The 105,296-nt window shown below is 40.4% G+C and overlaps 1 protein-coding gene across 1 annotated transcript; it reads right to left on the minus strand.

Moving 5' to 3' along the window:
- Positions 1-302: 302 nt before the first annotated feature.
- Lrrc6 (leucine rich repeat containing 6) lies at positions 303-91,304 on the minus strand. The gene is given in 13 exon segments (XM_032890858.1): positions 303-856; positions 10,070-10,152; positions 40,588-40,683; positions 41,331-41,400; positions 45,026-45,091; positions 49,879-49,956; positions 52,976-53,167; positions 57,380-57,435; positions 57,437-57,607; positions 63,500-63,672; positions 76,678-76,755; positions 82,434-82,601; positions 91,209-91,304. Coding segments are annotated over 13 exon segments (1,419 nt in total). The 5' UTR covers positions 91,219-91,304; the 3' UTR covers positions 303-678.
- Positions 91,305-105,296: the final 13,992 nt, after the last annotated feature.

Below are 105,296 nucleotides of genomic sequence, written 5' to 3' on the forward strand. Positions count from 1 at the left end.
AGGAATGTCGGAGTGGCATTGTATAGGGTCAGGTACATGGCTGGACTTGAGAACAACCTATGAGGCAATCGTTGCTATTAGCATAGTGCAGATGAAGTCACTCCACCCTGAGGAAATTAAGGACCAGCTGAAAGTCTTTATTTGGTGACTCAGCAGGAATACAAATATAGGGAAGCTAATGTCAAGGTTCTTATTTTTGCCATTACATCATGCCACTAGAGAAAGCAGGAACATGAGAAGAAAGATAAAAAAAACAAAACAAAACACTGTTTAAAATCATGTCAAGACATTTTCATTAGACCTGAGAGTACAGTTCTAACTTCTGAGTTTGAGCAATGTGATCAAGTCCTTTTCCATATAACACAATCTATTGCATAAGCAAAGACTAAATCTTAATCTTAACGACTTATTCTTAATGTTGAATGTCATAGTTCTATTAAATTACTGCACATTTTTAACAGTGAAGCTCAATTATACATGAATGATAAGTTATAGCATATTTAAGGAACGCAATTTAATTGTAAATTCACTTAAGAGTATTATTATGCAAAGTGAGCATTATAGCATCAGATAAAATGATAACGAACTGTGTTTATCCCATGAATGACACATTTCCACTGTCAACACCAAGCAACATGGCTCTGTGGCTCGCAGTCAGTAACCATCCATCCTCATGTTTCAGATGAGTGGAGGCACCTCTGGGTTATCGTCAAAGTCTGGCTCTGCCTCACTGGGTTCAACTTGTGGTTGAGATTCCATTCTCTTGGGTTTGTGTTTTCTCTCTTGTACTATAGTAGACACATCAGGGCAGGAATGCTTGCTGGGATCAACTTCTAATCTTTCTACCTGCTTTCTTCTACAACAGAAAAAGACAAGTAGGAATTAATTTTATGTTGTTTAAAATTAAGCTTCAAAGAAATTAAACTCGTATTCACTTACTCAGTGAATGCTTAGCACCTGCTGTCTATATGGCACAGAGTGTAAAGAAACACTGTTCTTAGCTGCAATAATTATAGTGAATTCTAGAAATAAGATTTTGACCCATGGAGGAAAAGCTAGCAAACAGGGCTGTGCTGCTATAGAGGCAATAGACGAGGAACTTGAGAAGCTCTCTTGCCTAGGAAATAAACAAGCAGAGTCACAAACCAGGATCAACACAACTCTAGCCAAGTTTAAGCCCTGGGCTTTGTTATGGTGGAGATATTTAGACAAGTTCAGACTCACAGCAAAGCTCTACCCACAGCTTCAGCTAGCACAAGTACTTGCTTCTACGGCCCATGGCCAATACTCTTAGAGGTGGTATGACTGGAGAAGACCAGCAAGAAATTCCATTGTCAAAGCCTCCAGTGTTCAGATGAACTGTGTGCATGGCACACATTCCTATGTTCTCTTAACAGCAATTTTTATTCTTCATATTTGGATTACAGACCAGTGATCTACACATTTCTAGCTTTCCCCGGTGATTCTTCTGGTACCCAGACATATTATTTTGTAGTCACTGCACCATTTACTCATTTATTCACTCAACAGGCACATGTCAAATGTCTCTATTATTCTGGAACCACAGTAGAATCTGAGGACACCCTGCTCTGCAAAATGACAGATTTCTGGTCATAGGGCAACACAATGAAAGGACAAGGAATTTATTAAAGCATTGTGGAATAGAATGCTGGTATCCTCAAGGCTGAGATTTTGCATTTTTAAGGTTTTGTTCCTTAGCATACAGTTATATTTGAATAAATGATTATTCTGCAAGTGAAAAAGTATTATCCTTCTTTGCAGAAATAATAGATTTATGTGAAAAATTGTCTCTGTTTTTTGTAGGAATTACAAAGTGACATTCTTAGGTGAAATGTGTCCAGTAGATACTGTCTGTTGGGATGTGGAAAATCTATTCTTTTGGGAAAATAGTGCTTGAAATATCCTCGTCATTCCTAGACTCTGCTCAGCCCTTCAGGACATTTGAATTAATTCCTCTCAGAGTTTTGAGTAATGTCCGTGGACTCGTTGAGGAAAAATACAAGGTATATAAACACTACAAAATATACATTCTATAGTTTAGCCTGTGGACTGTAAATAAACTCTGTGTGCTTGAGAGGGCAATGGGAGAAGGCAAGAAGGAACTGTGCCTTCGCTGAAGAAGTGTCCTAGGTAGCATCTGAAGGGGAAAATGGTTCTCAGAAAAACAGCAATTGAAGAAGGGCAAGACCTAGCCACACCTTCTCCTCAGAACTAACTATAGGTAAAAAGACCTGCAAGACTAGTGCTGGCTTCCCTCCATCTCTTTAGTGACATGAAATTTCCTTGAAGGCAGGATGTGTACTGTGCCAGCCACATGTACTGGCAGCATACTGTGTGCTTTCCTCCTGGGAGGAGAATTTTAGCATGTTCTAGCCCCCAGTGAAAATCCCAAGCACCTAGCCTCTAATGAGCTTCCATAATGTACCATGTCATGTGAATGTTTCACTTACTGCTGCAGAAACTAAGTATCACTCTATAGGAGAGGACTCTTTAAAAGCTTGGCCCTAGTCATTTTCAGACTTGCCTTTGGCTGATGCTGCTTTGTGGGTTTTATTTTCTGCAATAAATATTAGCCATGAGTACAACTGTTCTGAGTCCTGTATCCTTAAAAACCATGGAGATGCCAGACACTGTTTTCTGATGCAGCCTTTGTTACTCCCATTAAGTCCTCAGATGACCGCCACTGCCACCTCCCTCTGAAGCAGCAGGACAGGAGGATGTCAGTCAAAACCTCAGAGATAAACAATCAAGGCTGGGGAGCAAGTCTGGGGGTATAACATTAGCAATGCATATACTGTCACTCAGAGAAAAGAAGGCAAAGACAGCAATTTTTTATCTCAGACTTGGCTTCTAAAGACTCTATGAAAAAGGCCTCCAGATCAGTGTTAGTCATCTTCCCGGTTTTGTAGTCATCCCTGATTATACCCACTAAGACATGTTCTAGAGTGAGTGCCCTAGCCACTGTGCCTCAGTGGACTTCTCTTTAAAGCTGGATTGATGGCAACATACACCAAATACTGTCTAGACAAATTAGTTCATAGGTGTGAAGGAGACAAAGCACTATCAGAAACTCAGCAGACATTTACTAAGGCTTGGGAACCATACAGAAAAGAGGATAGAGGTAAAGGACATCACTCCAAGGATGAGAGTAAGTCATTTAGTTCAGTGTGATTTTCACAGCCTTATGCTGTAGTCAGTACTCTTAAACTTAAAGATAAAATATGGCTTGTGTCCACATACTAAGAAAGAATGAACACACAATGAACACTAAATGGCTGTGTCCCAGGCTACTTGGCAAGATCTCTGGTGCTGGCATCATTCATGTAAATAGCAAATGGGTGGACAGTTATGGAGGAAAAGGCATGGACGCATGTGGAATTAAGTTTTGTAGTTATCACACAAAGTAATATATTTTACTGTGACGTTTTCATATACAGCGCTCTTATTTTACCCCTCCTTCATCTCCTTATCTCCTTTCTGGCTGATTCTTGTCCAATCTCCAAATAGTCTTTCTGTCTACTTCATGTCACATAACTACTTTTTCTACTTTCATGTAACACAGACACACACACACACACACACACACACACACACTCTGCATGTAATATTTATCTTAACCTGGATTATTTCTTTTAACATTATGATCTCTGTTTTAATGCATTTTCCTACAACTGTCATAATTTCAAGGCTCCATACTTTGATTGTCAAGTTGACACAAGCCTAGAATCTTTGAGAGAAAAGCTTGACTCAAGCAGTGTCTAGATCAGACTGGCCCTCAAACATTTCTGTGAGGGATTTTCTTGATTACTAATCAAGAACATTTAGGAGGATTTGGCCAACCATGTGTGTCACTCAGTCACTGGTAGTAAGAGCACAGAACAGAGGCTCGCCAGCATCAAGAGGATCCAGAAAACAGAATGAAATAAAAACTTGGAGTTAGGCATAACCGCCAAAGGCGTCCCCTAGTGACCTACTTTTTCTAGCTCAACCCTCACTCTCTAAAGCTGTACAGCCTCATTTAACAGTGCCACCCACTGAGGACAAGAGCTGAAAATTTGAACCTGGGGACTTGAGAGGTGGCTCCCCAATTACAGCACTTGCTGCTTTTGCAGAGGACTTGTGTTCAGTTTCCAGATATCAGCTGACAATTGTCCTCAATTTCAGTTCTGGAGAACTCACCATCTGGCTTCTGTTGACAACTGGTATGCAAGCAGTGCATTTACATTTGTTCAGGAAAAGTACTCACATACATAAAATAAAAGTAAATCTCTAAACAATGTGAACCTGGGGGAGACATTACAAATTCTAAACATATTTCACACCTGGTCCCCCAAAAGTCTACTGTCATCTCAAAAAGCAAAATGTATTTAGTAGAACTTCAAGAGTCTCCACAGTTGCCAGGTGTAGCGATTCGTGCCTGTAACCTCAACAAGGTCTGTATAGACTAAAGCAGGTGTGCTCAAGGATTAGCAGGACAAATCAGTGAGACACACACTTAGAGTGAAATGGAGAGCTATGGATGTAGCTCAGTGATAGTTCAGAATGTGATAGTCCTCAGATTCAATCACAGAAGTCTTAACAGCTTCAGTAATACTCACAAACCTAAGTTCATGCTTGCACTGATATTCAAGGAGATATCTTAGTTGTAAGCCTCTGTAAAATCTAAAATATCACTAGATGTTTTTATTATGCAACAGCACAGAGCAAAAGTTCCATCCCAAAAAGAAGGAATTTGCTATGGGGAATGGGACCAAAGCAAGACTGAAATCCAACAGAAGAGCAAGAATTAAATCTTAGAATTCCATGATTGGCATACATCATGTGAATGCCAAGGTTCTGCACAGCTCTGCACACACAGCTTCTTGATGGTTCTCATGGTCATGGCAATTTAGGCTTTGCTCTCATAGCTTTATACATGGATCCTTTCATGACTTCTTGCATGAAATATACACATGGCCTAACCATTACAGACTTTTCTCTTTAAACTTGGTGGAAGCTTTTACAACTCTCCAAATCTTTCCTTCTACATTTGATCAGAACCAGCACAATGCAAACAATGCCACATTTAGCCACATTACAGTCTCATCTGTAACTACATACCTTTGGACCATGTGCAGCCAGAGAACCATGGGAAGGGGTAGAGATGGAGCAAGAGTAAGTTGAAACATGTTCAAACCCTGGAAATCATGTCCTGACATTGCCAGGCTTATGTGCCTGCTGCACATAGCCCTGTGCCCCACCTTTGCCCGACTGAAGAAAGTCACATAGCTTGGTGAGCAAGTTAAACTTCCTTTCCCCTTATGTTCAAGACCACCAGGAAATTCTCCTCATGCAAATAAGGCATCCTTAGAACCCTGACCCAAGCCAATAATATGTACCCATCCTGGTAACCTCTACTCACCCCCAAAATGTTTAATAGCCCCTCACCCCATTAAAATGATCTGTCTCACTGTAGCTGCCTCGTGGGAGTCTGTTCTCGAAGTGCACAGTGCTGCCTGAGGTCTCTTAGCTCCTAGTCATCCCGCCTTGCTTCCCCTGTCAGGATCCACTGGTAGTGATTGCAGACAGATCAGAATGCTGTGGATTTTGAAACAGAGCCTGAACAGCAGGATCATGGCTGTTTGTAAATTTAACATTCTATTATCTTTGAATTCAAACCTACTGAAAGTTTCAGAATAAGGTAAATTAAAAGAATCTTTGCCCAAATGTAACATGGATAATGGTTAATAGACACAGTATTTCATTTCATCAATATGATAGTATTTAGAATTATCATGGAGGAATGTCTCTGGGCATGTCTGTGAGGGATTCTAATCAGGTAGGTTAAATGAGTTAGGAAGTCCCATCCTTTTGTTGGTGCCACTGATCCATGATCTGAGAACAAGCATTCCTTTTCCTCTGCTTCCTGATTGTGGATACAATTTGACCAGCTGTTTCTTCGAGCCCCTGCTACTGTCACTTCTCTGCCATGATGGCCTGTACTCTAGAACTGGGAATAAAATTAAACACATTGCTTCTTAAATTGCTTTTGTTAGACATTTCACCACATCAATTAGAAAAGTTAATAAGTACAGGCCTCTAGTCCAATTTCCAGTACAATTCTTGTTCCACCTAAAGCCTCATAAATATATTCTTTACTGTGCTCATTTCTAGTGCATTCTGGCATTTATAATTCCAAACATAATCATCTATTAATCTCTTCTCATTCCCATAATCCAGGGCTTTTCAAGCCCAGGTTTTCAAACTCCTCCAAATATGTCCCATAGACTTGATTCAAAAGCCACAGATCCACATAGGATCTATCGGGTTTTATCATTACAAAGTACTTTCTGGTACACATTTCTGTATTAATGCTGTGAACAAGTACCTGACAGAAACTACTTAATGTAGCAAGGGTTTATACTTGCTCATAATTTCACTCTACCATGATTAAGAATACATGATATTGAAGATTAGATCACAGTCACAAGACTTGTAATAGAGGGTGCTCACATACAGCAGAACAGAAAGCAAAGGATGACAGAAGTTGGTGATAGGCATTATTCCTGGAGGCTAATTAGGTCCTACCTCCAGAAAGTTCCACAGCCCCCCCAAAAGTAACACCAACTAGAGATAACACTGAATCTGAAGAGAGAATATAAAGATCATCAACGCTCCTTATTTAATATTGTACTGTAATATAGAGCAAGACATGAAAGAGAAACCATAGATGAAATTTGTGAAGAAATAAGCACTCTTTGCCAATATGGAAAGTCTAAAAGGAACACACAGACAGTAAAAAACTGAGATACTGAGAAGTATTAGTAATATTGTTGGGTGATATTGACAGTACAATAGTTTGACCATAGTAAATGTCACTGAATTTTCATAGTTTCAAAAGGTTGGTTTAAGGTTGGAAATAATTTTCCACAAAAGAGTAAATTTCAATACTGCTTCCCAGAAATATATCATAGAATATATTTATAATAATATACAAATACTATACCCCTAAAGTTAATAAAACGTGAATATACTTATTGAAAAATTATAAAAATTTTTGAGATCTCAAATGAGAGTGTAAAATGCTAATTCTAGAAGAACTAATCTCCTTAATTAATTTGTATATACAATTCTAAATATAACATCTAAAGTTGGGGGTGGGGAGAGATGGAAGGGAAGAGCCAGGGTTGGAGACAGACAGAGACAGCAATACGGAGAGAATAAGCAATGTTATAGTTTCAGCCCTTAAGTTTCCCATGCTGGGACCTGCTGACAGTTTCTGAGGTCATCAGTGCAGCATGCTGCCTTTAAAAAGAAATGCAGGAATGCTGGACTCGTCTTTGGACTTAATTCTTCCAAAATCAAATAAGTAGAGACTGAACTTGTCTAGCCTCCTGATTGGTGATACTATTTTTCCTTACACGTGTGCCTCAGATGCAAAGTCACACACCTAGGATGCTTTTACAAGGCTGTTGAACTTCCAAAACTGGGAGCTGCATAAAGCTCATCTGTTTATAGTTAGTCTGCTTCTGGTGTTTCAGTGTAGCAATGAAAAACGGACTGATATGATAATTTGCAAGTGAAATCAGAAAAGTTGACTCTAAAATTAAAATTAATGTAAAAACACAAAGAGACAAGAACAGCCAAACTTCTCTTCAAGAAGGTGAGAAGACTTTGCCTATAAGTGATAAAAACTTGTTATAAAGTTATGGAAGTTAAAGAAGCAGAACAGATACAATCCAGAAACAGAATCAAGACCTGCACATTCAGATGCATGACTTGTGACACAGGGTCCTTGATGTTCACATTTTGGGACACTGAGACTGGAAAATGTACTTTAAACAAAATTCAATTATGGTTAGAGTACAGTATATACAAAAGGCAAGATTACAAAGCCCTAGAAAATGTGGGTAGGATAAGAGTCCTAGATTAAGGCAAACAAAACAAAATAAAACAAAACAAAACAAACAAAAAACACATCAACTATAAAACCGTGTAAATTTCAACTCAAGATCTTACATTCACTAGTAGACCACAGAGCAGGAAGGCTAATCACAAAGGGTAGAGGATATGGATTGTGTGACCTCATACTTGTTTTGTGATCTTGGATGAATTCAATTCTGCATCTCATTTTTGAGAGAAGTTTTGGGTTTTGATGATTGTTTCACTGGGGTCTCAGCCTCTGCACTCATGAATCCCTCCACCTTTGAGGAATCTGTGCAGTTTCTTCTGCATCACAGTGTTAAGAGCCACACGTGCTCACCCGGTGGTCCCTTCCAACCATGATGGATAAAACCAGCCCCTCTTCTCTGTCTGCACAGCTTGAGTAGCAGACTGCTCCAGTTAGGAGAAAGTGGAAGCCTCCTCTAGCCCTCCCAGATTTTTGCTGCAATGATGTCGCTCTTCTCTAAAGACCAACAACATGGCCAAACTCAATCCCCGTGTGCACCTGTAATTGACAGCTACTTAGTTAACAGAGGCATCAGGAGAACTCCACAGCTGGGACCCACACAAATCTATAAAGGAATATGCACTGGTGTCCATGGGCAGGGGTTGAATCCTGGGGTCAGGCAGGTTGGAGGCTTCTGAGGACTCAGTTTCTCCTCAGCCTACACCTGCAGTCTTCATTTCAATGTACACTTCAGCATCCCGGCTGGGATTGGTGAACACTTGTTCATAGAGATTCTGTTCACTGTGGATAGGGGAGTCCAGTCAGAGGCAATGTACACAAAGAAGGGATGCAGTGTACACTGAATTTTCTCAGCTATGAAGGGGCTCCACAACCAATCGCCACTTAAGCCCTGGATATGAGTTTGTGAGATGAGCTTACCCCAGAGTGAGAATGAAAAACACTTTGTAGAAGTGCTTTGCTACGACATATTCAACTGCCAACAAATCATGGTAATGATAGTCTTCTTGGGTCTAATAAACCTCTCCAAACTGCAGCGCTTTGCCTTCCTATCCCACCATAGCTTCCCAGTTAGTTCAGATTGTTTACATGACTTGAGGGTGTTGGGGTTGATTATAACTAATATTCACATAAGTCGCAGTACCCTAGGATCTGGTATCTGTAGGGAAAAACTATCAGGTTGGGAATTATGAATGGCTTTCCAAGGTTAAAAACAGAGAATCGGTTTTCAGTAGAAACTCAATTCCATGTCTGTTGTTCAAGCAAATTCAATATTTAAAAATAACTACAAAACCTCCACAGTTGTCTTTGGCTATACAAATAGCTGAGGCTTTATGATGCAAAGCACAAACACAGCTCTTGTGCAGGTATTTTTTATGATGTAATTCAGCATATACATTTGGAACACAGAGATAAGTTTGCCTACTCCAAAATAGACTTTACCATCTGGATGTTAAGAGTCCGAAACTCATGTGAAGCAGGATAGTTAAGGAACTGAGATCTGACTCCAATGACTGCGAACCAGGAAAGCTTTTGACAAAGTACCTTTAATGCTGGAGTGTTTAGAGGAGATTAGATTTGCCCTGACGCTTTCCAAGGGGTAGGGCCAGGATACTTGAGGAGAGGTTTCTAACACTGTGGAACTCTGGAAATGGGTGAGTTTTCCCTTGAGAGAGGGCAGGCTCTGCTGGAAAATGAATTTAGGTAGAAGCCTAAAGTTGACCTCAGTGTCTCAGGACACTGCCAAGGGGGCAGTAATAGAGGCTTCTATCTAGGGAACCCAGATGCTTGGTTAACATGGGAATCACACATGGGTGTAACAAGAACCATGTTACAAACTTAAACTGTTTCAACATGCTACACTCAAATCCCTCCTGGAAAGTAGGGCTTGAATAAATTAATGTGGGCACAAAGCAAGTGTTCGTAAAATGTCAGCAGTCACGGTGGATGTTATTGGTTGGAACCTGCACGGACAAAAGTTGAAGTTTTGAAGATCAACAGTCTTGAAAAGCAAGAGTCTAGGGAGTTGAAACAAATAGGAACACAAATGATCTGAAGCATTTTCAAATGCTTACGCCATCCTGAAAGCTGAATCCTCCCCAGCACATGATAATGAAGAGAACAATATCATGTAGATAAAGGCAGTTGGGAACATCATACCTGGGCTTTGTTTGTTCCTTGCTGCTGTCCGAGGCGGTTTTCACAGACATGGGTGTTTGTTGACCTGTGATCATTTCTCCTACCTAAAATAAAAATATGACATGTGTAGAGTGCTATATTCCTCCATGATGTGCTCTTACAAAACAAGCAGCATAGATAGGTCTATGTGTAATTTTTTAAGCTATAAAGCATCTAATTTTTTTCTCTCTACGTATTCCATGAAAGAGTCTTAATTTAAGTCTCTTAAACTCAACAGTCTCGCAAAACCTCAAGTTATCAAAAGAGTGCCAAAGCCAAGCAGGCAGATTTGGCGAATAATTCATTCCCAAATGTATTTTATCCGAGAGCCAACAACCTGCCAACCAATTAAGTAATGTGTGATGTTGGGATGCTGATTTGAGAAGACTCTGCCTGGGTGTGGCTCCCAAGGAACATGCTGGGCAGAAAGCATCCTAGGCTGGAGTTTCAGCACCCTGTTCCCAGTTAGACCTCTTGCTTCTGCTTTGAAATTAGGAAGGAAACAAACTGTGCTCTCAAGGTCCTTTCTGAGTCTGAAAATTCTGTAATTCTATGACTTCTTTTACACTAGTTAAGTTTAGTCTTAAGCATGTTAGGATCTCAATAAACAAATCCGACTAATCCCGTCCAACAAAGACTGTTTGAAGGCAAAGAGAGGTCATCTAATTTGTGTCCTCAGTGTTTAAGCTCTCTCAGTGGAGGAGGAAGAGGACCCACTGCTCTGTATCAGATTCCAGCTGTGCACCAAGCCGAGACTTATCCTTACTGGCTCTGTTGCATGCTTTACTTATGACCTCCTTCAGTCCTGAGCAGCATTCCTGACAGGGATTATATGCAGGTGGACTGAAGCCTTTTATAAAAACCGCCTCTTTGTATTACTTGGATCTGGTAAACAATATAGGGTCATTTTCCTTTTCATAGTTGTGGAGAGCTATCACACCTCACTCACCCTCATCATCTCCTTCTCTTTGACAGAAAGAGGACTCATTCTGGGACACACCCACCCAGCAGGGACAGGAGGAAGTCATTGTTTCAAATGGTGCTATCTGCCTGCCATCCTTTTCTCTGCTATCTGAGACTCGGTGTGTCACACAGCTGGGACCCAAGGTCCAAAAATCCTTAGGCTTGGACTCAGAAGTCCTATCACCACCTGGATCATCTGCTGGCTCCACAAAGCATGAAGCATGTTGGACTCACATTTGCGTTTGGGAAGGGAGTTGGTGGTCCAGTTTAGCCACAATCCTAAATTTGTCCACCTGGATGCAAAACCAAATTCATACATAGGAAAATATTTTTTTCCATTTGACTAAGGACTTGGTTTGCATTCTGCACTGAGCTCACGGAAGGGTGATGGGTCAAGTCTTGGTTAAGCCTGTGTCATTGTTCAGCTTCGACCAACTCCCATATCTCCTACTCCTGGTGCCTTCTCTCCCTTCTCGGGAGATGATCATTGGATGCGTCCTGATAGTTTGCATAGTCATCTACATCTTAGTACCTGCTTTTGGGAGAACAGTGGCACCTTAGGACCTTGTTTTTTAAAATACTTTAATCATTTTATGTGGCATCACCCTGAGTTTACATGCATTAAAGTATCAGACTTAAAAATAAAATATCAGCTTTGTTGTGGGGGATGCAAATTTTATATGCCTTCCCGTCGTAAACACACTAGCAAGAATGAGAACCTATGCATAATTAGAGTCTTAAAATGCTGGCTTCTAACACTGTTATTTGTCACATATTAGGCACACAGATTCTCTGTTTTTGTGGAAATGCAAATAGAGTCACAGATTTGGAACTTTTCTTCACAGAGAATTTGCTGTGCACCAAAATCTAAATGTGCTTGTTATTTTTAAAAGATATTTTCAGCACAGTTTGTTTCAGAGACAATTTTAAGTTTGAAAGTTTCAGGGAATCAAGACACCATCCCTGAGGAAAAAAAATATACGGATGCTGGCATTCCTCTGAACATGGGAGTCCATCAACACCAGCATTCACATCAAGCACAGGGAGATCCTGTCTTGTAGGGTATAATCTCAGAGGGCCAGGGTCCTATCATTCACTTTCCCAAGGTCCTATAATTTGGAACTGTGCTTCCTCTAATCATCAATGCTCACTGAGCAGTGTCTCATTCATTTGTCCCATGTATGTTTAGGAATGACTAATGGAAAAGTTGTAAGGTCTGAAATATCTTCAATAAATTAGATAATGTGAGACTAACAGTTTCCTGAGCCCACAGAGAGAGATGTAATCAACTCATTTGAAAATTCAATTCTAGGACAGGCGCAGAGGTCCAAATTAAGATTTTAATGTTGATGCATTGCTTAACTCTTGGAGGCCAGCTCTGGGGAACTGGGATAGAACACAGATGCAGAGATACGGCTCACTTTTCCACAGAATACTCAAACTCCACCTAAGACTTTGCTGAACACTAGTTTTCCAACCTCTGATTGGCTAGCAGCCTGAGTAGGGGGTATCCTTACCTCCTGGGGCAGTAGTCTGAACTTAGATTTTTTTCTATATGGTGCTAATAAAGTGCATGTGGCTGCTTTACTGATAGTAAATGGCGCTCACTCCGAGACTCTGTGGCTTTGAAGCAGCTGTAAAAGAGAAACTAAGGTCTTGATCCCCTTCCCCCATTTTTTTACACAGAAACACAGCACTGCCAGTCTATAACTATTTCCAATGCTTTGGAGAGTAATTTAATAAGGTTCAAATCAATAGCAACTTACATAAATCTAGATAAATAAGCGTGGACAATCATTGTTTTATTTGAAAACTTGCTTGTAAATTAAAAGAATAAACAGGTGGGAAGAAATGAAACAGAAGGATCTTTGCTGAGGAAAGTCCACAACAATCTGTGGTTAAACATGTTAATCATAAACTCTGAGTCACTAATAGTGCATCAGTGCCGCCTTAAGGAAAGAAATCCTAGCACTTGGATTCACTAACCATGCGCAAGCCCAGATTTGAATTCTCTGCTTCATTTTCTCTGTGTCTTCCGTCCTCCCTCACAAAAAGCTACTCCCTGTGTTTATTGAGCCTCACAAAATGCATCACACGGGGAGGAGATGAGGGATACTTTCCAGAAGTCTTTGACCTGTTTTACCGGCGAAAAAGCCACTGATATTGACCTCCAATTGACCCAGAAAACAAAAAGCATTGCAAATATCATTGTTTATCAAACACTATCCAAATGCTATCTGCAACATTGATGGTAGATGTCCATGTGGGAAGATTGCTTTCAATGTCCAATCTTGCTATTTTTAACAAATGCTTATCACAGCATGTTTGTATTACTCTGAGTCAGGAGCATAGGGGAGTACATAATTCAAGATTATAGTGATGCCTTGGCTTAGGCTATAAAAGTTGATTACTTGGGAAATCCAAGGTAAACGTGGTAGGCTCTTACACGGTTCTCTAAAGGGCAGGTTAAACAAACAGGCTGAGTATGCAGTAGAATGGCAGTCTTAGGTGACCTTAAGGTATAATATTAACTCAGCTATCAAGTCCTGCAAAATGTCAGTCTCTTAGAAAGTAAGAGATTGGTTTATCATAATGCATTGCCACAGTACTTCATTCTTTATTTTTTTCTTACAAATTTGACCCTGCTCCTGAAATATATTGTGCATAAAAATGACAATAGATTTCTCTTGGAGACTTCACTTTTCCCCACAGTTTTAAATGTGGCTTCTGTTAAGTTTGCTTAATGATACATTCGGTGAGTACCTACTATCAGTTAAGCACTAAGGGATAGAGACTGAAAGATTAGAAATATCCCCTAGTCATTCCACAGGGGGAAACAATACAACCAACTGAAATACCTGGGTGGATGTAACTGAAAGACAGGCATATGGCCAGGGCTCTAAGAAAGCCTATAAAGGACATGATATTTCATAATAGAGAGAAACACATATGTTTTCCAGAAGACAGGAATAGAGAATGTTCTTGGGAAAGAAAAAGGCAGAATAGAGACAATAATGTAAATGAGCACATAAGTCACTCGGGGCCAGTCTGGTCACTGCTGGGGACGAGGCTGGAGTCCTGGCAGCACACATGCTATATGCCTCGAGGCATTCAGACTTCTCAGACAAGGTGACAGAAGCTTTGCTGTAATTTACTCATTCATGTCAGTTCGTGAGGAATATTAAAACTCACTTCCTCATTCACTTAGTCAAAGTGTGTGATAGCAAGAACGCCTGTAAATTTTCATCAATTTAACCTGCTTTGTAAGATAACAGTGTATGTGAAAATTACATTTCCTTACAGAGTTCACTGTCTTTCAGTTTTAACTTTTACCTTTATTAAAACTTGGTAAATCGAAATGACTCTGAGATTCCCTCTTATACCTATCCGAATGGCTGAGATCAAAATCTCAAGGGTCAGTACATATTGACATTCTTCCATTGGAATGGGAACAAAGCCCATGGGAAACATTCTTCCATTGCTGATGAGAAAGCAAACTTGTACAACCACTTTAGAAAGCAATTTGATGGTTTCTTGGAGAATTGGGAATAGTTCTACCTGAAGACCCAGCTATACCCCACCATCCAAACAATGTTCCAGAAGGACACCTGCTCAACTATGTTGATAGAAATTTTATTTGTAATTGCCAAATTCTATTGTAATTACAACTAGAAACACCTTCGATGTCCCTCAACAGAAGAATGGATAAAGAAAATGTGGTACATTTACACAATGGGATATTACTTGGCCTTCAAAAACAATGACATCATGAAATTTGCAAGCAAATGGATAGAACTAGAAAATGTCATCTCGAATAAGGTAATCCCAAAAATACAAAGTTGCTGTGTACCCACTTATAAGTCGATATTAGCCATAAAATACAGAATAACCATGCTACAATCCACAGACCCAAAGAAGCTAAGTAACCAGCAGAACACAAGTGAGAACACCTGAATCTCACTGAATAGAGGAAATAGAATAGACATTGGGGTGGGTGGATGGAGGGAACTGGGTTGGGGGAGCAGGTGGGTTCTAGTTGGGCGAGGAAGGAGGGAGAGAGTTCTAGGAGAGACCACTGGAATCCATGGTGGGGGGAGGGGCTAGCTAGAAACCTAGGACAATGGAAACTCCCAGGAATCTATGAGGGTGACCCTAGCTAAGACTCCTAGAAGTGAGGCATATAGAACCTGAACCAGCCATCTCCAGTAACCAGAAAAGACTCCAATATATGTGGACACCACCCGAGCAAACAAACTTTTTAATGCACAATTGTCCTGTGTACAAGATGGGCAGCAGTAAAGATGGATCAGAAATTGAGGAAATGGCTAACCAATGGTTGACCCAGCTTGAGACCCATCCCGTGGGAAGGAGCCCGCCCTGATATAATTAATGATATTCTGCTATACTTGCAGACAAGTGCCTAGCATATCTGTTATCTGAGAGACTTCATCCAACAGCAGATGGAAACAGAAGTAAACACACACAGCCAAACATTAGCAAAGCTTGGGAAATCCTGTTAAAGAGTGGGAGGAAGGACTAAAGGAGCCAGAGAGGTCAAGGACACCACAAGAAAACCCTACAGAATCAAGTAACCTGGGCCCGTAGAGATATACAGTGACTGAACAATCAAACAGAAAGTATGTATGGGACTCATCTTGGCCCTGTGCACATATGTAATAGTTGTGCATCTTGGTCTTCATGTGGGACTACTAACAGCAGGGGCAGAGGCTGTTTTTGACTCTGCTGCCTGCTGCTGAATCTCTTCCCCTAACTGGGCTGCCTTGTCTAGCCTCAATAGGAGAAGACAGGGCTAGTCCTACTGCAAATTGATATGCCAAGGTGCATTGATCTCTATGAGAGGACTCCCCTTTTCTTAGGAGAAATGGAAGGTGTGGGGTGAGAAAGAGGGACTAGGAGGAGAGAAAGGGGGGAAACCTTCAGTTGGGCTATAAAGAAAACTAATTAATTAAATAACTTTTAATGAAAAGTTTACTTGAAGCCTTCCAATATGCTTCAAGGTGCTTGCTGGTTTCTATCTTTTCCTTTGTTTTCTCATGTGGACTAGACCAGTGTATATGCTCTATGCTGTTATAACTACATATATGTGACGCCCTTGTTAGTTCTGTATTAGATGCTAACTGACCTGCTCTGTGCTTCTCAGACCTTTAGGCACTATTGGAACAAGGTTCCATACTTTCTACATGAGTCTGCAGATAGTAGCTTGAGATCCAGTCTTTCAGATATTTTCTAGGTGATTCTTGAGTTCTAGCAAGTTTTGAGTTTGTACTGACTGAGCACTTAGTTTTTGCTGGTTGTTGTTCATGGTGATGGTATGTGTGTAATTGTGTGAGTGTGTGAGTGTATGTGTGTGTGTGTGTGTGTGTGTGTGTGTGTGTGTGTGTGTGTGTGTGTGTGTAGGTATGTATGGATGTATGGATGGTATATATGATACTGGGGTGAACCCCAGCTTTGTGAATGATGATCAGATGCTCTAATACTGAACTGTGACTTGTCACTGTATACTCTGTATACTTCTCTCTATGTAATTCATTTACAGAATCCAAATTTAAGGGAGGTTGACAGCATTCCAGGAATTGGTGTAGGATCTAGGATAACACGAAGTTATGAATGAACAATAACAACTGTTTAATGTTCCATTATATATTATATGTATATACTGTTCTGTAATGGACTATTTATAGAAACAAGATATTTTACAATTTCTCAATAATTATACCATATGAGCTACCCATTACATAAATTTGGATCATTGATTAATTTTTCTATAGAGTAAAAGTTATAATTGTGAAGTCATAGCATACATTTTAAAGTTTGATATATGATGACAGTTTTTATTTCCAAAAGGATTAGATCACTTCCTACTTCCCCTAGCAATTTATGAGAGGACTCTTTCATTGTAGTCTCACTGGCATTGAATTTTTAAAATGTTTCTGATAGAAAATTGGCAGTGTTGTTTGCTTCTGAAAGAGCAAATTTGCTGAGGAAGTGGGATGAAAAGATGGTTTGCTATGCCCTACAAACTTTTCAATACTCATGAAAATTTTCCTGTAGAACATATCTAAGCAAATAAGCATAAAGTTTAAAAGTTCATGATCAGATGAATAGGCATAGTATTTATATTATAAAATATAGTGCTTATTTATCTTATCTTTTGAATTCCTCTTGCAAGGACTATTCCCAACATGTCTGGATGGTTTTTAAGTAGTTTTCTGAAACATTTTTGTGATTTATGAATATTACATCCCATCCGATCTTCTGTATATATTTTTCTTGCCAGTGGGACAGCAGCATTAAAAAACCCTGAATACTGAGTTGTTTATTTACCTAAAGTATGTTTTACTCTAACTAAAATGCAAACTCATACGGGCAGAAATATCTGTGCTGGGCAGACACTAGGGCCTCAGTAGTTTTTATTAACTAATGAATAAAACTTAAACAAAGTAAAGTACTGTAGATAAAAATTAACTATTACACCTTATTAAAACTACAGGAAGTGGCTCTACCATTTCATATCTGGAGAATGTGTCTCTACAAGGAATGAAAGTGGATATTTAACTTTATTTCTGCATTAAAATATTAACTATTATCTATACAAAATTTATGTTGCTGTATGATGTTAAATAAGATAACAAATAAAGATAGTGAAGACAGAGAGACCGCTCAGTGGTTAATAGTACTTGCTGGCAAACCATTGAACTGATAACAGGACCCCGGTTGGAAGAATTAGAGAAAAGATTGAAGGAGCTGAAGGGGCTTGCAACCCCATAACAACAACAATGCCAACCAACCAGAGTTCCCAAGGACTAAACCACTACCCAAAGACTACACATGGCTCCAGCTGCATATGTAGCAGAAATGGCCTTGTTGGGTACCAATGGGAGGAGAAGCCCTTGGTCCTGCCAAGGCTGGACCCCCCCATTGTAGGGGAATGTCAGGGTAGGGATGTGGGAATGGGGGGGTGGTTGGGGAGGGGGAACACCCACATAGAAGAAGGGGAGGGGAATGGGATAGAGGGCTTATGGTCAGGAAACCAGGAAAAGGAATAACATGTGAAATGTAAATAAAAAATGTCTAATAAAAAACAATTTAATATTTAAAAAAGAGTACTTGCTGCTCTTCTAGAGAATGGGTGTTCGGTTCCTCACACCCTGGGGTGGTTCACAATTGTCTGTAACTCTATAGCACCAGGGGATCCAATTCTATCTCCTGGTCCCGACAGGCCCTTAACACACGTGGCATTCATGCATGTAGATATATTTTCCAGAAATCTTTTAAAAGATAGCAAATTACCTCAGTAGAAAATATTCTGAATACTTATTGAATAATCATTTATGCATTTTCTGTGTTTGCTAAGTATATTTATCCAACTAGTTTCAATAAAAGAGTCAATAGTGGTTTCTGGTTGTTTCAACTTGCCACTGGAGTAGACCCATTGCTTATTTTAGGGAGCTTATGGTCTGGTGAAAGGGGAAAACAGCCATGGGGAGAATTAGGAACGTGGCATACAGGTACAAGGCACACCAGGAGTACTATGTATTGGTGTCTATTGGTTCAGGTTCAATTCCCACGAGAGTGTCATTTGAGCTAGAAAAAGATGAAGGGCTGAAAAATAGGGAAATGTCTTCCAAAGAAAGGACAAGGCCTATATGAAATGCTTGAAAGTGGGAGAGAATTGAGAGTTTCAGAACTGTAGACAGCTCCAGGCTATATTAGGTCTGAAACATGGATAGAAGGAATGGAGGTGAAAGCCGAGCTTACAGAATGAAAGTGCAAGTTTATAATCCACTAGTATGGTGGGAATTTTATTCTACAGATGAAAAGGGCACACTCATAAGCTTGAGGATGGGGAAGTGGAATCCTGAAGTTGGCGGTTTGAGAGGGTCAATGAGCAGCACAGTATGTATTCAAGGAAAGAATGCCTGTAAAGAATAATGCCATGCATAGGAAGGCTTAAGATATGATGACAATGGTGACAGAGAAGTCAATGAGCTATAAAAGAGGCAGAAGCCAGCAGCCTGGAACATGGAGAGGAAGGGCATGGGGTGGGGGCATGACAAAGAGAATCATGAAGAAAAGTTATGGGGAGGGTCTAGGAAGAACAGAAGGGAAATGAGCTCATCCTTTAACTGAAAATTCTGACATACATATTCAAGTTTTCAGTTAGAAAGTATCATAAGCCAATTTATCAGGTAGGATCAAGAAAAGGGAAGATACAGGATAGAGGAAGGTAGGAGAAGAAAGACAAAAGGAAAGCAACAGCAAACAGAGAGGTGCATAAGAATGGTCAGGGAACCAATGGGGAATACAGTAGCACATGACTTCACAGAGCTATAGAAAGAGCATGGGTAAGGAGGGGTACTGCTAAAGAAACTCAAACTGTGGAGAGTTTAAACAGATTACAAAGAATCTACTGAGCTTATAAATACAATTTTGTATACTATGACATGCAGGCATGCATACATATATACACTAAAGGTATTAAAGACAAGCAATAAGAAACAGACACTAGAGGCTGTTTGATGCATGGTGGAAGAGTAACAATAAACAAGAGGCAAGTGTATATGAATTTTTCCTACAAGGCTCTTCCTGAGCTGTAAGAGATAAAGAAATATGTGCTCTTACTGGCCCGAGAAGTCTAAAGCAGGAATATGAGCTCACCAGAGTGTTACAAGTAAAGAGTCCACAGAAAGCAACTGCAAGTTAAGAATGCTACTTAAATCCTTGACTGGTCTACATGCAAGGTAGTAGTCACAAAGCACACAAATGCAAGGACCAGAACAAAATGATGAAGAGACTGACTAAAACCAAGCACAGAAACTGTATAGACTAATAAAATGCCATTTCAAAGGTCAAGCGTGACATGTGCATCACAGTCATTCAAGGATCAAGGAACATTGTAAAAGAGTGGATGCAAAGATCTGTGTGCCAGAAGTTGGGAGAGGACTGCTACAAGATAGTATATTCTGGATATGACAGGGCCACAGAAGCTATGAACTCCAAACAGTTGTGCTTCTCTGCACAAACCAACCCACTCAACATTTCATGTAGGAAATGAACTGGGGAGATCTCACAAGCTCCCACCCCATGAGGAGCAATTGAATTGACAATTGATGGCTTCTATGGAAGAGGACTCCATTTTCTTTATGGATATGGTCCCTGGTAGTTGACCATGTGGCAGTGGATGGCCCCAGACCTGTGAATTGGACTTGGTACGGGAACACGAGGTTGGTATGGGGGTGCGCCGTGGGATGTGGATCTAGGAGGAGAGAGAAGTGAGTGTGATCAAAATACTTTGTATGTGTGCAATGAGGGTTTATAGGTGGGTCTTCAGGGAGGAAGTGGGAGAGATGGTGCCATTATAATTTCAAAAATAAAAGCAAAACAGCTTTAAAAACCAAGAATGAATACAATTTTATTTAAAAGCAAAGACTGTTAACAACACATATCCAAAATAAACATCCTTCAAAGGTGAGCCCCCCATGTGGCAGTGCTGGAAGGACTAATTCTGGGTTTGATCTACTGCAAGAAACCCGTGGAAAACAGAGCCAAGATAAATGAAACAGCTGCTGTGGTATAGTGTCTAGCAGGCAAAGACTATAATCTACAAGGGTAAGGAGATAAATGAACTGAGCCCTATTGAACAGCTTTTCTGGATCCATGTTAAAAATAGGAAATAAATCTTCTAAGTACATATGAAATAACAGGTGAAGTGAAGGAGACATTGATTTTCTTAGATAAGAAACCCTAAACAAAAATTGGAAATAAGAAGGGGGCCTTTTTTAAATAAAAATGATGATTGTATCTAGTAACTATGGACCTTTGTTAAGGCCCACATGGTTTTTCTAAAATCACTTTTATTTCTCTATATGCTAATGTGTAATCTTGGTTACATTATAGTGAGGTGGCAGGCATCATTTCCTGACAGGGGATCCAGATCTGGGACTGTGTAAGAAGAGAGAAAGCGAACTCAGCAAATGCATGCAAGCATGCATCATTGCATTCTGATCCCGACTACAGATGCCAGGAGACCACTTCCTCAGGTCCTTGCCATTTAGTCTTCTCCACTGTGATAAACTAGAACCTGGAAATGTGACATAATTAATCCCCCTTAAGATGCTTTAACTTAATCAAAATAACCCCCAACAGACATGATCAAGAGGCCCATCTCCAAGGTGATTCTAAATTTGCCAAGCTGAAATTTATCACTGACCATGGCAGTGACCAACCACTTTTACAGATGACTCAAGGCAACTTAAAGAAGAAACCAAAGCCCATGGTGCTAGACCTACATAGCCATACAAGGGACTGCTTCATGTCATACAGCAGATCTATTTGAAATGCCCCATGTATCTAAGGATAAAAGCTAAAATGATAAAAGTCTAGAATAGCTAAAAGTGTCAAGAACAAGAAAGGAGGAGCAATCACTCAAACTAAAATAAAACATAGAAACTATATGCTAGTAGCAATTTATTCAAGTTACCTTTATTGGGGTAGTTCCTTTCCAGATAGGAACTGAAAAAGAGACTAAGTCTAGTAAGTAAAGGCCTTCAATTAGCCTTTTTATTTTGTACACTGATCCATTTATCCTTGTGTCACACTAAGACAGCCTGACTCTACACTAAGGCTGAATGACTCTGGTCATTCTTTGGGTTTTTATATAAACTTGAGAACTGATACATCTGTTTCCGTATCAGAACCTTGTTGGGATGATGCTTGCAATGTACTGAATCCACAACTTAGCCTGAGTTCTTAATAGTGAATTTGCCCACAGTCATGGGACCTCTCTCCAGTGAGTGTTTTAAAGTGCATAGTGTTTATCTCTGCATAGGAGCTTAGTCTCTTTCATATCATTATAATGACCTTGCAAAGGATAAACCAGGGATTATGAATATTTGTTAGCTTATCCTCACTGTGACAAAAATACCCACATCAAACAACTTTTAAGTAATAAACATTTACTTTTTGCTACAAAGGTTTCAATCCATTGTTACTTGTCCCTGTTGTCTTGGGACTGAGATGGCATAGGAGGTCATGACAGTAACATGTGGTAGAAGAGTTTATTCTGAAGGGAGCCAAGAAGAGGAGAGGGGAGGAAAGAGGAATGACGTGGGGAAAGAAGAGATGAGGAGGGAAGAAGACTGGATGGAAGAAGAAAGAGAACAGTTTTACGACTCCAGTATTCTCACAGAATTCTCAAGAGCATCCCTGTGACCTGAGTTCCTTCTACAAAGTCCCCTACCCCTACAATAGCACTTCTAGCTTAAAACCATGCCTTAAACAACTAAACTGTGGAGGGTCGTTAAAGATGCAAATTATACCAATGACTGAGAGAACATGCCGCAGTATTAGGAAAAGTGGTTGTGAAAAGGCAGAATTTGAATTAAGTCCTGATTATGTGTTTCCATGAGGGTGGGGCAGTGTCCAGAATATATAACTAAGGGGAAAAAGAGGAAAGTTGCAAAAAACTTATGCTGATGCTTGTCATAGCTGGACTGCAGCAGGAAATGTAAACATCATTCCCAAGTAGTATGGAAGTCATCTGGAGGCAGGGGGGCTTCAACAAGGGAATAAAAGGATCCATGATTTTAAAGGGCACTCTGGCTTTTCTGAAGAGAAGGAATTGAATATGAAGAAGAAAGGTGAGACAGCATGTGGGGTAGTCTAGTTGAGAGCTCACATTGCTTTAAACTGAGGAGCCATCTTCTGAGAGGGGTATGACTCTGCCAGAGGCAGGTTTAGAGAAGGAAATGGTTCCTTGTGGTAGACTGTGTGTGGATGCAGGTTGGGGCACGCAGTCTGCACTGACCTTGTACTTAAGGAGCTTGTCACTTGGAAGGTGCTTACACTGCCCTTGATTCTGATGCCTGCAATCTTTAATGATATTTATGCATTTTATAAACCAAGTAGCATGGGACTACATATGGGTTTTCCCTTGTGCTTCAATAGTATATTGGAACAGCATTTCTATTTCTTCAAGTTTATTTGTTGGTTTCCTCTATATTTTATATTTAGTTTTATTTGTGTTGACTATTAAGTGTAATGTCTATAATTTTTTTCCTTTGGGAATGAAAATCAAAAATTTCCCAAGGTTTTGTTTACTCTGAGGCTACACTCTATAAAGCCATTAATATTTTATAAGAAGACATTTAGCCTTCTGGCAAGGGATATGTTCGTTATATTATTGAAATACTTCTCATGTTTTGTTGATCCATGAAAGAAAGAACTGTGTGTGTTGTTTTCTAATGCAACTGGTTCAATTGATATTTCTTAATATTATGGATTACACATCCATAAGGAGAAGCCCAATGTAGAAGGGACATTTATATTACCTTTCTAATATGGACACTATAGTGCTACAGCTGCTTTCCTTATTGATGTGATAAAAACCCTACAAAAGTTACCTCAAGAAGAAAGGTTTTATGTTAGCTCATATTCTGATGGTATAATCCATCATAAAATGGGAGCCATAGCAGGGAGAACATCTGCCCCCAGAGTGGGGGAGAGCATGAGGCAGTCGGTCACGCTATGTCCATAGTCTGGAGGTAGACAAAGACGAATGCTTGTTCACAGTTGGTTTCCTTTTTCTTTTCTTTTTTATGCAGTCCAGGACCTGGTCCCGGGGCTAGAGCCACCTGCATTGCCAGTGGGCCTCTTCTCCTTGGTTGAAACTTTTTGGAAAAGTCCTCACAGATGCTCCCAAAGAAGTGTCTCCCAGGTGATTCTAAACCCAGTCAAGCAGATAATGAAGATCAAGTGCCATGAAGAGAAAGACTCTACTGTAATCAGTGTTACTGTGCTTTAAGTCCTGTCAACTGATATGTATTTAGCTGATGTGATCCTGGCTTTGCTTCAATTCACCCTATATAGCTTCCTGTGTCCTTTAGACTCAATGGTATAAGTTGGTTGCTCTGCCACCTACTTACCAATTTTTTTTCAGTTTAATGTTTTTCTATACCCATCTCAACTCTTTAATACCATTTAATTGTACTGGTCTTTGTTTGCAGTTACTTTCTGTCAGGCGTTGTAATTTACATGTTTTAATGAAAATCTGCTTGCTTTCTGTGACCTATTGACATTCAGTATCAGCATGGGTAAGTGCAATAAAAATATTTGGGGTAACAAAAAAGAAAGTATTTATATTTGTTCATCACCATAATTCTTCTATTTCATGTTTTAACCTAAGTGCCATAGATCAGATGCCTTTCTTATAATATCATCTTTACCATTTTTACAAGGGTAAGTAATCACTTTGGGGTGTTTCTGTGAAGCACTTTATTCCAAACAATTGCCACTATCTATGAAACCACTGAGTGTACTAGAGAGATCACAGTTCTTCAGCAGAAGAGAGCAAATGATTTGAAGGTAGACCAAGTGCGACTAGAAAACAAGAGCACTTCCTCCTCTAGGTATCGGAGTGAGAGAAAGGATGTATCGCAGCCTCCATGCAGGCTCTCTGCAAGGATAGCCTTGGGGAATCTAAGTCTGTTTCAGAGTACTGTTTTCTCTGCATTTCTTACAGTCTAATACAGGTGCCCAGCACATAGCAAATGATAATGAAAATATCTGGCATGAACAGCAGAATAAACAATGACTACAAGCTAGCACTGTCAGTAAAGACTTGTAGAGACACCCGTTCCTTCCTGTTATGTCTATGAATGAGGGGAAGAAAGTACTTCTTGAGTTGGATATAATGAGGAATAGGAAGGATTTGGGAAGGCATCAGAGTCCCCACAACTCAGGACTCTAGTCTATGAGGAAGCGCTGCAACTTTAAATCTAAGTGGAAGGGAAGAGCCTCCCAAAGAGTCTGAGCCTACTCGAAACAGACTTGCCCCTTGCCCCATCTGACTCTACAAGGATGATGGCTATGGACTGAAGAGGGAGGGGACAGACAAGAAGGAGCACCTGAGAGACACAGATCTTGATTCCACAGTGATTCACATAGTGCCTCATCTATGCCACAAGCTTAACAAATGTCAGCTGAGTTTAATAAATATTTTACTTGACTAATTAATAATTCAATTGTGTAAACTTTTTTTCAGAATTTTCCAGAAAGCTTTCTATTGCTGAGTTTTAGTACCTTGTCTTCTACATCTGGAAAGACAAGAGTGCTAAATTATTCCCTCATCTGATATTAATAACTTCTCTATTAGTTATTTATGGGTTCTGCTTATCTTCCCACCATCATCATTTTGCTTAAGTACACACATTTAACACCCTCACCCTTGCCTGGTAAATAATTTCACTTTTTTTCTGTATAAACCTTCCAAACTGTCTACATCCTTTAGATATGAACTTGCCTTGACATAAGCCAATTATATTACTTGGGAATTGGGGTGAGTTGAATCACATTTTATTAATAGTGCTTGGTAATGAGGCCCAGCCATGCAATTAAAATAGACAACTATTTTCTAACAATCCTTATGTCAACTGCAGAGGAATTTTTCCTCTTATAAACTGTTCATCTTATTACATAACTTCTGGTACTTATAATAATTAGCTAATTTTATATGTATATGTATAATTCTCTTATACAACATTTAAGCTCTGACTTCTGAAAGAAGTACTATTCATATTAAAACATGGAAACAAAATTTCCTGTTTACTACTTGGATTAAGTGTTTATGTGTATATATAAATTTCCCTTAGACATATGTGATATTTATATGTATGCATATATCTATATATTTGATCTTTTAAGTTCAGATTTTTTTTAAAAAAATCTCTGGACTTTATTTTTATCTTTCCTATCATGTTTTTTCTAGATAATTCATTTGTTATCTATTCAAGTGACCTGAAACAGTAAGAAGAGTTTCAAAATTATAATTAGTATATATTATTTGTACAAAGTAATGAACTTATTGTGACATTTCTGTACATGATATAATGAATTTTATTGTATTCACCAACACAGCATTCTCTTTTTTGAATTTATATTATGCATTAATTTATATAATAACATGATTATTAAAGAAAAAGAGGCCATGAGAGGGATTGAGGGGGAGAGAGTATGGAGGAGTTGGAGGAAAGAAATGTGAGTAATGTAATTATATTTTATTTTTAAAAAGTTCAAAAAAGTAAAAACAATTGAGATGAGAATAAGAAATTATAGGCATAAGCCATGATGTTTAACTTGAGTTTTAGATCAATGTCAATGTCTATATATTGTTCTATATTGTACTGTATTTATCACTTTTATTTATTAGCAAATATATTAATATCCTAGGAAATATGTGTGCTTACTTAATCAAACACATATATATATCAAGGGTTGATTTGTATTTCTCCTATCCTATATTTTGATCATACACCCCTCTCCTGATTACTCCCATATTCTTCCCACCTCCCTACCCACATGACTTTATATTCTCTCTCTCAACACAAACAAATCAAAAACTAAAAATCAAACCAACCAACCACACAAATAAACAAACAAACAAAAACCAGTAAGAGATAAAAAAGGAATAAACCAAATAAAATGAAACAAAAAGCCCACACAGAAAAAAAAAAACAAATAACTCCAACAGAAAAACAAAACAGAAGCAGAAAACATGAAATCTATTGGGTCTTGGCCATCTACTCCTGAGCACGGTGCCTGCTCTGCAGTATTGCGGATGCACACGGTGACATTCCTTGGAGAACACTGGTTTTCACTTTTCTGGCAGGTAAGGTATCAATTGTAAATAACTTCTTGGTTAGGGGAGGAACTTTGTGTCAGCTCAGGGTTGGGCTTCTGTCTGGTTTAAACCTATATGATCTTGTGCCTGCTGTCACGGTCTCAGTCAGGTCAAGTATATCCGTACTGTTATGTCTGGAACTGAAGGTTTCTCTGGACTCACCCACGACCTCTGGATCATCTCATCCTTCTGCCTCCTTTCCATCACACATCCCTGAGCACTGAAGGGAATAAGACATCCCATGTAGCATTGAGTGCTCCAGATTCTCACTCTCTGCACTGTCCAGTTTGAGTCTTTGCTTGATCAATGTAAGGAAAAATGGTCTCTAATGAGGGATGGACAAGTAGGACTGTCTCCTAAACAAAGCATTTAATATTCTGATTTCCTTAACTGTATCCTGACTCATAAGAAAGCCCCTTCACTGACTAGATATGGCTTTCAGTTGTATTCTGTGTAATTAGTAAAAGCAAAGTTTATCTTCAGCCTTCCCACTAAATCAGTAGATATAAATTGTTTATTATATCCTGAGGTACTGATTCTATTAAGGTTTTAACTCTCCTCACAATGATTGCTGCTCTTTCCTAGTCACTGGAAACTATCAGATGATGGAGCTCTGGTGATGTTTAAAGTCATGAGATTATACATACACTGAATATAGAGAACTGTTCCAGAACTAAATTGAACATTCCCACTTCCAGACCTTGGTATGAGAAAGAAGCATCTAATTTATACTGTCCAGATACATCCAGGGACCAGAATCATCTAGTGGCACAGGGAGACATCCCACGAGAGTAACATAATGAAAATGAAGGAGAGGAATGTTAGAAGACAAAAACAAGAGCAAACAAACTGCACATACATCATATTGGCAGAGGGTGAGAGATGAACGCAGAATATGACAGTAGAGATGACTGCAAACCTCAGGGTTTTAGGAAAGGGGAGTTGGGGAGATGATGTCTTACTAGAGTTTGTCTGAAAGAATGTGAGAAAAGACACAAAGAAACCAAGTGACAGCAATGATGGTGTGAATGTGGGCAAAGAGAAACCTCTGGTCACTGCTCTAGTGATTATGGAATTCAGTATGGTGGTTTTACAAAAGCTAATTTAGAACCATCATGTGGCCCATCTATATCACTTCTGGGCATATACCCAAAGGACTCTATACCCTACTTCAAAAATACTTGCTTATTCACATTCATTGCTGTTCTATGAATAACAGCTAAGAAATGTAATCAGCCTCGATGTCCATCAATGGATGAATGAATAATGGAAATGTGCTGTGTGTACACAATGGAATTTTATTCAGCTATAAGTAAAGGTGAAATGTGAAGGCCAAAGGAGGGAACTATTTAAAAAATCCAGCAAGAGAGGTTACCTAGATCCAGAAAGACAAATGCCACATATTCTTTGTCAAATGTGGATCCTTGCTTCAACTTTTTAGACCTGTACGTTGAACCTAGAGCTCCTGTAGAAGCCAGGGAAACAGAAAGGGATATTGGGTGGTGAATGCCTTGAGAGAGTGGAGTGTTAGGTAGATGGAGCAAGGGATCCAAGGGTAGAAGGGATTAAGCAGGAATGGGTGGTTTAAGGAGATAAAGGGAGAAGGAGGTGATTAATTAAAATAAAGGTTATATGAAAAAAAGATACAAGGAAACATATTATTTGTAAGCCAATTAAAAGAAAAAACTAGAAGAATTATCTTGCTTGATTGGACTATACTACCCCTAGAAGCCATGGGTAATAGGTCTCCCATCATCAGATATGTTGGGTTTTTTTGGTTTCAGGGTTTTTTTGAGTTTCTTAAATTGGTTATGGTGTCCCTAGAGATCCTTGAAAATATAGCCTCTTGTCGTTCCTCTTGGTTGTCCACTGGAATAAGGTAAGATGGTACTGCTGAAGACACCACACATCTTGATCAAAATATAGAAAAGCCAAGTCAGAACTAAGCTAAAATTTTTCTTTCTCATTAGCTTTCATAATTCTGGTAGGTGCTATGAAAAGGTATCAGTGGTCTTAACAAGTGGTTCTATGAACTACAGTTCTAACCCAGGCAGGATATGACCACTGCTACAATAGTGGTTCAACCATCAAGGCAGCAAACAACAGCTCTCTTACTGGAATTAAGAAATTCCACTTTGATGAAGAAAATTCATGTCTGGTTTGTAATCCTGGTAAAAATCCATGCTTATGGAGGCCATAGGCCCTAGAGGGGAACCAAATACTATCATTTAGCTAAGTGGACATTGCATCAAATTATAATGGCTAGTCTTGGCTTAATCAGAAAATTGTCCCTTTACAGTGAATGATCGTAATACAGAGGCTCTTGGCTGCTCAGTGTGCTGAGAATAAGGTATAATTGAATGTTCAGCCCTCAACATTTATGCCATTCAGCCTAGGTTCAGTATTATCACAGAAGATGGGGCAAAAAAACTCAAGAGACAGAAGAAAGGAAGAAGGGCAGTAGGGTGCTATTTTCTAAGAATGATACAGACATTCAATTAAGAACTTACAGCAGCTGAAATTTCATATAGTGGTAAATCACAATACTGTACCTACCAATAGCTAATGATGAATAAGGGAAAGGCTTATGAAGCAATACCTCTCCCTGTTGTACTATTTGACTACTAATGGATTCTGGTCTATTAACTTCAGATTAATCCATACTGTTAAGCCCATCAGGATCCACAGAATAATTCCATACCTGTGGTCACAAGACAAGAAGGCCTATTGGGTCACAAAAACAAAAGGGAAATAAAAATTGTAAATGGGGGAATTGTTGACAAGGTTAGGGTAGTTAAGAGGGGATATAATATGAGAGTAATCATAGGGCATTGTACACATGTATGGAACTGTAAAATAAATTTTGCTTCTATAGCTATGATAAAATGCTGTGACAAAAAACCAACATAAATGAGAGAGAGATTTATTTGGCTTGCAATTTCAATTTATTTTATATAATTTCAAGTAACCCAAGGCAGGAATATAAGCAGCTAGTCACCTCACATTCATAGTCATGAGCTATGACAGAATATATCGTTGCTTGCTTCATTATTCTTACCAGCTTTTTCCTTTCTTATACTGTTCAGTTCCCCAGCCTAGGGAATGATGCTGTTCACAGTAGGCTGGATTCTCCTTTTTTAATTAACAATCAAGATAGCCCCTGACAGACATGCCCATAGAACAACCTGATTTACATAATAAATTTCCAGATGATTTTAGGTTGTGTCAAGTTGAAAATTAGAATTAACGAGCACAGAGAAAATATTTAATTAATGAAAATATAGTATAAAAAGAAAACATGTTCATTTAAGAGTCTTATAGTAAATTAGATCAGGACAGTAAACACAGGGGAGGGTGTTTTTTCATTTTTTTTCTTCTTTGTTTTTAGAAAGAGGTATTTCTAAGATGTTTTTTGTATAAGATCCAGATAAGCAAATTTCAATGAAATAGTACAGAGAAATAGAATTGCCAAAGAGAGGGAAAAATCACTCTTTGAAATGTGAGTGGAAATAAGATCCAGTGCCCCTTGGAGAAAAGGAGTTGAAAAGACTACAGGTCCGTACAACCAGAGAGGGGCTCGAAGGGCTGAAGTAAGTGGAGATGTCCTTTCCATGCTTCCATTTCCTCAGGGATAGAAACTTCTTGAATAAGTTCAAAATGAGAAATAAAAAGCAGTGCTGTGTATGTAATAGTCAAGCCTGGGGAAATGACTAAGGGCACTCCAGGCCCACATAGCAGCCAGAGGGTCTGGGCTACATAACTTGCATTGCATGTTTGAGTGAAGAAACATATGCCTGACTAATATGGAGGAAGGCTGTCTGGGTTTTATACAATCACAGTCTGTTCTGTTGACGTTAATATATGACCTTCATCTCCTGTGTCTGGTGTAAGCAGAGTCAAACATCATGTTCTCCAACCAAAGTGGTAAGGCGTTCTGCTGTTCAGTTCCAACAGCAACTTCCTTAATCTCAGTTAATTACTCCGAATGAAACCCCAAAGGAAATCATGAAGCATAGAGTGTTCCTGTAACTTGTCAACTGAGAATCTAGATGGGAGTTTAGCTAATGAATCAGTTCAACCTGATTCACATGAGCAAGCCCTCTCAGGGCATGCAAAAATTTAGTTAAATCTTGTTGAGCTGGACCAGGGTGACATGACATGCCCAATGTCCCCAGGAAAATATTAAGAAGATTATCATATACATATTACCTGGTTTGGTGATGCATATGACGAACAGGCTGAAGGACAGGCATAAACTCTTAGGTAATGTGAAGAATAGCCTCATTCAAAATAGCAACTAAAATTATATATCTGTAAACAAACGTACAAATGTGCAATGACTGTATAGAGAAAATAAGTACAAGATTAAACTGTCTGAGGGACATACATGTTACAACAGAGGAGCATGTTATTGTATTTCAGGTTTTAATAATGGACACACATTTGTCCCCCATACAATCTACAAACTCAGCTCACTCTAAAAAAATGCCATGGCTTAGATGTGGTTGTCCCTATCAAAGCTTACTGTCCAGTGTAATGACATGGAAAGTGGTAAGACCCTTAAGAGGTGGGGCTTTCTGGAAGGTGACTGGTAAGGCCCTCTGTGAAGGGATCATGCAAGTCTTATGAAGTGGATTTGTTCCCAAGGGCAGTCTGTTCTAAATGGGCAAGCCAGAAACCTCTTCACTTTACTGCTGATTCTCTTAACACTTGTACTCTGTGCATCACTCCCTGTCTCTAATCCCATGGACCCTCCACACCACTTCATGTATGATACTGGGATCTAGACAGGGGATCCTTATCAGACTTGTGTATTATAGTGTTTGTTCTTCTAGAATTAAAGTCATGAGTCAAACTCACCCATCACTAGGCATTCTGTTATAACCACAGGGAAGGGGCTAAGATAATGTGGGACTTTGAGTGGGTATGATTTCCATAGATTCATGTATCTGAATGCTTGAGCATAGAGAATACTGTTAGGAGATGTGGTCATCTCATAGTAGATGTGTCACTTGTTAGAGAAAGGGTGTCGCTATGAGACTGTGCTTTGAGGTCTCCTATGCTCAAGCTATATCCTGTGTATCAGTCTCCTTCTGTTGCCTTCAGATCAAGATGTAGAGCTTTTGGTTCCATCAGCACCAAGTGTGCCTGCAAGCTGCCATGCTTTCCACCCTGAGGAGTAATGGATTAACCTCTGAAAATGCAAGCCAGCTCCAAGTAAATGTTTGCTATAATCATGGTGTGTCTCTTCACAGCATTAAAGTCCTAACTAAAAGAGACAATAATTACAAAACAATATGAACTAATATTTCAGTACCACATTAATAGCAACAAACAATATTAATTAAAAGCATGTATGTCTCAATACAAATATATATTATATCCTAAACATTGTTCAATTACTTTGTTTTTTATCAATGTACATCGTATGTCGTGCTTACAACTGTTTGAGGCCTGGACTATTGCTATCATTTTATAAATGATGCATTAGAGGCATAGATGCATTAATTTTCCAGAGGCAGCACAGATGTTAAGTAAAAGGAACAAGATTTGACTCCAGTTCTCTAGCTCCAGAGCTGGTGCTTTTAACCTTTGTGTTCCACGGTATCTACATGGACGGCAACAGAAATTACAGTGGGCTTGCTTTGGGCTTTGTAGAATCTGATAGGCTTATTCTAAACATAATCTGAACAATACAAATGGGGAAAATGTGAAAGAGCTGGAGATAATTGGTAATTAGGAGAGATAAATGTTTTAAATATTCAAATTCAGTTAGTTCACACACACACACACACACACACACACACACACACACACACACACATCTATTCCCCACCAGGCTTTAGTCTAGATCACAGTGACAGGGCAGTCTGGAAAAGATGAAATCCTTCGTTCTCTAGAGGCTTATAATCTTGCTAATAAAAAGCAATAGAGAAATCAACTTCTGGGCCATAAAATCTATCAGAAAAGAAGACAGTAGAGTGAGATTCAAAGAATGCAGATGAACAGGATCAGATGCCACTTCCTTAATCAAAGGATGTTTGAAAAGAAACCTGAGGGACAGGGCAACTTTTGAGACTGGCTGACCCACTCCCAAAAGGAAATTTGTCACACTTGTGAAAAAGCAATGGAGCCGATGATGTCAGGAGATGTGAGGGAGAATGGTAGAAAACAAGATGCACAAAGGGGGATGGGAAGGGGAGATATCGGGGAATTTGGCCTTCAATTCTAAGTAAAATAGGGAGTCTGACACAGTCTGGTTAACATTTAGTATAAAGTGGTCAGTTAGTCTGTTGTACTGAAAGCAAACCTCCAAGTCTTCCATGGAAGAAGAGTTAACTCTTGGACAGATGGCAACATCGGTCTTGACTGGATATATTCAATGTAATAAAGGCATGGGCCCCAGCGACTGAGATTCTGTCTCCATCACTCCCAAAGCAAAGGCTGAGGAACAAAGAGTTCTGGATGTCAGGAGGAAATCTCACTGAGCAGTGGACACGCCAGAGAAGCCTGAGAGATTTCCCACTCTATTGTGCACTTCTCGACGCTGCTTTTGTGAACAGCCAGAGGGTCTCATCACCTACAAATCCATGAGCCACTTCTAACCAAATAACAGCTCATGATCACACAGAAGGTGTGGTAGAACACAGCATGCTGGAGATATGGTGCTCATAATGTAAGATACAAAGATGGAGGACAGAGACAGGAGGCGGACAGCATGCACAGGCTTGTAACCTGAACATGTGCAACCCAGAGTAGCTTACATAAGTGGCATAGCTGGTGTGGGACATTTCCAGATGGCTCTGCTAGCCGAGCCAGGATGAAGAAGCTGAGTTGGGAGCTGGGATCTGGGAGCTCCCACAGATGTTAGCAACAGAAAATTTAGCCCTGACTTATGTGATGGGACCAGATTCAAACAGATACAATTTACCTACTGGTCAGCACTCTGCACAGATCTGAGATTCTTTGAGTAAGAAAATAGAAAAATATCATTTTGACACCATGAAAAAATGCTGAAATGAAGAATCTGATCTATAACTAGCCAAGCCTTGCAGAACAGTTCTGTATTGCAGCAACTCAGGAAGCTGAGGCACTTGTCAAATCTATACTATACACTTGTCTGTCCTTGAATAAAAGTAGAAAAAAGGAGTCAGAGTGTGTGGTACAATGGAGGAGTAATGGCACAGCATGGACATACCAAGCCCTGCATTCAATTTCTACATACTGAAAAGGAAATGCCAGGGTATTGTGGACTCAATGAAAATTCGTGTCCTGGATTTTTCATTTTTATGGACACAAACTTCATCACTGAATCCCCACAAGTCCATGTGTTATGCTCATTGCCAATCTAGGCCCAATCAAGCAGGTCAGCCTTTCACAGTGTTTTTTACAAATACACTTACTGAATATCAACTCATGATTTTACCCAGATTATCTAAGGAGTATAAGATATTAATACTTTGTTAGGTATTCCTGGGAATCCTAGTTTTGCTTAACATGCTGACAAGACTGTTCTACAAATAAATTGAGATGCTTCCTCTGACTGAATTGATTTTTTTTTAGTTTTAGGTGAGACGATGTATTTTTGTTTGCTATGCAAACCTCTTTGAGTCAGAATTTCCCGTTACTTGAGCCAAGAGCATCTTAATTGTACAGTTTCCTTTTATCAATGAATTGTATGTGCTGTGCATATTGAAGGCTTATATGACCTTATAGTACACGGTAGACAGTGAGAAGGTCAGTGCAGTAAAATGAGCATATCCATCATCTCAGAGTTACCCTTTGTGGCAAGAGCAACTACAGCCTGCCCGCATAGTGCCGCTCCCACATGCAAATTTCCTAATGCTAGTTTATCATCCTACATTTACTCTGTTCTCAGACCTTCCTGGTTTGTTTTCTATCTCTGTATGTTTGATTTTCAGAAATGTTCTACTTAGAATTAAGTTCTTGTGTTTTCTTTCTGTGCCTGACTTGTCTCACTTAGCATAATGTCCTCCAGGCTCGTCTACCCGTTGCCAAATGTGCATATACCTGTGTGTGAATATACAATAGATGTGATATAGATCTACATGAATTTAATCAATTTACTCATGGATATATACTAAGGTTTATTCTTACAATGTGTTTTAATATTCCAAGGGTTTTCCTTAGTAATTACAATGCAGGCCAGACTCATGCAACTATGGAGTAAGCCAGCAAATTTAGACATGGGATATCTCTCTCTGAATTCAAGATCACTGCTTTAAATGTTTCAGTGAGAAGGAACATATGAAGGTGTTAGCTTTCAGTAGCATTCACTTTAATTATGATATAAATGAAGTTAGTTTTATTAATTAGCATTTGATGATTTTTAGAAAAAAATAATTGTTGCCAACTTTTGTGCTTAAGAATGAAAAGGTATTAATTTAAGGCAAGGTTTGTTTATTCTCAGAAGTCTGATGCCATTGCTTTCTTGTAGCAGTAATAGAAGATGGCTTATCTATATGTAGATGCTTTTCACATGATTTTTAAGAGACAATCCTCGAAAGAAAACATTATCTAAGTTTATTACTGAAGACAAACCTCTTCATGGTATACTTGCACCATCTCACCTCTATTCTTCACTTAATAATAAGCCATTTGTTGTGATTTTTATGTTTTAACATGAAACATTTAGGCAACTTTAAAAAGAAGAAATCCTAGTCCTCAGGAGGCAAGGGCAAAAAGATCCCAGTCTAAGTCTCATTGGGTTACAGAAGTAAGACTTACCCCCAAAACAACAATGATAACAGCCACAACCACCACCACAACACACAATGTAAACATGAGGAAGCATTTGTTTAAAACACCCATAAACAGTGACAACAGAGACATTTTGGTTCCATCGCCTGCCACCTGAACAAGGTACCTAATTGTGTCTCTAGCTTTCCCTTTAAGAATAGCAGTTATAATTTCACCTTTGCCTTGTCAGTTACACTGGAATCTTTCAAATAAACGGGTGGAGATTTGGGGGTGGGGTGATGCTCATGGTGTCACACAAATGTCTATTATGAGTGTGGAGGTCATTTTCTGTTCTTTCGGATTTCCCTGTAGATATGTTCTAGTTAATATAGGCGCACTCCTTTAATTTGCTATGGTCACTGAGGACAACTTAGTCCTCATAATGCTGCTTGTTATTCTCTTGGCTGACAACAAATTTTACTTTTTATTCTTTCCCTCAGAATAAAAATACATAATTGATTACCTTTGGTCAATCTGCTGAGAAATTGGCTATGAAAAATGAAGGGCTATTCAATCACCATAGAAGCCATATTGGTTAATCAAATGTATATTCTTCCTTACAGACACCCACTCCACATTATTCTTCCCTTTCCTGGCAAAGAAAACCCATTGCTAGTTTATCTGTTATTCTTCTGGATACCTAAGGGGCATTGAAGAAGGTAACTCCACCCTCTCTCAAAGAATGAGGTCTAATGAGAGAGGTCAGTCAAAATGACAGCATCCCTTTGGCCACATTGGTTTCATCTTTCAGGCTGAGGCTAATCAAAACTAGATGGACTCTTCATTTAATGGTACCACTTATTCAGGAGGGGATTTGCTCCAAGGTGATAATAGATTCTCCCTGTGTGTCTTTGATTTCTGCTCATTTCTATTTCATGAGAGGTGAGAGTAAGGTAGGCAAGAAGTGTGATACCTGTTACTTCCTGTGCTCGTCTGTGAAGAGAAGTTTGTCTGAAAGTAATCTGACATTTCAGAAATACCCTGGCTCAGCCTCTCTACTCTCTCCTACCTTCCTCTAAAAGACAAAATTGTTTTTTCAAGGTTAAAGTCAGTTTTGAAATGAAATTCTACAAATGATAGCAGAAAGTATTTTAGCTCACTCAGAAAACAATAAAGAATCTGGATACTTCACAGGGATAACTAAAAATTTTAAAGTCAGACTCCTTTAAAAATTTTTTCAGATTTCTCATTTCAGATTTCTCATGTTAATCCTATCACAGTATCAAGCACTGTCTCAGCCACCCAACTTCGAGATCAAAGGAAAATTGCATAAAAATCTAAAAGTAAACAGAGACAATCCTTCCAGTCTTTAGAAGTTGTAAATGCCAGGACTTTAATCTACCGGGGAAGCGCAGACTATAGTTTTATATTCAATTTCCAGTCAACGTTGAAAGAGTCATTTAGAAGTCATCTATAACCACAAAGCCTGCCCTTAACTCTTCATCCCTGGGGAGTCCCTAGCTTGTTGCTTGATTCCCATTTTGAGCAACATTTCCAAAACCAGTTGTCTGAAGTTTCTGCCATGTTTCTGATTCTGACAGTTTTCTCTGACCTGCTGAGATGACTGTTATCAAGGTGGCATCCATGCTGACAAACATGTATGTGTCCTCCTCAGACTCAGCTTCCTTCTTGAAAAGGTTTATTTTGTAGACTTCCCTGGTACTTTGGTTTGTTGATCTTCCCAATTCTTTGATTACTTATCATGATGATGTACACTGGCTTTTTCCTCAAGCTCAAAATGCAGCTACGTCTCTACTACTTCACCCTCAACTCTTTCTTGCTTTGTCTGTACTCTGACAGAAACTTTTTTTCATCTTTATTAACTTGAGTATTTCTTATTTCTATTTCAATTGTTATTCCCCTTCCCAGTTTCTGGGCCAACATCCCTCTAACCCCTCATCCTCCCCTTCTATATGGGTGTTTCCCTCCCCATCCTCCCCCATTACCGCCCTCCCCCCAACAATCACTTTCACTGGGGGTTCAGTCTTGGCAGGACTAAGGGCTTCCCCTTCCACTGGTGCTCTTACTAGGCTATTAATTGCTACCTATGAGGTTGGAGTCCAGGGTCAGTCCATGTATAGTCTTTGGGTAGTGGCTTAGTCCTTGGAAGCTCTGGTTGGTTGGCATTGTTGTTCATATGGGGTGTCGAGCCCCTTCAAGCTCTTTCAGTCCTTTCTCTGATTCCTTCAACGGGGCTCCCGTTCTCAGTTCAGTGGTTTAATGATGGCATTCGCCTATGTATTTGCTGTGTTCTGGCTGTGTCTCTCAGGAGAGATCTACATCCGGTTCCTGTCGGCCTGCACTTCTTTGCTTCATCCATCTTATCTAGTGTGGTGGCTGTATATGTATGGGCCACATGTGGGGCAGGCTCTGAATGGGTGTTCTTTCTGCCTTGACAGAAACTTTTTTAATACCCCCCCCGCCATTTCCTTCCCACCATCTCTATCTTCATAATTTCTAACTTCTATCGAGTTCTTTCCACTGAGCTTAAGACTGATGCATGTGAATGTCTATCTGAGATATCAGCTAGATGCCCCATGACATTTATTATCTAAAATCACTATGTGAGCCTACGGCCCACTTTCCTCGATTTCTTCAGGAAGCCTTGCCAACTGAGATGACACCAGAATATGCTTGGTGCATTCTTAGTTAAAACATCCGTGACTTTCCTGAATCATTTTGGCATTCCCCTCAAAATATAATCTGAATTTGGTGACTCATCACCTGTCTGGCAGCTCCCAACAGTGTTCCCTCACTGCAGAGATTTCTCACTTTATTATTTTTGAGTCATTTTTTCCACCTTTTGGTTCTTAATCCACACAGAAGGTTTAAAATTTCCTCTTTAAATCAGGTCAGGGGACTGAAAAGATGCCTTAGCAGTAAAGGGTATACTGCTCTTGCAAAGGACTTGATTTCAGTTCCCAGAATCCATGTATGGAGCCTCACAGTTACCTATAACTGCAGTTCAAGGACATCTGACTCCCTCTTCTGGCCACTCTGGGCTCTGTGCATGCACACACACACACACACACACACACACACACACACACACACACACCATTTAAAAATAAAATAAATATTTTTAAAAAATAGTTTTTAGTGCTGAATTAAAGGGCATGGTTCTTAGGCTACCATCCATATTTCTTGTTATAGCTCAGAAAGTTCATAGAAACCCCTTCAGCCAGCATTTCTGACATCTTCTTTCTATTGTGTTTATTATGTTTCAATTATTCTACATTTTCTATGCAGTAACCTCACTCCCATTACAGTTTCATTTTACTTGTTGTTCTTTTTACTTATTGTCATCCCCTATATACACATGGATCATGTACACCAAGTCTCAGTTTAAATGGTTTCTTGGTTGCTGTTCTATCATTGTGAAGAGACAATTCTCTCAATTAGTGAAAGAAGGCATTTGATTGGGTGCTTGCCTACAGTGTGAGAGACTTACACCATTATCATCAAGACAGGGACCATGGAGTCCCACTGACAGGCATGGCACTGAAGAAGTAAGAAGTAACTAATACATACTTCCTGACTGAGAGAGAGAGAGAGAGAGAGAGAGAGAGAGAGAGAGAGAGAGAGAGAGAGAGCTTGATGCAGGTTTTTGAAACTTCAAAGCCCACTCTACAGTTACACAAAGCCACCTCTACTCCAACAAGACCACACCCCTAATCCTTTTAATCTGTTTGAACAATTTACATTCCTTGACAATCAAGCATTCAAATAAATGAGCCTATGGCAGTCATTCTTATCCAACATAACACCACAAATGTCACGTTTGTATAGGTGCCTAACTTGATCCTTCCATCTAAAAGGACTAGTCACAGGACTTCAGTCAACCACTTTATCTTAATTCTCTCACATATCTTCAGAACAGGGCTGAGTTCAATCTAAAATAATCTTGTTGTTTAACTGTGGTCTCTTCGTTCATTCAGATACTGGAGCAGTATCTAGCTGGATGCTAGTATGTGCCCATCATGTTGAAGAATAAAATCAAGGTAGAATTGTTACTCAACTGAATTTATCAAGGAGCTGCCTCTGTTTTCTCTAATGTATCCACAATAAAGAATTTCATTAAGAGTTATTCTTCAGTCACTGATGGATTCTCTCCTGTATGCCTTCTGACTCTTTTCCTGACTTATCTGAACTCTGTCCTCTGCTGCAGCCACACAGACTTGCTTTAAAGTCCCATTCTGTCTTTACCTTTCTTGTCTTCTTGATATTTAGTGTTCTGTTTTCCATGAATCACAGTCAATTGACCTTTCAAAATTGATCACACACCTCTTCTCTATCAAACTATTCAGTAACCCCACTATTTCTACCACATGTTTTCATGAATTCTTCTCCAACTGTGTAAAGTAATGTACTTATAACCATGTCTCCCCATTAAAATCAGTAAAGATCTAAAGTTTCACATTCATCTTTAATCCAGCAGCTGAAACTAGATGGGTATTCAGTAAACATACTGAACTGAATCAACATGACCTAATACCATGTGAAAATACAACGAATGGATCAACTGTTTTCCCCAAAATGAATAAAGTTTAAGGAAAATTAACATGTACATTGTATTATAAAAATTATATTATTAATATCATGGAATGCTATCTATATTGTGAGTTCTGTTCACATTTATGATTCTTAAAAATCATAAATACTAGAAGCCTGGAAGTATTGGTAATTTTCCAAAACTTACAAAATTATTAAGCTGAATGCTTAGAAATCCAATACTTTTAGAGCACCAAGACCAACTAGACTTCCAGGAAGCAGACAGGATGATCGAGACCAGTCTAACTTAGAAGAACCATGTGATCTCTCTCTCTCCATGTGCTACGCAGACTCTGGTCTGAAGACCTAGCCAAATTCAGAGTCATCTTGGGCCCTAGTCACACCCCAGTGTTTCTTCTTCACTGTTTCTTCTCAGGGCCCTTTGTACTTGTATGTGAGAAGATGTGAAAGTATTTTTGCTTCTCTGAAGTAATGTTACCCTGATCAGAAGTCATTGTTAAGCACAAGTCACACTCTTTCAGAAATCAACACACTCAGACATGAAGTTTGTTTAAATGTCATTTCCTACCTTGGGCATGCAGATCAGCAAATGTCCTGTTGTCTGAGACCTTTTAGCAGAGCTGCTGTCAGGCTGGACCTCTGCAGAAAGGGCAAGCTGAAATGGCTGGGAATGAGAAGGAAGCATAGAGAACAGGGGCATATTACAAAAGCCCGCCTCAAGGGGTATCTTTGTTACAAATTCATCACACACATGTTAAAGTAGGAAAACTGTTTAGATGCATTAAAATATATTCTAAAAGCTACTCTTGGTATGCATGATCCATGTTAGCTGGTTTTATGTACAATCTAAAGAATATTCACCAGCCACAATCTGTGAAGTATTCATGAGTCCACCTAGGGTGGAAAGTTCATTTATAAATAAAGCATCAATATATTCCCATTTTAATGTCTCTCTGGGCTAACCCAAAGGTATGCTCAGAATCAGAAAATATCCTCTTTCAAAATGATAAAATTATAGCTTTCATGAATGAACTCAGTGACCATTTAGAATAGTCATTCAATTGAACTTTGCAGCCATGTTACTAACTTTTAAGAAAAATACAACACAGCAGGTGCAGGTTTAAGGCACTTACATTCCTGAGATATTGGAGATCACATCCATGTCCACTGCATATCATTCCTGTGGTGTGAAAGGGCATGCCCAACAAACAGGCCACTGTCAGGGTTTCAATTAGGACTTTTTTTTTTAAACTGGGACCACATGGCTTAGATGTACCTTTCAAAATGGCAATATCCCACAGTTATGCCTACCTTTCCTTTGACCATTACTCGAACATAAGTTGGCTGCACATCAACCTCAATTAAAGAAGTGTCCATGTACCTTCAAAATCAAACATACCACATCTTGTAATTGTCCAAAAACAAAACCATTCAACTCAAAAAGCAAACACATGAACGCATGCTTACATGACCACTTAAGATAAAGTTTGAAACATCCACACAAAACTGCCCCTAAAATACTAAGCTTAACTTATTCCTAGTCCAGAGGAAATTCAATATATCAGCAATTTCATTTTTAGACATATAAGTACACTTGGCATTGATTGCCCCAGCCCAAAAATATATTAGGTCTAAAATGCCAGAGGTTTGCAAAAGAAAAAATGGCTTGTCGTGTTCTTCCATGAATATTTTATTTTAAGCCCCCAGGATTTCAGTGGCAGCGAATGCTGAGTCCACCACACTCTGGGCCCACAGCCACTGGCTCTGCTTTTTGGACGCCTCCGATGCCCTGCAGCTGTTGCACAGCTGCACTGGACCAATGCTGTTGGAGGGCAGTTCCTTTCCCCAGAGGGACAAGCTATTCAACAGGGATGGCAGCCGCCCATAGCCCTCCAGATTTCACACCACACACTAAAATAAGGTTTGCCAAGTGGTTATATTTTAAAAACTGATTTTGAATATAAGAAATGGGACAATGACTCAAAAATCACAAATTTTAAGACAGGGAAGGTTATCCAGGGGGCTAGTGGGCTTTGGGATCAGATGGGCTTCTGAGAAATTCACTCCATGGACTCCTGCTTCAAGGCATTAGACCATATTTCTGAACTGCTCTCAGCCCATTTCTTCCTCTGAACAGTGAAGAATACCCTCCCCTCTGAAGTGCTCTGAAGGTATGTGAGCTGTGTCCCTTAGACTGTTCATGTTAATGAAGAATTACATCATCTGCTTTTAAATCATAATATTAACAAAAAAAGTCTTCCCCCAAACTCAGGCTTCTCATTTATTTACCTGCTTCTACTTCAAGGTCTTCCTCTGTCTGTTTTTTTCTACCACGTATTTTATTTTATTTTATTTTATTTTATTTTATTTTATTTATATGAGTACACTGTAGCTGTCTTCAGACACACCAGAAGAGGGCATTGGATCCTATTATAGATGGCTGTGAGCCACCATGTGGTTGCTGGGAATTTAAATCAGGACCTCTGGAAGAACAGTCAGTGATCTTAACCACTGAGAGCAAACTTCTTCTCATCTCCCTGTTTCTATTGCTCAGGTTGACAAGTTTCACTGGCCACCCCACACTATCAACCACTCGCACCACACACTGGCATTCTGTATCCCTGAGCTCTCTTTTTAGCTTATTTTCCTGCATATAGCCTTTCTCCCTCCGAGGCTACTCATGAGGAGTCTGACTGCTTAGCGCCTGTGTCCTCTGCCAGGGGTATAGATAAAGAAGAGCCATGGGTATCTGGATATGTAGGTGACAATCTCCTCATGCCTTTTGCAGAGGAAGTATTCTCTAAGTGCATTTGATTAAAGACAGGATAATCCTTGATGCATGGATTGAACTTCATCTGTAGTCTCCTTTGCTGACACAGATAGCAAGGGATTTTAGCACAATTAAAACTTCAGAAATAGCCTAATTAATATGAGACAGACTGAAAAGGGTGGAACCAGGAATACTTAACCTCAACCCCAGAAAAACAAAAACAAAAACGGGAGCTGGAGAGACGTAAAAACAGAGGAGATGAAACCAGTGAGGGAAAGATGGAGTGTCCTTCAAAGGCAGGGTGGATCAAGGAGCAAGTAGGCAGAGAATGGAGTAGGTTTGGTAGGCAAGAGCATTGTGTGAAGGAGAGGATCTAAGATTAACTATTCACTCAGCACAGCCAATGTGAAAGAAACACAAACACACATAACTTAAAAAATAAACAGTATGTGGAATACCCACATCATGGAATATTATGTAGCCATAAAAAGGGAGGGAATTCTAACATGGGGAAGTGGATAAGCCATGAAGTCATTATGGTAAGTGAAAACAGTCAGACAGAGGCCACGTATTGTATGACTCTATCTACATAAAATTTCTACTGTGTGCTCATTTAAGGATACAGATCTTACATTAGTGATGACCAGGAGAAGGAAAAATGAAGACTGCTAGGTGGAGATGGGGTTGAGATGATGCTGTCAAATGACTAAACAAAATTGTGAATTTACCAAGTGCTACTGAACTGTAAACTCTCAAATGTTTTGGCACAGTACATTTTATGTTATGTGTACTTTTGCCACAATTATAAAGAAGGAGACCTAAGCAATTATGTTCTGGCTTCTCCGGTTTTTGTTTATGTTGACAAAAGCCACTCTCTGAAAATATGCCTACTTTTAGATCATTACAGAATAACTGTCTCATTCACCTTCCATGGCTACTGCAAAATTAAATGTAACAGAACATGTAGGAAGTCATTAACAACACACTGGCCTTTATCAGAGCATTCTTGGACATGTTCATGGACTCCATTGCTGCTATTCATTTGTTCATTCATGCACTGAGTCTGTGGTCCTCCTAATAGGCATGGGTTACTATTTGAGGTACTAGAGAGGTACAGCCCAATGAACGTTGACATCAGAGTTTTAAAACACAAGGAAATCTAAACTTTGTCAGAAACCAGGTGAAGGACAAGGAGTGATGGAAGTTCTGAGGAAAGGCAGGCTCTGTCCTTCTCAGATAGTGGGCAGGGTCTTCTCTTATAAGATGACATCTCATCAGAGGCTGAAGGACAGAGACATTGATAATGACAATGACACAGGCACAGGGAATGGGATTGGGAATGATCAGAAGTCACTGAGGCAGTGGTCCAAATCTAACCCCGTCAAACAATGAGGTGCAGTGACCTGGACTCTTTCAGATTCACGCCACAGGAAGGGTAGGTGATAATACAGGCAGAGTGTTGAGGGTCAAATCCCAGTACCTTTAGAGGAGAAAAATAATGCTCTGCCATGACCATGAGAGGCAAACATGTCACCTTGCCACTGTGGTCATGGCTGTCCACTGGAATAAAGTCAGGGGAATCTCAGAGCAGAGGACATCTTGTGGTCCAGGGCTCTAATATGGAATGAAGCAGAGAAGGCTGACCACCGAAGACTCATTCTTATGTCACAGTGTTTTGAAAAAAAGAGAGTCATAATAATAGTCAGAGTAATAGTCATGGAGCAAAGGGAACTTGGGGTATGCACATCAGAAAGCAGCACAGCTCTGAGAATCACTTCAACCCCAGTCTACGTGGTTTGAGAGTTCAAAGACTTGGGGCTCTCGGGTTATTGATTCACCCTCTCCTTTCATGTTTGTCTGTTTAACATTACAGTGAAGGATGTAGAGATGGCTCAGTGACTAAGAGTGCTTCTTGCTCTTGCAAGAGGGCCTGAGATTGGGTACCAAACACAGTGGCTTGTGACTGCCTGTGATTCCAGCTCCAGAGACTCCACTGCCCTCTTTTGGTCTCTGTGGGCACCAGGCATGTACACAGTATACATATATTCATATAGGCAAGCATTCATACATATAAAATAAAAAAGAAATCTATTTTTAAAATGACACTGAACACGCTATCTCTTTGAAACAGCAAATCAAGTTCCATTTCTGTGTTACAGAACTCGGGGTGGGGTGGGATTTCTTAGAAAGAGATCTGACAGAAGGGCCATGAGATGAATGTATAAAAATTATTTACCTATAGACAGCCAGGTCCAGGATGATCTGGTTGTGTTTCTCATCATCTTTCAAGGAGAAATCAAGTCTAAAAAAGATGCATTTGGCCGGGGTGGGGGGCGTGTGGAGAAGGATGGCTTTAGTACATAGTGAAGGTAAACTCATCATTTAATCAAAGTAAAAGACAACCGGTTTATAAAAATTCTCAATGACAAACATTTTTGCTAATCAGACAATAATACATTTATGCTAATTTATTTTTTTTAAAGAAGCCCAGGAAACCGATTGATAAATTACTCTTACTGACTTTGTTGCTGCGTAAGGGTTCAAAGTAAATTCCATCTAAAGCATTTGCTTTGGTGCAGAGATGGAGACACCTGGTGGCTGAAGTGCTTGCTTTCATGCTTTCATTTCCTTTGCGTTTGCTAGAACCCAGCATAGGTTTCTTCCTGGGGACACAAATGCTGCCTCTGTGTGCTGTGTTTTCAAAGCCCCTCAGTCCCAGCATCTTTCCTTCTTTTTCTTCTTGCCATATTTTTCCCATCTCCTTTCCTATTGCTATTCCTCCTGACCTTGGAAAAGCTGAGGTGCAGCCAGTAATTTGTGATGCCTATTTTATAGTTAAAGAAACAGAGGTTCACAGAAGAGGACATGCTTGGAGAAAAGGCCCAGGAACACAGGCAAGAGCCAAGGCCCCTGATCCTTCAGCTATATGCCCTGGCTGAGCCCTAAGTGTAACTACCTCACTGCCAGCATATCCCACAGAATTACTTGGTCAGTTTTATTTTGAGCAACTAATGTATTAAACTGTAATATGTATAATCCAACATTAAGCAATAGATACTAAATTGGGAAATACAAATTAACCTCTGGATTTGGCTATTATCTACAGGTCTACTGTAGCAGGGACTCTCGCTGTTCCCAACAATCTAACCATAGGGGTCTTCTACAGGGTCTCAAGCAAGCCATGCACTCCTTATCTCTTGGGAGCCTTCTGTGTGATATCCTCTCCACCTTGATTGTTTATCCCACAATTCTATAGTCCATGAATTTAAAATTTCTTTCTACATAACTTAAAACTAGTTTTAGAAGTTTGTTCTGTGTCAAAGATCACCAGTTAGGTCTCTGCTATTTTCCCTTTATCTCTAGTAATAGACTTCCATGAAGTACTTGGTTATACTGAACAAAAATGACATTTCCCATCCTCCCTTGCACCAAGATTAGGAGATATGAAAGGATGTGTTGTAGGCACTTTCCAGGATTTTCTCTTAAGAAAACATGTGTGTCCTTTCTTAACTGACTTCTTTCTTTAGCTGAGAATAACAGAGCATCCAAAGCATGAATCCCAGAGGCGACTTATCAGGGCATTGTAGCTGTCTAGGTAAAGGGCAGCATTGACTCACCCTAAGATAGAAATGGAGGACTTGATGAATAGTTGGGACTCTGGGAATATTGAAATTAAAGTATTTGGAGATCACTGATAAAAGTCAAGAAAAGGAGAATCTGGGATCAAGGGATTTGGATTTTAGAGCCAATGAGTAGATGATTGCTAATGAGATGGAGACAGTGGGAGGTAAGTTTGTGGTGGTGAGGGGATGGGGAGGAGGAAGTGGGGAGATGGAAATTGGTTGTTCTTTTTCATTCATGTATGTCAACAAACTATTGCCATCTAGCTAACTGAATATAGAAGCCTTGAACTCAGGGAAGAGGCAGGATCTTGATATGAGTAATGTGAACACCGTAGTCAAATGTAGTCAAAGCTACAGGGTTTGTTTGGGGTATGTATTTTCACCACATGTAAAGTTTTCGTCTTTTTTTTTCTCCCCCTAAGTTGTCCTGAAACATCCTCCCCTCCTTTTCTACCCAAGTTTATTCTCCTCTCCCTCCCCCTCCCTCATCCCCCTCTCACTCCTCTTTTTTCCTCCCCCTTCCCCTAAAAAAAAAAAAAGGAAAAAGGAAAAAGGAAAAATCAAAAACATAGCGTCTATTTGGTATTAGTTAATTATTTCTGAGCACAGGGCCTGACCTGGGGTGTGGTTGACACACCCAGGGCCACTCCATTGGAGAAAACTGATTTTCCCTCTCCTCGCAGGTATCAACAGCTTGGTTAGGGGAGGAAGACTTTGTACCCACTTTCCTTCTCTGTGCTTAGAAAAGCCAGAGGACTTGATGAAGTCCTGGCCCAGAAAACGTGGTAAAGCAAGGACAGCTGAGAAAACTGAAGCTCATAGGAGGCAAGGCAGCGGATCTGCCCAAGCATAAGGGAAGAGCAAGGAGTCTGCTTTAACCAGGAGGGAGCTCTCTTCCATCCAAGTTTCCAAGGTAGAATAAGGTGGGACCTGTCTATAAATGATCGCTGTGCAAATGATGGGACTAAAGAAGTTTTTGGATAATGCAATATTCAGAAATGGATTCAAGATGAAATATGAAGCAAAATGTCAAAGACTGAGTACTGACAAGTCTGCCAGGAAATTTGGCTGCAGCTGAAGGCAGAGAAGCAGAAGTTGACAGAAACTGGAGGGGGATGGTGGTCTTAGCTTTGTTCTTTAAGATTAAAGTTACTAAAATATGTCTATATGCTGGTGCTGTTGGTCCAGTGAAGTGTCAAGGAGTGATGCAGAGAGCAGAGGACCCTGAGAAGCTAAGCCTTGGATAGTAAGATAAACTGAACAGTGAGTTAGCAAGGGGGCTGGGTTTTGACAGCATAGACATCATAGCAGGAGAATGCTGTCTACCAGAGGAAACGGAGGATTCCTGGTTGGTTTTGTTGTTCTAGTGAAGTAAGAAAGAAGGTCTTTGGTTAGGTCTATGGGAACATAAGGCAGATGAGGAGGAGGAAAAGGTGTGACCTCTGCCTGCAAGTGACTGAGCGAATGTTTACCAGGACGGTAAAGAGAAACCACAGATGGCTTGAGACTTGTGGTATCTGCACCTGCATCAAGAGCAGTTATTAAAGGTGGCTGCCTCACTCCATGCACACTGAGCAGAGGAGAATGCTCAAGATTAAACAGTGCTGGGATCTGAGGCTTGGTGATGGTGGACAGAGGGACAGATGGGAGCTGGGGATTCTGCTGAGGATGGGTTTCTATGAGAGATATAAAATCCACAGCAGCAAGAAAACACAGTGTGAGGACAATAAACAAAGCTATAGTGTGGGTGGGTTCTTGTGTGGCTAGAGCCTGACTGCTGCAATGGAGGGGGTCTGAGACACTGGGGTGACAGTCAGTGAGTTGACGAGGTTAAGGCTTAGGACATGGCAGCAATAGAGGGATAAAATGAGAATCTTATGACTGAGCTGAAGGGAGAAAAATATATCAAAGTTCATCAGAACAAAGGATGGGGAAGAGAAATTGTGGCCCAGGTGCTAGAACCTCCTTACATGAGGTGAGAGGGCAGGTAATTGGGAACTGAATGGACTTAAGTAGAAGGCTAAGAAGGGGGTGAACATTCCACAGATACTAGAGGATTTCAGGGAAAGGGAGTCAGACAGGCAGCATGTTGCTGTGGGCTATAACTTTACTAGAGGTTGATGGAGAGGAAGAATGTGGTCAATGGCGGAAGCAGAATCTCTGGTCCTTGTCACTAAATATAGATACAAAGGATCTGAGGAAGTGTGGTGATGCTGGAGGTAGATCTTTAAGCTCCAGAAGATACAGGTGGATGGTAGAAAGGGACGGGGTAGATATAAGGAAACATAATTCTGATGAGGACACATGATCTGGCACATGAAGGAGGAAAGATATCTAAGACCTAGAGGGACTAGAGGCAATGAAGAATAATTTCCTCATAGAGACTTCTTAAGAGAACTGGCTTTGGGGAAGGGAGGGTGGGTAGTGTGGCAGGAAGAACAGTGCTCTCTCTGAGCATATATAAGGCTCGGAGAGTCTCCCTTTTCTTTGAAGCTGAAGATAGATTGTCTTCCCATTAGACATTCAGGTTTGGTGAAGGTGGCTCCTGCCGTGTGCCCTGCCCCATCTGCTGTACCTGTCCTACTGTCTGGAGCTGCATTCCTGTCTGCTGGATGAAGAGGGGGCATGTCAGATGGAAAGCTGGAGCCTTGATTGTGATTTCATTGGAACTGGGCAGGTGCAGACAAGTCGGATGCATCAGCTTAACTATGGGACCATATTGCTGACCTAAAGGGCTGATATTCTGTCTGCCAAGCATGCTTTTGTGGAGATGAGATATGCCTGGGATGCCTCTGGATTGTCTTTGTTGTGGTAATGACCTGGCAAATGAAATGATGGCAGTAAATGGGCTTTGAGTAATGAAATGAAGCTAATGAGATTTAGCCTATAGGCTTGTTATTTGTATTGAGATTATAAAAGGCACTGTGGGTATGCTTGCTAATTTTCAGCTTTCAGACAGACAGACAGACAAGACAGGGTAGCTCAGGTACTATGAGACTTGAGGATTTTCAAGTTTTCCCCTCTCTCTCTTACTGAGATATTTATAGCAATGCCTTTCCCTAGCTTTTGAATGCTCTCTAGATGTGTTCCAGGGAAACTGTAGATGTGAAGGAGATGTCTCAGTGTTTTCAGCCAGACTGCTTATGGCAGAGTTTCAAAAGAATCATAAACAGGGCAATGACGCAGTGACAGTTTTCAGGCATGAAACTGTACATGGTCCAAGATTTCATGGGATGCATAGATAACCAAGATCTCCATATGCCATGATTGTTTCCTAGAAATCAGGGGAATTGTACACTAGACATGGTCAGAGATGTCTGGCTTTCGATCATGCACAAAATGACACTCCTCAAACTCCTTCACAAGGCTCAACACATTCTAGTCAAAGCAAGCCTATGGCTGGGGTCACAGCAGCGTGTGCTCACTAGTGCCACCACAGGCAGTGTCTCCGCTTGGCCTCACTTACTTGGCTTCATTCACATTCAGGACCTTCCCATCTTCTGTAATCAAAGTCCGGGGTGGTTTCACTCTTTTTTTCTTTTCACTTAAGGTTGAGTAGGATGATGGGAGAGACCAAGGGGCAGACAAGGGAAATCGAGGGAGTGTAAATGTTACTAATACATCCTTGTATTACTTTTAGAAACTTAATATAAATCATAAAAGTATTTAGAAATTTAATTAGGTATTTGTTACCATACTCACAGCTTACCGAGAGTCTGCCCCCTTAATTCTTCACTCCTCGCTAAAAACCAAACCAAGTTTTACATGGTTATATTTGTATCTCCAAAAACCAAAACAATTTGCCAGGGAATTTGAATTGGGGCAGTAAATTCCTTTTCATGAAATACTCATGAATATTTAAATGGGTCTATTTTATGCATGGTTTACTCAGATAACTGTCAGTTCTCCATGTGTGTGTATGGCGCTTCTGCTTTGGTTGAAATTACGATTTTTGAAATGCAAGTGAAATCTATCCTGTGGAAATAAAAATACTGGTGCAGAAGGAATGTGTAAACTGACACTTCTCACAACATCGTTTCCAGTGGCAAGTCCAGAACTGCTCAGACTCTATCAGTGGAGGATTGATTTGCTCTGCTGTGGTATGTAACATTGGAAAGCACCTCGCAGCTGTTAAAGATGTGTTTTCTCTTTACACACTGATTGAGGAAAATGTTGATGGTGTATCTAGCAAGTGAATATATACCACTGAAGTTTAGGGGGTTTTGTGTGTAGTGCTGGTGATTAATCAAGGGTGCATACATGCCAGGAAAGTGTTGGACCACTGAGGTTGGTCCCCGACCATGTCTTATCAAACTCAAACCATGCGAGAGGTTGATTTACTCAGAGGTTAGAAGTGATTTGCACAGTTACAGGGAGAGGAGAGAGCATGGTGCTAGCAAACCAAGTTTGTTCATTCTTATTATGCTCAATACAGTAAGCATTGGTGTAACTGAGGAAAACGGACTACCTAAATAAAGCAAAAAGTCAGCAGATAGTTTTCTTTACCGCAGATAACATTTGAACATGTGAATAGGCAGATGTGGATACAAGGAAGGATGATGTAACCATACGTAACCGTGTGCCTTGAATGTCTACTGTCTTTTAAATAGGGATTGTGTGTTGGTTAACTTTATTGTTTTAGTCTTAGTTTCTAGTCTTAGTTTTTAGTCTTTAGTTTCTGCACATTAACAGAGGCCCTTGATCTGATCAAGCTATTTTAATTACTTAGAACAGTGAAGGGATCTGGAAACACAGAGCTTCACTATTCTCAGTGTGGACAAGAGTTCACACAGGGCAAAAGGCTGGCCTTTGCTATTGCTTTCTCTCAGCTAATAAAATAACTATGTATACAAAGAGGCAGGCTAAACAGCATGACTGAGCCTCTGTGCAACTCCGCTGTACTTTTAAAGTGGTAGGGGAAAAGCTTCCTCCTGGCTCTAAACTTAGTATGATGTAAATTACTTATACTATATAAGCACCATATTACACACATACATAAACACAAACAATACATATTCAGGAAGAAGTGTACATGTTAGGAATTCTGTAAGTCTACAAATACATAGAATTTATATTTAAATCTGTATAGAACCTTCATGTTTATAGGCTTATCTGCTTTTATAAAAAAAAAACAGAAAAAAAACCAAAAACAAACAACAAACAAACAATCCCCACAGTGGAGTGTTAAAACAGGTGATGTGTTTTGCTTAACAGAGTAGAACCAGCCACATTTTTCATTTCTCTATCTTTGTAACTAGTGAAGAACATTTTATGGAAGTGATAGAACTTATAGAAGTTTTTCTACTCAGTTTCTTGCTTTCCATTGATAATCATAGAAAACATATTGTTTTTTATTCCTCTCATTGTCATGTAGACCACCATTTCAGAGCTAATTGATGACATTCTCAAGTTCACAAGTTCCAATTGTTCCTACAATGATATATTTTGCATGCTAGATTTCAGTCTTGACATGGAATGAAAAGAAGTAGAATCTATTTCTGGAAAGGTGCTGTTGACAAAAGCATGGCTTAGGGATCCTAGAAATAAACAAGTAGTAAAATTACATCTAAGATCTTCAAAAGTGGTATCATACAGGAAATGTTCACAAAAGTTGTACCATGAGAATAAAAAAGCTTAGTGAAACTAATTTTAATTCTTCACTTTTCGGATTAACAAAACAGACTCACAACATTCCAACATTCATTCATCCCACAAAATAAGTTTTTCCTTTGAGCCTTAAGTTTTATTTCTAACCTAGGTGTAGTGGATTGGCCTAATGCTGACTGTATTTTAATGCTAATGTGAGGCCCCCCCAAGACTGGTTACCCCAAAGACAAGAGAGTCCACACCTAAGACATTGAGTGACCCTGCCCCCAGTTAATTATGACTGGTGAATAAAGATGCCAACAGCCATTAGCTGGGAAAGAGAGACGAGGTAGGTTTGAGGTTTTGTGGGCTTGAGTCAGGAAGGACCAGGAGAATAAAAAGGAAGTCACCATGGAGGAAGGGTCAAGGAAGTCTGGCCCTAAGGGCTGTGAAATCGGAGTTAAGAGCGGCCAAGATGAAACATAATAAATAGTAAGCAATAACTTTGGGTTATTTATTTGGTAATCTATTTATAGGGAAATAGATTCTAACAACTTGGAGGCAGCTGCCCAGCTTTTGTGCTGCTTAGGGCATATTGAAACTATAAAGGGTCTATGTTCTTCTGGTAACTCAACAATCAAGGCGGGTTAGAGGCCCCAGCCCGGGAGGTTTTTTTTGTTTTGTTTTGTTTTGTTTTTTTAATTTCCACTACACCTAGGCCATACTATTTCTATTATGTAAAGTGACTAAAAGGAAACAAATCAAAACTCTATCTCAAATGTTATAATTCATGATATTTTAAATTTGTAATGAAATTAGCCAATAAGATTCAACAAAAAGATATATTTGGAAAAGGCAGGATCTATAAGTGATGGTTAATAATGGGTTGGCACAGACATTAGGTAAAGCATGTACAATGGAGAGAATATATAGTCCACAGGAGAGTGATTCATTCAATCATAGGGAAAAATGAATACCTTAACTTATCTTGGGCTTTGCGTTGCTTTTCCATGTGTCTGAGAGTTTCCAATCTAGATTCAGGAGTGAACAAAGATGGTTTGTTCCAGAATGCCAGATCATCTTCAATTTCATCTGATTTCTTCATGCTATGTTGTTGTTCTTGTGTTTCTGGTACCTGAAGATGGTCTTTGTTCTCTATGGCAGATGGGCTGGGCAAGGCAAACAGACCCAAAACATGTAAGGCCAAGAATAAACATAGGAGTTTCATCATTAATGCTTCCTCTTAAGTGACTTATGCTTTCCTATGTTAACTTCATACATGTGAGTGACGAATATTATTGGGAGTTCACATGAACTAAAATCAAGGAAATTATGGCCCCAGAACCAAGGCAGACCCTCGTTCTCTATCTTTAAAATATCACAGTACCCAGTTTGAGTGTTTATATGCCTAATTGACATGAGTTACCTGGGAAGCTTTGATTTGTGACTTCTCATTAGAGTCTATTTGCAGATAGAGAGAGGGGGTCCACAGGTCCATGTGGTATCCTGCAGGAGGTACTGGTGATCAGCTGAGCATGGAGATCACTGGACCTTTGCAATTTCCCCCATATCCATCTCCCTCCTATCAGACCCTCTCATTACACTGCTCCGATCGAATTCTGGCTCTAACAGACAAGTCAATCATTTTACTTTGAGGTTCTTCAATAATTTCTCTCTCGAAATGTTCTTCAGAGATGTGAGCCTTTCCACGGTATGGCTTCCACTTCATTTTTCATGGTTAACTTCTGATTATGCTACTTTGTACAGTAGCAGCTCTCTGTTCTCCCTTTTACCCAGTTTTGTGTATTGTCTGGGAATTAAATGATCTCTCTGTGTAATCGAATGAGTGTTTTATGAACTGTTCAGCATTTGTCCAGCATGAGTTTAAGAAACTCACTGAGCCGGATTCCCAGGCAAGGCAGACCATGAGGTCACTTTCAGGCCATGGTTCTGTTCTAGTAGAGAGGAAATGGTAGCAGTAAACAATGAACACTGGGGAAGCCCCTCTCCCCTCATCACTCCCTAGAATACACACTCAGTGTAAACATATCCGAAGCTAGGTATATCAAACAATAACTCAGTATATATATATATATATATATATATATATATATATATATATATATATATGTCAGGTCATTATATATCTGGAGATCATTACCACAAAAACTTATTTAGTTCATCTTCAGGAAGAATGCTATTTTTAAAGTGACATTGATTGGACAAAAAATAACTGAAATTCAGATAGTATGAGCAAAACATAGGAAAAAGTTCTGCTTGCTTTTTTTTTTTTTTATCGTGTCAAGCCAGGAGAGGATGCTTGCTTTTTTAAACATGTTAACAACAACTTTATATTTCAATGAATAAAATCATACAACTAACTGAAAAAAAGGACTTTCCCCTACAGCTAAATTTGTTTATGATATAGAATCAGGTGAATCAGTACTATTCTACAATATTCTTCTGGATTGCTACTGGAATAATAGGTCCAGCCTTACATAAATTTTCCCTATAAAGTTGGCTTACTTTCACCTTTTACAATCTATAATTTAAAAAATGGTTCAAAATCCCTATGAAAAATTAATACAACCAACTATTTTGCTTAATGAACAGTGCAGTAAATGATCTTAGTGGAAGACAACTATATCCATGGATGGGTGCATTGCTCACCCAACTGCTTCTTGCAACAGATGGTAATTACTACTGGGACCCAGAACTGGACAGGGTACAGAGAGCAAGAGGCTTTGGAGCACTCAGGTGTAAATGGGATGTCTTATTGAGTCCCTCCCCTAGAGGATATGGGAGCTATGTGGAGGAGGAGGAGACAGAAAGTTTTAAAGGGCCAGAGGGAAGAAAGTCTTCCATTTATGAGAACACTGATAAACACATGAATTCACAGCAACTGTGACAGCAAGCACAATGCCTGCACGTGTTCAAGCCAGACATAATTCCAGCATTAAAAGAGGGGAAGTGGGCCCAAAGTTCCACCCCTAACTAAGAAGCTATTTGCAACTGGTAGCTGCCAGAGAGAAAATACATTTCCTCCAATGGAGTATCAATGAATAAAACAACGCAAATCACTGAAAGGAGTTATTTGCTGTAGAGCTAAAGTATATCAACCACACTCCAGGGCGGGCTCCATATGTAGTATAGTATGGCATAGTGTGTGTGTGTGTGTGTGTGTGTGTGTGTGTGTGTGTGTGTGTGTGTGTGTGTGTTTGTGTGTGTGTGAGAGAGAGAGAGAGAGAGAGAGAGAGAGGACCATTTTGGTCTTATATTTTGTTTTTTAAGAAAGAGAGAGAGATACTATGAAGTGGATGGGTAGGGAAAGGGGAAGATATGGGAGGGGTTGGAGAAGAGGAAGGACTCTCATCAAAATACATTAAATGAAATTTTCAATAAATTCAAATATAAAAAAGATTTTAGAAAATAATAGCTAGCAGAAACATTAGCTAAGTAACTTAAGTCTTCAAAATCAGATTGAATCTAAATGTGCATAGCTGGTGATGAAATGTCTGAGCTCTCTAGGGAATGAATAGAATCTCTCTTAATCTCTTCTTTAAAATTATTCACTTTCTCCCCTCTCCCACTCATCAACGAAATCCACAATGACATAGGCACTGCTCAAGTATAATTTCATTTCAGCTAAGACTCAAGTCCAGGCCTTAAAATGTCTAAAGTTTAAACAAAACTCAAGGTTTACATCTAAGCTGAAGCCCCTTATTCCTTGTCCAAGTTCCAATGTGTCCTGGCCCATCTCACAGTTGGGTTTTGCTTGGGAGACATGCAGAGTCTACTCTCACTCTCCTGCCTCATCTTCATTTTACTTCTGTGTCCATCATTATGCCTGGTTGGATTTTCCAGCCTTGTGTTTGGCCTGAGAGGATGGGTAGGAGTAGGTGAGTATAGGCCACATGGCCACTGCTCCTGTAACCTCGCTGGTGCAGCCTTTCTGTCCAGACAATGCGTTCTCCAACTACGTTGCTTCCTACTGGGGTTGTCAACGTGCTTGGTTTATCCTTCTGAGACAACTTCTGAGCTTTTGAGGCCACTCTCTTGGGTAGTATCCCTTTACAACACCTCAAGCCTGGTTCCTCCTTAACACTGGCATTTAGCCTACGAGATAGTCATGGATCGTCACCATGTGAAGGCTGGCAGTACCCCTCTCGTGATCCCTGTCCTGTAGCTGCCGCAACTCAATAAACCATTTTTCCCATTCTTCATGAGGTTGAGAGGGAGGACGTTCATCTCCCCTTCCTATAGCTTATGAATCTCAGTGATGTTCTCTTTTTCCTGAAACCTTGGGCAATGGGGCTGCTTCCTTTTCCTCCCAAACTAAGCCAATGACTCAGAAATAGATTAGGGATACCCTAGCCTACATCATGGACAGAGCTGAGTCTAGATCCACAGATAAAAGTCATGAAGGATTTCACAAGCAAGACAAAATGTACAGCAATAAAATGTATTGTATCTTAAGATATTTATAGGCAGATGCCTCTAGGTAGCCCTGACTGGCCTGGACTCACAGAGACTTGCTGCCTCTGCTTCCCAACTGCTGGTATAGAGAGTAAGCCACCATTCCTAGCCACAGTAAAACATAAGTTGACTGTATGCAGGCTTTATTTAGGTCAGCAGACACCACTGAGGGCAATGAGGAGAACACAACACAAAGATTCAGCAGGCTTCTAGCATTTCGCTGACAGTTGATTCTTTCTAAAAGATTTAGTGCAAGCATACAAATGACTGTCACTTATTCTGTCTAGGTGATGGAACAATAGCTTCTTGCTTAATTGTTTACAAAGCACTTGTATACATCTGAAATATTTCATAATTATTATTTTCTCAATAAGAAATATATTATGTAAATATTTAAAACTTTATATAGAATCAAATCAAGTGACTGTAGTTGTGATTCACTTAAAATAAATACCATGAAAATTCAGATTCATAAAAGATCAATTAGAGGGTTATTAATCACATTTAAAAATGTATTCACTATGTAACTCATAAAATAGAATGTTTCATGATGCAATCAGAATTATTCATTTTATTATTGTGTGATTTGCATTTAACTTTTCTAAACTATTCCTGCCTTTGAAATCAAGGTACACCTGTTAATTCGTCTTTTCTGTACATGTTTAGAGAGATTTCTCTAGGAATAATTTCAGATGCAAATGCCAGTTGCTGGTTAGGAAAAGCAATTTTTCTAAGGGAAGAAATCCTTCTACAATCATCATCATGGGATATTCATATCCATCCCAGCCAAGCTTACTGTGATGTTATATTCTGGAACATAACTGATGCTGTGGAAACCTTGAGGAGGAAATACTGCTGGTGTTTTAATGGAAGTTAACAAGTATGCAAACCACTGATGGACACACCAATCAGCGTGGATGTCTGTGTAACAATGCCCATCAAAGCCTGGGCTGCTCTTCTTTTTTGTCTTCACTTTCGTTTTCTTCCTCCAGTTTCCTCTGAGCTTCCTCTTTCTCTTTGGCACGTCTAAGGCAGTAAGCTTTCTCCTGCTCTCTGATTTGCTGTTCAACTGCTGCGTAGTTCTGCAGTGCTTGGATCCTTTCAGAACGCTCTATTTCTTTGCCATCCAACCACTTAAACAAAAAGCAACAGACAGTGCAATTATTCAGTTCAGCCAAGGAAGATGAGTCATGGTGTAACACTAGTTCTCTAGTGGCTGAGACAGGAGGATTTCTGGGACTACAAGGCCATAATATATCAACTTGCAAAGGATGAAAACAGAAGGGGAAGAAGTAAAGAAGGAACAAAGGATTAGCCCCAAGTTAATTTTGATTGGTATTTCTTAAATTAGAAATATTAATGCCATAGCAACAAAGAATTAAAACAAAGTAATTAACAGGAAATCAGAAATTAATGGCCTAAATCAATGCTTATTTCATACAAGTTATATAGTTTACAAAGCACCCTTACTGGAAATAAGTAGGTCTTCTGTCAAAATAATTAATGACAAGCTCTCAAAATATTTCTATTCATTTGATAACTGCTCACTATATTAAGTTTTTGATGCTTAAATCAAGTCACAGTTCCTGAAATAATAGTATTCTCTAAGCCTCTCAATGGAAAGGACTTTACACAAGGAGCTCCAACTCAAACCAGATCCTGTGCCACCCTTGGATATGTTAACAAAGTGTTCATTGTTCTAGATGGTGTTTACATGACAGTTATATAATTATTCCAAATTGTAAATAAAGGGTGAGATGATGGCTCAGTCAATATAGTTCTTGCTGTACAAGCATGAGGACTGTGTTCTACCCTTTGTATCCATCTAGGTGTGGTACACATGTATCATCCCAGCACAGGGGAACTGAAGACAGGTAGACTTGAGCTCTTTGGCCAGCCAGCCTACCCTAACTGGTAAACCCCAGGTCCTAGTGACAGACCCTTTATGAAAGCAAACAACAAAATCACATAAGGTGGTCCTGAGGAGGAATAACACTTGAATTAGTCCTCTGACTGGTATTTACATATGCACACACCCCCATTTGCCCCCTGACATGAAAACACATACATACATACATACATGCCCCCCCCAAATACACATAAGCAAAAGGGAAAAACAAAAATGCTGACTAAAATACAAAATGTCAAAGCTTCCAGTACAAAGAGAGGTTGGTTAGACCAACATCTTCTGTAGGAAGAGGTTCAGGGTTTAGATTGATGCTCTTGACTAACAGTGTCCTTGGTGCCTGGGCTCCAGGCATTATGAATGTCACCTCATCTAGTCTAAGGGACTTAGATGTGATATAGTTACGAATCTCTGATGAGCAAACGGTTTCCTATCCAGTTGCAAAGAGCCTATAAGTAAGAAAGTTAGGAGCTCAGGCACAAGCTTCAGAGTTAGAGAAGAAGGTGAAGACTGAGGATGTTGAAAACCCAGGAAGTGACCATATACACAAAGGTAATGGTGCCCTCTAGAGGCAGCAAACAGCAAGGCACATGTCTATCCCTGCCTCCTCCCTCACACCCCCCAGGACTAATAGCCCTGGCAATACCTAGATTTCTACCCAGGGAACCATCCCAGACCTCTAACTTTCAGAACACTGAAGTGATTTGCCATGTTTTACAGCACGAAATTTGTGCTAATCTGCAGAAACAGAATATTACTAAGTGCATGTAATGAGATACAAATTTAGTGATGTGTAAAATTTCCAACTACTGGGATAAGTCATAATGCATATCAAAATGCTAATAAAGAGATTAGAAAACATGTTTTCATGAGACTCGTGCAGCTGCATGCATAAGCCCTCGATTTAATTTTGAGCTTCCTGGCAGCCAAAGTGAAAGAGAAAAATATTATTAGTTAGATATTTGATTTTTATTATCTTTAATTTTAATATGTATTAATGTCTGCCTTTCATCTAATATTTAGCTTGGAAACATATCTTTAAAGTAGAGCATCATAATGGATATCTTGAGGAATATTTCATGCTATTTCTAATATATTTGAAATATATTAGAAGAGTACCAGGCTTTTCAGAGATTCTTTTTTTCTGACATTTTTCCATGAGGACTGAGGCTGTGTTAATAAGTTCACCTCCAGCTGCAGCTACCACTTAAGGTAAGAAGCAGTTGTGGTACAATTTCTGAAAGTGACTCAGGTAGAGTTAAGGTGTAATCAAGTTGGGAAACTGAATAAAATCATGGCATAAATAAAATAAATCCCCATAATAAGCACATTATATAAATTTTCAAATAAATATTAGTATATTTATATGAAGGAGATCATAAAATATTAGTGTAAATATGGATTAGGCATTATTGGATTGGACTGGGAGATTCTGGCTAAATAGAATTCTTTAACTTAGGATTCTGATGAACTTTGGGAAGCAAGGTGCAGTTTTTTGGTTATATCTGGAGCACATTTGCCTATTTGATTTATAAAGTCTTTATAAATGTTTTACATGTTTATTTACTCAGATGTACTGTTTCTAAGAGCATGAAAAAAAAAGACCCCTCTGTTACCTTCCAGACCAGACATACAAAAACTGGTTTTACATTTGGCCCTGTGTCCAGCCACCACTACCTTAAGGACTTCATTTATTGAAGATTCCTGGTAGACATTGTTCAAAACTGGCTTATGTTTTCTCCAAGTTCAAACAAACCCCTCTAAACTTGCCTAGAGCAGCAAGGGTAATGGAAGCTTTTGCATTTCCTGACTTTGCTCCAGGCGGAGTTGCTGTATCTGGAACGGCAGTGTGTTCATGGTTAGTGATGATTCCTGTGAACAGGTCTATGATTATTGTTAACTGTACATGGATCCATACTTGCTGTTGGTAACTGTGCATGTGTCCGTACTTCTGGTGATAACTGTATGTGCCTATGCTTACTGATGATAACTGTACATGGGTCACTGCAAAGAAAAGCAACTGAGTTGCCTTGGAGCTTCATTGAGATCCCCTATCTATAGATAGATCAACCAACATCTATCTAGAAATGAGAAAAATATCCCAAAAGTCATGTAGATCCCAGGTGGGATCATGAGTAACACTGCTGTGTGCTACTAAAGTCAGTGCCCACTCATTCAGTACCCTGAGTGCTGCAGACCTAGGGGAGGAGGAGAACTCTTCCAAAAGATTGGCTCTCTGTACTGCCTCTATTTTTAGAGTCTGAATTTTAATCCCAGGATCTCAAAATTTGACTATTTGGAGGAAATGGGGACATTGTAGGTATAATTTATTTGGGGAAAACATATTGGAGTGGCATGGGTGTAATATCATATAACTAGTGTCATTACAAAAGAATGCCTTGGGAAGGAACAGAGGCCTAAGGACACTGTGAGAGGACTGGGGCAGAGGTCAAAGCAATGAGAGCATGAGTCAGAGGATGCCAAGTAGTGCTGGCTAAACCAACTAGGTCGGAGATAGGCCTAGACTCTCCCTCGTGGACTTAAGAGGGACCCAACTCAGCCTATTTTCCTACAACTTCCCCTGAACAATTTGCTCTCCAGAGCTATGGAATAAATCTGTCATATAAGTCAGAGGTAGACTGTGAATTTTACACAGCAATCCTAGAAAATCACAACATCCACATCTACCGCCACTGTTCCTTTCAGACAAACCTTATAAACTCTCAGTGAAATGGTACCTAAGATTTCAAAATGGTTTGCTTCGTTTTTAGGTATCAGTAAATACATTTACCAGCACTACTTTTCACAGGTACTGATGGCCTCTTGTAAAACCTGAGTGGGGCTGTCTCCTGAAAGACTCGATCCAACAGTTTACACATTAACTCAGAGCAGCAGCACACGTGCGTGCATGTGTGTGTGTGTGTGTGTGTGTGTGCGTGCGTGTGTGTGTGTGTTGGTCAGTGGAGGTTCAGAGTCAGACACAAGGAGTGCAGGGCCCATGTGTTCCACTTGTCGGGTGTGTCAGGCCAAATAATCAAGAAGGGGCAATCTGTAAGCTCCAATGTCCTGTCTCTAATGTGCTTCACTGTCTCCTGTATGGGTCTAGGACACCAAAGACACCATTCACAGAGTACCTTGCACTACTATTTGTGACCATTTTCAGTACATGGTGACACCTCACAACTCTGCTCTGGGCACAGCAGCATCAACAAGCCCAGCTGTGGTGACCATGCGGTTCCAGTCTAACCCTGATTCCTTCAGGATAAGGACTCTCAGCCTCAGTCTCTAGGATCTACGTCTAGCAAGTTCTTCACACCACTCATTTTCTAGGAAGAACTCGTGCAATGATGACCATCTAACTTACGTGATAAAATGATTTGCCTCTTATTCTAGGTTCAACTATCCAACGCATTTCCATAATCTAAGAAATTTTACATGACAAGAAATCTGATCAAGAATCTAGCAGCCAGCAATTTCTCAACCACAGAAACACCAAAGATGAAGGAAGAAATACCCTCTGAGAACTAAGCCAATGGATGCCTCAAAACCACTGTTTTCCTGTATTCTTGTTACAGATGCCTAGAGTCACACATGGGCCAAGAACTTTGGACTTGTGTGAAAACTAATATTCTGCTCTTTTCTATTCTCAGTTTTATACTTTCTTTGGAATCATATTTTACTAAATATTAGGTTTACAATTATTCCAAATAATATTAGCTCTGAAATTATTGGATTTGGGGGATATGGTGGCAAAATATGAGCATATTATGATATACAATTTGGTTTTAACCATTGTCTCTGACTTATAATTCCTTCCTCAAAGTGAGTCATAGAAAAATCTATAATGTCTCCTGAGTTTAGAGGATGATAGAATAAATCTCTAGGGCTAGGTAGCTGGTCAGTTGGTATAGTGCTTGCCTCACAAGCATAGAGTCATGGATCTGATACCTACACATAAAAATGCTAAGAATGCTTACTCCCAGCATTTAGGGAAGCAGACTGAGGAAGGTCCCTGGGTTTCATTGACCAGCTTGTCTATACTAATTGGTGAGCTCCAGGCCAGTGAGACACCTTGCCTCAAAAGTAGTACAGGGTGTCCCTGAGAATGACACTGGAATTGTTCTCTGGCTTTTACACACACACGCACACACACACACACACACACACACACACACACACACAAATCTGACATTTTAGTCTGCCATAAGACTCTCATTCCAGAAGCTTCCAGCTCCATACCTTTTAAAGAAGGAAGGGGGACAAACCTCAACATACTGTATGCCATAATGATACCATAAAACCAAAAAGGTAGCATTCAAAGGACTTGCTTGTAACTGGCTGCATGGATGTCTCTGGAAAGCAGCACGTTCAGATAGGGCATGCGAGTTCCCAGTTCCCTCTCCCAAATCATACCTGTACATCTCTTTTTAACTGGGTTCTTTGAAATATCCTTCATAATAAGTAAATATAAGAAAGTGATTTTCAGAGCTTTATGAGTTGTTCAATTGAATTAATTAAAACCAAAGAAAGGATCACAGAAACACAGAATATAAGTTGAAAGTACAGATTAAAAACATGGGTTTGTTAGATATGTAAATTTATGCTCTGTGTCATTCAAACCCAGCACAGAAGTCTTGAAGATGGGTAATGGCAACCTGTTTACTTTGGTTTGACTGGCTATTTTTGAGATTTTTAGGCAGGTCTCATTGTTTGGGCCTGGATGGCTTGGGACTAACTGTGTAGACCAGACTAACCTTGCTGAAGTCCTTCTGTTTCTTCTCCACCTCTTAGGTTCTGGGATCGCAGTGGTAAGTATCAGTAATAGTGAAGGGTGTATTTCAAAAGATGACTCAACTGGTTCAGTGTTTTGATGAGATAATATAGAAATCAACTACTTACCCTTTAAAGATTTGTTAAAAGTTTCAAAAACAACATCAAGAGGTTAGAAATCAAATAATGCAGCTTTACTCTCTAGAATATTCCAATCTCCAAAGCAGCAATTTTTGCCTAACAATTCCATGAAGAACCCAGGAATTCCTGTGATTGCTTCTTCTCGTCTTTCTGTGTATTTCCTTCTCTCTTCTCCCCACTCCCTTTTGCACCTTTGCTCTGAGCATACCTTTAACTGTTGTAAGGTCACCACCACAAACTCCCTGTAGCCGTCGAAGTCAGCACATGGGTTACCCACGAGGAACAGCTCCCTCAGATGAATATTGTGTGTCAGGGTTTTAACGCTACTCAGTTCTCCAATGAAATTTACAGTCAAGTCAAGTTTGGTCAGCCACTCACATCCTGGTAATGAGAAAAAAGAAGGAAAAAAAGAGGAAAAGGTGATGGTAATAATAAACTTGTACAGTACCTGAGAGTTAAATAGAAACTCTGACACCAGATCACAACAGGTCTGCCTTAGATGTGCCTACACGTGTGTCCTTCTGAACTGTGTGGTTGCTGCTGCACTAGGAGAAGACTACCCTGGTTTACATTGCTACAGGCTTGGTTCAGTAAAGGCTGTCTTTCCTTGTGATTTAATGATGTTTGTGGGGGTAACATGGCAAACTCGACAGCCTTTGAGATCTGAATAGTAAATCTAGGCAGACGGAGCATCCAGCCCTATGTAAACTTAGTTCTCCAAACTTCTATAACTCCACCATACCCCATGCTTTAGATTACACTGTTTTGCTGTTGTTTTCTGGTAGCCATGTAAGCAAAATGAACTTGACTCAGATTGGCTCATAGATCTGCAACCTTATCCATTTGGTGAGTTTTATCCCATTTCTCAAAATTGCATATAGAGCTTAATTATTATATGATTATTTTGTCCCCCTTCACTTTTCCTTGGTCTCAAGCTCTTGACTCCACCTTGTCCTGGGCAGAAGGTCATTTACAAGGGCAGCTTATCAGTAGCTACATCACTGATAAAAATGACACTTCACCTCTCAAAATTTCTCATAGATTTCATCTACAAAACCTAATATGAACTCTGTAATTTTAGTTCTTACTAACTTTTACATGAAATATGGAAGGAATTTTCTAAACTCACTCAAAACAGAATGTGTGAAGAGGAGAAAGGAAGGAAAGCTGATCAACGACAGAAAGAACTCAGCACCTTGACATGGCACAAATTAGGGAGGTGTTCAGAAACTGTGAAGGGAACGTGAAGACATGGGGCTCTGTTTGGAAGAGCTGCTCTGGCCGTGCCTGGAACAATGTGAACATCTAACCGAAAAACTGATATAAGAAATAATGAACAGATAAGTGCAGAAGGTGAAGTTCTTGATTAAAGTCAAATATCATCTAACAAATGTAAAAATGGAACTGCAGGATCATTACTGACTATACTAAAACCAACACATAAAAGTGTGATAAGGGACAGGATGTTCACATAATTTCCTAATATAGTCCCATTAATTGCTTATTAACTAAGATATAAAATGCAGGAGCAGTAAAGTGACAAATTAGATACTGACTCTCCTTTGGTTCTTTTTGTGACATTTAGACATTCTCTAATGTTTGAATTCTCTGTATGACTTTTGTCCTTTCGGATATTTTCTTGTAATGTGATTGAATACTTATAACTTATCTCCTTCTGTTATTGTCTGAGTCAGTGGACAGTGGGAAATTGTTTAAAACTGATTTGCCTATTACATACATGAAAGTCTTTAGCATAATGCAAAAGGTTAAGACATGTTTGTGGAAGAAAGAAGACAATGGCAGAATAAAGAGAGGGAAGGGGTGAAGAGAATGATGGAGATAGAGGAGGGGTAGTGGGTGATGGAGCAGATTGGACACAAGGGAAGTTAGTTAGTTAGTTAGTTAGTTAGTTAGTTAGTTAGTTAGTTAGCTAGTTAGCTAGCTAGCCAGCCAGATGAAAACTAGAGAAAACAGAACTTTAGAGACAGTGGGTCAGCAGAGGAAAGGGAAGAGCCCTGACAAGGCTGAGTGTAGATTAATCTTTGGAGCCACCAGACGACTGTTGCTAACTATTGGATTGATACCATGGCCAATACATTCACTGCATAAAATATGTCAGCACATATATGAAATCAGCCTCATGATCAGTGTCTGGAAGTGGGTAATCATGGATGCAGAGACATGCAGATCTGAATCCACATCTCCAGAACATACATGAAATCTGGGCACTACAGTACTCAACTATGATCCTACTATTGGAGATAGGGTCCAAATTGGTAGTTCCTGGGGTCTCACTAGATAGCCAGTTTGGCTTAAATGGCAAGTTCTGGATTCAGTGCAAGACCTCATCTCAAATAGAGAGATACACAGATAGAGATAGAGATAGAGATAGAGATAGAGATAGAGATAGAGATAGAGATAGAGATAGAGACAGAGATAGAAGAGGAGAGGAGAGAAGAGGAGAGGAGAGGAGAAGGGAAGGGAAGGGAAGGGGGAAGGGGAAGGGGAAGGGGAGGGAAGGGAAGGGGGAAGGGAAGGGGAGGAAGACACTGTTTACCTTTGACCTCCACACATGCACACATAGACAAATATTTGCATACATATATATGTACACACACACACACACACACACACACACACACACCTTTTTAAAACTGGTTAACGAAACACCGTTGGATCTTTTCATTCCACTATTACCAAAGCATTAAGAATGAGGATTACGAAAGCTGTATCATGACACAGGGGAACTGGTACTCAAAGAGACAACACTAAGATTTAACCCTGTTCATGTGCAGTGTCCAGGGACAGATGGGAAAATAAGCAAGGTAAAGAAAGTGATAACAGTAGTGGTCCTAGTGAGAGTGGGTCATTCTTTATTTCAAAAATTGCCAATATGGCTGTATCTGATATTTAATATATACAAATAGAAGAAAAATTTTTGAAAACGATAGAAAGCTAATACAGTTTCTATGCTTTTCTCTGATATCCTTAGGAGAGAAGAAGATCATCAAACTGTGCTAAATGCATATATTGAAATGCCACAGTGAAATTATTTTTATAACCAATGCACTTTAATGAAAACATTAAAAGGCTAAGAAGATAGTTCACATGTGTGCTGGGCCTGTGCTTTGAATCTCCAGAATCCATATACAAAGCAAGGTATCGCTGTGCATACATACATGTCTGTAACCATAGTGCTGGGGAGTGGAGACAGGAGGATCATTTGGTCTTACTGGCCAGTTAGCCTGCCTAAAAATGAGTAAGTGCCAAGTTTAATAAAAATGCCTGTCTCAATAAAAAGCAATAGAGGAGGGTATTTGATAATGCCTTTTGACCTCCATTGCCATATGGGCCCACACACATATATGAATACATACATGAATATAATGTAACAGTAGAAACATATCAAAATGCCTTAACAGGCATACAATTTTCTTCTTACCTACATGGCAGTGCCTTATCTAATCCCACTTCCAAGCCTATAAGAAAGAGATTGTGGTAACTGCTACTTAAGGTTACATTGCTAATGGTGACACTTGGCTCTATGATGTTGATTTCATCGTGGGAGGTATCATCTAGTTCTGCTCCCTCTCCCTGTACCCGATCTGAGAGACTTCCTAACTGATAGACTGGAGCTATAATGAAGTAATGCCAAGTCTTCCTGAATACTGGGATGCTCACCAATGCATATACTGTACACATGAATAAAACATTACATGGTACTTCTTAGCTACGTACACTTTTTATGTTCCAGTTGGAATGCAGAAAACATACATTAAGGCCTGCTCTTGGAAGAATAGAACACTCAGAAGCCAGACGAAAACCCTGACTACAAGAATTAACTGACCTATCACTTTACAAATATCATCATTCCATCCTCAGTATCACCATCATCATCATCACCATCATCACCACCACCACCACCATCATCACTATTGCCATCATCATCTTGTTAAAGTTCCCATGATAAAGCCTTTATGCAACTCATATTTGAGTATCCATCTTAATAAAAGCATTTGTCACCACTAAGCCTGGAGTGGCCTAGGCTGGACTGAACTTGAATCTGCAGTGGTGGAAAGGGATACTCTTTTTAAGACAATAAATTTGGTTTGTTTTATCTTTAAGTTTAAACATGAAAGTTGTTTAATCTTGGTTCAACAGTATATTTGTTTCTACATATTACATATGTGTGTATTAAATCATATATTTTCATGATAAAGTCACCCAGGAAAGAATATGATTAAAATTGGCTTAAAGAATAAGTAAGCTGCCATGGAAAATTAACCTAGGCTCTACTTCATAAACTAGTATGAGTTTAAGGCCAAAGGTCCCAGCTCCAACAGCACCAACAGTGTCTGGTTGGCCCCTAATCCCCAAACAATAGAGGTGGGTAATGGTGAGGGACAGAGAGAGGGGGTTTCATCCATGTGGCTGTGTTGGAAGGAGCACATGAGAAGAACCTGCAACTCCAAGTCTAACGTTGGGGTACTGACAGAGCTTTAAATTTTAACAGAAGAAAATAGGACAAGGGGCAAGTGGAGAGCATAAGTAAATAGTCACCGTCAACATGAGCACTCAATGGTGGTGTTATGAGTTCTGGTCTGCAAGGTGGTCTTAAGAAGTCCTCTAACCCAGGGGGTGGGGTGAGGATGCTCTTTCCTAAAGACTGCTGTCCTGCCCACTCAGACTCAACGCTGTCACATCGCAAGGACAAATGTTCCCAGCGCATGGTCATAACATATCTGGCTTCCGAATGCACAGGGTGCGATGCTTGCCCAACAGGACCACTGTAAACTGAGCTCCCCAGGGAAAGGACACATTTGTATTGATTGCAACTGCTTGACTGATTAGAACTTGTGACTGTGGAGGGCTGCACACAAAGCTGATTGTCTCTGCTATCTTTAGTCCCCTCAAAGCTATTTAGCCCTCATCTTCTGTATCTGACCTAGTGTCCTTCCCTCTCCCAGGCAAAACCTTCAGAATGTGTCAAATTGGCAGATCATGAGCTTCCGGCAACTCAAAGGCCACCAGATAGCATCGGAACCTGCAGCATTGTTCTCCCTGCTTTGCTGTAACCCCACTGGCCTAATGTCCCCAATAACACATCTAATACATGACTTTATTCAGTGACAGAGGGACTCATGTACACTTCCACTATGAACACATGATGTAGGGGAAACATTTTAGGTTATTTTTAGGCCATGTTCCTCCTACTTGGCTCAGAATAAACCAATCTTTTGCTACCTGTGAGGTGAGAACCATGTATCGTGCTGACACTGTATTACATTTACCTTGGAAGGCTCTGCAAAACATTTAATGCTATTTTTCCTTCATGCAAGAAAAGCCTGATTTCCAAGATTCCAGCAAGATGAAAATTTCATGGTTTAGAGTTTTGCTATAGTTTTATGGATGAAGGTCTTCAAGTCTCCATGCATTCAAAATAGTTTAAAAAAAACAAACAAGTTTTCGCTTTACTTAGACTTGGCCTAAATGTAAAGAATTAAAGCATGTTTTCCATGTTATTCATGAACATGTCCGTACGTGGCCAAACTTGACCAACCATCTCTGCCGAGGCAAGCATTCTCTCCTCCACTCTTTGCCGTCTATCCTGAGAAAGACCATCTACTGACCTAGGCCTCACAAACACTTCCCTTCTCTCCAGCTTTGGGCGGGATGATTCCAGGAAAGGAGCAGCAGACACTACATTCTACCGTGGTGAATCCTAAACGGAGAATAGAGAGGAGGGGGAAGAAAGAAACAGCTTTCTTTGTTTTGTTTTCCCCTTCCTCCTCCTCTTCCCCCCTCTTTCTCCTCCTCTTCTTTTCCCTTTAGGTAAAAAAGAGACGGGGGAGGCCATTATGACACTGAGATTTACTATAGCAGATGGACTGAATCATCCACCCATCTTCCTCTTCTCTTACATCTTGCCCTTCAAATCAAACCAAAAGTACATACATGCCAGGAAAAAAAAGTCCCTTTTCTCTTTTCTGTCCCCTTACACACTTCTAATCTTGATATGCATGTCCCCAAACTAGCCTGTACCCAGTTCCTCCCCATTAGGGCTGGGAGGCACAGTACAGAAGGGAGCCGAGTCCATACAGTGAAAGGTTGAAGGTGCACTGCTTATGACTGTACTTTGCAAAGTTCAAAACAGCAACAGCAACGATGTTGCCCTCTAGTGGTGAATGATCAGAAAGCCTGTTAAAAGGGAAGTCCCCAGTCCTGCAACAGCTTCTCAACAAAAACAAGCCCTGGTTATAAGCCAAAACACTGAGGGTTGTATTAACTTTCCGACAGTTGCATTAAAATTTATTACCGTGAACATATGTGCTGAGTAAATGTTTCATTCTATTTGACCACAAGCTAACTGTGACAGAGCTGTCATGTACAACAGTGGTGACTGACTACTCTTCTAAAACAGGAAGACAATGACAGAACTCTGAATCTCAGAACTGATCCCGAATTTGCGGCGTTGATACTAGCGGTTTCCAGGTTTTGAGGATAGAAATTCAAAAGGAATGATGTGTATTTATGGCTGTTGGTACGTCACCGAGATGACTCTTTCTGCATGGGGAGGCAAAGAGACTAAAACCCCTGTGTCCCAAGTGAGCTCCTCCCAGTTTTAGCCATTGACAGATGGGAGTTGGGTGGCAGAACAGCTTGCCCGCCTCTGCTCCACGCCCCTCACTTGCAGCAGGGCTGCCAGTCAACGTGCTCCACCCACTCACAACGCACACAGCCCAGCCACACACAAGAGAGGTTGGCTAGGGAAACTGAACCTCATAACTGCAAACCCACGCCAGCCACTGGACACACCAGGTTCTCTGCGTTTACTGTGGGACATCAAACTACTACCTAAATAAAATAGCACCGACTAGAGAGTGGCGAACAAGAGAAGGCATTCAGAGAATGGAAGAGATTAAAACAGAGTTCTAACTGCATCAAAAACTATGTTAGATGATATTTCATCCATCCACCAACAATCGCACCACAGAAAAGAAGCAATCAATACAAGTGAAAAGGTTGAAATTGTGGTCCAATCAAAGAGTTAATTGAAAATGAAATGAATTCTAGAATGAGAAAGAATTAACATAATTATTCTGGATTTAAATCTGGTGAGATATCTCAGACTGCAGAATAAAAAGACAGACTAATTTAAATAGACAAGCAGCTTAGGAAGTATGGAAGGTCAGATGAGTATAACTAGATCCAATTAATAGAGGTGGGGGTTATGAGAAAGAGATAGGAATGATTAGAGAAAGAAAGGTGTTAAAGAAAGGATATCCAAAAATAAGAGGGGAGAAAAAAAAGAAGACGGGAGAAAGGAAAGATGTCAAGAATTATTTATCTGAGAATCTACCCTTCGAAATATTTTTTTGCAAGTAAACAAAAAAATTGTCAACAGAGGATCTACCATACAAAAATATATTAAATGGCATCTTTTGGGTTGAAATGAAGACACTGTAGAGTAGCTCAAATTCATATGAAAATATCGGAACCAGCCTGTCAGTTGTGGGTAGGGCTTTGCAGTCACAGTGGTAAACTCCAGGGCTATAAGCCACTGAGTGGCTACTCAAATGTCATTCAGTATACACAGTCCTAACGCACAGCCTGTTACCAAACAGGGTTGGTATTGGGGAAATATGGACAGGGCAAGCCAGACAGTGTGGACCAGCAGTAGTAGTGTTATGGAAAGTATAAAGAGCCACACCAAAGAATCCCCACCACCATCACACCACACACACACACACACACACACACACACACACACACACACACACACACACACACACACACACACACACACACACACACACCACACACACACACACCACACACACACACACACACACTCACACACACACACACACACAACACACACACACACACACACACACACACACACACACACACACACACACACACACCCCTACCAAAGAAGCAAGGACCCCAATGTCCATGTTTAGGACTTGTGAGGTCAAAGTCAGTGACATCCTGAAGAGATGGATGTTTAGAGGTAGAAAATGTATCTGCAGTGGTGTTGCCAGCCCAGCAGATGACGATGCAGCAAAGAGTTGAATTCATTAAAACACATGTGTTCATGATAGTGATCTGATCCTTAAAACCTGTTCTACCATCAAATTCAAATAAAAAAAAAAGGATCCTCAATAGAAGTGACTATGTAAGTAAATGCAAAAGGCATATAAACTCATTTTGTTTGTACTTTTTCCTTCCTAGCTTAATTTTAAATGACTAGAAAATCAGTCATTATAAATCTGTGCTAGCTTCCGGTTTGCACCTGTGCTGAGAGCAGAGCCTCTGCTCTGGATCCCAACCCATTCAGCCCACACCCCAGCTGCAGCTTGACTTGCCAGGTGTTCTGACACATCCAAGATCACAGGTGAGATCCCAAGCCCTGCCCCAATAACTGGCTTAACTAAGATCTCTGGGACCCCAGGGCACAGATACCATGCCCAACCAGAGACTCCAGAAGATGGAAAGATCTCCCAAGCTCATGGATTGGCAGGATTAATATAGTAAAAATGGCCATTTTACCAAAAGCAATCTACAGATTCAATGCAATTTCAGATTCCACCTCAATTCTTCACAGAGTTAGAAAGAGCAATTCTCAAATTCCTTTGGAATAAAAAAGAAACAGGATAAAGAAAACTATCCTCAACAATAAAAGAACTTCTGGGTGGATCACTATCCTTGGCCTCCAGCTGTATTACAGAGCAATAGTGATAAAAAAAATAATGACTGCATGGTATTGGTACAGAGACTGGCAGGTAGATCAATCCACACACCTATGGTCACTTGATCTTTGACAAAGGAGCTAAAACCATCCAGTGGAAAAAAGACAGCATTTTCAACAAATGGTGCTGGTTCAACTGGAGGTCAGCATGCAGAAGAATGCAGATCGATCCATGCTTATCACCCTGTACAAAGCTCAAGACAAAGTGGATCAAGGACCTCCACATAAAACCAGATACACTCAAACTAATAGAAGAGAAAGTGGGGAAGAACCTTGAACACATGGGCACAGGGGAAAATTTCTTGAATAGAACACCAATGGCCTATGATCTAAGAACAAGAATCGATAAATGGGACCTCATAAAACTGCAAAGCTTCTGTAAGGCAAAGGACACTGTCATTAGGACAAAATAGGAACCAACGGATTGGGAAAAGATCTTTACCAAGCCTATATCTGATAGAGGGCTATTATCCAAAATATACAAAGAACTCAAGAAGTTAGACTCCAGAGGGCCAAATAACCCTATTTGTTGGGGCACAGTGGAAGGGGAAGCCCTTGGTCCTGCCAAGGTTGGACCCCCAGTGCAGGGAAATATGGGAAGGGCACAATAAGGGGGATGTATGAGGGGAATACCCGTATGGGGAGGGTGAGGTGAGGGAATAGGGGCTTATGGACAGGAAACCGAGAAGGGGACTAACGTTTGAAATATAAGTAAAGAAATACATCTATTAAAATATTTTTTAAAAATGTACAGAGCTAAACAGGGAATTTCTCAACTGAGGAATATCAAATGGCCAAGAAGCACCTAACGAAATGTACAACATCCTTAGTCATCAGGAAAATGCAAATCAAAACAATCCTGAGATTCTATCTCACACCCAGTCAGAATAGCTAAGATCAAAAACTCAGGTGACAGCAGATGCTGGCAAGGATATGGAGAAAGAGGAACATTCCTCCATGATTGGTGGGATTGTAAGCTGGTACAACCACTCTAGAAATCAGTCTGGTGGTTCCTCAGAAAATTGGAAATTGTTCTACCTGAAGACCCAGCTATACCACTACTGGGCATATACCCAAATGATGCTCCAAAATATAACAAGGACACATGCTCCACTATGTTCATAGCAGCCTTATTTATAATAGTCAAAAGCTGGAAACAACCCAGGTGTCCCTCAACAGAGTAATAAATACAGAAAATGTGGTACATTTACACAATGGAGTACTGATCAGCTATTAAAAACAATGACTTCGGATTGTCATTCGAATTTTATGTAATTCACAAGTGGACAGAGCTGGAAAATATCATCCTGAGTGAGGTAACCCAGACACAAAAGAATACACTTGGTATGTACTCACCGATAAGTGGATATTAGCCCTAAAACTCACAATGCCTATGATAGAACCCATAGTCCATATGGAGTTTAGGAAGAAGAAAGGTATAGATGCTTTAGTCCTGCATTGAGTGGGGAACAGGATGATCATGGGAGGGAGGGGTACTTGGGAGAGAGGAAGGAGGGGGAGGAAATAACTGGGGCAGTATCAGGTACTGAGGGGACAGGAGAGAAGTACAGAAGGTCAGAAAAGCAAATAAAAATGTGTAGAGGGTATGAGGAAACGGGGATAGCTACTGGAGGGTCCCAGACACCAGAGAAACGAGAGGCTCCCAGGACCTAATAGGGATGATTTTAGCAGAGAAAGGGAGATAGAATCTGTTGAGATCAACTCCAGTAGATAGGCACGGCCCCTAGTTATAGGATGGGTCCACATACCCATCTCTAAGTTTTTAACCCAGAAATGTTCCTGTCCAAAGGAAGGACAGGGACAAAAATGGAGCAGAAACTGAAGGAAGGGCCATCCAAGGACTGCCTACCTGGAGATCCATTCCATCTGCAGACACCAAACCTAACACTGTGGCCATTGCCAAGAGGCACTTGCTGACAGGAACCTGCTATGACTGCTCCTTGAGAGGTTCAGCCAGCAACTGATCAATGCAGATGTGGATACTTAGAGCCAACCCTCAGACTGGGCTCAGGGACCCTGGTGCAGCAGCTGGCAGAAGGACTGGGGCAGCTGAGGCAGATTGCAACCCCTTAGGAAGAACAACATCAGCTGGCTGGACCACCCAGTGCTCCCAGGGACTAGACCACCAACCAAGGAGGGTACAGGGAAAGATCCATGGCTCCAGATACATATGTAGCAGAGGATGGCCTTGTCTGACATCAGTGGGATGGGAAACTCTTGGTCCTATGAAGGTTTGATGCCCTAGCATAGGGGCATGCGGAGGGGTGGGGTGGGAGAGGCTGGGAGAGGGTGGGTCGTTGGGGGAACATTCTCATAGAGGAGAATGGCATAGCTGTCCTCTGAGAGTCTCTATCAGCAGCTGACTGAGACAGAAGCAGATACTTATACCCAACCACTGTACTGAGGCCGGGAACCCCTGTGGTTGAGTTAAGGGAAGAATTAAAGAAGCTGAAGAGGAGAGCCAGCCCATAGGAAGACCAACAGTCGCAATTAACCTCGACCCCAGGGAGTTCCCAGAGACTAAGCCACCAACTAGGAGCATACAAAGACCAACCTGAGGCCCCTGGTACATATGGAGCAGAGGTCTGCCTGGTCTGGCCTCAGTAAAGAAGATGTCCTTAATCCTCGAGAGATTTGAGGCCCCAGAAAAGGGGGAGGTCTGGTGTTGAGGAGCACCTTCTTGGAGGCAAGGGGGAGAAGGAATAGGATGAGGAACTGTAGGAGAGGAGAGCAAGAAGAGGGGGCATGGCTGGAATGTAAATAAATAACGTAATTAAAACTTTTTTAAAAAATATATAGTGGGTGTTAGAAATCCAAACATGGGTCCTTCTGTTTGAGGGCAAGTTCTTTACCCACTGACATCAGCAAAAAATTCTTAATAGCTAGAAAGGTGAAGTATACATTCCACGTGTGGAGTATTATTGACCTATGAAAGGAAATGATGTGCTGAAACATGCTGCAGTGTGGAGGAAACTGGGAAACAGTGTGCCTTAAAGGGAGAGACCACACTCACTGCCGCTTCGCTTGTATTATGTTGAGAAATATGGAGAAAGAAGGAGATGTCGAGCTGTCGTTAGTGGGTAAGGAGGGGGCACATGTACAGTAACTAAACGATATGAGGCTTCATATTTTCTTGATGAAAATGGTCTAGAACATACAAGTGTAGCAAAACTGCTGGATTGTGCATTCGCAGTGGTGACTTTTGTGGTATGTCATTTATATTTCAATTTTAAAGAGTGGTCCAGGTGTTTCAACCACAATACATTTTGAGAAAAATCTTTTGATTTGGCTTACACAGTAAGTTTGAGATGGATTGGAGAAATTATGTGTGAAAAATCAAGATGTTGAAAGTGGAACTTAACTCAAAATAAATCATAGTTAGAAACTACAAGAGAAAATATTGATGATAGTTTGGAAAATTACAGTATAAAACACCTGCATACTAGAATCGTAACTGAAATACACAGAAAAGTGGTGTATCAAAGGGAAATATCTGTACCACATGACAACGGCTTAGAATCCAGAATGTTTAAGAGCAAATCAATCAAAAACCTGGCTAAAAGATAGGAACCAGCTCGGAATTCACCTAAGCAGAAATATCAACATTCTATGAGCATAGCCGAGAGTGATATGAATAGAGGAGCTGAAAGCAAACAGTGGCTCAGTGTTCCCGAGTGCATTTCAGTGTGGGGGAAGCATTTTCGAAGCCATACAGAAATGACACTCACATGGACCAGCAGGTGCAAAGAGAAGCTGATACAATCTTTCAGAAGAAAAAGGAATTGGCAGGATATTCCAAAATCTGCATATTGAAGCCCAGGAATTTCAAGTCTAAATAAAACCCAGGCGGGGAGGCAGACGGAAAATGCACAGAGCTGCTGAAGAAGAGCGCGCTGTCACAGGTTCATTTTAGCAAAGCCGGGGAGTCCTCAAATGCCCATCTGCAGACAAACACTTGGCTCGTCCTTCTGTATTTATGCCATGATGCAGCCTTCAGTCCCTGCTCTTGCATATCAAGATATTGGGGGTGATTTCCAGGAAGAAATTAACTTTCAAAATAATATTCATAAGGACCAGAGTGAGCTCAGCAGCCGCTGACAAACATGAGTTAGAGTCCCCAGAACCTATAGCCATAGTGTGGAAGGAGAGAGAAGTAACTTCTACAACTTGTTTTCTGATATCCAGACACTGTCTGTCTGTCTGTCAGCCTCTCTCTCTCTCTCTCTCTCTCTCTCTCTCTCTCTCTCTCTCTCTCTCTCTCACACACACACACACACACACACACACACACACACGTCAAAAAATGTTAAGGATGATATGTACAATATAATCTGATTGATAGGAAGCAAAACAAAAGAAAAACATGGAACATATTCAAGATCTCAACTGTGGCTACCTCTGGTAAGGAGACCAACCAGAAAGTTGGAAGGGGTGAAACATATTTCAGGCTTTGAATTTACATATCACTCTACTGTTTGAAGTTTTATAAGAACTAAGATGACCAAGATTTATATAAAATATAATTTAAAAGTATACTATCGTATCCACACTACTTCTTAAAGCTACTTTCAAGTTTTTATTGCCTCCATGAAAAACAGGAAAATTCTTACCTTCCAAGTTTTCAATTCTTTCAATGTTGTTCAATGCTAAGTTCAAGTATTCAAGTTTCTTCAGTTTGCTAACATTTTCTGAAATACAAATAATACAATTAATTGACCTTTAAGAGAGAGTATTATTTTATAACTTGTCATGAAAGCGATACAGAGAAGCAAAGGATTGTGTGTGGCTAGTGGCTTTTCAGATCTTCACTTTCTTAGTTGGGTTTTCTACTGCTGTGATGAATCACCTTGATGGAAAGCAACTTGGGGAGGAAAGGGTTTGCTTCTTCTTAACTACCTGATAACATCCAGCACTGAAGAAAATCAGGGCAGAAGAAACTCGCAAGGCATGAAATTGCAAGTGGGAGCTGAGGAAGCGTAGGGACGCTGCTTAAGGCGCTGTTCCACACGGCTTACTTAGCTTGATATCTTATGTCATCCAGGACTCCCAGCCCAGGGGAGGCACCACACACAGTGATCTAAGTCCTCCCACATCAATCATCAATCAAGAAAATGCACCACATTGTTGCCCACAGGCCAGTTTGGTGGGGAAAATTTCTCAACTTAGGTCCCCTCTTCTCAAATGTCTCAAGCTTGTGTCAAGTTAACATAAAACTAGACAGCACACCTCTACAGCACACACTAGGTTGCTGGCAGAGCTATCCTCTCTTCCTCCCTTCTTCTTAGGAGTACCAATGTTTGCACACGTTCCTATCCATCTCCAACACCACCGGGCTATGTTTGGGCAAGCCGGCTAGTGTACAGTACTCAGTAACTTCTGCTCAGCTTTGAAGGCAACAGAACTGTCTGTCTGTCTGTCAGCCTCTCAGTTGGCTTAAGCCAACTTGCCTGTAGCATTTTCTGGCAGCCATGTGCAAAAGAAAGGGACACACACTACAAGTATTCAAAGTCAGCTAGGAAAAACTCCATGCTCTCTGCCTTGGGACAGTGTATCTCTTTTTACTACAAGATGGTAACAAGGATAGAACAGTTACCCCTTTAGTCATCCTGCTTGGTCCTAAAGGAACCAGCTGTAAATAACTTTTACTCTGTGGTGGTGGAACAGAGAAAAGGGCTCCACTGCCTCTGGAGTTCACTTTCTCGGAAACTATAGTTGGACAGATAATAGGTTTCCTTACTGGCAAGCCATGAGAAATTGGCTTTCCTTTACTTAAAGCTAAAATTAACCTGCCATTAGATTATGTTTTTTTAAAAAAATAAATCTTAAAGGTCATTCAGACAAAACAAGTATGAGCTAGTCAAAGAATCTCTGTTGAATGAAGTGTTTCTGAAATAGTTGATTGTAAGACACAGCTATTTTGTATTTGCCATATCATATTCTAAGTATTTTACCTACATTACATTTTTAGAGCCATTTAATTACATTTATGTATTGTGTGCAAATGTGTGGGTATGGTAGAATGTATCACAGGCTATATGTGGGCATCAGAAGACAACTTGTGGGAGTCATAGCTCTCCTTCCACCACATATATCCTGGAAGTTGAACCTAGATCATCAGGCTTGGAGGCAAACATCTTACCCACTGAGCCATCTCACAGGCTGTGTGTGTGTGTGTGTGTGTGTGTGTGTGTGTGTGTGTGTGTGTGTACATTCACATGCCAATATATAGTAAATTAATGCATAGGTCTGATAGTAAATGATAGAGCCAAAAGGATTTGATTCCAGAGCTGTGAACTAAATCATTACACCTTCTCCTAAAAGGAGAATTATTTGAGACAAAAAGAAGGATGGCATCCCTGTCTCAACTAAGCAATGCTGCTCTCCTACGTCCTCTGAGGTATTATGAATAGTAGGCATGACTTACTATCATTGCACTAAGCAATACTCATCTAAACATATATATATATATGTATATATATAATTTTAAAATGAGAATTTTTAAAATGAGAATCTAAGAATGAATTAAGCTTTCTTAGTGATTAAATTACTCAAGTGGTACTAATGATTACAAAAGGGTCTCTAAGGACAGCTGAGCACTCAGCCATCAACATACTTGGAGGTTTCTGCGTGCCAGTGATCAGGAAAGGCAGAGTGTCTCATCTACATCCGGAACGAAAATAGTCATTCCTGTTAGAATTTCCATCCCACAGTGGGATGCGTGACTTGCAAAGAACTCTTCACCCCTCCTTTGTTATTTCCATAGCCCTCAAATGCTGGAGTCACCCAGTGGAAATCAATACAAGAGTTGTACAAGAGGAATTTCCTCGGTTCAACCCCCAAGAGGCAGGGAGCAAACTGGCCAGAAGATGGGCAAAGATTCCATAAGTGCCCTCCTTAGCAGCCCGTAAGAAGTGTGAGAGCTCAGGCCCAAACCACTGTGATAGCCAGTGTCCCCAAATGCCAGGAGCAGACCCACAGACTTCTGGTTGATCAAATCTCTATTCAGGTGAAAGAGGCTTGGGAACCAGCGGCTGCCTTCCATCTTTACAATGCTCACCGGGGATGTGTGGAGAGAGCAGATCACTGATGGCTACCCCACCCCCAGGCTCTGCACTCTGGTGGGACCCCAGATGGTCCTTAGCTCACACTTGCTTCATAGCTGAGCAGAGCCTTCCTCCCACAGCCCATCTGTCCCACTGGGTGAGCCAGGGAGCTCTAGGAAAGGCAGTTGCTTTGCAAACTTCCACCTCAATGGTGGGACAGCATGTGTGGATCCTAGAGAAGTACTTTCACTTGCTAAACACTTGTCTAAATGCCCAGGGGTGGAGCAGCATTGAAAAAATCCCATTATTAGAATTTAAAAGTGTTTAATTTAAGAATATTTCGGAAGCAAAAATTTAAGCTTTCTCACAGCCCTGAAAAGGCCTGAAATACTATGCTGCTAATTAGTAATTGTGATGGACCCAGCTGTGGAGATTAAAATTTCGGGAACTCTTTTGAGATCTGTACAATTAGCACCGTTCTGCAAAGTGCCCATGAATAAAAGCTGGTGGTTTTATCTAACCGCCTTTTTAATTGAACAGTTTGCCAGAGTTTCCAGTTCTTGGTAAGGCAAAAGACACCAAGTATATTTATCTGAAGAAATATATAGTTTTACTAAATCTTCCCAAAGTGATGCAAATCTGGGCTTTTTATAATCTAGCAAAATTTCAATTTTCCACAAAATTAGAGGCACCCATGCTATCAGGCTTTCTCGGCCTCAGTAATGTTAGCATTTTGGGCTGGATAATTCTTGTCCTGCAGTAGTATCCCTGGCTTCTGCTGGGTAGGATTGGTAGCATACACCTCCAACACACACACATGTACGCATGCACACACATGCACACACGCATGCACACATGTGTGTGTGAGAACACACACATATCTATCTTAACCAAAATGTCTCCAGCCATGACTAAGTGCCTCCTGTTGAGAACCTCTGAACATCCCTGAAAAGTTAGCTATTATCTCAACACGAATTTAATTCCTGGACTCTTTCTATCTCAACTCGTTCCATCTATTCCCAATGCTATTCATTTCTCCTGTGCCTCTGGCTTCAGTTGACTGTAAACACGATAATCCTCCCACCATCCTATGCCATCCTGCACCTGTTAGCACTGTTATATGAAGAAGCCAATTCGGTCTTGGTCAGCTTAACTGACCTGCTTATTTTTACACAGATCACAAATATGTGACAGAGGAGGGGTTCACAGACAAGTCTACGTGGTGCCAGAACCTCTGCGTGCTTTAACCATTAAGGTAGAGTTGCTTTAAGAAGCGACTCTCCATTTGTCCCCTTATGGTAGGATCCCACTCAATGACTGCAGTTCACCCATTATCTGCCTCTTAACTCATTGTTAGGACAAAGAGGAATGTAGGGTACAGGAAAAGATCCATTTATCCAATGGGTAAATTGGGAGAAGAAACCTGGCATGTACAGTCTCTCTTCCCTTCCTTCCTTCCTTTTCCTTCCTTCCTTCTTTCCTTCCTTTCTTCTAGATGTCCTTGCCAGCTCTTTCCTGCCATAAAACATGAACCTGCTTGGACAGCGGAAGCCTGTGGCTGCTCAGCTTGCCCTGTAACTGAGATTTACGCTGAGGGTAGTATTAGCAAATCTATCTACTTAATAGTGTGTGTTACATTCTGCTAAAAGCTTTATCAGTGTAATGGATTAAATAAGAATGGGTCCCCAATGGCTCATATGTTTGAATGGTTGGTTCCCAGTTGGTGGAATTATTTGAGTAGAGTGGAAAGATAAAGAGGTGTGGCCTTGTTGGAGGAGGTGTGGCCTTGTTGGAGGAGGTGTAGCCTTGTTGGAGGAGCAGTATCATTAGAAATAGACTTTGAGACCTCAAAAGTCCATGCCTTTACTAGTGTGTCTCTCTCAGCCTTGTAGTTATTGTCTCATCATGAAAACTCTCAGCTACTGTGCCATGCCTGCCTGTCTTTTGCGATAACCTCATTGTGATGGCCATGAGCGCTCTGAAACTGTGAGCCAGCTCCAACCTTCCTTCTCCAGGTTGCCCTGGTCATGGTATCTCTTCACAATAATAGAAAAGGAACTAAGATCATCAGTTACAATACTAACAGTTTGATCTTTTCCCACATGACTTCTGTACTTACATTCCATCTGTCAATTCTATTCCAAACTAAAACCATCTTAAAGCAACAAACTGATCACAATACTGTATACTCGACACTATGGCATAACTGGCTAACATAGTCTGTGGTGATCTGACAGACATATATATGTATGTATATATACTTTTCAGAGCAGATTTTTCTTCATGGAAAAACTGAGCAGAATGTACAACTCCTAAATACCCCATTCTTTCCCTGTACATCCCCAATTGCTGGTCCCCAATGCTATTAACATATTATCCCAAAGTGGGAGACTCATCAAAACTGTTAAGCCAACTTTGACATATCTCTACCCACACAATAATTCAGTGGTTTTCAACCTTTCTAATGCTGTACCCTTTAATACAGTTTCTCATGTTGTAACCCCCAACCATAAAATTATTTTCTTGCTACTTCATAACAGTAATTTTGCTACTGTTATGAAACCTAACAGTAAATATTTTACTAAAGTGGGTCACAACTCACAGGTTGAGATCTGCTGCTCTTAGTACCATATACATTCTGTGTATCTTGTCAAACAAACATGTATCCACATTATCTTACATGCTCTGACTATTCACTGTTCATTACTAATAGCTCATGGAAAGCACTGATCTTATTCTGGTTCTTATACTTCTCCCTTCTCCAGAATGTCAGTTAGATTCTTGTAGGCTTTGCTTTTACATATCAGTTGCTCTCACTAATGTCCACTAAGGATTCCTCTCTGTGTTTCTATACCTCAGTAGCCATTTCTTTTAAGTTGTGAAACAACACTCCATTTCATGGAATTAGCATAGTTGACTGACTGATATCTTGGTTGCTTACAACTTTGGGCATCTGTGACTTTTTAAACCAAAAAAAAAATTGTAATACATATATGACAAGGACTTTTAAATCCTGACATGATCTTTCCAGTTTTGCTGAGAGATATATAGCTATGAAAAATTCATGACTCATATCCTCCCACTTTGAAAACTGGTAGGAAATTATGTGCACCTCACACTTAACTCTGCTTCCAATTTCATAAAAGCATCCCTCTGGACACGATGGCCAACTACACACAGGGAGGCCTGGGGAATATTCTGCAAAGAGCTACTGAGAAGTGGTTGTGTCTCTTTCCCCATGGCCTTCTTATTCAGTTGTTCTTCAAAGTTCTCCTGCTCAAATGTTAAAAAAAAGTCATGAGAGAAAAAAGAATGAGACTTACCAATTTTTGCAATGAGGTTATTTTGAAGATAGAGAATTTTTAAATCGCGGCACCATTTGTCAATATGTTCTAGTCTTTCTATTTCTTGCTGATGCAAGGAGAGTTCCTCCAGGGAAAAAATTACACATTCGTTGTGCTCAGCATTCCGTCTAATAAGATCTTCTGTGACTGAAAGAAATTTTGTGGCATATTATATTCCCATTCCTATTGTTCTGCATCGGGTTATTATGTTATTAACATGCTGGAGTTCTTTGCAGCCAAGCGTTAATTCTTCAGGCCCAAGCAGCTCACAGACAGAAAGAGATCAGACAAATCTTTCTTGCTACCCACCTCATGGGATCTGTGCAGAGCCATGATGTGAGGCAAAGAAGAGAGACACAGTAAAGCCTCCAGTCTCATTTGTCTTCACATGTTTAATATCTGTGTAAGTTTTGCTACATAGATAGAGGAGGACTTGACCATTGATAACTATTAGAACATGAATATAGGCTCTCCTGGTGGCACAAGGTCAAACTGGATAAGATCCACTAATGAACCTAAGACAGAGAGAGAGCAACTGGATCACAATCTCACTAATAAAAGACATGACACAAAAACTCCTTCCACCATTCAGTAAGGAAGGCCATTCATCACTTAACCAATAATTGCTCATTTAGAACTTCAGTAAAAGTAAAAACAACCAAGATCTTGGATAACTACTTATAAGAAGGGCAAATAGAGGGAGTTGCCATTCTCTAATAAAAATGATGTGTAGCACAAACTGTCAAGGCCCAGGTCACTGGACTATAATTGTGATGGCACTAAGCGACTGAAAATGATACTGTGCTCCACTGTTGGAGCCAGGAACGAAATCACTAATCATATTTATAAAGTGGGCTGGAAGCAAAAGGGCAACAATGATGGGGACATCCTGCATTTGCCAGTGTGACTAAAAATGTCTCTTATTTGAACCTACCTCTACTTTTCAGTAAAATGTATTAAGTGATTCCTGTCAATCCCAGTATATAATGATGACTTACATGCTGTCATCTATCAGGTGCAGGCACTAGCCTAAATGCTTTAAATGGTTTAAAGTAGTCATAGGTAGAAGTATTGTTTACCCTCATCTGGAAAGGAACTGAAGCCCAGAGTTTCCCTAACTTTTCAGGTCTTCACCGTGAAAGTTAAGGTCAGTTTTGAAGTCAACTGTCCACTGATAGACCATGTTAAAACATACATCTCAAAATCTTACAAGATCATTGCTTAAAATGCTGCACATAGTTGACCTAATTAAGATGATTTTCTTTGAAGTGACAAATGAATATGCTAAACAAAGCCTAGCCTTTGCTTGGAAACTTGGTCTGTTGGGTACACATGAAAAATTGCAAATATTTCAATTGTAATATGGTTGCAGCCATCCACCAACTTTTAAATCTCATAATAGATAAATACCAGCAGTTTCTCAGGTTCACGCTAAACCATGAAGGGTTGATGCATCTGAGTAGAGTAAAGTTCACACAGGCTGTTCTGTGGTCAAGATTTAAGCGAAGCTATGAACTACAGAGGTTCAAATGAACAAAATCAGCTGAGATTAAATTTCTCTAATGGTGGGAATGCTGAGAAGCGTCGGCCGTGTCAAACATGCCAAAACATAGCAGAAGACAAGTTCTTCACTCCAGCCCTCCAATGCGAGCATCTGAGAGATGTGGAAGGGATAACACTTTCACTGTATCACAGGGACATAACACTCACCCTTGGGAGCATTCAGCTGCTTTGGGGATTAAAGCTTCTGCCACAGGCTAAGAGCTACAACCTCAACGATCAAAAGTTTTACTGCCCGTGAAAAACAAATGGAAGTTCGTAAAGCGAGTGGAGCCTTTTTGATTGTAAGAGGTGCCCAGTTCAGATAAAAAAGACACACAACTTTAATTATTTGCAATAAGCCTTAAACGGCACGAGCATGGCAGATATCTATCCTCTATGTTACTAAAATCCACTTTTCTATCGAGTATTACCAAGTTATTACTTACTATGCTTCATCTGGGCTGGTAGGAGAAAGAATCTGAGAGGAGGAAGGTGCAGGAGCCAAAAAGGAGGTGAGTAGATGGATGCATGGAAACATGATACCTGAGCATAGGTGACTAGCTATGTGGCGAAATGTAGGTTAAAATAAATTAGTATCCAGTTATGATCTAGTGAGAGTAGAGCCTAGCTATATGGTCAAGGTATTTGTATATATAATTTGAGTCTGATTCTTATTTCTGGGAGCATGGGGTTGGGAGGCAGAATCCAGACTTAACTTCAACAGTCATAGGCAAACAGGATCACTGAAACACCTGTTGGCTTGCCCTTGTTTCTGAAATGGGACAATGGAGACCATTCCTGCCAAGTTCCTAGAGAGCTTTACATTAGTGTGAAAAGAATGTTTGGTTTGAGAGTAACTTGGTTATAAGACATGACATTGAAATGTCATTCTTTGTATGATATCCCGTGGTATACTTATGGTATACTCAGGTTTTGTATGTACTATTTGAATCTGGAAGAAATTTTACCAAGTTATAGGAAGAGGAAGTTGAATTTAGCAGACCACTTATTCTTAATGACTGTGCAACACTACCTCCTACATTAACAAGTAGGAGCCCCTGGACATTGGGTAGGCCTCTGAACATGTGGTCTTGTCTAGCTAAGGAAAGTTCCCCATGGCACTATCAGCTGCCATTCCTCCATGCCATATCTGAAAGATAGAATTTTGCCTTTTTAAAAGATAAAAACATCTATGAACTTGACTGCTTGTTTGAAGTGTGTTGAACTCCCTGCGCCTTCCAGTGGGAGGAGGCAGGGTGGCCCAAGATGACACTTTCTTAGCTGAACATGGCGAATACAGGTAAGAGAGGTTACAACCCTATGCATGACGAATGTTCCTGCTCCTGCTAGGGCCACAGAGGCAGCTGCAAACCCAGTCCTCAGAAAGACAGGCCAAAGGGCTTGCAAAGGAACCTAAAGGGGGCAGCCTGAGAAGCTCTGGGTTGCTGGGATCCCTCTGCCTGCAATGTCCTACTCATTAATTAGCAAGCTTCCACAAACTATTTAAGAAAAAGCACCAGAAAACAAACAACAGCAACAAAAACATCTTTAGGGATATTAAAAAGGAATATTAAAATCACCCTCCTGCCAACCACACCACACATACACACACACACACACACACACACACACACACACACACACACACACACACACACACACACACGTTCAGTTATTTTGTTTGTTTCTGTGTATTTTATTTTTGGTTTCTGTCTTTCCTGGTAGGGATCAAACCTGGGGTATGTGCCACTAAGCATGTGACCTATGGAACTACACACTTAGTTCCCCATATTTATTCAGTTAGCTGAAATCAACTGGCAATGCACAGTAGTGACGGCCACCCTGAGAATGTAACAAATCAGTTGTATAAACTAAAATCATCACCTCTATCTGTAATCTACAAAAATTATCTTAGAAACCACACAACTTATGTTTCAGTTTGAGATGCATAACCATTATTACCAGAGTTATTTTAAGGAGATATGGGAATTATTCACCATTACTGACTAGACTCTCAAGTACCCAATGGTGTATCTGTGACATAGAAACACACAAGAGACGACGGTCTGTTAGAGGCTGTGCTGCTATTAGTCTTGGAGTCAATGAACCAAGAAAATGTCCACATCTAGAAATTATGCCATTTCTTTAGACCATACCCAGAGAGGAATAACATTGTTACCCAAGAAGTCCCGTATCTGCTCCTCACTAGTCACTTCCTGGGGTCATATACAAAACAGACTATGCCGTTGGGTTGGCAACCCTGATGCCCATAGTTTTCAAGCAACACCTGTTTACTAGACACATGGATGACTTGGATGTAGGCTAAAGTGAACACAGCATGGAAGAAGAACCAGGAATGTGGACAGGGGAGAGAGAGAAGTGAGAAGTGAACCAGAGGACCAGCTCTCCTTGAGCCTCTACACTCCACTAGATGCTCCCGAGGCATCTGTAAATGTACCCTTTGGGTTTTATGAAAGTATACATCTTGGGGGAGGAAATTGTACTTTACTTAGCAGTTTGGTTTATAGCTTGGTGAGCCATTACTTACCATGTCCTCAGATTCTGGTTGAGGCTTAGCTTGATATATACATGAGTACATAACCCAATTAGTGTGAACACTGACAGTTGCTACCCATGGTCAAGGCATTTGTGCATATGAGAATCCTGGCAGCATCTTAAATACCGCTTGATCCTTGAGCACCTACACTGCCCACTCAGGTAACCTGGCTGCTAACACTGCCTCCGCCAGCTCTGCTGCCTCAAAGGCTTCTCCACTTTTTCCAGCTCTGGAGGCTTAGAGGATGGACTACTGGCACAGAAACATTCTTCTCGGTCTTCATCTCTCATAATATAAGAAAGTCATACCATTGTGCTGTTTATATAAGGAAAAGAGGTTGTCAGGATATGATTGTCAAACTTTCCCTTTTAGCATTGTGGATAGACATTAGAACGAATTGTGTTTGTCCTTATTTCCTATGCATAAGACTTAACATGGTAAGAATTGCTTTCGGTTTAAATGGGCAGGATGAAGGAACCTCTTTTAGCTTGGAAACTAATCACACAGAGAGGAGGATCCCCACCGTTATGATCAGAACAATAATGTTTCTGAGAAGCAAGTACTGTATACAATTAGGGGAATATTTTAACATGTAGAATTGCAAAGGGGGGGTAGTGGCCAAATTCTGAACTATTTTAAAAACCTAACATTTTTAATGTACTCATTGAGAATTTCATACTTTTTATAATATATTTTAATTTTATCCGCCCACCACTATCTCCAAGTCTTCCCAGTACCCTCCACTCTGTTCTCCCTTGAAATTTAATGCCCTCTTATTTTGTTGTTAATAAACACCCTGCATCCAATTATCTCTGAACACATGTGTGTGGGGGGTGCATCTAGTGGGGCATCCATGGCTCAGGACACATCACAGAATGTGGGGGATGGGGACAGAATGTAGGAGCTGCAGCGGAAGGATGGGAGAGAAAGCTGTAAAATGTTGACTTCCGGACATAAGTCGTTGTGCTCTTCAATCTAGAGCAGCTATGACCATCTGCACAAGATCAAGCATTGAACGGGTTTACAATAGGCCAACTGCCTCATGGCATACTGTTTTATGGCTCTCAAGAAATTGTTACATAATACTGCCTTACCTGTAATGGCAAACCTCAGTGTGAAACCTGGACTCAGCCCCTGAGAAGAGACGTCAAGAGTTTCCACATGGTGCACGGAGACGATAGCCTTTTGTACTTTTAAGTGGGAAGGAAGTTTTACAATTTTATATACCATCCAATTTTTTTCCGTGTGCAAATGGTTTGATATTGATGAGAAAGGGTACAAAATTTTAAAAGTGTAAGCAGTCTAAGTGGAGAGCCATGATAATTTACAAAACCAAGAACAACACGTACTTAACTTGCCAGTGCTCAGAGCATACTAACCAGGATTTTTGTTGTTGGTGGTGGTTGTTTGTTTGTTTGTTTGTTTGTTTGTTTTTGCTTTGAGAAGAGTTTCTCTGTCCTGGCTGTCCTGGAATTTGCTTTGTAGAACAGGCTGGCTTATAGAACTTATAGAGATCTACCTGCCTCTCTCTCTCTGCCTCCTTCCCTCCCTCCCTGCCTCTGCTTCCCAAGTCCTGAAATTAAAGGCGTGTGCCACCACACCTGGCCATGGCACCTAGTTTTAACTGCTTTCTTCATCTCCAAGCGACACTGCCCACCTTCACAAAGTCCTACAGCAGAAATACAGTACTGTGTTTACATGAGATCGATCATTCTAGGATCTAAAACTTCCTCGGTACTATTAACAACCTCATCATTCAACACTTTCCAGAGCAATGGTGTTGCAACATGTACTGGATAGCACAGAGATCATGCCACATGAAAAGCTGCTTCTGCTGTCTTATTCAGAAAACCCCAAGTAACAAAAGAAAAGTCTCAGATGGAGATTTAAAAATGTCCTCTTGGAAGGAGGTCATCATTGATGTTTGCATACCTGCAGGAAAGAGGGAGCAGTGAAGGATATTGACAGCTCTAATACACTTACCTCGTCAAAGCAGGGCACTGAGGAACCCCAAGGTTGAACTAATACTGATTAGCTAGCCTGGGCCTCTTAAATCTTTAACATTTATCCACAAAATGACCTTGTTCAGGCTGAGTGGATGGTTTAGTATGTAAAGCACATATGGAAACATGTGGATGTGAACTAGAATCCCCAGAACTCAAATGAACTAGCACATGTCTGCAATCAGTGTTCCTATAACAAGGTGGGACATGTAGACAAGAGGAGAATTGGAAAGTCACAGGCCAGTTGTCTTGACAAACAACAAAGACACCCTGTCTTCAATAAAGTGGAAGATGGAGCTGAGGCTGATCTCTGACCTCCTGCACATGCTAAGGCATACACATATACAAACATGTACAAACAAACATGCACAACACACACAGAGAGGACCAGTGCAGCAGAATAAAGTTTCTGAGCTATGAGAGCATGCAAATTCCAAAACCAAAACAATTAATTTAGAATTGGTTCTTTTAGGATCTGTTTGCTGGCCTGATATAGGGTCTCATGTTGCAGCTGAGGCTGCCTGACATTATTATGTAGTACAGGCTAGCCTTGATCTCATGCCAGTACTCCTACATGCCTCAGCTTCCCAAGTGAAGCCTGGGATTCTAGGCATGAACCATCACATCCTGTTCCTTTCTTGATGTTTTCTATCATGTTTTGAAAACAGCTCTATCTTTCTTGCTGAACTAGATGAAGTCGATCAATATGTTCACAGCAGACTTCACTGACTTTTCAAACATCTTGAAAAACGTTGCAAATACATACATGTGCATATATGTACATACACATATATACACGAAATTAAAAGATATGTCATAGAAACATAATTACAAATAAGTAGTTTACCTTTCATAGTATCTAAATATTTTCCTTTTTGAATTTTCAAGATACACATGTGCTTTTTCTTACCATCAGGACCCATACTGATCCCTAATCCCGTGATACCTTTAAGGGCTATGATGTGACTGTCTTATTTAAAAAACACAAAGAACCATGGCAGAAGAGCTTAGAAAATGTGGTGTGGACTACTGAGTCAAATAAGGAAGGTCAGAAGAGACTACATAGAGGAGAGACCTGAACCTTAAAGCACGTGTATATGTTTGCCAGACAAGCAAATTAGTAAAGGGCACCCCAGGCCATCTTGGATAATACAATGTGTTTCCTGAACCATTGTGAAAGTCATTTATCCCACTGTCTGGACTCTATTTCAGGCTACTCTCTTCCACCAGCCCTACATGGCCAATTAGGCACCTGATGAAAACTCAAGCTTCTCAACAGAATGTTTAGGAAGGTGACCTCTTGAAGATTTCCAGGGCAGAGAGAAACCCCACCATCTTACTCCCATTCATTATTTGTATTCATCATCTTACATACATTCAGTCAGTCATCTCTCTCCCCATCCACCCTTCCTTCCTCCCTCCCTCCCTCTTTTCCTCCCTCCCATCCTCTTTCCTCCTCCTCTTTTTCTATGAGACTTCCACATGCTCTACTACTGAACTATCCCCTGGCGAGAGAGAGAGAATGAGGAGATGACTCAGCTGGTAACGGATGAGGGCATGAGTCCAGATCACCAGCAGCCATGGATGTGGTGTATCTGTAATCCTAGCACCGGAGAGGCAGAGACAGTCAGGCCCCTCTAGCTCACTGATCAGTTTTACTGAATAGGTGGGCTCTGTTTCAAATGAGAGATCCAGATTTAAAGAAAATAAGGTGGAAAACAATAGAGGTCTTCCTCAGATGCCAAACTCCCAACTCCATATGTACACAAATGTGAATCTGCACACACGTATGTGTACACACATGCATACACATATGCCATATACACAGATGTTGGCATTTTAACAATGATAACAGGCATGTTAGATGGAACTGTATGCAAATGCTATTTGTTGGCATCAACAATTTCCTGACAACAGAAATGATTCAATCTAATCTAAAAATACTTGCTCCTCCCATTGCTTAGAGGACACTTATGATAGTTTTTTTAGATAAACACTTTTTTATTTACTAAGTCTATAGGATAAAACCTTGCTGTGGAAGGAAGGAAGCTGAGGTTCAAAGGTGAGGTGTCAGAGCAAAGCCATAGAGCTCTTAGGATGGCCACAGGGAAGGGTGTGTATCAAACACTGGCTCTGAAATTGTTCTCCTCCATTAGGCAGCAATATCTTACTCAGTGAGGTGGTGGCACGCAGTAGGTGTGATCCAGGACTTCACAGCCTAATCCAGTCACGTAATAAGGCTGAGCCACCAGGTCTTCCTGAACCCCCTTTCTCCCTGGAGCCCACATCATAGACTGGCTAGCTGCTGGCCAGTGACAAGTAGAGAACATGGCAGGCACTTGAGAGGACATAGGAACCTGAGGAGTCCTGAAGAAACTTGATGCTACTTAAGGGACTTGAAGGGACCCAAGGATTCCTGAAAGGATTTAAGGGGACCTATCAGATAATGAGAAGTTATGGTGGGACTTCAGGGGTCTTGAGCATACCCAAAAGGATCTAAGGGCTCTCGAGGGGATCTGAGGAGTACAGGGAAGATGTCAGAGAGACTGGTGCAGCTGAGGCACCTAAGGGCTGGCCCCGCGGTGGGAGGAGGGGAAATTGTTGGGCAGTGGGGAGCGGGTGCTGAGCCCACCAAGGGTGAGGGTCGCTTACTTCGGCCCATGGCGCTGCTTTTCTGGATCTCTAGTCAGGGAAACAAGGAGACGACCGGCGGGATTCCCCTCAGTCCTCACAGCTTTGCCTCTCAGAGTGTGGGACGCAACCAGGGAGTCATGGCAACGGATTCTATGGCAGCCGCAGGAGATCAGGTGGCTCTGGGTTTTCTGACTTCCGGAAGAGAAGCAGTAAGAATAGCAGTGGCCGGCTCCATTATCCAGTGACCCAATCCAGTTTCTTGTCCCCACCTGGGGCTTTCCCTAGAAAGCTTTTCTCTCACTAAGACAGCTGCCCGCCCAGATCAAGCACTCACAGGGAGCTCTTATTTCAGTCTTTTCCTGGGCGTGTTTTCTGCCCGGTTTTTACCTATTCTCAATTTTATTTCACTTGTGAAAAGCCACAGAGATTTGATTTGGCTCCCACTCTATTTGCTACAGTTGAGACCTTAAACATCTTTAGCATCGGTCCCCGTGTCTATAAGACAAATAATAAACTGAACACAAACAAACAAACAAAACTTTATGGAGTTTAAATAATATATCTGAACTGAAATGCTGTTTTAATTTTGTTTTTCTTTTTTAACTATTGTTTAAGAACTTCAGACACTTTTTTTAAAAAGCAGGCTCGTTATTGTTGTTACCATTAAATTACAACCTTTTAAATCGTAGCTCTACACTCACTTCCTACAATTATATTTTTAAACACACTACCCATTATTCTGTCCCATTCCCCTACACACCACCCTTTTAATTGTAAGACATAGGAGTGTTCTTTCTAAGCTTAGAATGCATGTCTGGTATTTCCCCTGGCCCCATTTCTCAAGTGTCAGAAGGCTCCAAGAAAAGTTGGGTAAAATTAATCATTCCTCTTCAAATGTTCAGATAATATTTAATGTGTCACAACTTAGTAAATGAATGTAGGTATGCCATATTTGCAAACATAAATAAAACTCCCCACTTGCTTTAAAAATGCAGTTTGTAAAAAAAAAAAATTCTAATCACAGTAAACCAATACAGTGTAAGGTTCCTGATTTGTGTATTCTGTATGCATCTTGAAAGATTTATTGAGCATTGCTAAGTGCAAAGAAATTTGTGATTTCCAGAGGTGCCTGTTCAACGTTGGCTATTGACCATCACCAGGATTGGCCAGGTATAGATGAGGGCATGGATGTAGCAGAGACAAGAAACTCAACAGGTTTAGCATGAAGGAGGATGGGTGATGAACACCGGGTTAGCCTGAATCGAATTGCACAGAAACTCTTCTTGAACGGTAATCCTGAGAGAGTAAATAAGAAATGGTGCACCTCATTGGCCGAGCCTTAAGGCACCATGTCTCCTTAGCGGGAGGAGTACTTTGGAATTCCAGGCAATGCCCAATGTCACTCAGAGTAAATTTAGGTGATATCTATTATCTCTACAAATATGCCCAATTCTCCACTCCCTGGGGTTTCTTATTGGTGCTTGTTTTTGTTTTGTTTTTGCTTCTTAAGCAGAACAATGCAGAGGCAGCTGTCAGATGTATGATTCAAACATGCATGCTTATCTCTGCTTGGCACCAGTCGGATGATTCCATTTCTGAGAGTTACACCTTCCCCATTTCCATCCAACAGCACTGCTGTGCCTGTGCGCACTGAAGTCAGATTACTCATGGAAATCAAGTGCCAAGAGCAGCAAGTGCCTGAAAATTTACCTCTGCGTGAACTTAGGAGTTTTGATAGCAGGGGTTTATAGAAGCTAAAAGGATCCAGTTTCTCAGAAGAAGCTGGTACCTTGTATTTCAGGTAGAAAGGTGAGTTTCTAAGGCAACAAAAGCATATTATCAGGCTCAGTATAAAGATTTCAGGACTCTAGAACAACAGTTCTCAACCTTCCTAATGCTGTAACACTTTAGTGCAGTCTCTTATGTTGTGGTAACCACCCAACTGTAAACTTATTTTGTTGCTACTTAGTAACTGTTAGTTCGTTACTGTTAGGAATTGAAACCTAAATATCTGATATTCAGAGTATCTGATGGAGACCCACAAGTTGTGAACTGCTACTCTAGAAGTTTCTCAAGAGCTTGTGTAATTTGGGTGTCTGATATGTTAGCTCTGCACTTCTATTCTCATCTTTACTTATACCCACTCACTATGATCTTTCCACCTTACTCTGAGAGCCTCTACTTGTCACGGAGGCTCATGTGTTTTGCTTCTCTTGGGAGCTTATGTTGGAACTTAACCTCCAATGTAGACAGTATAAGAGGTGTGGCCTTTAGAAGGTGACTGCATCATGAAGGTAGACAAGGTACAGTGACAATTTTATAAAAGCAGTTATCCCCCTCCCATTCCTTCCATCCCTTCTACTGCCCAAGAACACATGATGTCCCCTGCAAGAGGACACAGTGACAGTATGGCCTTGGGATTGTCCCATGAACTCTGATGTTTGTGGGACTGAATTATTTCATTTCTTCATTCATAAGCAATCGAAAGTTTAAGTATCCATCCTGCTTTAAAATCCTTTAGATATTTTAAGCACACTTAAAATGTTTAAGTGTGCTCAACCTTGCCTACATGCTTTGAGATTGCTAACTTATTCATTCTCACAGAGGGCTCCGGATGCAGGTCATGCTATTAATAGCACATAATAGGTAAGGAAGCAGAGCCCCAGTGAGATTATACTACTGGAACAAAGTGAACCAGAATTTTGCATACAAACCTGAATCCACAGTCCATCATATTCTAGACCGAAACCTACTCGAGAGAGTTCTTTTTCTGATGCTTTGTTTCTATCTTTGAGCCCTGGCTCTTTGCATAGGCATGGATACTTGGGTGCCTTATAAATATTTTCCAAGTGAGTGAATAAGTGATTTCATGGGACAGTTTATCCAAAAGTTTTGTTGCATCCTGTGCAATGACCATGCATGTGTGGGGTTGGTAGAATCAACACTCCAGTGTCCTTGTCAAGAGGGGTCTAGCAGATTGGACAGTAAAAGCATCAGTTTCTCATCTTGGGATATGTGCAATAAAGTCTAGCATGAGAGCTACTCCATGGGCAGGAGCTTGACAGATTGCTTTTGCCCTCCTGGCTCAGCTATGAAACCAGGGATATTTTGCTCTTTGTCATAGGTTAGACTAGGCTACGTTTGCCTTTCCTCTCTTTAGCTGACATCCCAGCACTGCAGTTTTTCAGAAACAGAGGACCCTGGAGGTATGAGGACATTGTACAATGTGCTGTGGTCGATACAACGTTCACTGACAATGGAGGAATTGGGAAACCCTGTGGCAACTCTGCGTGAAGTCATTTTCTTCAAAGTGAATGAAGTAGTTTAAACAGTTGGGACAGGCATCTGCTTATGCAAATCCTGATTTATATAGACTCATTCCGTTGACTCCTGCAAACAGAGCAGGATGAGTAGTGCTTTCCATGCAAACCACCGCAACATTTTGTGTCTATGAAGTAAATAAAATAAATCTTGAGGATCAGTTTTGTTTTATGATTCCAGTAACAGCAAAATAGACCTCCTACTTCTGTGCTTTCCCTTTTAGGGCTGCATCAATTTCAAGGACCCTGGCTTAGAAAGATATGTGGCTCCTATTTTTCATTGTTGCGTATAATTTAGTGTTTTCATGTTCTGTGTACAGTCAATGCGGTGGCCATTGTATTTGGTATAAATTGTCCTTCAAGAGGATTTCTGTATTGCAACATCAGTTTCTTCACTGTAAGTTCCTGAGGTTACACACATCCCCCTCCCTTTCTTCATCTCTTCTTTTTCTTCCCTTGTTCTCTAATTCCCTTCTTTATTCCTTTTATTCTTTCACACATTAGTCTTTATGAGAGGTGACTGACGTGATTCATGTAAAACTCTTAAAGAAGCTAACCTGAAATCTATGCTGCATCATACTCTAGACCGAAGGCCACTGGAGGACATGAGGGAGGGTTTGTTGCTTGTTTAAAATTATTATTTACCAATGAGTTTTCAGCTCTGGTTCCTACTTCTCTGTACAAGGATAGAGAGTAGCATGTCCAATAAATATTTGAGTGACTGAATTATTGAAATGCATTATGTAGCGATTCTATCCCATGTTAGCCAAATAATTGCCACCATAGCTGGTAGCCCTATAACACGGATACTAATATTATCCCTATTTTTCAGATAAGGAAATTTGGACTACTTTGCCCTAATCTGACAGAAAAAAACTGATATACTCAAATTACTTCTTCTCCCTTTCCTTCTTTTTCTCTCCTCTTCCTTCTTTTCTTCTCCTCTCCTTCTTTTTCCTTTTAAAAGAGTATCATGTAACCCAGGATGGCCTTAAATTCTCTATATAGCTGATGATGAACTTGAACTTCTGATTTCCCTGAATCTACCAGCTGACTGCTAGGAGTACATGCTATGCCACCATGGCCTAATAAATGGTACAGCACTAGAGAATTGAACCCCGAACTCAAGCATACTAGGCATGCACTCTACAAGATGAGTTACACCCCTAGACCTACATCATCATCATCATCATCTCTTGCACAGGCACCTAGCATGCCATGTGACTCAAGATCTCCTGTCTCTGATTATACTTCTATGCTGGCTTCATTCCTCTCAGCTCCATCCTTCCACTGACTCTTCGAAAAAATAGGTACTTGGTGTGTCTGGCTCCTCCCACCCTCAGTGGGTAGATTCCTCATATTCTTCTGAGCAAATAATCATTTAAACCATGTAGAATCTTGTTCATGTTGCTCATGCCTTGTGGTGTAGTGCACATTTGTCATGTTTTGGTATTTGATACCTTTCCCCTGAGTCCTGTGACAAGGTAATCTCATGCTGTCTTAGTCATGGTCTCTATTCTTGCACAAACATCATGACCATGAAGCAAGTTGGGGAGGAAAGGATTTATTCAGCTTACACTTCCACATTGCTGTTCCTCACTAAAGGAAGTCAGGACTGGAATTCAAGTAGGTCAGGAATCAGGAGCTGATGCAGAGGCTGTGAAGAGATGTTACTTACTGGCTTCCTTCCTCTGGCTTGCTCAGCTTGCTTTCTTATAGAACCCAAGACTAGCAGCCCAGGGATGGTACCACCCACAATATGTTGGGTTCTCCCACCTTGATTCACTTGTTGAGAAAATTTCTTATGTGTCTCATGGAGGCATTTTCTCAAGGGAGGGTCCTTTTTGAAAACTCCAGCTTGTATCAGGTTAACACACAAAACAGCCAGTACACATGCTGTAGGTTTTGGTGTAAAAGCTAAAATAATCCTTGTTTTTCTTTCAATCCTGGAAAACCAGCCAATGCAGGAGACTCATGTGAGCCTTTACTGGGAGGAGTACTCACAGATGGAGACACTAAGGGAAACCTGTACACTTGGTGACTTGGACAGACTCTTTCATCATAGAAAATGGCTGCTGTCTGTCAGGCCGTAACACCTATTTCCAGCTATGCAACATCCACTGAGTATCTAGTTCCTGACATTGTAAATTCCCTTGCCTCTGTTGTACATTGTGAAGCAAGTACAAAATTCCCCCATAAGTATGAGACTTTAAGCAAGTTTGGACTGGGGGTTCCAAAACCACCCTCAAATTCAGAACTTTTCTAGAAGGACTCAGATTTTGACCACAAGCTGTTAGGCTCTCAGAAACAGTTTTACACAGGAAGAGTGTAGAGAGAGATCTACTGAAGAAGGAGTCCTTGGGACAGGGTGCAGGACTTCCTGCTGTTCTCCCTTGTGGTAAGGAACATGCCATTCTCTCAGTAGCTGTGTTTAGAGTAATACATTCCAGGGTGAACGGTTGATCTGAGCTTTGGTGTCAGGACATTTTTACCTGTGTTCTACCACATGGGGGTGATTCATTGACTATGTGGTTAATCTCAGCCTTCAGATCGACTGATATCATGTGACTCAGAGGTATGACCTCTAACCCCAAGTATAAGGTTGGTATATCAGATGTGGAAATTCTTCACCCCAAACAGCATGGGTACAATCAGCTCCCTTCATAAATCATTTTGTTATACTAATCCTTGATTCAAAGTCCCCACATGAAGACAGGAAGAAATTACTTCTAATGCCGAGGACAAATGTCAAATCTCTCTTTGATCAAAGCCAAATACTTTAGTGTATCTCTCCCTTGATACAGGAATTCTCCAATAGTTGTTCAGTTCTCTGAGTTCTGTTGCTAGGGTAACTTTCACTGATAGTAACAAAGAACCCCCTCACTGATTCAAAATTTATGCCTTATGAAGCTCAAAGATAGTCTTCCCAATGGGGAGGAATACAAGTATCAAGAGGATATGAGAGACAACATATTTACCTCTTCTCATGGTGCCAGCAAAGGTTTCCTCACAGCATACAGTCACCCAGAATGCAGACACCCCAGGATGCAGACACCCCTGATCTGAGCAAGGCAGTGCTTCAAATGAACTGGTTTTGTCACTTCTTGGCATTTCCTAGAGACAAGTGGCAGCAGGTGCTAAAGGCTTTGAAAAATTATATATATATATATAGATTAGATATGAAAATTACAAAAACAAAAACACTCTTTAAAAAAACCTTATCTACTAATTTAACTTCCTCTGAGAATTGAGTAAACAACAGTTTATTCAGATTTAGTGTTACAACACCTGGGGCCAAAAAACTCTCTCTGTCTGTCTGTCTGTCTGTCTGTCTCTCTCTCTCTCTCTCACACACACACACACACACACACACACACACACACACACACACACACAAACACACACACACACACACACACACACACACACACAAACCTGATAGCTATGGATTATAATCTGAGGACCACAGAACTTAGCTAACTGCAAATAGGGACAGAAGTAAATGCAGTCTAAGTAAAAACGCTGTCTCCAGAGTCATTAATCCTTCCTAATTTAATCCACAAGAAAAAAAAAGGAAAACAGGGCCCCTGGGGAAATTGCAAGTAGCTGCCAATTTTGCTAATGATAATAAGTTTATTTTACTTGCTAATATATTCCTAATTACTCTGGTTCTAGAATGTTTATTTTGCTGTCAGTCAACCTCTTTGATTTATATTCTTTGTGAAAAGCCTTCGTCATATCAATCAACCCTTTTCAAGTTTGGTGGCAGCAGCTGAACCTGATCTCACCTTCTCTGTCACACAGCCCTGCTAGGCACCATTTACTTAAAGGAGAGGGAGGCATGGGCTATAGATACTTCCAGAATTCCCAGCCATCCATTCCAGCTTGGAGAGAAAAGAAGCATTTTCAAAGCTTCAGTCACAGCGAGAGCACTGACATTGTCTACACTGTAAACTGTTTTTATATTTCTGTGTTTCTAAAACAGTGAGCCAGCATCTGCATTTTACAAACTAATGTATGATATTTGCACTTATTTAGGCAGCAGAAAATGATTATTTAATACATGATATATAATAATATCCAATGATATCTAAGGATGGTGTAGACTTGTACTCAAATTTTAAACATATTCTGTATTTTACCTACTTCCTGTGTACACAGACCATACATATGTGCATCTTTCATATATTATGTGTACATGAACATATATGAATAGCAGTCTGAAGAGTATCATATTTTGGGCTATGAAGTAATTCATCACATACATGTGCTTATGGTATAAGGCTGAAGACCTGAGTTGCTCTTCGAAACTCACATAAAAGATGGCATACATTCATAATCCTAGCACTCCTCTATGGTGAGTGGGAGTTCGAGAGACCAGAAAATTACTGAGGGCCTCACAGGCAAGCTAGTCTGGAGAGGCATAGCAGAAACAAAGAGACCCTGCTTAAACAGGGTAGAAGAGAACATTTGAGTCATGAAAGCCATCTTCTAATCGTCTCATGCACACCATAGCACATGTTTTCCTGCAGTGATATATATTCATGCATACATGCACAAATGCACACACATGTATACACACAGTTTTAAAAAAATCAGTCTTAGAGTACCACGACTTGGTTGTAGATTCCTCTAATTTGGATGGGTAGGAGGAACCCATGACTTTATTAACTAATTTCAGGAGTCAATACTAAGGCCCTGGGACTGAAGGTAGACACCAAGACTGAAAATGTTTCATCCACTTTGGAACTTCTATTCTCCTGGGTAGGATTTAAAAATCGCAGACAAATGAATACTCCATAAGATTGAGGACTATGAGTAGGGTGAGAAAGACAAATAATGTAGCAGAATGGAGGAAGGACACTTTGAGTAGTCAGAGTAGGCCGCTGTAATCATGGGTGAGACAAGGAAATAAGAAGGAACCAGCTGTATGAAGAACTGTTCAACTTCTTCAGAAAAGAGCATGGCAGAAAGCTCTCCATATAGAGAGGACTTAACCTTCAGGACAGGAGTGGGAGGCTGATGTGGACTGACTGGTGAGTTAAAGATGCTAGAGGGAGGCAGACAAGCAGAGGGAGGAGACAGGGTATGACTCTAAGCGTGATGAAGGGAGTGTGCTTTATCACAGTCTTGAGGACAGTTGTATCTGTAGTGTAGCAGTGAATACTGGGAGATCTAAGGAGGGAGGCAGGGACAGCAGACACGAGTCAGATAAAAGGGATTGAATATCAAGGCGGGTGATATGTCAGCTGGTCTGGCAAGAGAACAGTAGTTGTGGAGAAAAGCAAGTGTAGCTAGGATAGTTTGGAAGAAGAGACCCTGGGACCTACTGAGAGGAAAGCAGAGGAATCTGTGAGCTTTAAATTTTCCTGTGTGCCTCATCGGCTGAGATAAAGAACTTACGTGTAAATTCAAGATCCTAGATCCATTAAGATTGAGATATCCATTTCTGTCCTCCTATCAACCCCTCCATTGCTATTTCTGGGCTTAGTACTAGTCAAACTTAATTTAATATGTTTCCAGCCTGCATTTCTCCTGAGCTGTGAAATTCGTGCAGACAGAAAGCATTCATTTTCTATTTTTGTTTCCATAAGATCTACCATAAATTGATATTCACCAAAGACATTCAGTAGCCAAGAATGTTTGCTGAATGATGTAATAAAAGAATGTTTGGGAGTCCGTGTCCAGTTCAGTATTAATGCAAAGCAGATATCAAAGAGGAAAAATTTTCTAAAATCCCATGGACAATATGTTGGCCCTCCAATTAGACATTGGCTTTATATTCTTACCACTAGGTGACTTTTTGTACCACTCCGGTGACCAGATATCATAATAGAAATGAGTTCCTCAATCACTCGATGAGCATTTTGGGAGCAGCTCCTACCTACAAGCCATCATTCTGAGCACTTTGATGCTCTAGCAAGCAATGTTGACATAAAGATCTCTCTACAGAAGCTTGTGTTCAGCACAATGGTTGTACTCCTATCCCCCTGCTCAGCCAGAGTATGATTTTCTCAAGGTATATCAATGAGGTCCAAGTTAACTGTGATTTCCCAAGCAAATTGATTTCACTGTTGAAATCAAGCAGTTGTCACTGGTCTTGTCATCAGTAGGTAGATCCCACTTGCATTGACTTCTTATAATGTGGAAGTGTTCCTATATATAAAAGTTGACAGTGCTGACTTATAGTTGATGATGAACTAGGAACTTAGGGGATGTCTTAGTCACTGTGTTCTACTGCTGTGAAGAGACGCCACGACCATAACAACTTTTAAAAGGAAAGCAGTTAACTGGAGCTTGCCTCCAGCAGAAAGCAAGACAGAAGGCAAACAGGTATGGTGCTGGAGGAACTGAAAGTTCTACATTTGGATCTTCCAGCAGCAGGTTGAAACTCGGGCTTGGGTTTCTGAAAACCTCAAAGCCCATGACCCTCAGTGACACAATTCCTCCTACAAGGCTACAGCTACCCCAACAAGGCCACACCTCTTATTCCTAAATAGTGCCTAGTGCCATTCCCAGATGACTAAGCATTCATGTCTTGGGCCTATGGGACCATTCTTATTCAAACTACCACAGGGAATAGGTGATTTTCCATAGGTGGAGAGTTCATGACCAAATCATACGACACTTGCTTTCCATGCATACCATCATTAACTGTATGCTAAGTTACCATCAAACCTATAAAACACTAATTGGGAAGTGGTCCTCCAGGGACTACCTGGTTATCTCCCTTTCCCTAGGTGTTTGAAACTACTACTTCCATGCTGACACTGTGGCAACAAACTAGACTCAAGTCAATATCCATATTTGAATTCCTTTAGTAGTGAAATGCCATATGAGAGAATTTCCAAAACCATATTACAATCTGACAGAGTTAACATTAGAGTGGGGATGTATATGAAGAAAACATGAAAGAATCACTCAAATGACAAGTAAACTTGTTTAATATGCATGTACACACATGTGTGCATGTATGTTTGTATATGTAAACTTGAGCAGGAGGAGATACTGGGTGTCTTATTCCGTGTAGTTGTACTTTAACAGCCTGCTTCACTCTGGGGTAAGGAGCAGATTGTTGCTTGTGGTTCCAGAGGCTGAGAAGTTTAAGATGTAGGTGTTGACTTCAGGCCAGAAGTTTCTTACTGCATAATCCCAGGGAGGAAAGTGGAAAGGCAAGGCGAGAGAGAGTGTGAGTGGGTAGAGTGTGCCCTTTTATAACAGCACCAATGCCACCCACATGGCTTCAACTCCTCTTAAGCAATCCCACTCCTGGATGCTGTACCAATGACACATTTCAATCTGAGTTTTACAGGAGACAAATATTTTAACCATAGCACCAGGATCAGCATATGACAAAATTTATCTGCTCCAAACATCACCCAGTCAGATGCCATTTAATAGATTCACCTTGCCAGCATTCACTGTGCACCTCCTTAACTGGCACCGGACAGGCCCCTGGAACAGAGTGACCACAACCTGCAAAACACAGAGGGCCAGAGGGAAAGAGAAAGGAAAAGCAAACACTGATAACACTGAATGTACCAGGTTTTATTATGACCCTTTACTCTTTTGATGAAGTGTCTAAAGCTAAATTCCCATGTGTTCCTCTTGCCCCATGTTGAAGATGGGACTGGGTTGACAACAGTGCCGTGTAGCAACTGATGACACCGCCTCCAGAATCATCACAGCAGGGTCTGGGCCTGTCATCTGGTAGATCCCTCTGCTTCCAACAGGGCAATGGCATATGACTAACCACAGATGGTAGCTGCTTTACAATCCAAAATCCCTCTAGGTGGCCTGTTTCCATAAGCCACCGGCCTTGCAAACCAGTTTGCAAAACATTAAGGTGTCCATCTTGGCCTGCATGAACCTGCACACACATACTCATGCATGTAAACTCGGATCATACATACATCAATGTATTATACAGAGGTAGGAAGGAAGGTATGAGGAGTAAAAAATAAAAAAAGACGAGAAGAAAGAGGAGTAAAAAAGCAACAGGGAAGATTCCGGAATGCAGTGTTTGGTTTTATTTTGCTTTTTACAGACAAAGGATAAAAGAAAAGTGATCAACAGATGAGCTACCAGTGGGTCTCAGTGGATTCCCACAAGCCCATCACTTACAATCTGACCTTGAACTTTGTTTACACCAAGGTAGCTGCTTTGGTTGGGATGGGCTGGAGGACTGGGCTGCCATTTTTTCTAAATGCAAATTCAAATGTAAAATGATTTTTTGCATTTGATTGGAGTCTTAGTACACCGCCTTTGTTTCTGCCCTCACACCAGCATCTCATTTTCTTTGTTTTTATTTCCTGTAAAGCTACAAAAGAATGAGCGGATTTTTTCAAAGCAGTTGCCAGTCTTTAGCATCCACCTGCTTATTTGCCCCCATCCCAAGGTACCCTGTCTGATCCTCTAGCAGGTGGAGCTAGCAGCCATAGCAGACTTTACCCAGCATGGGCAGATGGATGGGGTGCAGCTCACACTGTGGGATAGATTTTGAGGGGAGAAAAAGATGATCAAACCTTCATCAAGGCCTGATAGGGAAAGGTGGCAGCAAGGCAACATACGCCAAGTTGGCAGGTGCCTGTGTCTGTTGTCGTGGGCGAGCAGCAGAGGGATCCCTGTTGGGGTGGAGGCTGGCATCCTCGGCACGCTGATCATTCTGCATCTCAGTTGCTTGCAATAGCCATAGTAGGTAGGTCTTGGAGCATATTTGCTCTAGAGATAGGATCGTGATGATGGCAAGTGAGCCTTAGAGACCTGGGGCAGGGGAGCCAACTTCTGCCTTCATTGAGCCATGCAGCTTGGAGCAAGCCATGCATACACGCTGACAGGTGACCTCTTCTTTAGTGCGGTAGAGCTATACCAGACCAAGGTGATTCCCTGATCTTCCCCCACTGCCACGCAAGCACTTCTCAGCATGAGGGAATAAGAGAGGACACACCAGACAGACTTGCAGGCTATATGTGGGCAGCATTATTGTTGAATGAAGGGGAACTATCTAGGACGGTCCCGAGTTTTGCTTTTCATGCCAGCAACATGATACAGGACTGTAGTGAGGTCTGCAGGTGAAGTGGAGGAAGCATTAGGCTCCTGCAGATGCTCTATTAAGGAGGCAGCTGGCTTATGAGCCATTAAAGCCACATAGGCCTCTGCCTGTAGCAGTCATCCTGAAATGGACCAGACGATGGATTTCTTCCTTCTCTGCAGCTCATTCATGGAAACTCTGGGTTACTACTTTTGAGACCCGTGAGAAAGAAATGGAAACGGATCACCATTCTCTTATGGGCTTTTATTTAGTCTTTCAGCTCATGGAGAAATTTCCCTTAGTTATCAATTTGATGGGGAAGGCTCTTGAACTATTTGATCATTGAGCAACAGCTCTTTTTATACCCCTTTCTCGTTAGCAATCTGGAGAGGGGAGAGCACTATAGTAGTTTGGACAAGCCTGATCCACTTGAAATTTAGAGCACCTACTTTAATTTCTTGAGAAAGTCAAGATGCCTTTATGTTAGCTATATGATGTATGGAGTGAAAATTGTCATACCTGCTACATTAACCAATTACCCCCTAGAAATGTAACCAATAAGGTATGTGCTGTTTATTAACTATGTTCATATATATATGCATGTATATGAGTATATATGTATATATATGTATGTATATATGCACATATATTTCAGATTTAATACTATATCATACACTATATTTTATAGTCTAGTAGTATACTAGTATATAGTACTATACTAGACTATAAAATTATATTCTCTATTCCATATCTGTCATACATAGCTATATTATAAATATTCATTAATAAATTCTATTGGTTCTATTCTCTGGAGGACTTTGACAGTATAGTCAATATATATATAATATATATTATATATATGCTCATTTCCTCTGGAAGAGCAGCAAGCTTTCTTAACTGATGAGCTATATATATGGCTCTACCAAGGGCAATGATTATAATATTTATAGGATTGTTAATATTGGCGAGTACAAAATCATTTGGAGTAGCTCACAACTTAGAGATTCAAGTGAGACACTATGTAGCTGTCTTCGTCCTATAAGCTGGAAAATCAGGCAAGATGGATGTTGACATTATTTGTTGCTGACTGAGTTCCTTCTTTTTCAAAAAGCCTCACTCTTCATTCATGAAGACATCTAAATAAGTAGAGATGGCACCCTCACACTGTGCATGGCAATATGTTTTGCTTAATGCCCATCCTTGTAAACATTATTTACATCTTAAAAATATTTTCTCAGCAGTGTTGAAACCAGTATTGATCAAACTATGGAGCATCATAGATTAATCAAGTTGACACGCAGCATTAACCTGCCAGAGGGGCTGTCAGGGTATTTGATAAATTGTGTAATGCATTCCTTGCCAAGGGCAGGTTCTGGCTAAAGGTATGTTCCCTAATGGTTCTTTGCTTTCCTTAGTATTTTCAAGGGAGAATTAACATAAAATACTGACATCTCTGACCTTACATTTTCTTGTTTTTTTAAAAAAAAGATTTTATTTATCTATGCATCACCTTGTCTCTGAAGCATATTTGATACTAGAGGTTACACATTTGATTAGTTTTCAGTCACATGCTCCTTGAAAGACAATTTTTCCTTCATTAAGAAACTTTAGGGTTTCCAGAAAGCATAGGGTGATTATCTGGTGATCAAGAATTGCAATGATTGATAAAATTTGTTTATAGATAAATAAGATAAATGGCTATAGATTCTATGTAGTTTCTAGAGCAACAAGATAATGTTGGTAGTAAAGATCTTT

Source organism: Rattus rattus, chromosome 1, assembly GCF_011064425.1.
Source record: "Rattus rattus isolate New Zealand chromosome 1, Rrattus_CSIRO_v1, whole genome shotgun sequence".
NCBI classification, from domain to species: Eukaryota; Metazoa; Chordata; class Mammalia; order Rodentia; family Muridae; genus Rattus; species Rattus rattus.